This window comes from Haemaphysalis longicornis, unplaced genomic scaffold (genome assembly GCF_048455015.1).
Source record: "Haemaphysalis longicornis isolate Haplotype H1 unplaced genomic scaffold, Haemaphysalis longicornis Haplotype H1 scaffold_10, whole genome shotgun sequence".
NCBI lineage: Eukaryota > Metazoa > Arthropoda > Arachnida > Ixodida > Ixodidae > Haemaphysalis > Haemaphysalis longicornis.
The window spans coordinates 78,666,386-78,810,564 of record NW_027526204.1 but is presented as its reverse complement, the minus strand read 5'-3'; the positions used below and the strand labels follow the sequence as shown (position 1 = coordinate 78,810,564).

The window sequence follows — 144,179 nt, the reverse complement described above, 5'->3', positions numbered from 1 at the left end:
CCCAGCAGCGGAGCTGTTTTACGACAACGACACTGGGAGTGCACTGCTCTTCGAGGCCCGCGCGGGAGCACTCCGCACCCTCCTCTACCGTCAGCGCTTCGACCCATCGACAGCAGTGCAAAGTGCCACCTGCCGAGCATGCGGGGAAGCACAGGAGAGTGCAGAGCATGTGATCACCCATTGTGCTGTGTTGTCGCCAACCCACCCAGAGGGCACCACTCTACCGCAAGCGTTGGGACTCGAGACCTGCGACAGTGACACCAGATCTACGTTGGTGACGACGTCGAAGGAAAGACTGCACCAGTGGTGGTGGCGGACCCGGCAACTAGGGCCCAGAGACAAAGGCGCTGCATGCGGTGTCACTGACTCATAGGGACCCCGTGATTCGTGCAGGCAGTACCTGCCCTAGGCCATGCCTATCCTCCCCTCTGAAAATCTCCTTTTTGTAGATATAGTTTATAGTCCTGTAGATAAGTGACGGCTAGGGTGCCAAAGGTGTGCCCACCCGATACAAAGGGGATAGCCACATCATCATCATCATCATCATCATCAGGGTGCACATGAAATAATAAGCAAGCAGAACTTTGTTTGAAGTATGCTAACCCATATAGGAAATAGCTAAGCAGGAATCGCAACACATTGGGTGGACCAATTTGTATTTCCACTTACGCGATACTTGCATGCCACTAAAAAGAAATATACAAGGACACATTGGTGGGTGTTTGTTACCACAGGCTCCTGCTGTTTTTATGACGGACAACTCATGGGCGGAGAAGGCTCTGGCCATCTGCGCAGCAGCTTCTGTGCCATTTTCATGTCCTGCAAGCGGAGTGGCGGTGGTTAATGTCTGCAGCTAACAACGTGGAAAAGGACATGCGACGCCAACTGATGGCAGCATGTAAGAAGGTAAATCAGGCTCGCCATTTAAAAAGCACTACTAGTTAAAACATTCTTATCATACATTAGACTAAATCACCTGGGAAAAAAGAAAGGTCAATGTAAAAGTTCTTACAACTGGAGGCGTGGTAATTTTCTCTAGAGGACAAACAAACCAAAACCACCAAGCAAGCTTGTTCTTTTATAAAAATGTGGGACGCCGTAACTCCCTATGATGCGTTAAACCTGAAATTATGCTTACATCATGGAAGAAATTGCTTTAAGAGGACACATTTGAAATTACTTAGTTTTTGCATGATGTGCCAAATATTCTTAAAATACCCTTGGGGAAGCAGGGAAGTCTGGCATGAAAACAATTAATATGCTGCAGTATGTCAGGTTTCCTGCACGATCTAGCCTTATTTAGCCTGAGGCACTCAATGCACTCTTCACATTCACATTTCAGATCCTTTACGCTACGGATCAGGAGCAGCTGGAAGCTGCAATCGAAAACCTCCGCACCCTTCCTCACCAGGAGTACATCAAGCGGGTCAAAAAGTTTCTTGGCTGCCAGGAGGAGTGGGTTGTTATGCACCGAGCTGGGCTGATGACTCGAGGCCACAACACAAACAATTATTCGGAGTCGTCCATGCGGATATTAAAAGATATTGTTCTCTGCCGCAAAAAGGCATACAATGCCGTCGCGTTGACGGAGTACACTGCAGTTGAATGGGAGGAATATTTTGAAAAAGGCTCCTCCGCCATGCCAACGACCGGGAGGAGTCTCACAGGCTCTGCTATGAGCACCTGATGGAAAAACTTGGTAGTGTGAACGCTCGAGACATCGCCCTCCTCAAAGAGGATACCTACAGTGTGCCCAGCTCCTCCGTCAAGGAGGCACGGTACACAGTGCAGGCTGACCTTGGCATCTGCAGCTGTTGGGCCGGCAGCCAGGGAGCCTTCTGCAAACACCAGGCTCTTGTACAGGATACCTTTGCCGGCCTCTTCCCCAACAGCCCAAAGCTAACGCTTTAAGACCGGCTGCAGCTGGGCTACCTGGCACTTGGAAACGGGTGTCCCCCACCGGAGTTCTTCCAGCCACTTCTGCCAGTGCTCCCCAACAAGGACCATGATGACGAAGCCGTCAGTGAGCCACTGGGAGCATTGCAGGGCCCACAAGGCCACATCGCTAGCCAGGAAGCACCAACCTGCAGTGGGACAAGGAAGAGTTAGCAGGAAGCACCCAAAGCCTCGGTATACAGCCAGCTCCCAATTCAGAGGTACGTTTGAGCAGCAAGAGCAAAGTTCCTCATCTGTGCCCTAAACCCTATTGGTTTGGTCTGTCTTGCCAGTCCTTACCTGCTACATACCCTCAAGCTAAAGAGCAGCCTTGAAATTATTTCAGCATCAGTGAGCACGGAAGGGACTAAATACCATGGTGAACAACATTATCAAGTTCATTTTTTGCTTTATACTGCCACAGTAAGAATCTACGCATTAAAAATTATTTTGCACTATCCCTCTTGAAATCACAATGGCATGAGTATGATGGGCAGTGATGCCCTAATTACACAAAACATGCTGTTAGTAGACCTTAACCCATACGTTAGCGGCAAGAGAACACATCACGACCTCTAGTTTCGTTCCATTGAGTCATTTCAATGCTAATGTGCAGTTAATCCACTGATAAGCATGTTTTTAGCGCTGGCCTCTATAGCGTCACTCCTGCCCTAATGTGGTCACTGTAGAGAAAAATTTGAAGGTTTTCAAGTTTTGTTGTGTTTTTTAGGTATCAAAATCATATTTTGCGTTCGGATGGAGCTGAGTGAGTCACCCAAGTCTAGTTCTTTCAGACTTTTTGTCTTCACTGATAATGAAAAAACACTTTTGCAGGATCTTGACAAGAAGTACACGGCCATCGGGTCCCACATGCAACGCATCCTTGGACTTGGAGGACAAGCCTTTACCAGTGCTGCCTATGCTACCTGCTAGACGGCGTTGAAGCAAGCTTCAGCACTGTCAGTAACTCAAGGGCAGCTCATCACTTTCTGATGGGACTGAAAACACTGGCCAAACCAGACAGACGACGAGGAACAAAGATCAAAGTACAGCCGACAAGACTGGCAAGGCTCCAACCTGGCCTCCACAGGGGGTCGGCCAGGGTTCCTGCTGGTCGGCCAAGGACCACAGCAGCAAGAAAGGCTAAGCACAGCCATTCGCTTAGCCGAAGTATTCGTGACAATGTAGCGGGTGCTAAAATCCACTAATAGGAAAAATAGCCCGCCTAATGTCAATGGCACAACTGTGATGTGCATGAAATGTCAAAACGTTAGATGCTTTGTACAAAAAAAAAAAGATGCAGTTCCACTAAATGTGGAATTGCATCTGCAAAATCCCTTCTTTGCAACAATACTATCATTTGACATGCATAATACAGTGTATTTCCTTGTTTACTCTTTTTGTTGTCTAGCTTAGTCTGCGCTAATAATTTTGCAATACAAGTTTCTCATTTTTTATTCTTATAGTCTTAGTTTGGTACATTTGTTGCAGTGTTCAGTCGACTATGAAATGTGTTGCTATAGACTATGTAGCTTTTTATGATTTTAGCTGAATTCACAGTTTTTTCACCCATGTAACCTTTGACCAAAGGCTCTGGTGCAGTCTTGACTATGATACCATCATCACGGAATTCGCATAATGTAAAGACAAAAAAATGAAGGAAGCTCACGCTAACGCGTAAGACTTAAAGGTAGCGAAGCTGGACACAGCAGTAGCGTGTTTCCTCTTTTCCGCCTAACGGCGTTTAGGCGCCGCCACTGTACGAGCGACCACAGCTGGATGTTCGTCCTACTCCATCGCGCATGGCTCTGCGCGCACGTCGCCTTCCTTCGTCGCGCGCACTTCTCCGCGCTCATCTCGATCCGTACCGTCCTCGCCGCATCGGGCGCCGCTCCAATCCGCGAGCCTGCAGAAGGGGGTGTGGTTTGACCTCTAGCCCTCAAGGTCGAAGTGGTCTCCCCGCGAAGACTGCCCGAGGTAGCGTACTGTGACTTTCGCTACAAAAATGAAGTCCTAGACCGCATTCCTGATCTTGCCGTTGAAATGTCAAAACAAGCGAAAGACGCCTGCAGGCTGGAATTTTTGGCTGCATCGACACAACTCTTCTGCCAGGCTGTTCGCGGTAAAACTTCGGCAATCATGATCCGCAAGTGAAACTGTACCGGAAAACAGCTACAAAAAATGACGAGCACGCTTGCGGTTGGCAGATGTCGAAACATCGATCAGCGCGGGCAGAGCGAAGCACGAATGCAGGCTTGAATTCTCTTGCACCGAAACAACTCTGCAGCGTAAATGTTCGGCGCTAATAACGTTGTAAATCGTGACCGGCACGCGAAACGCACCTTTCAAGATAGTGTATAAAAAAGACGCATTGCCCTGAAAATTGCCAAATTAAAACGAGAGACGATAAAGCATCACTGTGCGTAAAAGTACCACGTGCAAAGAGGTACGCAGCAGTGCGTGAGCACCGTGCCTTATAAGGATGGAAGACCACTAGCAGGGAATACAAAATAATCAAAAAGATCTTGTTATGAGGCTGCAGAATGGTGAAGCGATGGGCCAAAACGAGTAACCATAAAGGCGTTCCTGTGCGACGCTTCCTTTTTCATGGCGTCATCGCGTTGACCACCAGTGTTGCCATCCACCTTTTTACAAAGGGTCTATAAGCAGTGCCGGACAAAGTATGAGGTGTGTTAATGCTGTTCTAATCAAACCACAAACTGAAAACCGAAATTCAAGAACAGTGCCCGTGCGATTTTCTGTCGCTACGTCCCAATCCGGTATCGATGAAGCATTCAATAGATAATATTGAAGCTGCTCGATGCACGATCTCATAGATCGGATAGGCAACTTTAGGATGAGTAGTGTCAATGAAACCGAATAATTCGTTTGCACGTGCTGCCAACATCTTTAGCGCAGCAGTATGTGGGAGGTCTCCACAGCATCTGCGTAGTGGGTTTTGTCCCGGGCACAAACATTCTGCTGCACAACTGACCATGGATGATCATCATCATTAGTTCATACGAGGCCGCGCGTGACGGTGGTTATTACAATGATCATTGCAGGTAAGGAGGAGGTATGAACCTTTCATTTCGAGCAAAACGGGAGATGTTGGAGCCGTTCACTGTGGAGGAGAAAAATATTCGTACTGAAGTATAGGTATCTACCAAACAAACTTCCCGCGGATAAGCTGGCTAAGCTCAGTGGCTACGAGCCGAAATATACGGAATCGACCACGGTCGCGCCGGCCATTTTTCTCATGGAGGGGAACCATTAAAACGACCGTGTGTTCAGGTTTTGGCAAACGTTACAGATCGCCAGGCGGTCGAAATTATTCCGCATTCATCCACTAGGGCGCGCCTCGTAGCCCTGGTGTAGCTTCGCTTCGCCTGAGGTAGGAAGCTCCAGGGTGATATTCGAGAGAGAGAGAGAGAAAAACTTTATTTGTCATCTTTGGTGAGCGCAACTACCCGAGAGGGGGGTTCTGGGTGGGCGCTTCGTCAGAAGACGGCCAGGAGCCCATGGTTCTTGTCGGCGTCTTCCACCAGCTGCTGGACGACCGCAACTTGTACTTTGGGAATGCAGCTGAGCAGGATAAAACAATGCTCGGCGGCAATGCTTCCGCTCCTGGTGGCATAATCACCCTGACATGGCCCCCGATAGGCGCGAGTTAGCTTCATTTATTGACATCTGTGAGGAGGGGAAGGAAAACCCCCTCTGCAGGTTCTTGAGTAGGGTGTGTTCGGTGGCGAGTGGGGCTAGCCACAGTCGCCAGTTAATCAGACGAGGGCGCTTTGTGAGGTTACGAAGACAATATGTATTTTAGAACAAAGCACGATGCAGAGAGACTACCAGAGAGCTAACAAAAACTCAAAAGGAATAACTAGTCTACACATGCGACATCAAGAAATCCAAAACGCTAACTAATGTACAGAAAAGCCTATAAATCTAAACACCAGAAAAGAGCAACAGAAAAGTTCACAAACAGTTCACCGTGACGTGGCGTAGTACTCGGGCGTCGGGGCGTCGCGTTGCGTTGCGCTGAGGGTCGCGTCGGAAGTCTCGCGTGCTGTCCCGTTGCCGATGCAACTCCGTCGCAGCTCTTCCACGAACGGCACTTGCAGGAGCGGTCGTGGCCGGAACCTGGTCACCACCAGGCGCCACGTCAGGGAAGGGCGCGGGCAGCCGGCACCCGGTAGCCGCCGGTAGACGATCTCCAGGCCGTGGTCGTTCAGGACCGGGGCTTGGCGTCAGGTAGATCCCTTTGAGCTTGGGTCCCCGAGACCCGATGAGCTCTCGATCTGCGCCTGGACGCCGCTCTCCTCGAACCGTCCTCTCGGAACTCCTCCACTCGAATGGCCCTCCTTCCTCGTTCCCGTCTGGCCTCGTCACCCCTCCGTCGTGGCCGGCTCTCATAGGGCCCTCGCGTTCACCGTCATCGGCTCGTGTGACCTGCCACTTCGTCTTTTTCGGCCGTGCCGAAACGAGGACAATCCCTTCACGGGCATGTGTCCGCGACGTCGTCGTCGCCCCCGCCGACTGAGCGCTTCACCTTACAACATCTTAGAACAAACTACTTACGGGGGCATGACGCTTGAAACTTTCACTAGTCACCATTGGAATTTAACTCTGACCTGCAGTCACACATGCAACCTTTTATGCCTTCGTGGCCTCCGTTCACAGTATGTGTGGCCTGTTAACAGGATGGCCAGGTCTGACGATTTGTCGCTGAACTCTTCGACTTTTCGAGACTCTTAATTGGCGACAGTAATTTTAGTGCAGGGACTTGGCTACTTTTTGGCTCCTTCGAACGTTGGTGATTTTATATATTTCGGGGCCCTACCGACGACCCACTTCACATAAAAAGGGCGTTATAGATTTTTCAGCGTATTTTTTGGCCGTCAAGATAAAATGAGCCAACACAACAGAACAAAAAAAGAACTTTTACGCAAGCGACGGTGGTCTGGCAAAGTCTAGAATAGGTCCCGACAAATCAGTCACTCAAACACACCACATCACACCACACCACAGATCAGTCACTCAAGACACACTAGCACAAACTGAAATTAGCCTTCTCTTTTTCAACATCTTGTACCTTATGTCGTACGAATAACGCCAAAGGCTTCGAGCAACGCCGCGCGTTTAATATCGAATGCTTCGGTAGTTTACGGGCACTTAAGATTTTATCCAGAGTGGTGGGAGGTGTGTATGACGATGTAGAATAGGCATATAAATGTAAAAAGGCAGCGAAAGTGGTAAAACACGGTGCGCAGTGAACGCCCGCCTCTAAGTCATTCATATTCTTTGAGTGCTTTCGCTAAACTTGCATATTTAGCTTGTTTTGTGTCGCTTTGCCGCACCACAGCAAACGAATGAAATTTTTGATAAGGTTTTCTACGTCTCGAAATTCCTGCATTTTGTTTCGTGAAGGCAATTAAAAAGTACTTACTCGCATCGCTTGCTTAAAATGGCGACTGTTCTGGCTTCATTACAAACAATCACTTTAAGGTGGCGACGTTTTTGGCCATTATGAGCAATATCCCGGTGACTTTTACTTCTCAGAACCTGGACACCCTGGTGCGCGGTTATATTGAGTATATTTCCTAAAAATTTCAATTTGAAGTTTTTAAATAGGGATATGCGACTTATTTCGTTATCGTGAATGCAAGTAAACAATGAATTCGCCTCCCTCTTTTTTTGCATCGTTTATTGATGGGGCTCGATAAGTGGGGTGATTGAAGTGCTTAAAGTATTTATAAAATCTGTGTCGCTGAAGATGTCCAATAAAAATCTTCCAGAAACTCCTGCGTGAAATTTGTCAATGAGCACGCCAGTAAGGATTCCAGGGGCTCATCTCCGGATATATTCGCCTCCTTATGCTTAACACGGAAGCGATGTGGCAAAATCCTCTATCAGGGCGCCTCAGGATAAGCAATGCTCCATGTATACCAAAATATCGTGTCACGTGTTGCGCATAGACTGGCGGATGGGCAGCTGTTTAGCGAATGCGGCAAAAAATGCCTAAGAATTCAAAAAATCTGGTTAAATATTTCGCGTCTTTCTCGATGGCCATACATGAAAGCATAGAAGAGAAAGAAGAATTTCTTGCCCGTGTTTCTATCGTGCTATTTGTCTTTATCTTTTTTCGCGTCACTCTATCTTTGGCCATTGAAACCATCGTGAACTTATTTCAAAAATCCGTTGCGAAATTTTGGCCTTTATGTTTTTTTGGTGTCACTCTATCTTTTGCCATTGAAACGATTTTTAACTGAAAAAATCGGTTACAAAATTATGGGAAACGACCACTCTTATTAGTGTATTCTCGGTGCAATATGTGTAATTGTAGAAATAGCTTCATTATCATCCTTATCGTACAGTAAGGCACGAGGGAAGAACTAGCGGCAAGAGACCAGAAAAAACGGGTGCTCCCAGTCTTGGTAATTTTGTTCGCCTCCCGAACCGACGCATCGAAAATGGCCGGATACGACCGTTCGCGTACCTTTCACCTGAGTATTTCATGGTTGTCGACATCGATACCAGCGAGGGCTTCGACTGTGAACAAGCTTTCGGAACGGGCCACTTCCAACACCGCCTCACCCTGTTCACAGCCGTCACCCTGCGGGTCGGGATTTCCCACGGAGTCGCCCTCCCGCTCATCTCGGCGGACGTCGACCACTGGTGCAGGCAGCCCACTGGCGGGAACCTCGCGGCCGACACCTGGAAGACCATCACTATTCCCGTCGACCCCCATGGGCTGTCGCACATCGCATGCACGGTCTACGCCAACCCAGGTGACCCCAACGGCACCAGAGTCCTGGAGTGCGATGCCTGGGACTACGACCCCCAGCGGGTGAATGGAAGCATCGTCAGTGAGTGGAACCTAGTATGCAGCCGGTGTTCGCTGAAGACGATAGCCAACATCGTCTTCATGGCCGGTTCCGTGGTAATCCTCCTGCTGTCGAGATACTGCTCCGACTGCGTCGGTCTCCTTCCCGCAGTTCTCCACTCTGCCACCGTACTGATAACGGCCACCCTGGGGACTTGCTTTACCCCGTCGTACCCCGCGTACTTAGTCACCAGGTTCCTCATCTCGGGCAACACTATGTCCATGTACGACCATCCTAGCAGTGTGTTCCTCGTGTTCACGCCGATCAACCTAGAGGGACCGACAACCGATTATTGCGAAGTGCATGCCTTCTGCTTATATGAAAGCCAGCGTTTTATGTACTGGGGTAATCCCAAATAGTTTTTGAGTAAACAGGAGGAAATAATTTTAAGTTTGCACTAAAATTTCTGGAGGCTGAAAGGTGGCGCCACGTAGCGTTTGACCGTGACATCAGCATACGTGTCCCGTGGCTATAGTGCCTAGAGTATATTCTAGGCACTATACCGTGGCCTCCGCGATCGGCTACCGGCGGCGCGCCGTCCCGCAGCAAATCGCGGAGGCCACGCGTGTCCAAGCAACTCCATCGATTTGAAAGCGTCATTCAAAAACAGCCTGAAGGAATATGAAACGTTGCACATTATTGTTGTTTAAGCTGGGGAAATGTTTTTCAATACCTCTTTTAATCTGACGTGCAGTTAAAAGTATGTTGCGCACCGCTCACTATCATGGTTGCGAGCATTTTTTTTGGCTGCAAACGTATGGCTGGTAAATCTACAAACTCCCATTCAAAATGTTCCAGAGCTCTATCACGAAAACGTTGCGTTTTAAGTGGTGCCATTTCACTTGGGATAAATAAAATATACTCGACGAAGATTGGCTTTCAATCCATTTAAGAGAACGCTAGTATACTTTCGGTTGTACACTTGCATTTGTCCCAAATCTTCGTGAGGATGCCTTTGCGCTGAATAATCGGGATAGGTATGCGCTAAGGCAGCAGCAGTTTATGTGCAGCGAAGCAGGCTGGTGCCCGGTATATTTAATTTCGCCGGGTGCAAGTAGTTGAATCACAGACGAGACGAAGATAAATTGGCATGTAGTCATTCTGACGTTTCTGGAACATTTTCTGGTTAAAGCAGAACTCGTCGCTACTCTGGGGGGCTATGTGCATTTCAGTCAAATTTATCATCATCCTCATTGTCATCGTCGCCCTCATTGCAACCTCCACCGTGGCTATAATTTAAGGGCACTAAACAAAAGAAAACTAGATGAAGAAGAAGAAGAACAAAGAGAATCTCCGGCACCATGGTCCAAGTCTACGGCTTTCTCCTCATAAGTTCTATAAGCTACGTCAAAGCTCAAAAGTAGGTCTTTATCATTACCAAGGTTGTATGATCAAAAACAACCAGCGCAGCCAAGGATTGACGATAGTCTTCTTATTTTGCAGCTTGTCGCTGCTCGCTGATCTCTTTCCTCCGGAATACGCAGATGACTCCATCCCGAGGCACCAAAACGGTAAGGAAGTGTCTTTTGTTACGTTGGAAAGGACGCAACCTGTACAACTCAAACACGGATAGTTCATGTCAAAGTTATCAGGTCGGGATTAGTGAAAGCTCCTAGATTATTCTCGTTCTTGTTTCGTTCGTTATTTTGAAACGGTTAATATATTTGATACCATTTACGTTTCCTTCTTTCGTGCTACCTAAGGCCTTCTGCGTTGTCTTTCTCAAGCAATTTACGAAACATTTTAAAGGCTTCAGAACTTTTTTTCATAAAACCACGCCAAGGGCGTCCTTGTTGTTATTATAACCTGTCTTCTTGATGAAAGTTTGGGTGTAATCCTCCCATGTAGGATTCTAACTTCCTTCGCAGCAATCTTTCCTTGGTGGCATGAATTCGTTTAAAAAGCTATGTCCATGTTGCCGTTGTCGTGCTGCGCTTGCTATTTGTATGTGCACAATTACTAAGACTGTCTCAGACCAACACCTCAAAGTATACTCGTTATGCGCAATATGCAATAGCGGGTATGAATACGTAAAGAAATAAATAATAATATCAAATTTTTCGACATGGTTCGAGTAAAACGTGTAAAACGAAAATGTCTAATTAAGTAATTCGTCATCATTTATTAGCGACATGGATGATCCACTGCAGTTATGGGGTCGAGAGCAGTGAAATGTTTATTGATTCGCGAGAAGACGGCACATGCCGAGAAACGGGAAAGTACTGACGTAGCGTTAAACGCGGGGTCGGCACGAACGCTCGAGCGGGATCTGCCATCTACTTTTTAGCTTAAAATCAGATGCATATACGCCTGTCTCCACAGAATACTTTGTCCGTCGTGCAGTACTCCAGCTGAACTTTTTGTCACGCTCGTGTAGCTGGTATACACCATCTTGAGGACGACGTCGGTTTTAATGCGTAGCATTCTTCGCCGTGCACTCCCCCAGCCCCAACCGTTTAACGCCCTGCGTTCGCACAAAATGTGCATAATCGGCGAAGTTAGCGCCCTGAATTGTTATAATAGCGTAGGAGTTACAAAAACCGAAAATTACAATGGATAGACAGGATAAAAACGATTAAATTAAATATGCACCTTGGACATTGCCTCCACAAACTTGGACAAAAAAATCCTAGAAAAGAACGACGGAAACACGAATGAAAAATAGTGGAAACGGACTGGCCCTGTAACGCTTGCATGCGCACCAAAATGCCTGATTGGCGGAGTTAACAACTCCAAATATTAATAATAAGGAAACTGAAGAGTTTTAAATTAAAACAAATTCGGACCTTGAACCGCGGCACAAAAAATGCCTAACTGGTAAAGAGAGGGAACTTTATCGTTATAGTAGTGTAAATGTAGATCACTGGCGACAAGAAAAAAACGAAAAAAAAATAAAAACAAACCAATTGTGCCCGCCAATTAATAGCCAAATCTGGCTATAAACAACTTTTCATGAAGACACACGGCGTAAGAATGCTTACGCATTGGTGGACAGTTGTCTGGATTTCCGCACATTTTTCTCATTGCCATCCATCCTTGGCGTTCTTTCATCGGTTTCTCTCAAATATAAATTAAGTATTTTTTTATAAGAGGCATCCACCGAGCAGCGCATAGTCTTTCAAAACATCCAGCAATGTGACTGTTGACAGACATCAAGATATAGCTGTGGTTCTATAGTTGACTCCGACGTTCGCACCCAAGCCCACTTGGTTCTCTACACATCGACTGATGTGCCAAAGCTTGTCGAAATTTCTTGAGAAATTAGTTTGGTTACTTTTATTTATTCGTGCGATGCAGAGGCGCTCCATGGACCTTCGTGCGTTGACCCGGGCGCCGATAGTGCTAAGCCAACTCGATTGAAATTGGACAACTAGACTAAAACCTCGCTCTACAGTGGTGCGGGCATCGTCTGACGTCTCGAGCTGTGTGAGAAGAGCCCCTCTGAGCCTGGTGACTAATTTATGGCTATAATAAATGGCAGCATCTCCACTCTGTGAATGATGGCGAGGGTGCGGAGTACGGATACTCGAAACGACATCCAAGTTGCGCCCCGAGTGACATCCGATCTGCGCCCCGACCGTCATTCGATTTGAGGCGTGAGTTGCACCTTGATTATTCTCTAAATGAAACTGCAACTCACGGCTCAAATCGAGTTTCGCTTGATTTTCGCTTGATGGTGGTGTGCGCACGGATGGACGCGAACGTACATCGGGAGGTCCTAAGGTACTCCGCACCGTTATAGCCGAGGGAGTACGCCGTTTGACTCTGGGTTACTAACTCACGGTCGTAGCCCAATGAGTAAGACGACTGAAACTAACTCTGTCTGATCTTCCAGACACAGGCTCGAATCCTGCCGGTGCCTGTGTGATTTTTTGCGATTGTAAATGCTATGCGCACGGACGCGGAAGGACATTGTGCGGTCCTATGGTACTCCGTACCTAAAACTCACCCGTCTAAATAACATATGAGAACACATGTGCGAGTGACACTAGCGAGTATGGGTAGCTGCGGGGGGTGAAGGACCCTTTGTATGGCCTTTTCCGGGGTCGGGGGATCAGCGCATAAAGACCCAACTTTGCCCATTCCTGCTTTAACCTCTTCCATGAGAACAGCGAGTGAGTGAGTGTGTGTGTGTGTGTGTGTGTGTGTGAGAGAGAGAGAGAGAGAGAGAGAGAGAGAGAGAGAGAGAGAGAGAGAGAGAGAGAGAGAGAGAGCGAACGAACGAACGAACCAGGGGATGTAATGGCGTAAGCTTAAGTAAAGGCGTGCACGCCATTAATTTGGCTGATAACCACAAGCCTTATGCATATCTGTAGGTACGCTTCAAAGCTATCCGCATTCTTCAGAAAAAAAACGTTTGTTTTTGCCCTCAGCGGCGTAACGTTCATTGTTATTCCAGCCATGCGTATACATATAGGTATACATGCAATGCCTCGTTTTAACCATTTCAGGGACACCCATTACTGTATACGTGCAACTGGAGGTTCTTGAAGCCGGAAGCATCAGTGAGACGGAAAAGGTAAACATTTTACTACTGCGCTTCGTACTGACATCAAACCCTCAAGCGGGGAGAAATTGCAATAGTAATCGCAAGTTTTCGTGTTCATTTATGAGGCAAATGATTGAAGTTCTAGGTATCAGTTTGCTGCCAATGAAGAGCCTGGGCCACCGCTACACTGGTAACAGATGGAGGTGGATAGCTGTGGTCTGTACAGACACGGCACGGTACCGCCCTTGTATGCTCTGTGTCGTCAAAGTAGACCGATGAATATTGGCGTAGACAACGCCAGCTGGGTTAGGAAATCAGATATCGCATGCCTGTAGTCATTTACCGAGCAGCGAAGCCTAGTCACTTAAAACAAGCTAAAAACACCATTTTTTTCTTAATGCTCTTGTCGTGCAAAAATATTCTTTGAAAGAGACAACGTTTTGTGTACAATTTAAGGTGTCATCTGTAGTTCGCGGTGGCATTTAAAGCCAACTTTCAATGTTTTTTCCCCGAACTTGAGCTTGTCGTTTTCAAGGGACCTGAACATGAAGTTAAGATATATCCCCGTTACAGTAAAGCTGTATATCTCTACCCCCCAACGATTTCAGCTTCCTGGGCAAAGACCATCTCCATGGCCAGAAACGCGCACTAAAACAACACACCGGCGCACACTCGTTTCCCACCGCCTCGCGCTAGAACGCTTTATGTTTCAAAGACACGAGACTTTTACAGCAAGGCTGTATACAACTACCCCCCAACGGTTTCATCTCCACAAGCAAAAACGCCAAGGCGCCTTGGCCTAAGACGCCGGGCGCATGCGTCAGGCTAATCAGACATGCAGCATACAGCTCAGAATTCGTTTAAGGAAATCAGAAAACAAGCATCGAAACAGCATTATGGATGATAATTGGCGCCTGTTGAACAATGGGATCCTCTACCATGTGTTCCTGGTAAATAATATTTTTGCAGATTATCATTGAAGGTTAGGCAGGACTAGTGTCACTAAATAGAGCAGTTCTTTCACAAGACGCCGCGTGCGTGCGTCAGGCTAGGCAAGGCCCAGCATTTGCCACCAGAAAAGCCTAGCGTAATGTCAGTAGATCAGGTGTTACAGCACCGCAACATAAGTACACAAGTCAGCAATGGCGGAAATTTTTGCGTTCTTCAGTATTGCGAGATTGCCGCATCTACGCCCTCGCCTTTAAATTCGACCGGGTCGTTTGTTAACAATACTACCGATTATGCAGCAAAACGGCATCCTTGGACCCACTTCTGCTGCTGAAATGCTGTTACACGCGTTATATTTGATTCGCATTCGGAATGACGTCAGTCGCTCGCAGCTGCGCAACAGGGAGGTCAAGCTAAGCCTTCCAGAGTTGACCGACTAAAACGCATAAACAACAAAATGGTGGCGCCCATGAACCGTCGCAGTGTGAGCAAATGTCACCTTTTACGAACTGGCCAATGATCATGGCGGCGGCACAGAACAATAGGAGAAAAAAGTGCCGGTAATCCGTATACACTTATCTGGGTAAACTAGCTGAACGCAAGCGACAAGCCCACCGAGACGACGAGAAACATTTCATACCCTGCTCCATCACCATTTGTAGTGGTTTACAACAGCTTTGGTGGACATACACTTTCGCAGGGTGGGATTGCGACGAATCTTTTTTTTTTTATTTGAAGTAACTACCCTCTGATAACTTGTTCTACTCAGTTCACGCCACGAAAGTTTTTGTTTTATCTGGAACGATCGCAAAAATAGACAACTTCTGATGTCCCACCACATAACGGCAGCAGTGAAGCTCAGAATAATCAAGGTGTTTACGTCTCGCTTGTATTCAAGACCACCAGAGGCAGTATTCCAATGACACGGGGCAGCATTCTTTCGTTGCTGTGATTCGCAGAAAGCAGACCATGTGACGCAATGAGGTCTCGCCGAAAATGTTGCTGTTGAGTCGCCACTCTTCATCTGTTTCCTTATAATATGTCATATTTTTTACACGTTTGCTCAAATTGGTCTGGTTGGTAATGTGACGCAGCTATGCTTCGAACTATCTAAACTTGTATTTCGTTTTCGGGGTCTGTTTATACTCCCAGAACCGGATCCTATCCTTTCCTTTCGTAGGCTGATTCGTAAGCCGATTCGTAAGCTGATGGAAATTCGTAAGGTGGTGAAAATTTTCGGAAAGCTTGAATTAGAAATAGGAAGAGTCACCTTTGTTCTTTCTCGTTACTATCGGTGTTTTCTTTGATTAGGCGCATCTTCAATTCTGCAATACATACCCAGGCGCCACTCATTACGTGAAGACGAACGACCGCTCTACCTGCTGAAGAAAGGCTGAATGCAGAACCCTATCACAAACTTCCTTCTCCACATATTTGGCAGCCTCTTCTCCTATTAAGTGAACTTTCTTTTCCACGTCGCCTCCCACTACACACGGCACCGCACTCGTTAATGTCTTGTTCTTTGTATAAAAATTTACGTCGTGCAGGAGTTCACCCTGGGCGCGTACATAGCCGAACGCTGGATAGACTGGCGGTTGCGGCCAATAGCACAGTTGAGCCCTGGCGGGATTTCCTTGCCGAAAAACTTGGCACAGCGTATCTGGCAGCCAATCATAACCTTCGACAACGCCAAGAGTTCCAGCGTCGAGAGTGGTAGCCAGGACATCAAACTGCTGCCCGGAAGTCAACTCATGAAGCTCGCGAGGTGCGTGGATGCTCGTATACGCTACAGTTAAAAGTTATTGCACGTAGCCTGACTGTATCCGAAAGGATGCCACAGTTCCTGTCAGGCAATCAGGAAGCGTGCTATGTGCGACTACGCTGGTGAGAACTTGATGAAAATTGCGTTGTTGGCAGATGCACACGACTTCCCGAAGTTCTGTGAGATGCGGTGTTTCGAGCAGAGGCATTTTGACCATAAAATTTCACCAGGCCTTCGTGCTGATTTTTCCTTCATCTTTCTGCAGGTACAGGTTCAACGTTCACTGCGACATCGATCTAACGTTCTATCCCCTCGATATTCAGCACTGCACGTTCAGCATGAGAAGCTGTGAGTATTGTCTAAATTGGGCTACTTGGAAGATATTCATGCTTGTCTGCGCAGACAAGAACACGACACACGAAGAGAGGGGACGACACGAGGGCTGTCTGACAATTGACGTTTTTATTGGAAAGACACAAGTGTATTGAAGAAAAAATGAAAAAAAGTGGGCTTATCATCCGCCAGCGCACAAGACGTTTCGCACAGAGCCAAGAAAATCCGTGAAAAAAAAAAAAAACAGCAAAAGAACGAAAGAGAAAAAGTAGAAAGAGAACACAAACGGAAAAAAAGTTAACTGACAAACTCGTACACGCTACTTATCCAGAAAATCCAGCTGGTCGTCCGTTACGCAGTTTAAGGGTGGCTAATGCACGTGTTCTTGCTTTTACAAATCTGTACGTTTCGGCGATTTCCCGCATGCGCTGGCTTTTGGGCCTCATTAAAACCTCTGTGCGATGGAACTTGGGTGCGCAGCCGCACTCCTGGCAGTGGTGGGGTAGGTGAACGCCCTTGAGATACCCTGCATGTTTCCCTATACGGACGCTTAAGCGCAGTCCCGTCTGGCCAGTGTGCACTTGCCACCGCATAGATAAGAGTCGGTGAAACGTGTAACATGCTTTATGGAGCCCATATTACCACCAGTAGCTACCCCTCCTTGTTACAACAATCTGTCTATATCTGCACTCACACTTCTCAACTTCTTTCCAGCTCAAAAGACGATATTCACGTCGTAACGGCCAGCAGTCTGTTCGAGGCGGTGCGAGACAGAGTGCAGATAGGGGTTAACAGCCAATTTCAATTTATTTATTTATTTATTTATTTATTTATTTATTTATTTATTTATTTATTTATTTATTTATTTATTTATTTATTTATTTATTTATTTATTTATTTATTTATTTATTTATTTATTTATTTATTTATTTATTTATTTATTTATTTATGTGTTTGTTTGTTTGTTTGTTTGTTTGTTTGTTTGTTTGTTTGTTTGTTTGTTTAACCCGCCGCGGTGGCTCAGTGGCTAAGGCGTTGTGCTGCTGAGCGCCAGGTTGCGGGTTCGATTCCTGGCCGCGGCAGCCGCTTTTCTGATGGAGGCGAAAAGCAAAAACGCCCGTATATACGAGATTTCGGCGCACGTTAAAGATCCCCAGGTGGTTAAAATTAATCCGGAGCCCTCCACTACGGCGCGCCTCATCGCCTGCGTTGCGTCGGCGCGGTAACCCTACAATCAATCTATTTATTTATTTATTTATTTATTTACCTTAAGGGCGCACATGGCATTACATAAGAGGGGGGTGACACGCAGAAATAATAACAACGAAGATTGTTTCAAACATGCAAGGTGTAACAAAATAATCAGTTGGACTTCAAAAAAATATACAGACAAGGCCGCGACAAACATTCACTTAGCAAACACATTGAGAAAGCAGTACGTATCGTTTTTACACAAGCAAAAGATTACAATGGGTTACAAGAAAAGCAAGTAACGTAGTTTGGAAAGTTGATTGCTATGTGTGGTGCGACAATGCTAGCAGGCAGTGAATTCCACTAATTTATCGACAAAGCAAGAGGGGAAAGTCTCTGTTTCTTCGTTCGAGGAAATACTGTTCATATCTTATGATCATGGTCGATACGCACGGAAATGTACGAAGCAGGGTGAGGTAAATGAAAGTTCGATGAAATGGCGAATCAGTGTGGTATAACCTGCGGAAGAAGGATAAGCAGAATATTTTCTGCCCCTATGGGAGGGCTTTCCCCCTTTAACTAAATTTCTTCAATCAGTTAATCAAGCGCTGTGACCAGTGCCGGATTAAAAAATTTCGGGGCCTGGGGCATCCTTAGGCACTATTGACGATAACCACGACAATGATGATGATTATCATTATTACGATAAAGATGGCTAATTCACGAAGCCGAATTTTTCAAATCCCACATGTCATGCTGGCTGATTAATTATCAAATGTGTACAAATTTAACTTTAGCGGTTAAAAAAAACTAATTTTTCGGCTTCATATTTTGTTTCGCCTAACGGTTAATATCCGATGTATACATTGGTCGCGGGTTCGATTCCCGGCCGCGGCGGCCGCTTTTCTGATGGAGGCGAAAAGCAAAAACGCCCGTGTGTACGAGATTTCGGCGCACGAAAAAGATCCCCAGGTGGTCAAAATTAATCCGGAGCCCTCCACTACGGCGCGCCTCATCGCCTGCGTTGCGTCGGCGCGTTAAACCCCACAATCAATCAAATCAATCAAACCGATGTATACATTCATATGTTTTCATCGTCAGTACACTATAGATTCACAATAACCGAAGTGCCGCATAGGCACGCAGCATAGGCAAAGAACAGAAAAATATTTTATTGAACGAAGAACCATTTCATTAAAACTTCAAGCTTCGCTAATTCATAAAGGTCGGCAAACCGTACTTACAGTCGCATTCTTTCAACACTACCGTAACAACACGAATCAGTTATAACGATGTCACTTTTAAATCAAAGTTTACATTCAATACAACAAGGATAAGCAATCTTGTCCCTCTTAAACTCCATCACTCGCGACAAAGTCGAAAGAACTAACGAATTCCTCTGCTCTGTACATATACCTGCAGAGTGATTGATTGATTGTAGGGTTTAACACGCCGACGCAACTCAGGCGATGAGGCGCGCCGTAGTGGAGGGCTCCGGATTAATTTTGACCACCTGGGAATCTTTAACGTGCGCCGAAATCTCGTACACACGGGCGTTTTTGCTTTTCGCCTCCATCAGAAAAGCGGACGCCACGGCCGGGAATCGAACCCGCGACCTTGTGCTCAGCAATACGTGCAGGGTTAAAGAATAGATGAAAAGCAAGCAAATGAGAGTACCTAGCCAAGTTCTAAAACATAAACGAATATATAATCTAAAATGGTATCTTGCTGCTTGCCAAACTCGCGAATTCACATATTGCTCCATCAAAATAAATGTCTCAGGAAGTTAACGTTCGCTAAACCATTCAGTTACATATCACCGAGACTGGAGCGCAAGGACAATTTTGAAAAGGCGCAGGAATAGTTAAGGATAACGAAGGGGCAGTGGAAACAACGAAAAACGCATACAGTACCTTCCGTTCTGACATTTTAAGCAGGCCGCTCGCACTTTCCCTTGGAAACTGCTACTCTGCAGAAGTCGAGATCCCTTTTATAAGTTTCCACTAATATGCTTGCTTGCTTTCTTGACCACGTCTTCATCGTATAATGAGAAACGCTGTATGCTCAAATTTCTTTCAGAGGCTGGTGTACGCGTATTTATGAGCTCGCAATGCTGTGCATACGTTTTTCAATAATTACAATGGATGTCCCTTGGGTGTACACCGTTCAAAATTTTAATCAGAAATCAGTAAATTATTGGTATGCTCGAATCTCTCTTCGCAGCGGGACGTCCGTGCAACGAAACGTCTGAGTACTGAAAAAAATTGCCGGGGCTTGTGCTAGGCTAGAGAAACAGCAGAGCTGGCGGCTCCTCTCCGTTCGTTGGAGGCCCGGCTGTTGCACCTAACATTTATTTCTGAACTTGCCACTAAAAGTTCTCCATGACTGGCAGGCTCGGATCGTTTTAAAAAGCCGTCCGGCTTTCACATCTTTCCTAAAATGGACCGTGTTTGCACGCGCTAGAACCCGCGGCCAAGTACACAGCCAACGCCCGCGCTACAAACCGAAAAGAAATGCTGTGGCCTGGAATGCGATGATAGCTCAATCGGGTAGACGCCGGTTTCATAGCGCGAGGGACCCAAGTTTGATTCTGAAGACGGGAAGCGTTTTTAGGGGCGAAGCTAGGACTTCGCTCTGTCCGGGGCTCTGTCCGGTCCGTGTACACAGTGTTGCGCATGCGAGAGGAGCATTGGATTTTATTGGATTGAAATGGATTGTATTTGTTTGGATTTCAATTGGATTGGATTGAATTGAATTAAAATTGATTGGATTGGGTTGGACTGGATTAAATTGAATTGTATCGGATTGAATTGCATTGGAATTGTATATACTGTACACACGCGTTGTCACTCATTTACATGCGCGAGTGGGCAATGCCACGGGTGATTTACAGTAAGAACGACCCCAGTGCTTCGCCCACTCGTCATGATTCACTTCGTGGAGATGGGTGAATTTTTTTTTAATTCCCAATTGGATGCAGATGTTTTGGCCTCCGCCGCGGCTAACCCAGTGCCCCTCGGGCCTTTGGGGTGGCCTAGTGGTTATGTTGCCGGTTTCACGCGTGAAGGTCTCTGGTTCGATTTCAGGGACCTCCATAACCACATTTTTTTTGTGCGGATCACTTTGGCGACCACTACTGTGTTATGGCGGCGGCGACGGCTTTGTAACCGAGCAAGCGAATACAGTAGGAAAACGGCGAAGGAAAAAATTGGCCGCGTATCTGCTCTTTCGTTGCAAATGTCGTCAAAAGACGATAGTCTTTGTAAACATTTGCCAAGGAAATACCCCCCTTTGCTTTCCCGCTCACCTTTCATGCTGTTGCTGTTCCGTCGCACTCATCCCTAGGTTGTAAACACACTAACACACTAAAGGTTTGCTCAAGGTGATTTGAATTCAGCGCGTTCAACTGCTACAGGCGGGGTTCCTCGATGCCAGCGCTGCAGTACGGCGGGGACGCGCGTGAATGGAGGCGGCCGACTAGAAGGTTTGTAGAACCGCGTGGCCGTGCTCCACGTGCGTTCCAAGCAGAACGTGAAACCTAGCTAGTGGAACCTTTCGTTGCTGTTGCCGCGTGATTTTACATATGCCGCCAGGAGGCGGCGGTTTTCTGCAGTAGATGTAGAATATCATTTGCTATCGAAAAACCAAGCACCAATGAAATTTTTAATAAATAAACACTGTAAATATCCCTTGTGTACTAATTTTGTATCCTAAATTTGCGTAATGTCTTGTTCTTGTTCAACAAAGTTGACAAGTATGAACATATAAACCGGGCTTAGACGTTTACATTTGGCTGTGAGTATATAAGACTATTTCTCAATATTAATTTTACTTTTGCCAGGTGTCTGAATCGAGTTACAGAGAGACAGACGGACAGACACAGACAGACATACATACAGAAAGACCAAAATTTCTGGGTTTAAGTAGCCCAAGAAAGACTATCGTCTTTAATAGCCGTGAAAGTGTGACGAGATGGCAGTATTCTGAGCATGCACGAGAGGCTCGTCGGAGCTTCTGGCGAAAGCGTGAGGGAGAGGGCGGCACGCGCTGCTATGGTGTCATCTCTCTTATTTCCTCCCCCCACACTTCGCCATGCGTCGCCACTGAGGAGCGCTCTCCTTCACAAATTCTTCCTGTTCTTATTCTCCGTCAAGAAACCAGATCCATGCCCAAACTTAGAGCATACACCAGTTATTCAGAGCCATCAATAACTTACCGTGGCAAGACAACACCACTCGCCCAGCCTCTAGTGGTCGAACAAGCAGCTGTTTTGGTACGATCACACCTAGGTTGTAGCAAGCTATCCGTCCCAGGCCAATGCTCTAAGGATCACGATGTGGTATCGTAAAGGTTCGCCTCGCTGACGGGAAACCAATAATTGCAGCATGCGTGTACTACCGTCCAGTCACCGGCTCGCAAAAATCCATCAACTATAATTGGCTACACCACCTCATTTCGCAGTACCCCCGCACTCCCATTATCCTCGGCGGCGACTTTAATGCGAAAACTACCACATAGGGATTTGCCTCTACAGATAGCCGAGGCTCCTGCCTTGAGGCGGCCATTGACGACTGTGACCTCTCCCTTTTCAATGACCATACGTTACCCACGAGGGTGGGTCTTCATCCCAAGCAAAATAACAGTTCACCTGACCTCACCATTTCTACTACTGGGGTGATTCGTGAGTGGAGCACTTATACCACCACTTGGGGAAGCGATCATTACCCGATCCTCCTTACTCTTCGAGAAGAGGGCTTTCGCGCTGGTCAATGCCTTTCGCACATAAACTGGACAGCCTTTCGAAGCAACGTTGATATCCCTGAAAATGCTACCCTGTCGCAATTCACTGCGACTATACAGTGTGCGAAATTGCAGGCTACAGAGAGAATCATTTGCGACTCTTCGACATCTGCCCTGGACGCACATCTCACTAACCTCTGGAGGCGCGTGCAATCTCTCACCACTCGTTTCCTCACTAACGGAAAGCGTCAGCAAGGCCTGATCCGGATTCGTCGCCAATATCAAATCATCCGGGAATACCAACGATCCCTTTCCAACGAGCATTGGCATAGCCTTTGTGAGAAGCTTGGTAAAGAACGAGGGCTTTCCAAACTATGGAGCACATTTCGGAGCTTGTAGGGCAAGCGCAAGCAAAAACCCAGGTTGTTTGCTTCCCTCACTCTCCGAGACTTGCCAGAGGACGTTGAGCGACGCCTTATTACGGCGTTTTTCCCTCACGCATATATCAGTCCCCACCCCCCGCTGCCGACCATTATGGTTCCAGACGTGGATAGAGATCTCGATGCCCCATTCACCATGGGGGAGTTTAAAGCGGCTCTTCACCAGGGCAAACCACATTCTGCACCTGGTCATGATGCTGTGACATGGCAGCACCTGCGTAACTTGGATAAGTCGGCACACTCAATACTGCTTGATATAATTAATACTTACTGGGCCTCGGGCTACGTTCCCAGTGACCTCAAACTGACGCTAGTTCATCCAATACCCAAGCCAAAGAAAGATTCCTCTGTCCTGACCAACCTTCGGCCCATTTCACTCACGCCCACCATTTGCAAACTTATTGAGCGCCTAATCAATAACCGCCTTCACTATTATTTGGAATACGTGCGTCCGTGGTTTCACCCGTCTCAAACTGGATTCCGTCCTCACCTAAGTACGCACGACTGCCTTTGGCTGCTCCAACGTGTTCTCAATCGCACATCACGGGCTGGCCATCCGGATTACGTCCTCACTTTTTACGTGCGAAAAGCATTCGACAATGTTAGCCAATCGGCGATCCTCGAAGAGCTCGTTATGGCCTTCTCCAGCCAAAGGGCCCAAAACTGGATACGGAATTTTCTTGAAAATCGTCCAATTCGGCTCAACAGCACGCATTCAGGATGGAACCCAAGAACATTTTCTCTAGACAGAGATGTTCCCCAGGGTTCTGTCCTTGGACCCGTTCTTTTTAATTTGACCATGGCACGCGTAGCCCGCAACCTGGAACGGGACACTGCGGCTCGTTTTGCTATCTACGCTGACGATCTAACAGTGTGGGTTGAAGCCGCCGACTACAAATGCACTGAATACATGGCTACAGAATTGCAGGCGGCGGTAAACAGCCTCTCAACCACTCTCCCAACCCTCGGCCTTGAGCTGGCACCAGAGAAGACAGAATTTCTCCTAGTCCACGGTCAGCACCGACCGCCCGCCAACATGCATCATACTATCTACATCGGCGGCACACCTATTGCCTCACACTGTGGCCATATCCGTCTACTAGGTGTTCCCCTCGCTAGCCACAACAGTGCTCGGCAATGGATAACGCAGCTGCGCAAAAATTGGAAACCGATGCTGCGCCTAATCTCTCGCGTTTCCAACAAATTTGGTGGCGCCAACCAATCGGCGTGTCTCACTCTCTCAAGGGCAGTAGCCGTCGGTCGCCTGACTTATGGCGCCCCGGCTTATGACCTCTCTTCGGCTCACAAGAAGCACTTAGAGGTGCTTTACCGGGCCGCTTCGTACGATCACCGGACTTCCGAGGCATACTCGCATTGACGCTCTTGAACGAGCTGCCCCTGTCCCTCCGATGGAAGAGCTCCTTGCGGAAGCCGTGCAACAACATCGGTTTCGGCGGACACTAACGCAACACGGGATTGCACTCTGTGCGTGGGACGAACGTGTACCTCCAGTACTTCCATCGGCCTCACCACCCCCTCCCCCTTGGGTAAGCCCGCCTGTTACAGTTGCCCACCAACGAACCGGAATTCCGCGCTCCCGTCGTACTGCTCGTGAAAGGGCCCTTCAGCGTGTCCTCGCAGCGAAATTGCTGGACGAGTTCGATATTTTCACAGATGCTAGCCTCTCCCCTTCCCATAGGGTCTGGCCTGGCGCTGCCCAGCTCGACCGGACCTGGACGGCTCCCTCACACGTCACGCTTGTAACTCGTCCCCCCTGGAAGCGGAATTCCAGAGCATCCTTAGCGCACTGGATCATTTGGCCTTCACCATTGCAAACCCGCCACCTCCACGCATCCGCATTCTCACAGACTCTCACCAAGCCCTCCAAGAGCTGCGTAAACCCTTCACCGATCGTCCAACAGTGCACCGAATCCAACATATGACCGCCATTCTGGCGCGTAATGGGATCACTACCCGTTTGGCATGGGTTCCGCGTCACACAGATCCGGATGGGGGCAACCAGGCTGCACATGATGCAGCACGGGAGCGCCTTGATAGCACACCTCCCCTGGTTGACAACGCGTCGCCCTCCTCCCCCTGCCCTCGCCTTAATCTTGATCACGCATGCCAGGCACGGAAGTGCCGTCTTTCTTCCATTACCCCTCCTGGCTACCTGGCTCTGGCTCCCCCGATGCCTCGCTCTGCGGAAGCATTCGTCAACAAAGCTAGGTCCAACGCAGCTCTCACACCCCACATCACAAGAAAATGGATTTACCCAATGGGGTCTCCACCTCCTTACTGTCCCCACTACCGAATGGCCGTATTCGCCACCCTTGACCACCTAATCTGGCGCTGCTCCGCGTTTTTGCTGTACTAGCCTATCCTCACCAATGCTATGCCTCCCGATGCCTCAGGAGATGATCCTCCATTTGAAGATCCGAATTTTATCAGAACCCTTGGGCTGTTCGGCGTAGAGAGTGGTCTTTCAAGATTATTGTAGAATCGGGCCTACTCCGGTCGTGTAAATCCCCTAATGGTAGATCTACACCTTAGCCTGACCTCCGTGGTCTGAAGGAAACCGCTGTGCCGTCTTCATGGACGCATCGTCTCTTTAACTGGGCTACTCCTGCCTTCCCCTCCTTCCCCTCCCCCTATTTTGGCCGCATGGCCTTCCCTCGCCTAATAAAGGACTACAACAACAACAACCTCACAATTACGCCAGATGCTCCATCTCCGTTCGTGGCTCATCCAAAACGGCAGAGTAACGCGCTCCGCCGTACCTTCGCTGGTCACGCGATCACTTTCTGAGAGGCAGCAGATACACGCCGTGAACAAAGACTGAAGTTCGCGATACGCGCAAATTTCACAGCAGGGAGTATAGTAACCGTCACTGCTTTTTTTCTGAAAGGGGCTCACTCTCAACACCTGCTCGCGGGCTCCTTGTCTCCTCTCCACATTCCCTCACACTTTGAGGTTTCTGGTGTGACTGACGCATAATGCTCGGCCTAAACAGCTCCGCTGTTAAAAGTTCATGTACCAAAAAAACAATTTATGAAAACGCCCTTTATCGCAAGGACAGCAGCCGAGGGCGGGCTTTCCCCCGGAACGAGCGCGAAGGCTTTCAACCATAAGGTGCGGGGATTTCCACTCATCCGAGCCTGTCACGGGTTAGTCAGTTTCCTCGTAAAGTTGAGGCCCGGCGGCTCTAGGTTTTCGATGCCAACGTGAGCCGCAAGCATTCCCAACGACGTCCTTTTAAGAGCGGAGTAATTTTGGGTCCCAGCTTGTCGCCGTTGCTCGGCGGCACCTCGCACTCAAACAGAGGCTTTAAAAAGAAAACCGCTTCCCCTGACCGGGATCGATCCTGAATCCCTCGCGTTCTAAAGCCGACGTAAACCTATTGATTGATTGATTGATTGATTGATTGATTGATTGATTGATTGATTGATTGATTGATTGATTGATTGATTGATTGATTGATTGATTGTAAGGTTTAACGCGCCGACGCAATGCAGGCGATGAGGCGCGCTGTAGTGGAGGGCTCCGGATTAATTTTGACCATCTGGGGATCTTTAACGTGCTCCGAAATCTCGTACACACGGGCGTTTTTTTGCATCTCGCCCTGACGTAAATCTCATTGCGCCAGAGAGGCACACGTTACTGGCGCACAAAAAGTTGGGGATGATCTTTGCGCTGCTCCGTTGTCACGAGGCTGGCGTTGCTAGGCCGCAAATAAGTACAAAGTAATATGAAAGGAAAAAAACTCACGATTTAATTTATTACTTAACCAAAATTATTAAGAGCTGAATCATGGGTCTCTTTATAGGCCTTTTCAAGGGCTGGGGGCCCTCTTTTGATTTCTTTGGTATTAACGCCAGGCTGCTACGGATGCTAGTCAAAAAAGGGCGCCACAGCCCCTTGGCGAATCACTGCTCCGCACTTCACAGATTTGCCGTTGAGTCAAACTGCTTCATTTTTTTGGAATGGTTAGCAGGGCCTGTAAAAGTTAGGGGCCCGGGCCTGCAGCTTCCATAGCCCCAATGTTAATCCGTCCCTGGCTGTGACACTGAGGCAAGAGCCAAGCGCGGGAAACATTGCCACTTCCAATCTAGCAATTTGGCTCTAAAAATTTTCTCGCAGGGCATGTGCACAAGACTTGTTTCGCGCTGAGCGAAGACATGACGTCGCCAACCTATTCTTTACCGTTTTAATAGCGGAGCTGTTCAAGCTTTGGTTCCGAGGTGGAGCGTTATCAGAAAGCTCAGCCGAGCTGTAGCGCCACCCCGCGTTGCCTAGCAACCACCTATAGCTGGGCCTAACCCAGCCTAACTTAGCTGCCTACCTCACCCTATAGCCTAGATGCCGCTACGTGATAGCGAACATCACGTACACCTCCTCACGTGACCTATATCACACAACATCAAGTACACCTACTTATATTACCCACATCACGTAACATTTTCTGATGGCGAAAACGGCACTGTGCACGAGATTTCGCGCACGTTAAAGATCCCCAGGTTTTCAAAATTAATCCGGAGCCCTCCACTACGGTACGCCTCATCGCCTGCGGCTGAGTCGGCGCGTTAAACCCTATAATCAATGAATCAAATAAAATCACGTAACAACTGTGCCCAGCTCGCGTAACTTAGATACCGCTTGTATGACCGCGTATAACATCACTGGATTCATCCGACAAATATCACGTTGAGTCACGTGACCAAAATCACGAACATTACGAAAAGCTAGTCACGTGCCATGTTCCCGCCAAAATCACGTAAAGCTGGTCACGTGACCCCTCGAAAAGCCTACAAACAACTTAACCAAGCCACGTAAAAGCAGGTGATCACAAGCGCCGCTGTGAACTCCAACCTTGCACGTCTAGAGTAAGCTGCGGCGAGTGAAGGCAGTGAGATTGGCAGGCCTCCCTATCTCTCGTGCCGACGCGATGGACACTTTGAGGCCCATCTGCCCGTTACGAAAACGGTAGCAGCGTTGGCGTGCTGCCTCTTATCCGGAAGTCTTATGCCCGCGTCGCTTTCTGGCGCGCAAAGCGCTCCCTGTGCCCTCGGGACATTCAAGTGAAAAAGCCACGTAAGGTCGCGTTCCGAGTAGTGGCGTCAGGTTCGGCACTTTCGTGAGTGCCTCCGTGTGCGGTGGGCCCTTCTTGGGGGCCCGGGGGTCCAGCGCCGTGTGTTCGCTTAATGCACTAAGGATGCAGATGACCTTGCCGAGTATTATGGAAGGCGACATTCCCGACGCTGCCGACAAAATCAAATTCTTCTACCAGCAAGCCCCGATTGGGCCTGAAATTTCGTTTTGAATCGCAGCTATTCCCGTTGATCGGGTCGCCCTCGTATGCGAGGTTTTTCACGCCAAGTACCTCACTCGGAAAGCGTGCACTGTAAGAGTACCGGTGGGGTTAAGCGCTCCAAAATTCACGATACACGTTTCGCCGAATCCGTCTGTGGGGTTGCATACCCCATTCGTCTCCATACATGCGGTGGCAAGTATAATGGCCAGACGAGACTGTGCTTAAAGTTCGCTTTCGAAACATGCAGGGTCTCTCAAGAGCGTACAGTCCGTGAACCTACCCGGCCACTGCCGGGAGTGCGGTTGCACGCCCAAGTTTCATCAGACAGAGATTGTGATAAGGCCCAAAATTCAGCACACGCGGGAAATCACCTAAGCGTATTAGATCTATAGAAGGAAAGATGCGTGCGTTAGCCACCCTTCCATTGCGCAAACGGATGCCGAAGTGGATTTTTTTATCAATCCTGGTTATGAGCTTGTAAGTAAAGGTTTTTCGTTTGTCTTTTCTTCATTTTTTCTCTTTCGTTGTTTTGTTGTTTTTTCCCCTGGATTTTCGTGGCCCTGCGCCAAACGTCTTGTGCTTATGGCGAATGATATATGCCAACTTTTTTATATACCATGTGTCTTCCTAATAAAAGAATCAGGTAGACAGCGCTCGTGCCCTCCCCGCTGTTCCTGCGCTGTATTTTTTTTGCCGGCGCTGACGATCAGGAGTTCTCTCCTTCTCGGAGCACTTGTCAAGCGTTCTGCTGAAGCGCAAACGGACGCAAACGAACACAAAGTAACTCTAAATTACGTTTAAGCCGACCTTTCATTGCCGACAATGATCATAAAAATCTAATTAATCGAAAGTTTTAATTGGCTCGCTTATGGCGATGCAGTGCCGTTAAATCCTAAATCTCCTCCTAAACGTTATTTACCGTCTGCGAGAGTCCGTGGCTTCTGGTAAAAGGGAGTCGCTGTTAGGGCTGGAAAGTTACACTTTAAGAACTGTATTGCAGAAATAACCTTAGGCGATGTCAGACGCTGCAACGGTTGCCCTTTGATAACAATCAATCGGTAAAATGGTTTTTGTCGACCATAGCTGTAGCCGGACAATGCATAGGCACAGCCGGACTAAAGTATTCAGGAGCATCAAGTGCCTCAGAACATGATCCTGCCTTAAAAATTTGTGGCATGACCCGTAAGTGCTGACAGTCTTGCGATGACGGTGATCATAAATGCCCCATGATGCCCGGACAGCGGGAAGTTGAGTGGTTATGCACGTCTTGTCGCAGTGGTAGACGTGGAGTCAACCCTTCTTCTGCGCTGGATCCACGAGTCTCAAGACACGAGGCACAAGGGACTAGAAAGCATCCATCTCCACAAAGACATCATCTATGACATGAGCTTCACCATGGACACACCACTTCCCCACCGGACTACGGAAGTCGACGGCAGAGGTTCTTAGTGCATCAAAATTGACTCATGTGTCCGTCATTGTATCCACGCTCTGAGTGATACCGCAGCGCTGCCTACCTTTCGTTAGAAGTCCCAGAACTAAAACCGTTTTTTTCTCGCTGGCTGTTACCTCTTATCCGGCTAGACGCCTCGTGGTTACGCGTAACTTGACGTTGATGCAGGCTCCCGTCGTCCTGCGGTTTCTTTGCATCGTTCGCTCTTTGAACCCCAGTCTGCTTCTTGCATATTGAAAACACCATTCGTTCTCCCTCTCCTGTATTTGAATACCCTGCAGCTGCTGGTGTAATTGCGAAACTTCGGTGGTCAACCCACCTTCCTTAGAATTGCGTTGGCTTCTTGCACTACCTTTGGTCGGTTTGGTGAAAATAACGCAGATCCTGCATGCATCTAAAGGGCCAGCTCATCTAATATACAGTGCCTTCCTGATGGCTGTGCGACTTGACTTCGATAGAGTGTCTGACGTTAACACCCGTTACTATGCCGCACCTAGCTTTCAGACCATACTAAAACGATCGCTAGAACACAAAAAAGGCTCTAATCCACGCTGTGAAGGTGTGTGGATGCGAAGCTGTAAACGACACCCACGATTGCCCATGTGGCGTCACCTACAAAGAGCGAAACCAGAGACTCTGGCAGCCGTAACCTGGGATTGTCGGGGGCAGAAAGAAAACGGAAAGGAGCGTCTTACGAAAGGTGAAGAGGAGGGCGGCACGCGTAGCTGCGGCGTCGTCTCTCTCATTGCCTACCCCTGACTCTGGTTTAATGTGTCGCCTCGAAAAAAGGCCCTCCCCCTCCCAGACGCCGAATCCAACCCACCGTCTGCCTCCCTGTCTCCACGTGTTGCCGTAGCTTAGTCAGCAAGACGACGGGCTTTCGATTCCTGGCGGAGCCAGTAGTTGGTTTGTCTAGCCTGGGTGTAGTCATTAGCCAGTAGTAGTAGCCAGGAATGTTTGTGTAGCCAATAGTAGCCCGGGAGTTTTCTTCCAGTGCGGGCACAAAATTTCCTTGGCTGGTTACAGGTTTACTGCCTCGCAAAACGCGCAAAAGTAAATAAAACGCTTTTACATGCAATATGCGACATCGTCAACACTCAGTAAAGTTTTTCCAGTGGAAAGACATGGCTAGAGCATAACTCACTGGGCTAGACAATAGAGAAAAAAATATTTGGTAGTTTGGTACGCGGCTGACCACTCCAAGCTACAAAATATTTTTTCTCTGTTGTTTAGTTTGATAAAACACACATTGGCTTCGTTTAATAAAGTATTATCTCATATCAACTGGGTAGCCAACGTGTCACTGGGCAAATAACTGAATCTCTTTCGCAAAATCAACTTACTTTTTCTGCTTACTGCATTTGGTTCTTGTGTTTCTTGTTGGCGTTTAATATACGGAGCGTGATCATGCTTTATCAGCGAGTTATTTTACAGTTTTGCTGTGAACTATTCATGCACAGCATTCACCTAAAGTGTCTACGCCCCACCAGAAGTTCACGGGCCATATAGAATTGAAAGAAAAAGCTCAATGTTCCCGTGTAGTAAAAATACTCTAAATCAGTTAGAAAGTAAAGTTGTTTCCCCAGCTTCAACGAAACATTTCAGTCGCAATACAGAAGTAGGCTTCCATGCTGAATATGTCGCGGCCTGTAGTCTTTCTGCAAATACTGCACGTTGATCACAGTTTTAGGCCTCTTATTTGCCTGTGTCGCGCGGGTGCAGGCGTTTTCACGGTGCTGCTGGCGAATTTCACCTTCCACCGGGAGCTCACCTCCAAGGTGCTCAAGACGTACCTCCCAAGCAGCCTGATTGTGATGATGTCGTGGGCGGGCTTCTGGATCGACGTGGGCTCCGTGGCTGCGCGAGTCATTCTGGGCGTCACTAGCGTCCTCTCCATCATCACCCAGATCTCGCAGTTACCGGAAGCCATCAACCTGAACGCCCTCGACGTCTGGCTCATAGCTTGCGAGCTGATGGTCCTGCTGGCCGTGCTGGAGTTCGTCATCGCCTACACCGTGTCCAAGACGGGGACCAGGCTCAGCGATGCGGTGAGCCCTTTCGAGTAGACGCGGCAGTCTGTTTGGGGCCACTTAAATGCGAAAATTTGCCTGTGCGCCTGTCACTCGATTTGGCCAGAAAATTTTCTGGTGAGCCTGCTCACTAGTAGGTTACTGACACAATCGGAATGCCTGTATAAGTGATTGGTCAGGATAAGAGAAGCTCAGCGAGAGGGAGGAGGTAGTTGGACATAGAGACTCTTTCCCCCGTTCTGAAATAGAAGGGGTGAGAGAGTGTACTGGGTGGGAGACGGAAAGGGGGAGTCAGAAAGTAATGGTGGAGTGAAAGGAGAGGAGTGCGAACAGATGGGGGGACACGAGGTGAGGAGAGACGAGTGGTGGAAGGGGATAGAAAATTGGCGATGCGTGGCGAGGGGAGTCAGAGGACAGAGACGGAGAGGGTGAGATGAATTTAGCAGGAGGAGGAAAGGTTGGAAGGAGAATGGGGAGGGAAGAGAGGAGGAATAACAGGCTATAGAAGCGTACCGTTAGGGATGAAAAAGGTCAGAGAGAAATGGCGAGGTGCGGCGGGAATGGGCAAGGAAGAAATATGGAGCATGAATAAGAGGAAGGTGTATGGGCGATGTTGAGGGCGATGGGAGGAAAGAGGTTGAGGGAAGAGGAGATATTGGAGGATGAGGGAATAAAGTAGAAAGAGAGGTAGTAGGGTGCAGGTGATCGTGTAAATCTGCAGCATACAACACACACAGACAAACAGAAAAAAGGGTAATAACAGCCGGCGAGAATCATCTGGCATTGAATGTTCTCATCTCCAGTTGGCACGCTGCCTGCCGATAATTTGCGCATTTTGGCACTCCCCGTCGGTCTGAAAAGTTGGTCGTCGGCTGTGTTAATTTGCACTGTAAACGCGGATGGTTTGCTTTAGTTGCACGGCAACAATGCGGAGTACTCGGTTCTCTCTCGAGTCCGTTCTCCCACATATAGTGATAGTACAGATGTGGCAGCGTGCCCGTTAAAATGAAACGCACTCGCCAGTTTACAACCGGCTCACACAGGTGAGCAGAAACAGCGACACCAAAACCGAGTGAAAGATACACAAACCGTACATTCCACCCGCTCCTACTCGATTTTGCCGTTTTCAATGAACGAGTCCTCGTTCATAATCTGCGAGCGAAAAATTGCGAAGAATTGCACCTTCCCAGTGTTTTTGGAACAGCCGAAGAAGCCACAGATCGGTTACGACAATTCAGCGATGCTCTACACAGAGAGAATGAGCGAATATGAAGGAACAGTAATGCAGTCACTGACGAAGCCAAAAGCGTATAAAGACGTTTTGGAACCCGTACGGTTTTTTGTTCACAATGAGGCAAAAATGGACAAGTTTCGAATTTAAAGGTGCAGTTTGTGACGCAATGACCGCATGTATATCAATGGTAACGTCCCTTCATTTCGATTCATCGTATCGGAGTGCGTTTGTATCAACGATGATTCCAGTAAAAGGCGTGATGTCACGTTTCGTTCTTTAGACAGGACTGCAGCGTTGACCTAGTCAATATCGTGCTGGTGCTTGTGCGCATGATCGGCAATCGCATTAGAGGTCACCTTTTTGTTGATCACGTCGCGTTGGGGCTCTTTCATCCTTTTGGGGAACTTTCCTGTTTCGCCGATGTAAACATATGCAATCGGCGCAGGGGATGCGATAGACAACCCCGGGGTAAAGATTATCGGGCAGCGGGTACTTTACTTCCACCAGCTCATTCCGAAGCTTGCTGGCCGGCACGTGCCCAATGCGTACAAGTACGAGCAGTAACGCGCCAGTGAAGGCGGAAAAACACGGTATCTAAAGCAGCGCGATGCTCATCCTGAGTGAGATGACGGAGTCTCCTTCTAACCGCTTTTCTGCGCAGATGAAAAGGCGTCGGTCGGTCGATCCCACCGAAGTTCCAGGCGTCGACGACAAGGACGGCGACTTGAGCAGCAGCATCCACCGTCTCCTCGATGAAGTGACGGGCAAGGGCGGCAAGCCAAAGCAAGCCGACATCGATCAGATCTCCCGCGTCCTTTTTCCCGCTACGTTTTGCCTGTTCGTTCTGACCTACTGGACTATAATAGTGTATTTCGCCAGGCTAACATGACCGTTTCTCGTAGGCTTCCCGTTAATCTTTCAGCGATCTTTGACTGGTCCTGCGATTGACTCACATACCTTAACGTGTCATTAGCCTTCCATCGTCGTTCCTTCTTTGCCTCGAGTGCATAAACACACCCTTCTACCCCGAGATTTCTCCGGTATGGAGGAGTCAACGTGAATTTTTTTTTCTTTATTGTACTGCATGACTTCCCAATACGTGCCGGAAAACTGGATTTGGGGAGACAAACTCAATTTCTTGGAGCACTCAAGTCTGCTTACGGGCCCTGGAGAAGAAAGCCTGGTGGAACTTATCAACGACTTCTTAACTGGTACAATTAGCTTCTTTTGTAGCGTGTGCTACACTGGCCGAGGTTGAGAAGTTTCGCGTGGACCTTGAAGGGCCTTTCTGCGCAAGCGCGAGGAGCATTGGATTGGATTGAATCTGGATTGGATGGAATTACATTGAATTGTACTGGATTGGATTGGAAATCCAATCCAATTGGAGTACGTGTGTGTAGAGAATTGGGTCTGCTGATTCGCCGGTCTGCGCATTCCAGAGGATTGACGTCATAGCCGCGGAAGACGCACTGGCGCCGGCGCATGCCCAGCGGTGCGCCTCCGTTGCGCAGTAGCCAAGTCTGACGCTGCGCCGGAGCCGCTTGATAGCAGTTTCGCGTGGCTCTTGGAGAGCCGTGCTAGCCGTGCTGCGCATTCGTGAGGAGCTGTGACTGGACTGTACCGGACTGGAGTGGACTGGATTGGATTGGATTACATTGGATTGGATTGGATAGGAAACCGTTTTAGCAGCAGTAAGTATGATAGTTAGCTAATCCTGGACAACCAGGAAACCTAAGATTAACCAACGTAACCTTAACTCACGCTACGCATACCCTGGCATAGCCGAGCTAAGCCATTGCTAATTTTTTTCTTTGCTTTCGTTTTATTTTCGTCGTAATTTGGCACGCATTAATTCGATCTGTTTCTTTTGTGTTACACCGTCTTTGCGTCCCTTTGTTCGCTTTTGTTTTTTCGTCTCCCGGCGTGAACTACTTAATTAAGCAAGCAGATTGCAGCACACGTCACACCTTTCCTGGAAGCGGGCACATTAGCCATGCGAAAAATCTCCCGACTCCTCGGCAATTCCCCAAGTGGGCATGTGTCACGAAAAAAATGAACGACTACTACTTCAGTTCTAGTGTAGTTGCTAGAAATTTGGCTAGTGTGCCGTCCCAGCCAGTTATGCACTACGGTGTGCCACCGCAGTGACGAAACCGTATGAAAAACAGCACATCGGTCGATCGTGGCGCCCTCTCAGTGAACCATGCAGCGCACTCACCGCGTTTGACATTGAGGCATTATTGAGAGTAAAATTGCTGTCCTAATAAGTGTTTATTGAAAAATTATTTGCTTGGTTACTTTTTCTCGCCTGCGTTATTTATTCTTGCAATTAAAACCGCAAAATTACCTTCGTCTCCCCGCACGCCGCTTTTAGTTGTCGTTGTATAAAGCAACGTTTAAGCGTCAACGGCGTCAACGGTACTGTTTACGATATAAAAATTCCTAAATGATTTATTCAAACCAAACCTAAAGCTTGCAAAGAAATAATATTGCCAGGAGGTGGTATCAAAACAAGGATTTAGTTTTTATGAAAACAATGTCGCAGTAGCAAAGAGAGCCAGTTTTCTGAGAGGAGGACGCAGTCGACCTGTGTGCATTCTGCCCGGGGCCTTCATCACCCAAAGGTCCCCGCTGAAGTCCTCGGACGCCAGACTAGCGAAATTTCCAGGGGCTATAGTTTCACCGTCGGCAGCGCGCCGAGATAGCTCTGTGATAGCGCACCGTGATTCTACCTCTGGAGACCGGGGTTTAAATCTAACGTGAACTCAGGTATGTTTTTATTTATTCTTTTATTTAATCTTTAATGGCTGCTGCCATTTTCTTGACCGCACAACGACGCTTCCTCACACATTCGGGCATTTCAGGCTTTCGCCCTTACCAATGCTTCAGCGGGAAAAAAAAATCTGAAAAGTGTTATCAGGTACTTTCAACACCTCGCATGTGTAATTGTTTATTCACCTTACACATAAACCGCCTGTTTGCAGACAGCTGATTCGACCAGGGTTATCGTGTCAAAGGAAAAGACAATTAAAATTCTACGCATCGCCCGAACAACGTAGCTGATATATGCAGACAGAATTTCGACTTACACTGGAAAACGTAATACAGTGCGTGCAGAACACGTATTCACAATATTATCAAAGCTGGTGTTCAATCATACAGTCAAAAGCTTTATGACAACAAGCACGGGAACGCGTGTGGCTCAATACATGCAGACCGCTCTGGTGAGAGTCTGGTTCGCTGTCGCAGTCTGTCCGTTTAGCGGGCGCACTCCCTGAAACCGCTTTATCGCGTGGCTGCCTGCTATATTAGTTACGTAACAGCATCTGAATATATGTAGACGTGAGGACAACGCATTTTTTATCACTGAATCGGGTAGCGAAAAGCAAACGTTTTAATGTGTTTGGTGGGTTTCGCTCTTGATAAGAAGCCCTTTATTTGCAAATGTAGTCGCTGGAACCGTTTGCCGATATTTGACGTAGCTACCGCAGCAGATAACGGTGGGATCAACCGTGGCCAGGGAGTGGATCCGCCAAACGTACGAACTATGGAATTTGGCCATCCCGTCGCTAGACCGCTCTGTAGATCTGAGCGGAACACGCTCCCGTGTTTGTTGTCATAAAGCTTTCGACTGTACGGTCACACATTTCCTTTAGACATGAAAACGCGCACGCATCGGTGAAGCCAATTGTTGCATGCCAAGAGGGATAGGCAGCAGACAACGCATTCTTCCTATTGCACTCAAGCTGAGCAGGGAAAAGATTTTTTTCGCAGAAAATATTTCATCAAAATGCAGGTGGTGTTACAAACAGCACTGACTTAATGCTTTCGTAAAAGATTTCAGAGTCGACAAGAGTGGTTTTCCTAGTTCCCACATTCCGCTTAAAAAATTACGTTGTCTAAATATCTGAATTTCGTAGTTGTTAAATCTTTTAATTCAAAAAGGGAAGTCCGGAGGACACCGTCGTAGTTCACTGAACAGGGCTCGTTTGAAGAAAGCAATAGAGAGGTTTTGAAGGTTTTCACGCAAAGATGAGAGCGAATAGCGCAGCCTAGCTATTGGCACCATCCAAAGTCCTACAAGCACAGATAAATCTAAGCACACTTTTATAGAATTGTATGTTCAGGACATCAAAATCGCAGAAAACAACACGAAACAGAAAATTGTCATGGGCATGAATCACAGTTTTCAAAAAAATAGCTTGTGAACAACAAGATGATGAGAGACTGTTGACTGTTGCACTGTAAACAGATGATGAGAGATTGTTAGAGCCGATTTTTACTTCTACTGTTAGAACGAAAATCAGATATAACGGACTAATTTGCTCTCCCGACACTACTTCGTTGTAACGAGCTGCGACTGCACTTGTCTTTCCAGGATATCTTAATGAGAAAAAAGCTCTGTTAAATCAGTCCTCCGCTATATTTTTGTCAATAACGATGATTTAGTACCTTTTAGGTGAGTTTAGGTGACGAGGGTAGCTCTAAAACGCGATTGATTAAACTTCCGCATTTCACAGGAGGCTTCCGGCCATCACTCACTTGGAAACAGAGGGACACAAAGCATGTAGACGCGTACCAACAATTTAACACGTTAGTCGTAACTAATCAGTCGACAAAGTATCGCTGACGGTTGAGGCATTTTGCTTCAGCAATTTTTTTTCTGAGAATCTCCAACGTCGCTAATCCACGCGCTCTCGTGGACGAGCATTTTATATTAAGTGCGAATGCACTTCTTAAGCGACCCTGAACCTGCGTCCACCGGCGATGTCCGCATAGCATACCCACGTGGGGGATTGGCCAGGAATCTCCTCGTCTTCCTTGGCAACGGGGGGAGATGGGCGCGCGCTGCCTGGCCGCTGACATGGCACATACCCACGTGGGGGATTGGCCAGGAATCGGGCGTGAGAAGGGCTAATGCACCCGCTTAAAGGAGTACTGACACGAAATTTCAAAGCTGAGATCCGCTCTAGCAATCAAGTACAACGACAACACAAATAGGTGTCTGTGAATAAATGCATCTTTCTTTCTTTGTAGTTGTGTGTGTGTGTGATCTCTCTTTCGCGAACATTACCGAACCGCGCAAATTCAACTCGTGCATTCGCACTTTCACATTCTTCCCCTCGGGGAAATGAGGGGAATTTTTTAGAACACGCTGAATGCATGGCTGTTTGCTGAAAAAAGAATGTTTCTTGCGCGGACGCGTCCTGACGCATATTCATCGCGATCCCGCCAGCAAACGAGGAATCACGGTGCTGATCTGTCTTCTTCCGGTCTTGCACCGTTTGCGGTGAATGCCTTACAATATACCATTTTTTCTTGCATTTCCGCGGTTTTTGCTTTGACGAAATGACGCCAATTTGTCATGCCATTAATAAGGCATTCACTTTCTTTTTCCTGGTATTCCGTTATAGAGGCGTGGCTGCAGCCATTAACGTGTATACATTTCCGAGACTACGCGCGCCACTGTTATTATTGAGAATATGCATACCTTCGAAATAAGTGCATTTTTCTCCTCCAAACTCTGCGTTCCGTCTTTTTTGTCTATTCTCTTCTGTGACTATGCACCCTTTCTTCATTAAAATGTTGAAGTTTCTAATTTATGGTTTTACGAAACCGGCGCATTCCTGGCCAGTAGACAGCGTGGGTACGTACAACGACATCAAGACCAACAACGACAAGAACGACCCTCCTTACTATTGTACGAGCAGAAGTAGTGAACCTTTATTGAGTAGTGATTCTCAAGTCAGTGAATCAAAGTGTTGACAAGTGCACCGATGCCCTATTGCTGCACGTTCGAGGAGACGCAGGCGATCAGACGATGGTCCTATCAGCAGCGACACGAAATCCTCTTCCCGAAAAACGTGCCAAAGATGTTACACTGTGAGAACTTTCCACCTTCTGATTAAAAGTAGTAACAGGAGAGAAGGAAATAAATTTGAATTACACAAAATTGTCCCTGCAGAAGATTGTCATGCTTCCTTCACCGTCATAAAGCGTCTGTCTCTTTTCAGAAACCACTCCGATCGTCAACAATGGGAGAGGCGCCATGACGAGGGCGCTTGTGTACGCCGTTATGTTCTGGGTATAGGCGATGTTTCCTACTCAGGGTGAAATAACCCTTGAGCAGTTTGTTCATAACGCTATTTTAATGCAGGTTGAACGACATAGAAAGACGATTGTTGTAACTCCCACCCAAAACTCTCACTTTTAGGATAGCGTTATCAACGTAGATGATATTACTACAATCTTTAGCGAAACTTTTTCAATACGAAAGTTAAAACTTACCCGAACAACTGCCGCGCAGTAGTGTATCGACATTAATTTACAAGACCGGTAAATGTTTATCGACTCGGGTAATATCTAACTTAGGCATTGCTGAACGAAACGTTTTCCAGGGTTCGTTTATTTCAAAATTAAAAATCTACGCTATTTTGTGCCTGTGTGTATTAATTTATAACACGCTTTATAGCATCGTAAAACGGGCACTTTCTTCGGCCTGTTCAGTCGGGATGATCGCTGTGATGATCCTCTTTCGGTCGTTGTAAGGCATGATAGGACGCCACTTAGTGTCAATGTAAACAGTCGTAGCGACTGTCTTGTGGGAAGTGGGTGCTTTTTGAGTGGTCGAAATTGAAGCAAGTAGATTTCCCCGTTTAACAAAAGTACCGGTGAGTGACGATCGTTTCGAGGAACTATTCCCGCTAATTCCTGCTGTCCAAGTGTATCCAGACGTTCTTCTCGGAGAGGTGGCGCTAGAGATGTCCGGTCGGCGCCTGGGCCTCCTTGCCCTCCTAGTAGCGTGAGTGGTCGTGCTGCGATCCATCCAGCCCTCGGACACTTTCAATGGCGGGGGAATTTTGCCGCGGCCTATTCTAGGCCTCACCGCGTTCATCTTTTCCGGTACGTCTCTCTGCAAGCTGAAAGGAAAAGAAAGACCGTGGATGGGGCCGGTGATACCTAAAAATTTGAGCAGAGGCTTCGGAAGTGTTTTGCAAATGGGGCGGGTCGAGATAATCGCTGATGATTATGTCGATTAATATTATTATTAGTAACAACGGTATTGGTATAGTCATTTTTTTGAAATTGCGTTTTCCAACCAACCCTTTCGGTTTCAGAATGCAAAAAAGCAAGAATGTCCAGCTGAACGTCTGGGACGCCTCGTAGCGCCTCCTCTTTTCAAAGCGCTTTGCACAATTACTGCTGTAGACTCTTTGCTGTGCTATCAGCGTGGAGCTTTCGAATGGCTTCGATCTCTCTCCAACGCGTTGCGCCTCTGCTCGCTCGTGCTGCTGTGTAATGCTACAGTTGACTACAATGATGAACTTTGTTGATTGTTCTTCGCCCCTTTACATCTGGGGTATGCTGGACGGCGCGACCGCCTCTCCCTACTGGGGAGATTGAGATTGCGTTGTAAGACGTACGCGTCCTCAAGCGGCCATTTCGAGGCCATACCCTCTCTTCGACTACTAAACATTAAAAGTTTGGTCTGTATGTCCGTCTGTTTGTTTGGTTCAGCCGTAAAAAAGAATTCTTCAACTAGACGTTCATATAGGCAAAGCATTTCCAAATTACTAAATCTGGTGGCAAACGCAAACACTACAAAACATAGGCTGCGGCATTTCTGAAGCTCACTCACGGGTAATATCCTGGAACAGCCTTATTTTCTTTTGGTGCGCGCCCAAATTTGTTCCGTGGGACCGTGTGCACCACCTCAGAAGTGCTTTCCGTCGTGCGCCGCTTCGGATCCGAAGACTCAGATCGGCTGGTGTCTGTGACCTCCATGCTCATCGCGTACATGTGCGCGATCGAGTACGACGTTATCGCCAGGAAGAGGCCCATCAGCGCCAACGAACAGATGTGGACTAGCTTCGGCCTGTGAAAAAACAGTACGTAATGACAATACAAGGCAAGAAAACGGTGGCGCTGCGTGCTTAAAGGGACCCAGAAAAGCTTTGTGAAGGTGGCAATCAAATGCATTCAGGTGGTAGAACACATAAGGGGAGATTTTTGAGCCAAGTGTGAGCCCCATACGTTGTACGGATAATTTGTAAACAATTTTTGAAGCACGCCTTTCTCAGCTGATGAGCGCGCCGCCGCAGCGAGCCGATCGCGGCTGACGCAACGGTGATCACGGCTGACGCAACGGCGAGGCGCCCCCCTGATTCGGCCGATCGTCGGTCGCCGGCAACGTCACTGCCATTGGCTTCCGGCTGCTCTTCCTCCTTCCTGCGCGATCCCGAGGCAAAGGCGGGTCTGCAGCGATTGACGTGTGCCTAGGCGCAGGAATGCTAGCGGAGAACGGAAGTTGAGCGTCGCGATGTCACATGGCTATTCCCAGTGTTTCCAGCTGCTTTGAAAGAAGCAGAGAGGGAGGAGGAATCGATCGGCAAGCGGGGAGAGGTGCACCTAATTGCTTCTGGCACAGTTAATACTGAATGTAGATCAATAATTCCAACGGGATTGCATCGCTATAACTCTGTTTAGAGCGCCTTCTTACGGTACTAAAAGCACTGCACTAATGTAACTTCCAACGGGGTTTCGCAAAAAACTGCCGCGTATGGCACTACCTCACTCTCCCTAACGTAACATAACCTCATATATCCTAACAAACAAGAAGCAATCGCTTAAAACACCGAAAACCAAGCGATAAATTTTTTTAAACGTCCCTATGTAAAATAGTAATTGAGAGAACAGTTGGAGTTGAACCACAACCCTTGGTATCAGTAAGCAAAGACGAAAGCTTTACACTACAACGCCAGACGCTCGGCACTCTGCCAGCTTGGTCTTATGTTGTTGGATGACACTCTGGACACTGCATGAGTTATTTTCAAACAATACCCACTTCATTGACTCACACTTCCAAGTTTTATGCATAAACCGACTGGCGCTCCTTTGAAGTTGAAATAAGTATCCTGCGTAATTTGTGGACCATGTCTTCTCACAGGAAAAGCCATGTCGAAGTACGTCGTTAAACCTTACCCATTTTTCAGTTGGGGTGCCGGATAAGGGGCGGGTTGTTGTGAAGGGGGCAGCAGCATAGGTTCGAATGAAGGCTGCACGGCCACGTAGTAATCGCCGCCGTAGGCGTAAGGGTCTGCAGCACGGGCGTCCATCTCGCTTCAGCCGCTGAGCGGAGGCTGTTGCTGGAAAACTGATGAATCACGGGTGATGGCTACCGGCTGCTGACGGTGGTGGCCCATGAAATTGGCGCATAGCCACTCAGGGGGATCGGCCAAGACGAGTTTTTTGCATTAAAAAAAATCAGGCAAGACAAAATAGTACAGCCAAACAAAGGATTTAGTATGTAGATTCGAGAGAGAATAAGAAAAAAAGAAAGTCGAACGAGAAAGCAAAGTAAAAGACAGCCTGATTAGAATAATGTTAGCACGGCAGACGAGCCGTCCCTTTTTTTTTTTTTAATTGCGGGAGCTTGCCCTACGGCACAACAGGAACTTTTAAAGGAACAACATCCACGCGAAAACCCAAAAAGAAACCGGTACTGTGGTCCCCATATCCAACTCTTAAGGTCTGGGGGTCTCCCAGGATGGAGCCCTGTGCCTTAAAGGTATTGGATTCGGGTGCTTCTGAGGCCTGAGCAAGTCCACAACAGGTGTTTAACGTCAGCTTCTGGCGCAGGAGTCACACAGAAGGGCAGGTGTCCGCAAACGGGGCGTGGTATCGGGCAGGCCAATAGTGAGTAACTGCTGGGGATAACGCCACCCCAACTCGAAGCCTTCGCAGCGAGTCCTCCTCCCAGCGAGCGAGCCCAATGGGGAGGTCAATTCCACGCAGTGCAAGTAAAGTACGCGTGGCGCGGTGGAGGGCTCCGAAATGAATGAATGCCTCTGGTTCCTTTACCTTTCCTTCTACCACCACGTACAGCATCTTATAAAGTTATCAAGAAAATTTGTACTAGCGACGGTGGCCAAGTGTTATTTTCATTGTGGCCATAACCCCTCCGATAAAAGGGATAAGGTAAAGGCTGCAAAAGACGTATTCAACTCAACCTATAAAAATATTAAAGGTGGTTAGAAATGGCGTTTTCTAGGAGGCCTACCCGACAGTGTTCGGAGAGGATGAAAGCTTTGCGATGATGCGAATGGTATTCTGGAACAAATACTCTCCGTGTGTGAATTTCACAGGCCCCGTGTGAAGTACCGGTTGTTGATAATGATGATGATGTTGATGGTGTTGGTGTTGGTGGTGGTGGTGGTGGTGGTGGACTCAGACCAGCAGGCTTTCTTGAAGGCGAGAAGGCCCTTTATAGACTCTGGGAGAAGCGGCCCGAACCCCAGAAGAGCCTCCGAACTACCATGATCACGATGCGCCGTGCGACTAGGCCACGATGTACTGATGATGAACAGGTGCGGTAGGAAGACGAGAAGGATGCGATGATCGATGCAGCACCAGGCCCAGATTGTATTACTGTCATGATAAACATGACGTTTACAGAGTTGCCTGAAAGCCATTGTCACCACGTGGTCATTGCAACGGACCCTTCGAAAAAAGACGAAAAGGTTGGGGTGGGTATTTTCACTCCGACATTGAACTGTCCTTTTCATGGCGATTACCAGATTTCATCCCCATTTTTTATGCAGAATTTCTTGCTCTACTCCTTGCAATCCTGAAACTTGATTCGGCGAATTCTTCCGTGATGTTTCTCCCCGACTCGTAGTCAGTGTGCATGGCTCTCTCCTCAGAAACTTTACATCCTATTCTCAAAACGTTTTACTCCTGCGTCCGCATTCACGTGCGGGAGATACGGCTCGTTTGGCTGCCCGGTCACTGTGGGTTAACCGTCAATAAAACCGCTGACATATTAGCTAAAACAGCTTTGGCTTTACCGATCGTCGAGGTTCTCCCCGAGTTTTCTTGCGTGTTGTTGGCACGTTATCGCCAATACCTGTTCAATCAAGATGCCTCCGATCATGGTCTGAACACTTCTCCTGAACTGGAACACCTCAGGTACCGCTGGAAGAGAAGTTTATGCCAAACTCGCTTGTGCGAAGTATTACTGACTTCTTTTCGTTGTGGTGTGCCGCCACTTAATCGGTATTTATATAGGGCAAACATTTGAGCCTTTTGAGCAACATTTTGAGTCTTCGGCAGGTGGGCTTCAGGCCAGCTTGCTCGATATGGTCGGCGCACATAGACCTAGAGAGCCGCCTTTATCTGGCTCGTCATTCCAAAGAGGCCGCAGCGCTTGTGGCATTAGGTGTGGCCAAAGCTCATCATTGCATGGAACATGGCATACTTCTAGAAAAGATGGTTCTGTTATGTTTTCCAAAATATATTACTTCGTGGGTTAGGATGTTTTTAACCGGTCGCAAATTCTTTATTGCCTAGTGCGGAGTTACCTCCTCAAATTACAATCAAACGCGAGGCTTAATGTGTTACTCAGCGAGGTTCCCGTTATTGCAGGCGTACACTCTAATCTTTTTCACGCATAGTAAGCATGAAACATGCTCCTTTGCGCCGTAAACTTCGTTTTGAGCACCACGTAACTCTAAATACGCGTGGTTTTCTTCGATATAAGCGTGAAGCGGGTTGGGAAAACCTGCATTCGCTTTCTTTTACGCGTGATGGAAGATTGCATGCGTGTTGCCAGTCACGAATGGCAATCGTGAGCGCTCAGCGTGATAATTCAACACGCCTAAAACAAGCGTGAAAAAAATATCTTGTACTCACGCTTGGCAAGCGTTACGCATCCCGGGAGTCACGCTTAGAAAGCATTATTTTTCGGCTGGCCAGGCAAGAGCAAGGTTCCAGTTCACCTCATGCAATTTTGGAAGGAAAGTCCAAGATTGAGCACTTTCAATGGAATTATACTCATGGACCGCCGCATAGTTATCCCTCGGGCGTTGCGAGCCAATTTGCTGGGCCTCCTTCATGACGGACATCAAGGACTTCGCCGGTGCAGGGAACAAGCAAGAGAAAGTCTCTGGCGGCCTGTGTGCAACATGCACATTGAACATATGGTTACAAGCTGCGAACAGTGCGCAACCAACAGAGTGGTGAACCCCGAACCACTCATGCCTACAGCGACACCAGATCGTCCGTGGCAACATCTTGCGATCGACCTATTCCAATGCAAAAGCCGTGAACACCTTGTCGTTGTCGATTACTACTCGCGGTTTCCCGAAGTAGTGTCTCTCACTTCCACGACTAGCGTAGCAGTAATAAACGCGGTCAAGAGTTGCTTCGCGCGGCACGGGATCCCTGATGTCGTTAGGACGGATAATGAACCCCAATTTTCATCAAACGAGTTTGCCAAGTTTGCTCAAACGTACGGTTTTCGCCATGAAACCAGCAGCCCGCGGTTCCCGCAAAGCAATGGGGAGGCGGAACGCATGGTACGGACGGTAAAGAACCTTCTGTAAAAAAGCGATGACCCGTACCTGACACTCCTGTGCTAACGTGATACACCGGGACCATCCGGATTTTCCCCAGCCCAGCTTCTGATGGGGCGCACCGTGCAATCTTCAGACACGACTTCCGAGTCTTCCAGGACGCCTGAGTCCATATACCCCAAGTAATCGGGAGTTCAAGGATAGGGATGCTGCCTATAAAGCCCAACAAGCCAAGGCGTTCAACTCTCGACACCGCACTAGTCCGTTGCCGACTTTAACACCATGTGACCCTGTATGGGTGAAGGACCTAAACTGCCCGGCGACACTTCACAGCCCAGCTCAAAGTCCTCGCTAATTCGTGGTCGAAACATCAAGGGGCGTGGTGCAAAGAAACCGCCGCCACTTGGTATAGTTCCAGCCCGACGCGACGCAGGAATCGGCGTCATACGAGGGAGAAGAGTGGACGGGACACGACATAGAAGAGAGTACGGGGACATCGCCAACTTCTGGGACAGTTTCTGTTCCTGATTGGGCGCGGTCTCCACGCAGCTATCGTATGAGATCTGGCCGAGTGGTCCGGCTCCCGCAAAGACTAAACTTATAGCGTTCGAGCGTCCACCTTTGTTATAGTCTAATACGGGAGATGTATACGGGCCGCTGGCCACTCTGACACGTCTGAGCGACAGCGCCTGACTCGAAGCGCGTGCTCCGAGGCTGTCGGGAATAAAGACTTCCATTCGTGGTGCTAAGCGGGTTGGTCGTCTCTCTCGTAGGCTCCGAACAATGATGAGCTGCATGAACCATGACCGCAGAATAGCGACTGAGCGAGCGAGTGAATAAACTTTATTTAGACGAGCTTCAGGTGCTGATGGTTGGGCGTCCGGCCTGTGGGGCAGCCGTGGCCGAGAAGAATCGTTGAAACTCTTGGAGCCGCGCTGGTCGAAAAAGCGGGGGGTCGCGTCCAAGTGGCTTCGTCTGGTCATTGGCTGGATCGTCTCGTCCACATTGTCGGGCCACAGGCTGCGGACACTAAACTGAGAACGTCGACGTGGTTGGATCGGCGTGTCGCGGGCCTGGGGGCGGCCCTACACAGCCCACGTAGCCCTCTGGATGGATTTAAGACCAGTGCGATGAGGAGCTGGAGGGCCAGGGCGGATGAACACCGCACTGTCTACCAAGCATGTTACGTGGCGGAAGGATGAAAATGATATAGGCAGTGGTAGATGACATGATCCATCTATGGTGGGTAAGGGCAGCCATCACAGCCCGAACGCCAGGGCCATGATGGTGATAATGCAGATGTTCATTTGTGAAGGGCACATTGCGACTTTCGGTTCATCTTCTTTAGAGTCCAGTACGCGTGCGCCACTGCCGACTTCGTAGAAATATCCCAGTGACGGAGATACTTATTAAATGGTGTCAATCAATTTACTCTTTGACAGGCCGTGAAATATATTTTAGAAAGTCTGGAAGCATCTCACTTGTATACTGAAAATTTGAAGACACTGCTATAGCTGTCTTGAACGGTGTCATATATTTTTTCTGTCGTTTTCCCTGTCTAGCTTGAAGGGCTCCTGGAACAATATTTTGGCTGGCGTCTTCCACGTCAAGAATGCGCGCACCGACCGTTGCTCCTTTATGCCTGCATTATGGGGCGAGGCACCGGTGGGGGGCCTACAGTGAACGGACGTGTTCTGCATGGGCTCCAGAGTTTTACTCAGAAGTGCTGTAATTGCGTTCCTTGGACCAAAGCGGATATCACGGTCATCGACAGCTAGGCTTCGTGCACCGGAGGACGCTATTTCACTTCTCCGTGAGTGCGAATTCAGCCAACTTACCGCAGTTTTGAACCACGGCAGGCTAGGCCTCGTCCCAGCGGGACTAGGCTTAACAACGGGTACGACCAATGCCGGGTACTACCGCCGACGCAGGGGACCGCCCCGCCGTGCTCTTGAGCACAGACGCAAGTGAGACGGAGAACAACCTAATGCATCAAGACCCAACTGAAGGCGAACGTGATGAAACTGCGACAGATTCAAGCTCAAACGCCGATTGGATCGAAGTCGTCACCCGAGCCCAGCGGCGACGCGAGCGGAAGCCCAACCCAGCAGTAGGCCTAACGGGTGAGCCGACAACCACGAAGCCCTCTCTTACACCCAAATTTGCTCCAAGGCCAGCTCCCCTTCCCAGGGACGATTACAAGCTCGTGTTGCGACCACAGGGTGGCCTCAAGGTAGCGGAATGGGATCTAGCCGAGGTCTCGCTCGCCTTGCTGAGCACCATTCAGTCAACCTGGCGCCAAACCAACCTGCGGGTCCGCTATGACATGGTGCAGAACACCGCTACAATCAGCACCCCGTCGGCAGAAGCAGCAAAAGCCTTGAGTCAGGTGAAGCAGATCCGAATCAATAACATGACCTACCCACTGCAGCTCTACGGACTCGACCCAGATCACTCCGTCAAGGGCATCATAAGAGGGGCACTCCTCCGTTTGTCGGAGCGGGAATTGTTAGACAATATTTACGTACCCAACCACGAGATCTATGCATGCAGAAGACTAGGAAATTCAAATATCGTCGTAGTCACGTTTGCTGGTAACAAGGTCCCCTATTACGTTACCCTCTTCGGCTCGGAGTACCTGTGCTCCTTGTACAAGAAGACTGTGCCTGTGTGCGACGCATGCCATGAACTCGGACATAGAGCGACGGCATGTCCTCAGCCCAACACACGTGTGTGCCACCAGTGTGGGTTCAAAGACCCGAAACCGGGACATGACTGCAAGGCCCTCTGCTCGCTATGCGGGGGAGGGGGGGGAACCTTACGGCTACCAAGGGCTGCCCGAAACGCTTCCGGGAGCCTTTCGTCCTTCGTCAGCGGCAGTTCGAGCGGAAGAGGACGGAGGAGCGCGCCTCTCGGGTGGACCAACTAGCCCTCTAAGTGGATCAGCAAGCATCGCAGCAGGACCATCCAGCCTCACAACCAGACCAGCGGGGGCGGCCCCGTGACCGATCCAGAACACCATCCGCGAGAAGGAGAAGAAATTCAAGCACCACGTCAAAATCCGGGTCCCGCAACCGTGCACCGAAGACCGGGAACGACGAGAAACAGGTGAGCTGGGCTTGCGTTGTGTCTCCCACTGCTCGACACGACCCCACACCCACACCATCATAAAACACAGATTCTCACCCATGTACAGAATGTTCAACCTTTAAGGCACTGTTGGCGCAACGAGAGATCATAATTGTTTGGAATTGACTCGAGTAAACTGGGGGAACATATGCGATCAGATGAACGTGGGAATGGGGAACGCGAAAACGTGGAAGATACTTAGGTATCTCCTTGACCCAAGCACGACTAAGTCCGAAGCGCGGCAGAAACTACAAGCCCTAACTTATAAATTCGACGGGACCACTAAAGAGTTGTTAGACGAAATCAGGAGCAGATACTTGGGGCCGTCCTCCCGAGAAAGTCTTCCCGACTACGCTGGTGCAGTTAACGAGATTCCCGACGCCCCGATCACGATCGCGGAGGTTAGAGCCGCGATAAATTGTCTCAAGACCAAAACGGCCGCTGGACCGGACGGAGTCAGCAATAAGATGTTGAGGAACCTAAATGACGAATCCATCCGTGAACTAACCGGCTATATGCAGAGATGTTGGGACAGGGGCGAGCTTCCACCGGAATGGAAAACGGCTAATCTGGCACTCATCCCGAAACCCGGCAAGAAACTAGGTTTAGAGAACCTAAGACCGATCCCCATCACATCGTGTATTGGCAAGTTAATGGAACATATAATTCAAACCAGACTTGGTCGGTATTTGGAAGACGAGGGAATGTACCCAGACTCCATGATAGGTTTCAGGGCGAACCTTTCGGTCTGTGATGTAATGCTACAAATCAAGGAGGATATAATTGACAGTACGAGTAAAGATACGAGAGTCATTGTTGGCCTGGATGTAGCCAAAGCTTTCGACAACGTCAGACATTCGGCCATCCTGCGCCACCTGAGTGCCCTAAACGTGGGGACCAAAACATGCAACTATGTCAAAGATTTCCTTTCAAATCGTACGGCTAATATAGAGTTAGGGGGTGCCTCCCTAGGGAACATCGAACTAGGTAACTGGGGCACGCCTCAAGGGTCGGTCCTATCTCCGACATTGTTTAACGTAGCCATGATAGGACTATCCGAGAGGCTCGATAAGATAGAAGACCTGAGATACACTATCTACGCGGACGATCTCACTCTGTGGATCAACCGTGGTAGTGACGGGCACATTGAAGATATACTACAGCAAGCCATAGATGAAATTGAAAATTACCTAGAAACTTTGGGACTCAAGTGCTCGGCCGAAAAATCCGAGGCACTGTTCCTCGTCCCCCAGTACAAGCGGAAAGCGAGCAGGAACAGCCACAACATAAGACTTAAAGTAGGAGGACAACAAATCCCCGCGAGGGACAAGATCAGAGTACTGGGGCTTTATGTCCAGGACACCGGCAGAAACACGGAGACCATACATCGACTAGAGAATGCGGTGGCACATGTTTGCAGAATGATGAAACGCATCTCAAATAAGCATGGGGGGGATGAAGGAGCCCAACCTCCTCAGGGTGTTTCAGGCCTTCGGTATCAGTAGGATCCTTTTCGTAGCCCCCTACATGAGGCTGACAAAATCCGAGAAGAATAAGTTGGACATAATAATAAGAAAGGGAATCAAATGTGCGCTAGGTCTTCCCCCGAACACGTCAACGGCCAAGATTCTTAGTTTGGGCGTATCAAACACTTTAAATGAACTCATAGAGGCGGCAAATGCATCGCAACAGCAGAGACTGTTGGGCAGCAGGACGGGTCGCAAAATACTCGAACGTCTGGGATACCAGACCAGTGAACTAGCCAAAGATACACGCGAAATACCAAAGTCGATCAGGGAGAAAATTAAGGTAACACCCATGCCCAGAAACATGCATTCCGCGTATTACGAAGCTAGACGAAAGAGCAGAGCCAAAGCCCTGCAAACCAGATACGGTGGACAGACGAACGTCCTTTACACCGACGCAGCGGCATATCAGAGTAAAACCGCTTACGCAGCAGTAGCGGTTACTGAAAGCGGGGTCCCAGTCTCGTGCTGTACGTTACTGAGTAGGGACGCGACGGAGGCCGAGGAGGTAGCCATTGCCTTAGCAATGACCCGGCCGGAAATTAGAACGATAGTGAGCGACTCTAAATCGGCCATCAGAAATTTCGACCGAGGGAGGATCTCCAGCGCCGCTTGGAGTATCCTCGCAAACGTAAAAAACTTTACAACCGAAGAGGTAACGTTAGTGTGGACACCAGCTCATCGGGGACTCATTGGGAATGAGAAAGCACATGCGACCGCCCGAGGTCTTACAGTCCGGGCGACCGCCGCCAACGCCGCCGCTGCTGATGTCCAGTCGTTGACCTCAGCCTTGCATGCCGAACCTCCTTCCCAAATGACGGTGAACGAAGGGCCGAGTGACTACAGTGAAATCACGCAATATTATAGACTGGAGAGGAAGATACTACCTCCTGCGGATCCGCAGCTAAGTAGAAAAGGGGAGATTTACTGGAGACGTTTACAGACGGGAGTTTTCCAGAACCCAGTCCTATATAGTAAGTGGCATCCCAAAGTCGTCGATCCAAGATGTAAGAAATGTAAGGGTCGAGCGGACCTCGTCCACATGGTGTGGACTTGTCCTTCGTACAATAAACCGCACCGAAACGTAGCATCCTTGGAGGCACTACTCCTCAGCCGAACCTCCGAAACCCAGCGCAAGATCATCGGTCTCGCTTTAGAAGCCGCCAAGTCCCAAGGATACCGGCCGACTGATGGGGGGAGGGAGCGCCTAACGCTCCCTTTTTGACTGGTGTGTAATAAAGTTTTCACTGACTGACTGACTGCGTCATTAGAAAAAAGGCTAGCAGAACTAGAAAGCTCCCGTGACGATTCGCACCAAGACATACGCAAACGCCTTCACGCATCGCCGGAACAAATTCGAATGCCATGGACACAGCTCCCTCTGTCCCACCCGCTCAGGGGGAGTGCGCAAGTTTCTCTCCACAAGCTGAATTCGAAGCGATAGGTCAAAACAAGACTTCGTCGGAGCACACCACAGACCCCTTCTCGCAACAAACCCAGTCTCAAGGATGCACAACCTCCCTCGAAGACCTACTCAAGGCGCTCCAGACCCAGATACAGACCCAAACTGACCAAATTAACCGACAACTACAGGCGCTATCCGCTGAGGTAGCCCAGAACGGCGTCCAAATCGATCAAGTCGTACGTCGGGTCGACCAACTCGGAACTCGCATCGACCGGCTAGAAGGCAGAATGGAGACGGTTGAAAGCAACAGTCTCCGCAGAAGGCAAGCTCCGTATTCCCGCCCTCCAGTGTCCGAAAGCAAGAATTTGGTTTCATTCCCCGATGAGTATGCTACCAAATAGGCAGGACTCCACCACATTGCTCCAATGGAATTGCCGCGGAATCAGAGACAAGTCAGTAGCTCTACAACAGTATCTCGGCACACCCTCTCCCCCACCTGATGTCATTGCAGTCCAAGAGACGAATGGTCCAACCAAGCTCCCAGGATACGTTACTTACACGGATCTGTCTGGACGATCTACGGCAACCTTGATCAAGAGCAACATAGCAGCCATGCAGCACCTTACCCCCCAAAGGGAATGTGAGCACACTCTAGTGGAACTCATTCCTCGGACAGCAAAATGCAAAGAGAGCATCTTTATTCTCAACGTCTACTGCCGACCCTCGAAAAAACGACCAGGTATAGAAGATACTGTGTGCGAAGCCCTCCAACTCGCTGGTAGCTCTCCTCTCCTCATTTTGGGGGACCTTAATGCAGCGCACAAACTTTGGGGATACACATACAACAGTAAGAGGGGGAAAGATCTACTCAGTGTTATAGAATCGCACAACCTCACGCTCCTAAACGATCCGCACACCCCAACTCGCACAGGGAACAGCGTTTCTCGAGACACAAGCCCAGACTTATCCCTACATCACGTGGACCAACACCATGGAGAATTTGGGATCCGATCATGATATCATACAAGTCCTCATCAAAGGCTTGAGCTACAGGTCATACATCGGTACAGCCAAATTAACTGATTGGGACAAATTCAGAAAAGAAAGGAAAGATCGTGATCATTCAAAGGGACACTCTTACGACCAGTGGGCGGAGAGTGTTATACGAGATGTAAAGGCCAACACAAAAACAATAGCCACAACATACCAAACACCGCATGTCAATTCCAAAGTCCTGCACATCTGGGAAGCCAGACATAGCGTGACCAGACGCTGGAAGAAGCAGAGGCACAACCGCCGGCTTAAGAAACGTATAGCGCAACTAAGTAAGCAGGCGGCGGAGTACGCGGCCCACGTGGGCAAGGAGAATTGGCTTACGTTATGCGAACACTATCTACTCGCAAAACGTGGCACCTGCTGCGACACCTTATCGACCCCCTCAAGAACCAGGGAAAGACCAGTAGAAGCCTAGCACGCACTATGCACTTGTACCAGGGAACCACAGATGACCTCATTCAAGAATTGAAGAACAAATACCTACGTCCGGGAAAGGGAGGTGCTCCTCCCTGTTATGAAGGTCCACACAATCTCGTCCTAGACAGAGACATTGAAGTCTACGAGGTCCGAGCCGCCATTGCAGCCTGCAAACAGTCGAGCTCACCTGGGCAAGACCAAATCACCAACAAAGCGTTGGCTAACTTGGATGACAGGGCTGTACGACCTCACGGAGCATTTCAACGTCTTCTGGCGCACAGGCAAGCTTCCCATCTCCTGGAAGACAGCCGAGGTGCGATTGATCCCGAAACCAGGCAAATCACCACATATAGATAATCTTCGACCGATTTCGTTAACATCCTGCGTGGGGAAAATCATGGAGAGGGTAATTTTTCTACGGCTTCAGCAAGGCCTCGATGAAACCCAGCAAATTCCCAACTCGATGTTTGGATTCAGAAAGCACCTGAGCACCCAAGACATCCTGATTCAAATCAAGGAGGACGTACTCGTTCCGGCCACGAGACACTGCCCCCGGGCCATACTGACCCTCGACCTAAAGGCAGCGGCGTTTGATAACGTGGCGCACAACTCAATCCTCAATAACCTGGCAAGAACAGGTTGCGGAGAGAGGACGTACAACTACATTGCCGATTTCCTCTTCAACCGTCAAGCTGTCATAAAGATAGGGGATGTCTCCTCTGATCCAATTACTCTTGGGGTACAGGGGAACTCCTCAGGGGTCTGCTCTATCCCCCATGCTTTTCAATATAGCGCTGATAGAGCTGCCGAAACCACTAGAGAAGATCCCAAACATAAAGCATGGCCTTTACGCCGACGATATTACTATCCGGACGGGCACAGATTTGATCGGCGGCCTCCAAGACACACTCCAACAGGCAACTGATACCGTCAATCAGTATGCCAAAGAGTGCGGACTAATATGCGCTCCGCAAAAATCTGAACTTCTGGTCGTACGCAGACGACGCACAAAGAAAGACATAGACGACATCCAAGCCGTCCCATCAGGTCTACAAAGGCGATTCGAATACTTGGACTTGATATCCAGACGGACACAAGGGACAACGAACTGATTCAGAAACTAAAGACTACCGCCGAACAGGTCACCCAGATGTTACGCAGGGTGACGAACAGACAAAGAGGGATGAAAGAGGAGGACACCACCAGATTGGTCCAGGCCTTCATTCTGTCGCACATTATCTACATGGCCCCGTGTGTAATTCTGACCAAAACTGAGGAGGAGCAGCTCAACGTCATTATACGGAAAGCCTACAAACATGCACTGGGTATTCCCACGAGCGCTTCGACTGCTCGACTACTCAAATTATAGGCATTCACAACACCGCATCAGAATTAATCGAAGGGCGCCTCTCCAGCCAAAAATTAAGACTCGAGCTCACACTTGCAGGCAGGAAGCTTTTGACGAAACTTCAATGGACGCCTCAAGGGCAGGTACAACCCCGAACTCTTGCGCCAGATATGAGGCAGCACATGCACATTAAACCAATTCCCCGCAATATTCACCCAGAACATCATGCAGGCAAGAGACAGGCCAGGGCCGAAGCTCTAGAGAAAATTTACGGTAAAGACGAAGGGATGGTTTACACCGACGCAGCAAGCAGTAACCATAAGGGAGCAATGGTGGCAGTAGTAACATCGAGAAACAAATGCATAACCAGCGCAACCATCCCCAAAACAACCCCTCAAGAAGCAGAAGAAGTGGCCATAGCGCTTGCCATAACCCTGACCAAGGCAACGACGATAATTTCTGACTCGCAACAGGCCTGCAGAAGATTTACTTTTGGATCGGTGACTCCCGCAGCATACCGCATCCTGAGCACACACCCCCCGAAACGGCACATCACGATAGTCTGGGCGCCGGCACACTCCTCCCTCGCGGGCAACGAATTCGCGCACGCGAAGGCCTGCGCACTCGCCCACCAGGCCCTGGAAGGAGAACCTGACCCCACCCCTGTTTTGACTTACCGTAACATTATCCAGCATTACCGGATAGAACGTAAAGTCTATTCACCACCTCACCCACAATTAAGTAAAATACTTCGCTTACTTCGACAGTGAAAACTTCGACACTTCGCTTACTTCAAACAAACACGTACCCTCACCCAGTCCGGCTCCATATGCAATTCCCTATCAGCATCCACCTCAATGCAAGTTCTGCGGAAAACCAGGCTCCCTATATCACGTAGTCTGGGAATGTAGCCAAAACCCGGACTTGCCACCCCCTTTCCCTAGCCCCAACCTCGAGCAGTGAGAGACAGCGCTGTCCAGCGCACACCTCGCCGACCAGTCATGCTGACGGAGAGGGCGGAACGTGCCAAGACGACGTTTGTACTTCTGGACTAAGAAGCCATCCCCACGCATATAACTGCTCAATAAAGTTTTCCACTCTCTCTCTCTCTCTCTCTCTCTCTCTCTCTCTCCGGTGGGGGCACGCGCAGGCAGGCTTCACGCAATCACCGTTATCGTATACCCACGCTGCTGGTGGGAGATTCAATGTGGACACCTCACGGCCCGGCACAACTGCTCAGCTGTCCTCCGTTGTCGAGCGGTTTGGATTGCTGTCTTATTGAGGTGCCTACGGCGGCGGAGGAAAAAGGACTCTCACTTTCATTCAGCTAATTGTTTAGGAAGTATGCTCAATTGCAAATTACAAACAAACGGGTTTTGTTTTGTGAACTCGTCTGACCGCGCCTAGTTTCACTGGTCATATCCCTTTTCCCGGGCACTTAATTTTTTTATGTCGCGCATTGCCCCATATACGCCGGGATCCATTTCTTAGAGCTGAAGGTTTACTAAACTGCCAGTTACATATCTTCATAAGAAAACAGTGCTAATCATGTAGCTTTCTGAAATCTAGTGATACCCGAACCACACTAGAATACTGGGGTACTTGTGGTGGAAGTCACCACAAGAGGTTAAATCTTCACCCATGTAAAATCGAAAGTAAATGAAGGTAAGGGGGGCAGGACCATATTTCTGCTTATTTTATGCTGCAAGTTCTTTTTACACGATCCTTTTTCTCCGGGCTACTTTCTGAAGCCTGCTTCCGAAATTGTAAATTTCAGTTTTCTTATTGTAAATCATTCAACATTCGCTTTGACTTGCAAATAATAAAATATTTATTCGCTTCCTATTCCCTTCGAAGGCGAAAATCACTATTTGCACACCTATAGTGGCCCAGCATGCACCCGTGAAAGATAATTTTGTGTTTGCATCAGCAATAATGTGACTCTCATTCTAGTGTTCCGTCAGAGGAGGCAGTAGTACAGCATTAGGTTATGTTTCTCCCACGCCTCAAATACCCCATGCTATCCCAGCGTTTTTATGGCCCCGCGCAAAGGAAAAAAATCCCGCCATCTCCACGAAGTGAATGATGATGAGTGGGCCGAAGCTCCAAATGCTTATCGGTAAAACCGTGAAACATTCGCCCACACATCATATAAACGCTCGACACGTTGTTATAGGGGTGATTTTATATACACTGTATATACACTTATATACACGATGTTTATTATTTCCATATCGATTCAAATATATACATGCAGTTATATACACACAGGATGTAATCATTTACATATCGATGAAACTATATACAAGGATTACATTACTGATTACAAAACTGTGGGACGCGTTTTCCTCTGAAGATTACAATTTTGTGATCGGTGAAGTACGTGGCGAGATGATCTTGGATGAGAGGTTGTTGTTGAAAGTTGGAGAAGGCAATGTCGATACAGGTCCCTCTGATGGTGGTGAGACGCTTGTGGTTGTACGAGCTGCACCAGAGACCGTAACGGGACATCATGTGCGAGACTAGCCAGCAGTCGTCAACCGCCATGATGTCTACGTTGAAGTCTCTGACGAGCACGAATGGACCATGTTTGAATTCGGTCTGAAGTGTTTGAATTCGGTTTGAAGCGCGCGCGCCCGAGTATGCAGCGGAGACGGAGTACAGTAGAGTTCCTGTATGAGCTATATACAGGAACTCTAGAGTACAGGTATGGGCCGCGCCGCCTATCGGGCAACCTATGAGCTATGCACAGCTGCGCCTCTGGCGGTCGCCTAGAGAAGTAGTGGAGACGGCGCGCCGAGGAACTTGCACCGAGCAAGAGGTGCTTCGCCCCTAAAGGCGCAACCACATGCGACGTTTTGGTCGCGTTTGGAGACCGTCCGCGGCGACGCGCGTTCAGCGCGCGCCACCAAATACACAGCAGCGCGCTCGGAGCGCCGGTGTCTGCGCATCCCAGATTTTCGGTCCGTTTTCGGCGTCTGCGCCGGATGTTGCTGTCCTCAATTTCCGGTCCCCCTCCGCACGCAACATGGCGGCTCTTTATTTGGCGGCTCTTTAGCACTTTGTTTAATAGAACATCAATTTAACGTGTTTTGTTTGTTGAAGTTTTGATTATTCTTCAGTTTATTAAGAATGACTTAAACAGAACGATGCTGCCTTTACCAAAGTAAGTCTGGCAACTTGGATCGGAGAAGCGCTCTTCGCGCGTCTCATGTGGTTGCTCGCCCTCTCCAACGCCCGTTCCGCGTCGGCGCCAGGCGCCGCAGACGGTTGCAAGACGCGGCCAAAACGTTGCATGTGGTTGCGCCTTAAAACATTTCCGGCTGCACAATCACCAGTGCAGCCGGAAGTAGTTGCAGTATACTCATTACAACTGTTGATCATTAACAAGCCAAGCAACACCTGGGGAACGAAGCATGCCATAGTGGGGGCTTCATTACTGCTGACCACATGGAGATCTTTGACGTGCACTGAAATCTGAGCTAACAGGCGTTTTCGGTTTTGGCCTCCCTCTGAAAAGCAGACACCGCGGCTGGGAGCGAACCTGCATCCTTGGGCTCACCAGCGCTACGTACTGAGCCACCGAGAGTTTATATGCTTCATTTACATGCTCCAGTGCAAGGCTGGACGAGCTGGGAACTATTTTATCCATTATCATTCATATCCTCGAGTGCAATGCTGCACGTGCTGGGAACTACTTTATCCACCATCATTCACATCCTCCAGTGGAAGGCTGCACGAGCTGGGAAGTATTTTATCCCCCATCATTCATATTCTCCAATGCAAGGCTGCACGAGCGGGGAACTATTTTATTCACCATCATTCATATTCTCTAGTGCAAGGCTGAAAGAGCGGGGAACTATTTTATTCACCATCATTCATATTCTCCAGGCCAAGGCTGCACGAGCGGGGAACTATTTTATTCTCCATCATTCATATACCCCAGCTGCAAGGCCGCACGAGCTGGGAAGTATTTTATCCCCCATCATTCATATTCCCCAGTGCAAGGCTGCACGAGCGGGGAACTATTTCATTCACCATCATTCATATAGTCCAATTCAAGGCTGCACGAGCGGGGAACTATTTTATTCACCATCATTCATATCCCCCAGCTGCAAGGCCGCACGAGCTGGGAAGTAATTTATCCCCTATCATTTACATTCTCAGTGCAAGGCTGCACGAGCTGGGAACTATTTTATCCACCATCATTCACATCCTCCACTGCAAGGTTGCGCGAGCTTGGAACTATTTTATTCTGCATCATTCATATCCACCAGTGTAAGGCTGCAGGAGCTGAGAAATATGTTACACACAATCTCTCACATCCACTAGTATAGCGGCTGCACGAGCTGGGAACTATTTTACCCACAATCTCTCACATCCTCCAGTAGAAAGGCTGCACGAGCTGGGAAATATTTTATTTCCAACATTCATATTCTCCAGTGCAAGGCTGCACAAGCAGATAACTATCTTATCCATTATCATTCATATCCTCCAGTGCAATTCTGCAGGAGCTCGGAACTATTTTATCCACCATCATTCACATCCTCCAGTGGAAGGCTACCGAGCTGGGAACTATTTTATCCCCCATCATTCATATTAGATGCAAAGCATCTCTTGCTCTCGGCTACGTCGTCCGTCGTCCGTCCATCCACCGGCCCAGGAAGACACCGACAACACTGCTGCTCCGTCTCGTGCCGGCCGGGGAAGACACCAGCAACACTGTCGCTGCAGCATCTCATGGTCGGGGCTATGTCCCTCCCTTGTTGAGGCGCCGTCCACACCTCCACGGGCCACTGCGCATTCTCGGCTCATCTCGGGCCGGCTCAGGAAGACACCGGTAACACTGTCGCTCCAGGAGCCATTAAATGGTAACACACCACCGTGTGTTCAGCAAGCCGAGCATGCGCAGTGGGGGTGTGGACGGCGCAACAACGACAAGGGAGGGACATAGCCCCATCGCATCTAATAAAATTACACCATCTTCCCGTAGGGGAACCCTGAGTAGTATGCGAAACAGCCATGGGCTCAACGCAATTTCCCATTTCGTAGTTCCGGTAAGTGAAAAGTGTAGTAGTTACCATGGAAACCAAACTGTAAATATAACGGTATCTACGCACCTCAACCTAATGGAAACGACGAACTGAAAACTAATGGGCACTTGAATCAACCCCATGGCTGCTTTGCATACTACTCGGGGTTCCGCTACGGGAAAGATATGGTGTCATTTTTTTCTCCAGTGCAAGGCTTGACGTGTGGGGAGCTCTTTTTACCCGCATTCTTCATATTATCAGCGCAAGGCTGAACAAACTGAGAACTATATGTTATCCATCATCATTCCCATCCTCCAGTGCAAAGAAGCACGAGCGGGGAACTAATTTATTCAGCATCATTCATATCCGCCACTGTAAGGCTGCACGAGCTGGGAAATGTTTTACCCACAATCTCTCACATCCTCCAGAAGAAAGGCTGCACGAGCTGGGAAAATTCTACCCACAATCTATCACATCCTCCAGTAGAAAGGCTGTACGAGCTGGGAACTATTTTATCCCCATAATTCATATATAGTGGAAGGCTGCGGGCGCTGAAAATTCTTTTTATACACTGGAGCAGTGGGAGGACCAGCTGACCAGCTCACGCCCTCAAGACCAGCAACGACTGGTGGACAGGGCCCGGCGGGCAGCCAAGGACCAAGGCTTCCTGGACTAAGGAGGCCTCCCACAACAGAACTAATACAGCTCAATAAATGTTTATTCCTCCTCCTCCCCCATCATTTACATTCTCAGTGCAAGGCTGCACAAGCTGAGAACTATTTTATCCACCATCATTCATATCCGCAAGTGTAAATTTGCGCGAGCTGCAAACTTTTTTATTCTCCATCATTCATATCCGCCAGTGTAAGGCTGCACGAGCTGGGAAATATTTTATCCCCATCATTCATGTTCTCCAGTGCAAGGCTGCACGTGCTGGGAACTCTTGTCATCCCCCATCATTTATTCTCAGTGCAAGGCTGCACGAGCTGGGAACTATTTTATCCACCATCATTCATATTCTCTAGTAGGAGGCTGCACGTGCTGGGAACTCTTTTTATCCCCTATCATTCACATTCTCAGTGCAAGGCTGCACGAGCTGGGAACTATTTGATCCACCATCATTCACATCCTCCACTGCAAGGTTGCGCGAGCTTGGAACTATTTTATTCTGCATCCTTCATATCCACCAGTGTAAGGCTGCAGGAGCTGAGAAATATGTTACCCACAATCTCTCACATCCACTATATAGTATAGCGGCTGCACAAGCTGGGAACTATTTTACCCACAATCTCTCACATCCTCCAGTAGAAAGGCTGCACGAGCTGGGAAATATTTTATCCCCATCATTCATATTCTCCAGTGCAAGGCTGCACAAGCAGATAACTATCTTATCCATTATCATTCATGTCCTCCAGTGCAATTCTGCAGGAGCTGGGAACTATTTTTTCCACCATCATTCATACTCTCTAGTTGAAGGCTGCACGTACTGGGAACGTTTTTTATTCCCCAGGCTGCACGAGCTGGGAACTATTTTAACTCCATCATTCACATCCTGAAGTGCAAGGCTGCACAAGCTGGGAACTATTTTATCCACTATCATTCACATCCTCCACTGCCAGGTTGCGCGAGCTGGGAACTATTTTATTCTCCACCATTCATTTCTGCCAGTGTAAGGCTGCACGATCTGGGAAATATATTACCCACAATCTCGCACATCCTCCAGTAGAAAGGCTGCACGAGCTGGGATTTTACCCACAACCTCTCGCATCCTGCAGCAGAAAGGCTGCACGGGCTGGAAAATATTTTACCCACAACCTCTCACATCCTCCAGTAGGAAGGCTGCACGAGCTGGGAACTGTTTTACTCACAATCTCTCACATCCTCTAATAGGAAGGCTGCATGAGCTGGGAACTATTTTATGCCCATCATTCACGTACTCTAGTAGGAAGGCTGCACGAGCTGGGAGCTATTTTGCCCACAATATCGCACATCCTCCAGTAGAAAGGCTGCGCGAGCTGGGAACTATTTTACCCACGATCTCTCACATCCTGCAGTAGAAAGGCTGCACGAGCTGGGAAATATTTTCCCCAATCGCTCACATCCTCCAAGAAAGGCTGCACGAGCTGGGATTTATTTTACCCACAATCTCTCACATCATGTAGTAGAAAGGCTGCACGAGTTGGGAAATATTTCACCCACTTCTCTCACATCCTCCAGTAGGAAGGCTGCACGAGCTGGGAACTATTTTACCCACAATCTCGCACATCCTCCAGTAGAAAGGCTGCACGAGCTGGGATTTTACCCACAACCTCTCGCATCCTCCAGCAGAAAGGCTGCACGGGCTGGAAAATATTTTACCCACAACCTCTCACATCCTCCAGTAGGAAGGCTGCACGAGCTGGGAACTGTTTTACTCACAATCTCTCACATCCTCTAATAGGAAGGCTGCATGAGCTGGGAACTATTTTATGCCCATCATTCACGTACTCTAGTAGGAAGGCTGCACGAGCTGGGAGCTATTTTGCCCACAATATCGCACATCCTCCAGTAGAAAGGCTGCGCGAGCTGGGAACTATTTTACCCACGATCTCTCACATCCTGCAGTAGAAAGGCTGCACGAGCTGGGAAATATTTTCCCCAATCGCTCACATCCTCCAAGAAAGGCTGCACGAGCTGGGATTTATTTTACCCACAATCTCTCACATCATGTAGTAGAAAGGCTGCACGAGTTGGGAAATATTTCACCCACTTCTCTCACATCCTCCAGTAGGAAGGCTGCACGAGCTGGGAACTATTTTACCCACAATCTCGCACATCCTCCAGTAGAAAGGCTGCACGAGCTGGGATTTTACCCACAACCTCTCGCATCCTCCAGCAGAAAGGCTGCACGGGCTGGAAAATATTTTACCCACAACCTCTCACATCCTCCAGTAGGAAGGCTGCACGAGCTGGGAACTGTTTTACTCACAATCTCTCACATCCTCTAATAGGAAGGCTGCATGAGCTGGGAACTATTTTATGCCCATCATTCACGTACTCTAGTAGGAAGGCTGCACGAGCTGGGAGCTATTTTGCCCACAATATCGCACATCCTCCAGTAGAAAGGCTGCGCGAGCTGGGAACTATTTTACCCACGATCTCTCACATCCTGCAGTAGAAAGGCTGCACGAGCTGGGAAATATTTTCCCCAATCGCTCACATCCTCCAAGAAAGGCTGCACGAGCTGGGATTTATTTTACCCACAATCTCTCACATCATGTAGTAGAAAGGCTGCACGAGTTGGGAAATATTTCACCCACTTCTCTCACATCCTCCAGTAGGAAGGCTGCACGATCTGGGAACTATTTTACCCACAATCTCGCACATCCTCCAGTAGAAAGGCTGCACGAGCTGGGATTTTACCCACAACCTCTCGCATCCTCCAGCAGAAAGGCTGCACGGGCTGGAAAATATTTTACCCACAACCTCTCACATCCTCCAGTAGGAAGGCTGCACGAGCTGGGAACTGTTTTACTCACAATCTCTCACATCCTCTAATAGGAAGGCTGCATGAGCTGGGAACTATTTTATGCCCATCATTCACGTACTCTAGTAGGAAGGCTGCACGAGCTGGGAGCTATTTTGCCCACAATATCGCACATCCTCCAGTAGAAAGGCTGCGCGAGCTGGGAACTATTTTACCCACGATCTCTCACATCCTGCAGTAGAAAGGCTGCACGAGCTGGGAAATATTTTCCCCAATCGCTCACATCCTCCAAGAAAGGCTGCACGAGCTGGGATTTATTTTACCCACAATCTCTCACATCATGTAGTAGAAAGGCTGCACGAGTTGGGAAATATTTCACCCACTTCTCTCACATCCTCCAGTAGGAAGGCTGCACGAGCTGGGAACTATTTTACCCACAATCTCGCACATCCTCCAGTAGAAAGGCTGCACGAGCTGGGATTTTACCCACAACCTCTCGCATCCTCCAGCAGAAAGGCTGCACGGGCTGGAAAATATTTTACCCACAACCTCTCACATCCTCCAGTAGGAAGGCTGCACGAGCTGGGAACTGTTTTACTCACAATCTCTCACATCCTCTAATAGGAAGGCTGCATGAGCTGGGAACTATTTTATGCCCATCATTCACGTACTCTAGTAGGAAGGCTGCACGAGCTGGGAGCTATTTTGCCCACAATATCGCACATCCTCCAGTAGAAAGGCTGCGCGAGCTGGGAACTATTTTACCCACGATCTCTCACATCCTGCAGTAGAAAGGCTGCACGAGCTGGGAAATATTTTCCCCAATCGCTCACATCCTCCAAGAAAGGCTGCACGAGCTGGGATTTATTTTACCCACAATCTCTCACATCATGTAGTAGAAAGGCTGCACGAGTTGGGAAATATTTCACCCACTTCTCTCACATCCTCCAGTAGGAAGGCTGCACGAGCTGGGAACTATTTTACCCACAATCTCGCACATCCTCCAGTAGAAAGGCTGCACGAGCTGGGATTTTACCCACAACCTCTCGCATCTTCCAGCAGAAAGGCTGCACGGGCTGGAAAATATTTTACCCACAACCTCTCACATCCTCCAGTAGGAAGGCTGCACGAGCTGGGAACTGTTTTACTCACAATCTCTCACATCCTCTAATAGGAAGGCTGCATGAGCTGGGAACTATTTTATGCCCATCATTCACGTACTCTAGTAGGAAGGCTGCACGAGCTGGGAGCTATTTTGCCCACAATATCGCACATCCTCCAGTAGAAAGGCTGCGCGAGCTGGGAACTATTTTACCCACGATCTCTCACATCCTGCAGTAGAAAGGCTGCACGAGCTGGGAAATATTTTCCCCAATCGCTCACATCCTCCAAGAAAGGCTGCACGAGCTGGGATTTATTTTACCCACAATCTCTCACATCATGTAGTAGAAAGGCTGCACGAGTTGGGAAATATTTCACCCACTTCTCTCACATCCTCCAGTAGGAAGGCTGCACGATCTGGGAACTATTTTACCCACAATCTCGCACATCCTCCAGTAGAAAGGCTGCACGAGCTGGGATTTTACCCACAACCTCTCGCATCCTCCAGCAGAAAGGCTGCACGGGCTGGAAAATATTTTACCCACAACCTCTCACATCCTCCAGTAGGAAGGCTGCACGAGCTGGGAACTGTTTTACTCACAATCTCTCACATCCTCTAATAGGAAGGCTGCATGAGCTGGGAACTATTTTATGCCCATCATTCACGTACTCTAGTAGGAAGGCTGCACGAGCTGGGAGCTATTTTGCCCACAATATCGCACATCCTCCAGTAGAAAGGCTGCGCGAGCTGGGAACTATTTTACCCACGATCTCTCACATCCTGCAGTAGAAAGGCTGCACGAGCTGGGAAATATTTTCCCCAATCGCTCACATCCTCCAAGAAAGGCTGCACGAGCTGGGATTTATTTTACCCACAATCTCTCACATCATGTAGTAGAAAGGCTGCACGAGTTGGGAAATATTTCACCCACTTCTCTCACATCCTCCAGTAGGAAGGCTGCACGAGCTGGGAACTATTTTACCCACAATCTCGCACATCCTCCAGTAGAAAGGCTGCACGAGCTGGGATTTTACCCACAACCTCTCGCATCCTCCAGCAGAAAGGCTGCACGGGCTGGAAAATATTTTACCCACAACCTCTCACATCCTCCAGTAGGAGGGCTGCACGAGCTGGGAACTGTTTTACTCACAATCTCTCACATCCTCTAATAGGAAGGCTGCATGAGCTGGGAACTATTTTATGCCCATCATTCACGTACTCTAGTAGGAAGGCTGCACGAGCTGGGAGCTATTTTGCCCACAATATCGCACATCCTCCAGTAGAAAGGCTGCGCGAGCTGGGAACTATTTTACCCACGATCTCTCACATCCTGCAGTAGAAAGGCTGCACGAGCTGGGAAATATTTTCCCCAATCGCTCACATCCTCCAAGAAAGGCTGCACGAGCTGGGATTTATTTTACCCACAATCTCTCACATCATGTAGTAGAAAGGCTGCACGAGTTGGGAAATATTTCACCCACTTCTCTCACATCCTCCAGTAGGAAGGCTGCACGAGCTGGGAACTATTTTACCCACAATCTCGCACATCCTCCAGTAGAAAGGCTGCACGAGCTGGGATTTTACCCACAACCTCTCGCATCCTCCAGCAGAAAGGCTGCACGGGCTGGAAAATATTTTACCCACAACCTCTCACATCCTCCAGTAGGAAGGCTGCACGAGCTGGGAACTGTTTTACTCACAATCTCTCACATCCTCTAATAGGAAGGCTGCATGAGCTGGGAACTATTTTATGCCCATCATTCACGTACTCTAGTAGGAAGGCTGCACGAGCTGGGAGCTATTTTGCCCACAATATCGCACATCCTCCAGTAGAAAGGCTGCGCGAGCTGGGAACTATTTTACCCACGATCTCTCACATCCTGCAGTAGAAAGGCTGCACGAGCTGGGAAATATTTTCCCCAATCGCTCACATCCTCCAAGAAAGGCTGCACGAGCTGGGATTTATTTTACCCACAATCTCTCACATCATGTAGTAGAAAGGCTGCACGAGTTGGGAAATATTTCACCCACTTCTCTCACATCCTCCAGTAGGAAGGCTGCACGATCTGGGAACTATTTTACCCACAATCTCGCACATCCTCCAGTAGAAAGGCTGCACGAGCTGGAATTTTACCCACAACCTCTCGCATCCTCCAGCAGAAAGGCTGCACGGGCTGGAAAATATTTTACCCACAACCTCTCACATCCTCCAGTAGGAAGGCTGCACGAGCTGGGAACTGTTTTACTCACAATCTCTCACATCCTCTAATAGGAAGGCTGCATGAGCTGGGAACTATTTTATGCCCATCATTCACGTACTCTAGTAGGAAGGCTGCACGAGCTGGGAGCTATTTTGCCCACAATATCGCACATCCTCCAGTAGAAAGGCTGCGCGAGCTGGGAACTATTTTACCCACGATCTCTCACATCCTGCAGTAGAAAGGCTGCACGAGCTGGGAAATATTTTCCCCAATCGCTCACATCCTCCAAGAAAGGCTGCACGAGCTGGGATTTATTTTACCCACAATCTCTCACATCATGTAGTAGAAAGGCTGCACGAGTTGGGAAATATTTCACCCACTTCTCTCACATCCTCCAGTAGGAAGGCTGCACGAGTTGGGAAATATTTCACCCACTTCTCTCACATCCTCCAGTAGGAAGGCTGCACGAGCTGGGATTTTACCCACAACCTCTCGCATCCTCCAGCAGAAAGGCTGCACGGGCTGGAAAATATTTTACCCACAACCTCTCACATCCTCCAGTAGGAAGGCTGCACGAGCTGGGAACTGTTTTACTCACAATCTCTCACATCCTCTAATAGGAAGGCTGCATGAGCTGGGAACTATTTTATGCCCATCATTCACGTACTCTAGTAGGAAGGCTGCACGAGCTGGGAGCTATTTTGCCCACAATATCGCACATCCTCCAGTAGAAAGGCTGCGCGAGCTGGGAACTATTTTACCCACGATCTCTCACATCCTGCAGTAGAAAGGCTGCACGAGCTGGGAAATATTTTCCCCAATCGCTCACATCCTCCAAGAAAGGCTGCACGAGCTGGGATTTATTTTACCCACAATCTCTCACATCATGTAGTAGAAAGGCTGCACGAGTTGGGAAATATTTCACCCACTTCTCTCACATCCTCCAGTAGGAAGGCTGCACGAGCTGGGAACTATTTTACCCACAATCTCGCACATCCTCCAGTAGAAAGGCTGCACGAGCTGGGATTTTACCCACAACCTCTCGCATCCTCCAGCAGAAAGGCTGCACGGGCTGGAAAATATTTTACCCACAACCTCTCACATCCTCCAGTAGGAAGGCTGCACGAGCTGGGAACTGTTTTACTCACAATCTCTCACATCCTCTAATAGGAAGGCTGCATGAGCTGGGAACTATTTTATGCCCATCATTCACGTACTCCAGTAGGAAGGCTGCACGAGCTGGGAGCTATTTTGCCCACAATATCGCACATCCTCCAGTAGAAAGGCTGCGCGAGCTGGGAACTATTTTACCCACGATCTCTCACATCCTGCAGTAGAAAGGCTGCACGAGCTGGGAAATATTTTCCCCAATCGCTCACATCCTCCAAGAAAGGCTGCACGAGCTGGGATTTATTTTACCCACAATCTCTCACATCATGTAGTAGAAAGGCTGCACGAGTTGGGAAATATTTCACCCACTTCTCTCACATCCTCCAGTAGGAAGGCTGCACGAGCTGGGAACTATTTTACCCCAACTCATCACACATTTGCAGAGAAATAAAGAACTCCACCAGCCTGAAGACAACTGTTTATTCCAACAGAAGCGAGAGTCGTTGCGAGACTAACATGCACAGCCTTTTTTGTATGAAGCAGCAGCTTGTGCACAAGTTTCGCGTGCTGAAAAAGTTAATTGCCATTTGCGGGGCAATCACTTCTACTTGCATAAAGCTACGTCGTTGCTACGCTTCACATAGTATCGCTGTGTAGTACACTGGTCAGGATGAAGCTTTGCAGAAAATGCCACAACCAACACCACACCATTGATAAGTTAAGAAAAAAAAGAAACAGTGAGCATAAATTTAAGTGAAAAGTTTGGTGGAATTTTTTTCAGTACGGTATTACTTAAAGCAAAATTGATTTTTTGCAGCAATCAAACAAATGTGGCATACATTGCGGGTGCTTGCATTTAACTAAAACATTTAGTTTTAAACATGTCACACCCATGATACAAAAAGGAATAGCTACAAGATGATGTATTCTATTTGACGCACCACTGGGAGTATACGCCTTAAACTCTATCTTTTTTTTTTCTTTAAAGCAAGCGTTCAGGTGAGGGAAGGTTTCCCTTAATTCAGTGTACGTGACAATAAAATGTAAAAATTCTGCACTGACATTATAAACAGGGCATTCGTGAGTACTTCCATTCTGTTTATTCCGGTGGAACAACTTCCTCCTCCCACACTACAGAGTAACCGGTGCTATCAATGGCATGCATGTAGTTCGCAACACACCTGAACCACGCATTTTACACAGCTTCAAATATTTCGAGCATTTAGTATCGTGAGGCCACACCCAGTTAAAGGGACCCAGAAAAGCCTTCTGTAAAAGTTACAAAAGGCCTGTATTGTCACGTAGCACCAATGTAGCGATGCAATGCCGTTGGAATTATTGATCTACATTCAGTATTAGCTGCGCCAGAAGCAATTAAATGCACCTCTCCCCACTTGCCGATCGACTCCTCCTCCCTCTCTGCCTCCTTCAAAGCAGCTAGCTACATTCCTGCGCCTAGGCTCGCGTCAACCACTGCGGACCCGCCTTTGCCTCGGGATCGCGCAGGAAGGAGGAAGAGCAGCCGGAAGCCAATGGCAGTGACGCTGCCGGCGGCCGACCTTGCCGACGATTGGGCGAATCAGGGGGCGCCTTCGCCGTTGCGTCAGCAGCGATCGCCGTTGCGTCACCCGCGGTCGCCGTTGCGTCAGCCGCGGTCGGCTCGCTGCGGCGTCGCGCTCATCGGCTGAGAAAGGCGATCTTCAAAAATTGTTTACAAATTATCTGTACAATGTATGGGGCTCACACTTAGCTCAAAAATCCCCCGTTATGTGTTCTACCACCTGAATGCATTTGATTTCCATCTTCACAAAGCTTTTCGGGGTCCCTTTAAGAGAGAAAAATGACATGGTATGTGCAAGTGTGTTAACAATATCGTAAAGTGCTTATATACAGTAAATAAACGTGTCCAATAAATAAAAATGTAACAAAATAACTTCCACACACCACGCAACTGCTTGTGAGCTTGGCCGTTGACAGCCGCAAGCATTTTTAAATACAGCATAACCTTCCCTGTGAGACTGAGTATACGTCGAAAATTGCTGTCACCTTCGAGAGCTGTCAATGACAATGCAGTAAAGATGCGAGATCTATACACAAATACAAAACACCATGGCCCAACACAGGCTTCACACATTTTGTTTTACAGAGTACACACAAGCCGCAAATGGTCGTATTAAAACAGGTTTTTCAGCCAATGAAAACTCCAAATTTGACACACCAGTGCTGAAGGCTGTATAGCTGATGTAGATATAAGGCCCTTAGATCTAAATCAGCGACAAAATTTGCACATCATCTCTTACTCAACTATCCTCAAATGGTACTGCACACGCAACTGAAATACTAACACTAGTCGCCCCCTCACAGCACTGCTAAGCGTTTCACAAGCATTACCTTACGGTATCAGCGAACTTTGATAAAGTAATCTCCCAAGGCTACATAAAACAAAGCGCAACACCGCTAAAGTCATAGTTAAGTTAGTTCAAACAGCATTTCGAGAGCACATTCAACCAGTAAAGACACGAAAATTACGTGGGTATGCCATATCATGCTGGTATTCCGTCCGATGCTCGCGTTGCACATTGCTGCATTTCATTGTACGCTAGCAACGACAAGCAATGCAGCCACAAACTCATTTGCATAACAAGTCTGATGTGCGTTGCAAACAGCACAAAATCCCAAAAATGAAAGCGCCACTTCAACCCACAAGTCAAGTTCATAGACTTCGTGGCTTACATGGATACCCGAAGATTGTTTCACATATATGTAAACACACAGTTGCACATCCTTGAAGTTCGACAAATACACCGAACTAGCTTCTGAGAATACATGCTCAGCCGCATAAAGCAAATTCCATCAATTTTGCCAATAAGTGTAGAAAAACTGCCACTTACGATAGATTTAGAGCATGCTGGCCTTGCACTTGGGACATTTGTAAACAGCATAATGAGATAATGTTAATGGACGACGCCGAAAATTGTTCCACTCCTGCCTCTCCCCAAAGCTGACTCTATGCACCTCAAGCTTGGACTAATGACAACACTTTTGATGACCTTGCATCATTTCATGCAACACACACTGCTGAAACGCGGTACACAAGTATGGGGACCCACTCAGCATGGCTGCCAAAATCGCAGCATACACGCCAAGACCGTTCTGTTGAGCGCAAGCAGCACTGGCTACAGGCAGCCAACAAAGGTACATAGTAACAGTAGTTTTGTAAGGGACATCGAGGCAGCAAGAAAGAATGCCCCCCGCAATGCTACTTTAGTCCATGGGTGCCAGAGCGGAGTACCATCGATGTGTAATGTCTTTTCCAGGTTCTTTCTGAGTCACAGCTTTGATTGAGAATACCTGTTAAGCAGCTCAAATATAGCCCGTTCCATACCGACAGCATCCAAATGAACCATAAATGCTTTTGGAAGTGTTACCGCTTGTGTCCCTCGACCCGTAGTCTCTGGGTTTACAACCAAATGCGGATGGCATCTCTCTGATTGGCCGTGCCACTGCCACAATTAGTGAGTGTCAGGGTCCGCTTGTCCGCTCACGGTGCAGCACGGGCATGCGCCATGAGGTGGCGGTTGAGGGCGAAGCGTCCGGCAAACGCTCGGCCGCACTCCGGGCACGTGAACGGCCGCTCGCCGACGTGTCGCTTGAGATGCGTGACGAGCGAGTTCTTGTGCGCAAAGGCCACAGGGCACAGGGAGCAGCGGAAGGGGCGGGCGCCCGTGTGCGTGTGCACGTGTTCCTCGAGCACGTTCTTGCGTGAGAAGGACTTGGGGCACAGCGAGCAGCGGAAGGGGCGCTCGCCCGTGTGCGTGCGCACGTGCACCACCATGTTCCACTTGTGCGTCGTTGTGTAAGCGCAGCAGTCGCAGTAGAACTTCTCGCCCCGCGCGTGGAACGGGCGCCGCACCGGCCCGCCTGCGGCCGCCGCACCTGCAGGTTGGAGAAGTGCAAGGGGAGAGAGAAGTGAGCGACTCGCAACGGCCAAGGTGACAGCCACCAGTGTGAAAAACCAATGAGCAGTAATGTTAGTTGTTGACCCAGGACAGTAGTACTCGCTGAGAAATTTGTCTCCTGAGACTCGAAAAGTGGCTACAGGCGCGCCTAAGAAAAGTGCGTTAACGCTCAATCAGCCTTCGTGCACGAGTTATGGCTTTCAACAGGCTCCAGTCAGCTATATGAAATTACCAACAGTACCCTAAGCCTAACGCCTGGCTGGCCTTGGCCAAACGAGTTGGCATAGGGAGCAGCGTTTGTTCTAAAAACTTTTTGCTCAAAGTTTGCAATGAAATTATGTCAACCAGCTCGTCTGCGGCCGTTTTCTTGTGAGAAACTTGAAAGTTAAAGGAGCTTTGGCATTTCTCTATATGCAGGGTTACCCTCGCAGCACACTTTCGTTTTCATTTAAACACTGTTGCAAGCGAAACTCTAGAGGTACAACAGTAGTTCCTGAGGCTGCACTTCACAGTCAAAGACTACGGTAATGACCACTGTGTGCAATTGCAAGTGCTCACACCTGATGAGAACACATACAAAAGCTAGATGACGAAACAATAAACTCATCCCATCTAAATGCAGTTGTGTGTAGCGAATCAACCTGTCCATTGCCCCCAACAAGTTCCTACAAGGTTTAAAACACATAAATCACTTTTACGTATGCTGGTGTTTCACAATTAAAGACGCCAAAGGCAAGGAGGCAACAAATCGAGCGCAACAAGACAAGATTGGGGGAAGTGCCAGTGCAAATCTGATGTGTTCTGATGTTTTAGAAGTCTCTAAACTCTAGTCGCAGTTCTAGCTGATGCATTTGAACACTACAAAAGCACATGATAAAAGTGTTCCAATCTTGGAACTCTATTAGCATCACTTCCCGTTAAACAACACATTCGCAGTGACTTTAGGTGGGATTGGGTAGGACAAAAACTAACAAAACCTAAGTGCACTCCAAAGAACATGCTTAGGTGCAACACAATACCACAACACAAGCAAGCAGCGACAAAAATAAAAAAAAACTGCAAAAGAGCAACCACTTTCAGATTTCATGTCACGCACACTAATACATGCAAACTGGCACAATAAATGCATGGCACATCGAGAATGCAAGTATGTGCAAAAAATACTACCACTACACTAATCTATCAGAAGTCAGGAGCACAAAAGTGGCCACGACAAAAGAACGACAAATTTTGAAGAGTAAGCTCCTTGTGTGAATTATTTCTCACATTCTAATCTCTTCCAGTTATCCTGTGCATTATGGCAATGAAACCGGCTTGATATAGTTTTAGGCAGCTAAATACTGTCAATAATGTATTCTCCAAGCATAGAAGAAATGTCTATGCGTGAGGTAGCCATGTAATATACGGTTCGTCACTACAAAACTCGACTGCGAGAATCCCCAGATTTGTTTGGAAAACTGAAGTGACTGTAAATGGCTCTGGCTGTATTAAAAGGGTGAATATGAGAAGTACTTTTGTAGCTTTTGGCCAAACACAAAATGTGCTAAAACCAGAGACAAAACACCTACACTTAGCACAAAATGATAATGGTTGTGGCTGCATGGACATCATAAACAGTTGAATTCACACAAATGTCATTATCCCTTCTTGACAGAACTAACATGAAACATGAAGCCAGGCAATAAAAACAGCACAACAACATCGAAACAAACAAGAAATCAAACAAACAAAAAAGTTGCCACCATGACAAGAGCATGCAGTGCTGTCTAAGGATAACACAAATGAGTTCCTTTAGAAGAAACGCTAAACAAAAAAGTCGCACACATAAAACATTAGCAAGAAACGTGAACAAATGCAGCATCTGATTCAGATTAGAACAACTAATTCTGAAAATAAAATCCCAATGTAGTAGCAACACCTTTTAGACTGCTTTAGCTTTAAGCTTTTCAGCTTTGCTTCAGAACTGCACATACCAATCACCGAGCAGTCACAACAACACATCAAACAACTAAGCCACGCACAACATTTTCTACTGACACAACCCGTACTACTAAACTCATAACAGAAGAGCAGTCTTTTTTTTTAACGATCCTTGCACTCTTTCCTTCTTGCGGTGCATGGGTTAAGTATTCCAAGAAACAGCATGCTGCAAACAAAAAAGTATTTACAGCGGGTCATTACCACATAAATACAGCTCAGAAAAGGTTATCTGCTGGAACACTTTGGAAAAAAAATACTTTTCACCGTGAAATCCTTTCCCACAGAGAATCACCCTCAAAATGACATAGCAAAAAAGATTTTGACTACAAGGAGGACATAGGCACACAAAAGAGTTAACACTTCAAAGGACTCAACGCAAAAAAAAAAAGAAACAGGAAATGCAAAAGCCTGCATACATACCTGCCCTTTACTATGAAAGCCCCCTGGCATGATGACACCCCAAAACAAACGAACATACTTGCAGAAATTGCCAAATTGCATAGAGATTTAGGGTCTCACATCCAATCCACTCCACTGGCTTAAAATTATATGTCAAGAAGCTGTTAGTCTCTTTGGACCTGATTTACAGATCACATCAAACTGTTGTCCTTTTTTCAGAATAAGGCCTTAAGCATGTGATGCTCTTCTAACCATTTATTCAAGTTTGTATAGGTACATAACTGCTGCATCACCGTAACCGAAGCAAAATCCTGCAGAGACTGATGCGTACTACATTTCAAGGACATGTACACATTCTTTCCTCCCAAAAAAGCACGCCAAGGATAAAAGAACCTGCACTGCTTGTCCTCTTGTCTACGTCTACCTTTCTCTGCTTTAGCAGCCAAGTCCACTTTCAATCAATGCCCCTCCAGAAGCTACGTGGTGCACAAATCAATGAGCCGAGAAACAGACATCGGGCCACGTTGGCGTTTGTGGCTGGTGCCTACAAAAAAAAGGGATGCAAATACGCTGCTAGAAAAAGTTTAAATTGCTTTGACAGATTTCTCAATCCTTTAAAAGCTAAGCGACAGAAAAATGTGACACAGATAGGTTGCGGAAAATTTTTCTTTGGCAAATACGGCTAGGGTGACAAAGCAAACAAAGTAACCGCGCCGTTTTGAAGCAGAGTGCTTTACACACCCGCCATCTGTGAATACAGTTTCATGGTAGCAGGGGCCACACATCCAAGCATACAAACACAGAACAAGCACTTCTGCTTGCTCATGCCAAAAAACCTGCAGGTTTGTTCCTTGCCCTCAGGAAACAGCATTAAAGGGGCCATGAAAACAAAATGCAAGCTGTGCAGTTTGAAAATAAACTAGCCCTTGGTAACCCATTCAGCTCCATTACAGGCAGCATGACAGATGTTTTTGTTTTCTTTTTAACTGAAAAAAACAAACAAAAAATATTGAACAACTTTCAAATGCTGCGCTACAGTGACGTAATACAGGCTAGAGTGATGCAGTTGAGGCCAGCACTAAAAACAGTCGTTAGCACATTAACTGCACATTAGCATTCAAGTGATACGATCAAACAGAACTAGAGGCCACACTACAGCCACCCAGTCAAGTTTTTTGGTGATGGCTTAGGTCGACGGTCCCCCAGCCCACCCACAGGATTCCATGACATCATTGAAACATCACCGGAAAGTAGCTAAGAAGTCGCCCCAGCTTCATCTGTTTGCCTCAGCATCTCAGTTATTTGTTCTGATAAAAATGTCGGCATTGGGACAAGGCAGTCGTTTTGATGAACCAAGCTTGTACTTTGTCTTTATGGCCCCTTTAAGAAGGTCACCTATGTATTGTTTCAATAGCTTTTGACTGCCCTAATTCACACCCCCCCAAGAGGTTCAAAAGAACTTCCAAATCAAACAAGTGTATTTCCAATGCAACTGCCGCTTCCCGCTAACATTTTTTGCCTGCACCCTAGCTTCCTTTAAATTAAAGAGGTGGCGACTAGTTTGTTTACAAGCGTGCCAATCGACAATAGTAAGTGGAGCAATCTCTCCAGTGACGTTCTCGCCCTGCCACACACCTATAGCGATGTAATGTTGCAATTTTGATTCACAACACCAAAGCTGCATGAAAAAGCCAGCAACGCGGAATAAATGCATGAAAGGAGTATACAACGCCTTCCATGCACACAAGAAAAACCACCCACCCACTGAATACCTGATGACTTGCAGCAGCCTCTAAGGTGTCAAACGTATCGACAATAGGAAACCACCGACCTATAAAGTGACTAGAACACACACTTGACACCAATGACTAGAGACGAAAGGTCTTGCTGCACTATGCCTGGTGAAGAAACAGCACACTGAGATCAAGTTTCTTTCCACTGCATTCTACGATAATCCCACGCTCCACACTCGAGGTAGATGTATGTTACAACATGGGACAAATATGTAAATGTCATTTCTCAAATCTCGCACACGTTGAAACAAGCACAACATCAGGACTACTTTAGCACAGGCTACAGTGCCCACCATTTCCTTCGCGCAGGCATGAGACCAATACCTGAGACCAATACCTGACCAAAGGCTAAACATGCACTTTTATAAAGTTGCACAGGCCGAGCTCACGGCAGGAAGTGTGACATTGGCTGGCCTTGTCAAAGACAGTACAATAGTGGATTTTAATTCAAAGTAGCATTTCGGCCTTGATTGCGTCTGAGGCTGGGAAAACGTGCTGCCGTTTTGGAAAGCTCACCCTTCATACTATTCTTTCGCACATAGCTCAGACGATCAGCCAGAAAGATTGCCACTGAAACTGCTAAATGTGTGTGCACGCGATGCTTATAAGTCATACTGCTCTGTCAAACAATACGATAGTTTGTAACAGCACACGAAAGTGAAGGCCGGCTTACAGCTGCCAATACTCTACAAACTTCATCCCTCTCAAATGCATGTGAGACAATGGAACGACAATAAACGCCATTAAAAGTAGAAAAAGAAACAACAGGAACACTAAGGAAGCAAACTCTTTCTGCAAAAACTTTAAAAGCAAAAGCTCAGACGTACTTCAGAGTAAGAAGAAAAGAAAAACAATCAGCACTGGACCTGCCAAAAAATGTCAGGCGAACACTTCGCTTATTTTAAACTGAGCTCTTGCCAGCTGCTGTCAAGAACCATAAAGCCGGAAATTCTGCCGCAGCGGATGAAGCGCTGCAGCAACAGCCATACATGCTTCCTGAAAGTTCTCTCACTGCTGCGAGTAAGCAAGGGATACTAACATAGATTAAGCATGGGATACTAATGTATTGGTATAATCAAACTTGTCTGGTGTTCTTGATGTCCCTGTAAGTGTGCCTCCTACCCACTTCGTGCCCCCCTTTACGGCAGTACCACTCTCATAGCTGCTTCTGCACTATTCAAGAACCCTCGCTCAAATAAATCCAATGAGGCTAATATCCAAACCAAGCCATATTTATGCATGCCTCATGGGGACAACAGTGTGAAATAAGATGAAGACCAATGAAAGAGAGAAAACAGAAACAATTAGTCTTCATCTTCTTTTGCGTTGCTGTCACCGCACTCATTAACATATTCATGGTGGTAAAGCTGCTCAGAAGTGATAACAGACACGGAAAAAAAAAACAGTTTCAACCAGGCAACGAGCCGACACAAAGCCGAATATTCACAGAGGTAAAACTGCTCACAACCAATGACAGACTTGGAAACAGAAAACTAGCAAATTGAAATAGAGCTGCTTGACTGGTTTCATCTCAGTAGGACACTGCTACTGAAAAACAATGAGACATTAGGAACACAAAAAATGAAACTGCACAAGAGCAAACGGAAACCGAGTTGCTCGACCACTTTCATCTCAGTATGACGGTGAGCTTGGAGGTTCGATGGCAGGGATGTCAGCAGCGCACTCGTGGCCTGCCAGTTCCTCGGGCGATGCAAAGAGTGCACCGCAGCGAGCGCAGGCCGGAGTAACAGCGGCCGCGGCGGCCTTGTGTCCCAGCACGTGTCCCGCGAGGGCAGAGGCCGTGGCGAAGGCTCGGGGGCAGAGGTCGCAGCGGAAAGGCCGCTCGCCCGAGTGCATGCGCAGGTGGTTCTCCATGTGGGTCTTTTGGATGAAGCGCTTGGTGCAGCTGGGGCACTGGTAGGGCCGGTCGCCCGTGTGGATGCGCTCGTGGCGCGCGAGCAGCGAATGGTACAGCGCTGTGTAGCTGCAGAAGCGGCAGCGCAGCAGCCGGCGACGCACGGCCTCCAGCTGCGCCACGTCTGCAGAGAGGAGGAGGAGGAGGAGGAGGAGGAGGAAACAGTGGTCAGCCTCTTACAAAGCGAAAGTTTTTAGTGGGACCGATGGCGTCCTGTCAAAAAACTAATGCACTTCCACATAAACCAGTTGGCCGACCAAAAAGCTCTGATAAGATCTCTGTACACACGGCACGTGCGTGAAACCGGCCTTCTATAGTGTCAAGTTAGTTAACTGAAAATCGCGAAAGAGGAATGGTTCTAGAGAGGGCAACACATGCATCGATCATAAAAAAAGAAGTGCAATAGTATACTGTTATCTCAAACCACGCATTGGTATGCATTTGGATCCTTCGTAGATGCGTCTAGGACAAAAAAATAGTCATATGGGTTTGTTCATTGTTTGCAATTTGGGTCTTTGAAGGTGTGACGGTCGACTTGACACATCTTTAGCTTTCGCACTTCTCTCAACTTTCTTTAGGTAGGAGTGGTAAAATTTTCTTCCTTCGTGGCAACTTGAGAACAGGTGGAGCCAGGCATAGTTTCATGGTAATATATACTAGAGAGAAATCTGGCACTGAAATTGCGTGCCATTGTGGGCACTGCCATAGCAGCTAGCAATGTTCCTCACCTACTTGGCTTGGCTTGTCACGTGACTTCTGTTCGCTCCTGAAGCCAAAATCAACAAAAAATTGGCGACACTTTTTTTCCTGTTCATTTTGCACGAAGTCGATAAATAATCCCTAACAAATAAACCTTGTGGAGCACCAATTTATTAACAAACTAACAACCTCAAAAAATCATTAACAATAACATTGCTGTTTTTTTGCAGCCACAGACAACTTTTTAGCCCGTTCATTGATTGATTGATTGTAGGGTTTAATGCGCCGATGTAATGCAGGCAAAGAGGCGCGCCGTAGTGGACGGCTCTGGTTTAATTTTGACCACCTGGGGATCTTTAACATGCGCCAAAATCTGGTACACACGGGGCATTTTTGCTTTTCGCCTCCATCAGAAAAGCGGTTGCGGCGGCCGGGAATCGAACCCGCGACCTCGTGCTCAGCAGCACGACGCCTTAGCCACTGAGCCACCACGGCGGGTTTTGAACCCGTTCATAAGCCATGCCACGGACGATTGGACCATTCCTACTCAGTACGTGACAGCATGTTTTCTGAAGCACAGCTCACCCAGACACTGGCATCAGATTTATCTCTAGTATATGTATATATTAATATGAAACTTTGCACAAGGAATGGCGGCTGTCAAGCAAGGACTTCACCAACACGCCTTCCCGCCATAAATTTCCAAATATTCCAAATTTTTAGGGTTTAACGCGCCCAATCTATATCTGGGCAAGCCTGTTGTAGTGGAGGACTCCTCCACATTAATTCTGACCACCTGGGTATCGATATTTAACATGAGGAGAAATCTGCACACAAAAGCGTTCACCAGGGTGTGAGGAGGATGGAAAGTGTTTTTCTGCATCTTGTGCAATTTAAATGGAGTCACCGAACAAGACTAACCCAACCTTTTTTTAAATCTCCTTACCAACTTATGGCTTCAAATATCCGCCCCTAAAGTGCGCCGTCAGATAGGCTGGCCTCCTAGCTAGCTGTTATTTCCAACAAGATGAAAGCTACAATATGGACCCCTAGTAGGGTTGTGCGAATATCCGGAACTTTCGAACATCTAAGTAATAACGCAATTATCGATTCGGCTTCGAATCAAATAGCACTATTTGAAAATTACGGATATATTTACTAAGTATTCCGAAATTTGAAATCGTACACCTGTGGTATCAGGTCGCGGCGGCGGGCTTTCCCGCACTGCTCCGGTGACAAGCGGTCAAGTGGCGAAGGCACAATTAAAGGAGCGCCTCTTATCTCCGTGGCATCTGGCCAACTCTTCCGTCTCACTTCTCTTTTCGCATGCTGATAACGTGGTCGGGCTTAAGCTGCCCTAGCCAACACCACAAAGATAAGAAACCCAACTGCGTACTGCCACAGTCCCCGAATCCCAGGTTTCATGAAGCTTATGTTTTTCAAAACCTGTAACTTTTTTTTTTTCATTACGGTATACATCACAAAAACGATGAACTTGTCTAGCTTCATGCTCCCAGACTCCGAGATAAGGCTTTCTTGACAAGAAGGCACGCACACAGCGGTACTCCCCTTGACCCTGCAGGTTCATTATCAGGCACTTGTACCAGTTATCAGGCACTTGTACCAGTTTTGGTCTCGGCTCTTTTTATAGGTTCACGTTCAGCATGAAATGCCTTGCGTGACCTATACTTGAGATTGTTGTGTGTGCCTGCATGCAAGAGCCATTTATCCGCAGCGCAAGTGCGCAAGCAAGTGCAAAGAGGGTAGACACCACCAAGCTACGAAGACTTGCAAGGGATGGTTGAAACTTGGGTTAGCTTTTCATGCCTTGCGCTGCCTTATACGCAGTTTTTCTTTTTAAGAACTGAAATGATTGTTTGAAACTGCCACTTGAGTTTTTTCATTTTTTAAAGTATAAGTGTGTTAATCTCAGTTTGTTAGGTTATATACCTCAATTACACAAAAAACTGAAATACTTGCAGTTGGCTCACCAAATATAAGCTGAAAGTTTACCGCCACATAAAATATAGTATCATAAAGCTAAAAGCTGCAGGATAGCTTCTGTTTGTTTGTTTTTTGTACCGCAGAAACATTTTCTAAACTTTTTTTTTATCGATCTTTTTATTTTTCTACAGTTCTGTATAGCTACTGAAGCATGCTTGCAAAATTGTAAATTTCAGTTTTCTTACTGGAAATCGTTAAACACTCTCTTCGATTTGCAACCATTCGAAGAAAATTATTGTTTGCTGCAAAACCGAAAATCAATATCCACCTACCCCAAGCAAAAAGAGGAATTCACTTTGAGACACACACACTTAAAAGTGCAGGCCAATTCCAAAACTGCTTGCGCCCTAACTAAATTTCAAATTATAGAAGTTTTGCGTGAAAGGGCTACACGTGGGCTAAGAGGCACGCTGCAGTGGAGGGCTCCGGAATAATTTTGACCATCTGGGGACATTTAAAACCCTTCCACACCCGATTTTTTACTTTTAAGCAAAACAGTGTTTTCTGCGTGTTTTCCTAAATTTTAGGGTCCCATAACCACACAAACCAAACATAGAGCTGGAAGTAAAGGTGTTAACTGATTTATTAATGAGGCAATTAATTAGGACATCTGTCAATTATTAAAAAAATATTTTCAGCAAAGACATCGCTTTTGCACATTTTCCTAAGCGTTATGACTGCGTGAACCTACAAACAAAAAGTAAGCTTCGTAGTGCCCCTATTTATAGATTTATACAAGCTTGGGGATGAAACTGAGGCCACCATTTTTCTCAGCCTCGGTGTCAAAATTTCGACTTCACCGGAGCTTTTTCTTTTTTGTAGCATGTAGCTCCACTAAGAAGAAAGAGCAGTGATATCTATAGCAATAGGCATCGTTGAAGGACAATTCCCCCCCAAAAAACAACCAGTTTTGGTTTCGTTCTCTATGTGCTAGACGAACTTTTATGTGATGGCGTCAATTGGCACCACCAGGGCCGAGAGGGTTAATGTGCGCCGAATCTCGAACACACGAGCGTTTTCACTTTTTGCCTCTTTCTGGAAAGCGGTTGTTGTGGCTCGGAATTGAGCCCATGTGGAATTGCGCTCAGCAGCACAACGCCTTAGCCACTCAACCACCGCGGCAGGTAGCGCTCTAGCTAAGGACTACATATGACTGCTTCGAATCTTGCCATAGAAACATGTGCTCTGATCAACTACGAATAATATTAAAATTGACAGTGCTAATTATCCTCCAATTTGTGTCTGCTTAGGAGCGCAAACTAGATGCAAAAATGAATTTCACCTGCCTTTCTTTTGTTTCTTTCTTCTAAAACTTTTTACCATCCTGGGTACAGTAAGCAAAGGTAAGCACCTTGCAAAAGCTCAGTACTGAAAGCAGAGCGGGCTCTTGTGGTGGTCTGGACTAACAAGTGGCTTGAACAGAGCAGTCTTAGCTGTTACAAAACACCACATGTTAAAAAAAATCGGCTGCAACAATAAATGTACGGTTTCTAAGCGTGATGTACTTAAATTAGAGCGGTCATGAAGACAAACTACAGCCTTGTTCTAATTGAAAAAAAAAACTAGCCTTTGTAACCCATTTCGCTCCATCACAGCCATGACAGATTTCCTCTTTTAGCCGAAACAATGCAAGAAATGTCGAGAAAACTTTCAAATTTCACACTACAGGGACATAATATGGGCCAGTGCTAGAAACATAGCTATCAGTGTGTTAAGTGCATGTTAGAAGTTAGCGTTCAAGCGATACAATCAAATGGAACTAGAGGCCACACTGCAGCTGATTATTCATGTTTTTTAACAATGGCTCAAGTCAGCAGCTGCCAATCACTCAAACAAGATCCTATGACATCATACAGAAATTGATGATGATTATAGGGTTTAACGCGCCGACGCAACACAGGTGATGAGGCACGCTGTAGTGGAGGGCTCCGGATTAATTGATTGATTGATTGATTGATTGTGGGGTTTAACGCGCCGACGCAACGCAGGCGATGAGGCGCGCCGTAGTGGAGGGCTCCGAATTAATTTTGACCACCTGGGGATCTTTAACGTGCGCCAAAATCTCGTACACACGGGCGTTTTTGCTTTTCGCCTCCATCAGAAAAGCGGCCGCCGCGGCCGGGAATCGAACCCGCGACCTCGTGCTCAGCAGCGCAACGCCTTAGCCACTGAGCCACCGCGGCGGGTAGGGCTCCGGATTAACTTTGACCACCTGGGGATCTTTAACGTGCGCCGAAATCTCTTACGCATGGGAATTTTTGCTTTTAACCTCCAACGAAAAGCGGCCGCCACGGTCAGGAATCGAACCAACATCCTCATATCATACAGAAGTTGCTGGAAAGTGCTTGGCAGGCACCATTACTTCATTTTTCCTAAACACCGCGATTACTTGTTTAGAGCGGGCGATAAAATTGTTATCATTGTAATCGGGGCAAAGGAGTCTTTGAAATGAATCAAACTTCCATTTTGTCTTCACAACCCCTCTAAGGTATGCACTGCTTGTCTATCAAACGACAGCATCGTTCATACGGCAATGCGGAGACGAAATGCACTCACCAAAGCTTCTCTGCCCTCGGCTGACCTTCTGCAGTGCACTCAGTTTGGGCAGCGCTGAAAATGTCAGACATTCACTTTATGTAACCATTACGCAATCAGAAACGCACAACAGCGCTCCCGATCAGCCTCAAGCAGGGGTGGGCGAATACTGATTTATGGTTTCGAAACAAATTTGAAGTGAACAACAATTTTGTCCAAATAGTTGCAAGTCCAAGCAACTATTCTCGAATTTAAGCCAGTGTTTAGCAATTTCCAATAAGAAAATTGAAAGTGCAATTTCCAAAGCATGCTGCAATAACTGTAGCCAGTACAAAAATAAAAGGCTTGCTTAAAAGGGCTAGCAAAATTTATCTATGACATAAAACAAACATACAGAAGCTATCCTGCAGCATTTAGCTATATTTATGATACTACTATATTTTATATGGGGGTCAACTTTCATCCCATATGTGGTGACCTCAACAAGTCTTTCAGTACCAATGTAATAAGGGTATATATTTCGAGAAGCTATAACAACACATTTGGCGTCAAACAAACATAAACAGCGGTAATTTGTGTGTTCATGTCAGTTATAGGTAGGGAACTCGGTGCATGAGCCAACAATGCAAGACATGAAATATTCACACGGTTTCTCAAGCCTCCTCTGCACACCTCCATGGAGTGGTGGTATAATGCTCCCCCTTCGTTCACTTGTGGATCACTTGCCCAATACTAACAACCCATGAACTTCATCTTGACAATGCACTTACTTGCAGATGCCCCCGCAAACACGCAAAAGCAAGAAACCTAAATATGTGCTCCATGAAGGGATAGTTTTAAGGGAAGGGCATGTCAAAGCTAATGGGAGTGCCACAGTGTTAATGCCTTCCCATCAAGAAAGCATATTTTAGTGTATAGAAGTGAGAAGCTAGACGAATTCATCATTTTTCTCATGCTGCATGGTGAAAAAAAGAAAAAAGAAAAAGAACTTCACAGGTTAAAGAAATATCCAACTTAAGTAAACTGGGGACTTGGAGTCTACGTCAGTATGCAGCTGGGCTTTCTTACCTAGAGGGTGTTGCCTAGAACAGCGCTCCACAAGAACCTGGCTACGTACAGATGTAGACCCCAAGTCCCCGGTTTACGGAAGTTGATGTTTCTTTAACCCTGTTACATTGTTTTTGTTTCATGATGGGAATTAGTTCTTTTTTTCTATACGAGAGAAGTACAAGGGTGGGGTTGGCCTGATGTTAAGGAGATAAGAAGTGCCCCCAAAAGCAGCTCTCTTGCCGTTTTGCTGCATGTCACTAGAGCAATGCGGGAAAGCCTGCCGCTGGCAGCTGAGAGCACTGGTGCATGTTTTTGAACTTCAACAAATGATTCAAAATTTTCTCAGTGCTATTCAATTTGAAATGTAATCGAATTTCACGTTATCCGCTTCGATACTTGAAAATTCCGAACATTCGCACACCCCTAGCCTTAAAGATTACGAGGGTTGTTTGATACATTTCATAAATTTCTACGAGATAGTGGTGTCATGGTATTGTGTCTAGCTAAGGCAAGATAATATTGGTAAGTGTGGCACTATTTCCATCCAAGACACGCTTGAAGCAAGCATGTTTACACTTGTGAAAAAGATGAGAGAATTCCGCGCAGTGACAGAACTTCCGTTTTTAAACAAGAGAGGCTGTGCAGATGGAAGCAAGGTAAGATGGAGTTAATAAAGACTGCATGCTAGTGCTCACAGACCCTTTGTTTTTGGATAAATGATCATGATCATCATCCTTTCTGCAGGGCAAAGGCCTCTTCCATAGATCTCAAATTATACCAAATGAACATAAATATGGTAAAAAATATAGAAGATCAACTGCAGATAAACATAAACATAAACATAAACAGAAAAGATCAACTGCAGATGATTAACACATATTGGACGCCCAGTTGAGGTCACCACTATGTGGAAACGTGTGCAATTCTTGTGCAGAACCACAACTAACAGTGCGCGAAACTTCAGACCATACATGCACAGAAAAGGGTGTTTTCATGAAAATTCCAGCATCGCTTAGTCCCAGTCAGTGGGACATCTTGCATCCATTCGTCACCGTGGGCGAAACATGGATTCACTTCACCTTCGAGTCAACACAGCAGCCAAAGCAATGGTCACCACTAAGCTAAGGCACTAAAAAAACTAATAAATACATAAAAAAATAAAAACAGAGAAACTTTTGTTGGCTAGCACAATATTGGAAACTGTTTTTTTGCGATGGCTAAGAAATAATCCTTATCAACTACTTCCAGAATGGCAATACAATACAGCTCAACGTTACTGGAGTGTTTGAAAGAAGAGCTTGAATAAAAAAAAAAAACACCCTAGACAATGGCACAAAGAGTTGCTTTTCTTGCACCAAGACACTGCACCACCCCATACCTCGACCATCGCAATGCCAAAATTGCCTGAACAAACTGCGCGCAAATTAACGGTGACAGGAACCCATGAAGACAGCCTAAGTGCAGACTCACAACTGGTTGATTATTACACACATCAAGGCTTTGGATGCGCTTGTGAGTCTGCACTTGTTCTGTCTTCAGGTGTTTTTGTCCCCGTTAATTTGTGTGCAATTTGTTTTTTGAGATGCATCATTAACAACTCGCCAAACTTTCAACCCTTTCTCAAACTGGTCACTCATCCCCATATTCTGAAAATTTGGCACTGTCTGATTTTCTACTACATAGACTGGAGGAACAAAATTTTCACTCCCTTAAGATGGCACCGCCATTTTCAATGAATATTTCCCTGGACTGCACACAGTATCTGATTTTTTGACGGGACAAAAAGTTTGAAAGCTCGATGCAGCAAGCGCGCTGCCCAAACTGAGGCTATGTTTATAGGTAAAATGTTATTGGCTCGCAAAAAAAGGTGCCTAACTTGTATTTTTACTGCAGTTATCAAGCAAACCTCATTATGACATCCTTAGTTCACACAACACACAATAGACCTACGGCTCAACCTTAATGAATTAATAGCATCATTAGTTTATGTTACACAAAACAAACCTACTACTCAGCCTTCATAATTAGTCGATGGTAAATGTAGACTGTACATTACTCTTGGCCTATTAGTGAATGCACACCATGGCAACAATGGAACTGGTTTCACACACACAAAAAAAAGAGAAAAACAACTTAAGATTGGAGGCTGTACATTTCGTAATGGCTGGCATACTTTAAAATGTCACAAAAAGAAAGTGAAAGTGTTCCGCATAAGCAAACAGAATTGCTGACATTTTATTAAGTCTCCCGTTTTGAAAATATAACGAATCGATTCAACAATGTCAGCAAACCCGTTACGGTTAAGCGACAAAACATGCCTTACACTCGAGTCAAAAAGAATCGAAATCAAAATTTGCTAGCATTAGAAGGCCCATTACGTTACTTTCTATTCACACCTTATCACAAAACATTTCACGACAAAATTCCTGCGAGTGTTTAATAGTTCTAGTGTAATTCTAGGCTCAACTCGATCTGGAAAAATCAAATCCAGCACCTATGAAATCTGTCACCAAAGATACTAATAACACTTCCCCTCCACTCAAAATGCAAGGATCACTCACGGCCCTCACGCAAGGTCCTATGGGTGCCTGCCAGTACAGGCAAAGCTAGGCTGCTACTATTAACCCACTGACAATCTTTTCTTCTCCTCCCAATCTTTTCTTCTCCATTTTTCCTTCCCATGCACAGCTTCAGTCAAGCAACATGCACAACCAATGGGCAGAAACGTAATCATTCCATTTCACAATACCATTTCGTTGAGATCACCTTGTTTGTGCAGTAGAATGCCACAGTTTCGTTCTACGACCTCCTCACTGACTGAAATTTAAACACACAAAAGGGGCAAACTTCTTGTCCTTTTAACTCACGTAAACCAGAGCCAGCAAACTAAGCACCGCCTCCAAAATACAGATTTCTCAAAACACAATCACGGACTAAATGACAATGTGCATGGGACACAGCTGAAAGAGGTATCACAGTGCAAAGAGGTCCTGCTAAACACTGCACACACGCAACAACATGGTCACTTCAGGCGTAACAAGCACACATCAGAGTCCAGCAGTGAAGCCACAATCCAGCCCTTGCTTTTGTTTCAAGCACCTGCCCACTCGCTTCAAGACGCCGTCACTCCCTGCAAGGAAACCAGCAGCCTGAAAAACCACACAAGCCGACAACAGCAGCTCCTCAATGTATCACACAGCGCACAACATCGCCAGCCTTTCAAAGACCATTTTAACATTCAACTGAAGCTATGCCTAAAGGGATAATCACAGTACATGCTACGAGGCGTCAAAGCTCCTGTCACAACCTTTCAGAAAAATGGGCAACTACAAAATCGTTAAAATTGTTGCTGGCAGTTCTTGCAATGGAGACTGAGAATGACACAAAAATTGCACTGAACAAGGAGGAGCAAAACTTGCAAAAGAAAATGCCTGTATTTGACGTGCATTTGACAGCAATTGTCATCATTCACTGCAATTTTCCTTTCGAGAAATCCGACTGACTTGTGTAAAACGCCGGTTGATTTGATTGTAGGGTTTAATGCGCCGACGCAATGCAGGCGATGAGGCGTGCCATAGTGCAGGGGAGCTCTGGATTAATTTTGACCCCCTGGGGATCTTTAACGCCCGCCGAAATCTCGTAGACATGGGCGTTTTTGCTTTTCGCCTCCATCAGAAAAGTGGTTGCCGTGGCCGGGAATGTATAAAATGCAGGTATATAAAACAAGAAGAATACTGCATAGTCGGACCATACTACAGTCATGCTTCCTGGTAATATAAAGTGTAAGTATATTTTTTTTTAAATAAAACAAAGTTTCCAAGGGAAACAAATTTCTACGAGTTGTGCAAAACCATCACCCACTGTTTAGAGGCTTGACAGTTCCAATTCCTAATTTTAGGATAGTGATGCCCCCCTTCAGTGAAAACTGTACAACAGTTTCATTAAAGTTTCGACTTAGTCATCCCAGAACATTTTATGTTGGTAACACTTTATTGTCCGCGTATTACCAGAGGAATTACCTATCTAAAATGTACCAATACACCAGTACAGAATTTCCGATTCTTTCCATAAGCAGCCCTGAATTTCAGGTTACAGAGTATGAACACAGCAAGTAAAACTAAAACCAAATTGAAATTGTTCAAATATTCAATACGACTGATGCTCATTTCAGTTCATTTGAATTTCAACTTAATTTTTAACTTCACTTGAAACTGTCCAAATTTTCAAATGTTAGAAGTGAGAACAGGTATTGGCTGTAAATTGACATCAACGTTCAAATTTAGAGCCGAGACAAGGGACAACTACTAGGCAAGATTTCATTGTTTCCCGTTAAGGCAGGAGCAAACAGGTATTGGCTGTAAATTGACATCAACGTTCAAATTTAGAGCCGAGACAAGGGACAACTACTAGGCAAGATTTCATTGTTTCCCGTTAAGGCAGGAGCAACGCAGGCAACGTCGAAAGAAATTGAGAAGACAAGGCACTACCCGCATTCCTAACGAAACGTGAGCAATGCCTTCCCTTTCTGATCTTCCCTTAGTTCCCTGCCACCACAAGCTAAAAGAGTTGAATTAAGCCACTATCAGGAAATCTGCCTCAACACACACAGTCACGTATTCTGCCATTTGTGAACAACACCAGCAGCAGCAAGTCAATAGCTAACACAACTACCACTATTGCAGACAAATAACCACAACTACCTGCCCACACTGCCATCACTGCCTCTACAACTGTAGTTCTAGTGCTACATGCTTTCTGCCAACGCAAGCACAATCGTATGCTCTAAGTGGTGCCTTAAAGCGGCCATAAAGACAACATGCAGTTCTACTTTATCTGAAAAAACTAGCCTTTGGTAGCCCACTCAGCTTAATTTCAGCTGCAAGAGACGTTTTTATGATAAAAAAATGCAAAAAATATTAACGTTAAAATTTTTCACCACAGTGTTGTAATATTCGTCAGGGGTACAAACATAGTTATTAGTTTGTAAACTGCGCATTATTATTTAATTGACACTATCAAAAAAGAGCTAGAGGCCCCACTACAGCTGACCAGTCATGCCCATTTGCAAAAAGCAGATTCTGTGAAATGGTAGAGAAATTGCCGGAAAGTGGCTGGGGGAGTCGCCGCTTCGTGTTTTTTTTTTCTTTAATATCCCCATTGTTTGCAATTTGCAATAAAACTGGCATTACTGTTATTGGAACTAAGTAATATTTTTAATGAACCAAGCTTGTTCACTGTCTTCAAGGACGCTTAGTTGTGATTAAACCGTCCTGGGTGCGGCATGCATGCATTTCCATGGAAACTTTTGAAATAGCGCCAGTGCCATGAAAAAAAAAAACGATGAAAGAAAAATTGTTTTGAGCTTCTACAGAAAAGACTACGTGCCCTCTTTGCGGCCCAAAATCCCTTAACAATACTCACAATGTTGGAGGGGAAAAAAAAAAAAAAGAAATGCACGTCACCACAAACTGAAAGATATGCTGGCATCAGTTGGCAATGAATGGCGAAGTAACAACCGCGTCCTTAACTACAACACAACTAGAGTTAAGTGCCTAACCTACTGACACTGCCTCTAGCCATGGTACAGCACATGAACTTCACCAAGCTTCACACTTCAATGAGCCACTGCAGTACCAACCTTGATGCTTTTGGAAAGGCGTTCTCTCATTGCACCACACTACCATGAGGTTTCACACAGTCTAAATCCAAAGTACCAACAGAAATTCAGCCCCAGCACTCAAGAACTGTGAAAAACAGAAACAAAAGAAGCCTTACACAGTTGCAACACTTTCTGAGACACGCTTGTGACTTGGTAGTGTGCAACCACCATGCTTTCGGTCACACTATGCAAAGTATGTGGGAAATACAAAAACAACCTATGCCTCAACAAACGTTTCAACAGTTTCAGGAGGTTCAAGCAAACCGGCCATACTTACCGCACAAGACTCCTCGCTGCCATGCCATGCGGAACAGATGCCTCCACACTTACCAGCCCATTCCTTTAACAGCTTCCCCTCAAAGTCGTACCGCACGCAAAGCACAGTGCGAGCAGCCTGCAGCCAACTTGCGTAGAAGCCTTGCAGCCCATACGTGCTGTGTGCTGCAACTGAGCCTGCTGAAATTTTCAGGCACAGTTTGAAAGAAGGCCGATGAAATGAAATAAATTAGTTATATATCTTAAAACAGCGCGAAAGAGATGAGACAAAGCGTAGGACACACAGGACTAGCGCTAACATCAATTGTCCTATGTGTCCTTCTCTTTGTCTCGTCTCCTTCAGTTGCGCTGTTTTAAGATTTTTCAGAGCAGCAGCCACCAACTAGCCCACATTCACCGCAAAGTTCCGAGCGAACGCCCACCCCCCTTTAGGAGTGAAATATTCAATTTACTCAAAGACCCCAAAGATCGGCCACCCCCTAAAATCGATGGCTTTAGCATTGATGAGTGAACAAAATAAATGCGAATCATCTATTCATGTGTTGATGTGGTCACTTATTTGCCCTTTCCGCACTTGAGCCGAAAGTTCACCTATCTCGTATCTCTTCTTGTTGATACCTCCACAGTTTTGGTTGCCAGTGCGGACACTTTTTCCTAGGTTTTCGCACCTCACCCGAAACATCGCCCATCCCGCATTTTTCACTTGATATCTCTGTACTTTGGGTGGGCGTTCTTTCGGAACTTTACGGTATGCATTGACAGATGAAATGCGTGCTCATTTTTCTCACGCGACAAAACAAACTTGCCAGGAAAAAAAAGAAAAGAAAAAAAGGGGGGAAGGGGGGGGGGGGGAGGCATTTTTGTTTGCTTGAGTGTTGCAATGTACGCTTTTTAGTGCACCTTGCGTTCCAGCCATAGTACAAATTTGTGTTTGAAGCGAGCTCCAAGTTGGTGCCAATCAAAAGCCCAAAAGTGGTTCGGAAGTGCCGATGTTGCTTCAGACATGCAGAAGCAAGTTTATGGCATTATTTGCTAACTGGCTGATACTATAAGCCTGATAGGGAGAGATGGAAATACCACGCACATCTAGTGTCCACCTTGATGAACTGAACAAACAGTCGTCCATCCAAGAAAGCTGTGCGCTGTATGCGAGACCACAAATCAGCACCAAGAGTTGTAGTCATTCCTACCTTAGGAATGCCAAGCAGCTCAGGCAGGCTGAAAGCCTTTGGGGAAACAAGCACACCTAAACAGGCTACATCAAAACGACATCAAACCAAGCTCTAATTTCCGGTAGTATAGTGCTTAGACTTACAGGAAGCACACAGCTTACATGTAGTGCTCGGAAAAAGTGAGAATTCCATGCCCATTGACTGGTACCCCACAGGCTATTGTAGTGACGTCGTTTTCAATGTCCTCTGACACTGCCTTAGTACCCAAAAGTGTTCATTTCTCGCCCCTCACGAGATACGAGATAAACACTGATATTCTGTTTGTTGGCATGCAATTTACATAAGCTAAACATGTCATCACAGTGAATGCCACCAAATTGGCGTGAAAGAAATTCCCAAGATAAGGGCTGCCCTTTTTTTTTTTGTTTGAAAAAACAGTTTGAAAAATCAGAGCGCACATCCTGGCCGCCCTTATGTGGAAGGTAATAAGACAACATTTGCATTCAACCTCGGTGTATTTTTAAAAGCCACTCGAAAACAAACATCCCACGATATTCAAGCTATGTCAGTTGCCATGCAGGGTGACAAACGTAAATGGAAAGCACCGTGAAATTAGCTAACACGCCTAATGCCTGTCAGAAATGCCGCTCCGCAACCCTCAAAAAGCGTCCTATTCATGTGGTTTTCAGCCAAACCGAACCCATTAGCATGTGAACTCTAAGAAATTTTAAGGAATGCTGCTTTTCTTTTATAAAACATGCACACAGTTTACGAGAGCAAATACGGTATGTGGAGGTGCATTCTCCTTCATTAGTGCCTTTAAATACTTTCTTACAGTCTAAACTACTGCAGAGGAATAGAACGGACATGGTCCGTTAGCAGAAAAATTACTTCCACAGGACACAGTTCGGTACACAACTACAGCGAATCAGCCCTGAACAGACGTACTGCAAATACTGCTAAGACAGGCATCAACATGTTCTATACTAACAACCCTCTTGTTAGGAACCCTGCCAAGATTTGCTGAAAAATGACAGTCTATGTAGCGGACACTACATTTTTGAATAGCACTCACAATCTAGGCTGATCACAGGTATCCTTTAACTCCGAGGATCTTCTGTGGTAAAGACAACGCAGATTAGTTTATGCCTGCAAAAGGCGTTTGGTAGAAAGGATGCATTAGGCGCTCCATGGGCCTGATAACAGAATAGCCTAAGATAAGGAACGCTCTTGCAGAGAAGTCCAAACCTTCATATGCTGAGACCTACATCCCAGTTTGTCTCCCTTCCCCCTTCCCACCCCTCATACACAAAATGAGTTTGCATAATTTCCGAGTTAGCGGTCGCACAACATTAGGCAACCAAAAACTTGGGCTCCTATAAGCTAGGACTGAAGTCATTCAATATGTCTTCTGCGCTTTAAATAACTATTGTCCTGCCTGTAACACGCGCTCCACAACAGACAATGCCATTGGTACAACACACGTCCTATCCTTACCATTTCACCAGCACTTAAAAAGAAGGAAGATTTTAAAAGCTTTACCTTGTCAAGTGCGACGTCAGTTATGGATGCAGTTTGCGGTAAATAGGGGTGCCTGAAAAAATTTTAAGTACTGCTCACAACAGATTTCCCCCCCCAAAAAATTATTGCTTTTAGCTTTTTCTTTGGACAAAATTACTTTCGCTTTGCAGGTGAGCAATTCTGAGTGGTTTGTTGTCGAGAATTTCGTAGACTTTCGGGGAATTTCGGGAATTCGTTTTCGGGAAGACCAAGAGGTCGATAATTTGTCTCAAAGCCATTACATCCTTCACAAAAGCGACTCCTGATCGCTGCAAACCGCACAAACGTCACATCCGATTAACGACCTGCTAAAATCGGCATGCTTATACTGGTTCCATGGGGGCTTACTGTTACTCTAGTGCGAAACAGGAACATAGAAGGGTAAAAACTGATTGTATCTACTTCAACTTGTTCGCGACGAGGCAAAATATTTGCGCAACATAACTCGTCCCCTTCGACTGCCAACGGCGGAGCTCAAACCGCGGACGGTACGCTACGTCTCCGCTCACTTCGCTACGCTAGCATCACTTCCGCAGAACTGATACGTAAACAAGACAGCGTGGGATGCCGTGCGCTCGGTCGGCGTCAAGCTACCTATCGCGACTGATCCGTTTACCCCGTTTTGAACGTTAACGCTAAGCAACAAAAGCTCGAACATACGCGGCGGCCGCAAAAACTAGTGATCGGCGCACACTGTACCGCAGGTTACAATTTATGGCCACCCCCTTCTCCTCCCAAGAAGGAGCTTTTTTATTTCTTTTGGTTTATAGTTGACATTGAACGTCGCGAAGATAACGCTTCAACGGCGAAGACCTCGAAGTCAACGGCCAGAGAATGTAAACGGAAGCGTTGCAAACTTTCTAGCGCTGTTCGTAGCCAGCCGAAGTGGTCTTCGCTGTCTCGAAGTCTTGGACTTCCTTCAGAATCCGGTGAGTTCAGCCCGTCCGGTCGGGTTGGCTTCTCGCGTCGTAGCTCCGCAGAGCCCGGACTCACCTGGGAACGACGATCGGCGAAGGCGTTCTTTTCTGCGCTTTCCCGATCACTTCCACAACAGCAACTAACGCAGCGGTCAGCTGGAATTCATTCGCACCGTCGTCCTGTTGGCAGCACACTTTTCGCTGGCGCACAAAAGGTAGCGCCTTGACGCGATGTTCGACGTCAAGCACGGAAATCAACAAACGCCGACGACGACAACTAGCACAACAGACGGCCATTACGCGACACGTCACTGTTGTTGATGCCGATTGAACGCCCGAAACCTTGGCGGTTTCGGTTTCGGACCACACCTGCTTCAGCACAGACGACTCACCTATGCCTGTAGTACTATTGCCTTTACTTCTTGAATTTAATGACTCAGTAGTCCTTTTGTTACCGGAACACTAGCTCTGCTATTGGATGATTTGTAATCAAGTTTCCACTTGTTTCCGTATTAAAAGGGAGAAAAAGCCCATTGAGCGACATTAGGAGAAATTATTCACCAGAAGCATCACCAACTCTCTCTTTTGGCTCTGTTTCTTTTTTTCTATATTCAAGTCAAACCATTACGATCCGCTGGTCTACTTGAAGCCATAATTAAGCAAACACAGCGCCGATAGGCTTACTTTACAGGGGCCTTCGCGTCGGTTATGTATGAAAAAATTGTTTTGAATTTTTCGGCCACAATGAATATGACCGAAGATTTTTTGATGCATACATAGTTCACTGATGCATTCATAGGTCACTGAAGTGAATTTAACCAAATCTTAACAGTGAAACAACAATGACAACTTGCTTCTTGAAACAACAATTTTATTTTCCCCTAAAACATAAAAAACGCAACAACATGGCTATTAGCAGAACAGTATTTGTAGCAGACGTACAGAAACAGGTGGAAATATTTGTACAGACTAAAAAATTTGTGGAATAAACCCCTATTAACAACATATGGCACGTGTAATGTCTCCAAAAAATATGACTTACTTTCGTGACACATATAAATGAAAAGGGTTGTAAAAAAAGTCCAAACACATTTATAAGACTATGGTTGAGCAAAAATGTGCATTTGTAACGGTAAATGCTGAACTAGCTCAACGGTAAATGCTGAACTAGCTCAATGACAAAATATACCTGCTTCACTCCCTTCTACAACGCTTTCATCCAAACAACATAAAAAGGCTCATAGAAAAATTATGCATAATGAAGCTTTTTTTTCGATGTTTTGGCATGTGCCATTATATACAAAGCAAGTACACCTCCTAATGCTGATTTTCTGTACGTACAAGTAAGCTTCATTTTGAGCTTCCTAGCAACTTTGCGTCAAGTTCTAAAGTTGTACAAATTGACGGTGCCTAATGTATGGAGAATGAGTGATTTGTACCATGGTGTGGAATTTCACCTCCCTCACCCACACCAATCAAAGAAATGCCCCCTGTGCGAAGCACGTCCACGCTATCATGGGAAAAAATTTGTACAACGCGAACAAGCGAGTATCCATGACATTCAAAAACAATTCATACGAATGCCAGTTCATACATGAAGCAGAATGACAGTTTGATAGGAAACAGCTATGATTTACAGCTTTTAGCTGAATTCACAACTGTCTAATGTCATTCTTTCGAGATAACCTAGCGTCACAGCACTTCACGACGGCAGACTAAATATGGGTAATTACTGGACACATGGTTTTCCAAGACGATTGATTGATTGATTGTAGGGTTTAGCGCGCCGACGCAACGCAGGCGATGAGGCGCGCCGTAGTGGAGGGCTCCGAATTAACTTTGACTACCTGGGGATCTTCAACGCCCGCCGAAATCGCGTAGACACGGGCGTTTTTGCTTTTCGCCTCCATCAGAAAAGCGGCCGCCACGGCCGGGAATTGAACCCGCGACCTCGTGCTCAGCAGTGCAATGCCTTAGCCAGTGTTCCAAGACGAGGCAATGCATTTGCAGTATGTGGCTTAAATGCACCATAGCAACAAACACAAATCATGTTTTTGCTCAACTCGAACCCTGTGCCCTGCACGGGCTTCAGAGATTTCTATCTTTTTTATCCCTTATCTTCAAGTTCTTATGGTTGATTTCATCTACCAACACAGTTGCCCAGTAAGCAACGCAGTGGTGCATTTTATAGAACAAAAGTTGTTCACCCAAACATGCCAAGTCACATTATTTGCTTTTTTTCAAACATAAATTAGCATCTCTTTTGTTCCTTTTTTTGCCACTGGAATTTTTTAAAATGCTATATAAATAGAAAATGCAAGATCCCAAATAACGATTCAGGAAATAAATCAGAGGTGGCGATGCCTTACACTGTTTCGGGTTCATTTTTTCCCAAGTTATCGCGTAGTTTGTACCGTAAATTGTATATTTGTGAACTTGACTCACTAATCTAACCATGTAAACCAACTTGCTAACTGACCCGCCGCGGTGGCTCAGTGGCCAAGGCGTTGTGCTGCTGAGCACGAGGTCGCGGGTTTGATTCCCGGCCGCGGCGGCCGCTTTTCTGGTGGAGGCGAAAAGCAAAAACGCCCGTGTGTACGGCATTTCGGCGCACGTTAAAGATCCCCAGGTGGTCAAAATTAATCCGGAGCCCTCCACTACGGTGCGCCTCATCGCCTGCGTTGCGACGGCGCATTAAACCCTACAATCAATCAATCAACTTGCTAACAGCCGTCAGTGTCCCTTTAACATGAATCTGTAGACAGGTAGATAGATGACGTCGTTATAGACACTGCCTCCAAAGGCACAAACCATACTTCTGTACAAGAAGTTTAAACTACGACAATGTAGTCAACCATTGAAGAACACGTTGGCACGGAGCAGAGTACCACACACATAGACATTCACACGAAAAAGCACCACATCACCACCAGTGAGCACTCGACGCAATGAGGGTGACTAGGAAAAGTGGCTCCGTTAAAAGCAGCAGATGCATCGTCCAGAAACATTGATCGGAAAGACTCGTTGATCGAGAACACCTTTTAAAAACAACTACCAAGGCTGATCACACACTTTAGCATTCATCAAAGTACAGTCTTTCGGACAGTATTTTCATGACTTGCTGCGTAGCACCCCACAGTTTACGATGCACTTACAGAGGCAGGGTGGCACATTCTACGCTTGTCGCTGAAGCTTGGCTAAAAATGTGCTACAATGCAATGTCCAGGTGGTCCAACAATAAAAAAAAAATGTGCAATCACATTCACAAACGTAAAGGTAATGTGGCAAGGTTGACAGCACAGAAAAGTCATGAGCCTACAAATAAAAGCTGTTGGCTTCTCTACTATTGGCTTCAGTAAAAGCTGTTGGCTTCAGCTACTCTATGTTCGTTTATTACATGAAGAAGAAAAACGATTTCGGTGAGCGGTTATTAAAGGGATCCTGCAACACTTACCGTCGACTACTCGGAATGTATTTTGGGGTAAAGTCTATTGTCCTAGCAATCTCCTCCCGCAAGAATTATGAAAATCTGTTCACTATCACCGAAACTATGTGCGATGAAAAATCGCGCATAAATGTTCCCTCTCAACTCAACTGCGGACAACGCGACGAAAGCTGCGCGCTCTCTCCCGGAGAGGGGGGCGGTGCGCAGCGTTCTGTTCGGCGGCCTTCGATATGTCATAGGCCGGGGAGTTTCGTCCTTTTCCCCGCAACGTACACGGGTCTATTTCCGGTCTGGTGCCACAAAAAAGCAGGCATGGTGGCCTGCTCGCAAGCAAGCGCTCAGGCTGGTAGGGCGTTTTTGGAGCAATAAACGTTTGTTGTTGAGTGGGCTCGTTGAAAGTGGAATATTTAGTTTGTCACTCAAACTCCGCGCGCACTCAAAACAAAAGAAACACCAAAAGCATGCGGACAGGTTCAGCCATAGAAGAGGTTCATACACAGCGCTGACGACGGCTGATCGACACAGGAAATGCCAGAATTTAGCCGCGAAGTTGATCAGCGACAGCCAACAGGACAGCCAGGACAGCCATGGCCCGATTGACGTCGCAGAGGCCATGCCAGGGGTGCATAATGAGGAGAATTGAAGAGAGAGCGGTCGGTTTTTCCGAGTCTTTCACGGCGATTTGCGCGCTTACCACTTCCCGTGCACGTGTAATATTTGGCTCGGGTGTTCCTGCAAGTCTAATATAAACGTCGCGCAAGTTTACTTGCACTGCACGAAGAGTGTTGCAGGGTCCCTTTAAGAGCGCACTTTCAGCGATAAAACGATGCAGCCACGAAGGACCCGGCTTGCTTGGACGTGACTGCTGCGACAGCGATGATAACCGTTTATGACGCTCACATTACGGCAACAACTACAGCAACATAAAAAGACTCTGCAAGTGCCAAGAAACAACGCTTACAAACAGTTAAAAAAAATACGGCACAACAGGGAATGGGTATACCCTCTGACAAAATGTGTTGGGCGCATGACTCCTCACTTCCCCATTTGCACCACCTGCTACAACCCAGTTCATGCTGCCTTTTTAAACAGGTTCCACACCTCCTGAGTACGTCCGCAAGTCAGCTTCACAAACAGAAGCCCCACAGAGCTGTTCAGTGTAGTCTAGCTGAGGCAACGAGTCTTGCAAGAGATTGCTTGTTCAGAAACAACACTGTTCCACCGCCTCAGTCACTCAGTGCGCAACCTCAACTGCAGAATGCGGCACGCAACACAAAACACGTCGCAGCCGAATTTTGGCACTGAACCACGCTTCAAGCATGCGTGGCCAAATACGATTTGCTTGAAACGAGGCACATTCTGCCCTAAATTGGCCACAATGGGATTCTGCTAGTGAACATGGCACTAAGGGAAGAAGTAAAAACGCTTGCGATCCTCTGTCACTTGAATCGTGGCTGACCCGTTCTACTCCTAGGTCGTACCGCCCAGAAGAATCTCTGCCGTTTCTCGATTAAAAAAAGAAGTGCTGCAACAACCCCATGAAGCTTAGAAAAAGCTTCATGTACGCACAATGCCCACATATGCATAAGGTGTAATTAACAAGTGAAATTAAATTTCTCGCGCTATTACCCGGCGTATGACGGTGAGGTGAGCGATTTGACAACTGCCGATGAGCTCTCGTCATGAAGCACTGCTTTGCTTCCACCAATCTGCTACTCTTTCGTCGCTTTGATGAAAACCAAGCTCTGGGAACACACAGGAAGCTCTTTCTGGGAATTCGTTCATGCTTACGCAAAGCAATGCGGAAAAAAGCACTCTGCAAGAAGGGGCTCCCAATATTTCTCCCTCAAGGAACACGGATGCACCAATGTGTTTGTAAGTACCCACTGAGCATTTGCGCAGCTTACAGCAAAGGTAAAAGAATTGGTGCAGCTTACACTAGCCGTACAAGGGTGGAGAAAGAGCAGAGCTGGTGGCGTCGAATACCCGGCTGTAGCAGCTCACATGCATTTCACAACTTGCCACTGAAAGTTCTCCACGACTGGCAGGGCCGGATTGTTTTGTACGCAGGCTTTCAAATCTCTCCCAAAGTGGACCACGTTAGCGTGTGCTAGTACCCACGGCAAGTGGCTTGGCAAAATCGGCGTCTGTAGCGCCAACTTCGCACCTGTGCTCCCCACTTCAGGCACGAATGCACGTGAACTGGTGAGGAAAACAGCACGCGAGAGATCACGCCACAAATGCTGGGCAGAGTGTTCTCGAAGGTCGAGCTGGCCGACTCCGGTACACGCTCACGTGCGCTCGGTATTTTTTCTTTTGATTTTTTTTTTGGTAACGCCGGATGGAAGAACTAAAAGCTTCAACAGCTCTGCTGTTAAAATGTAAAAACAGTCCACAGCACTGTAGCCTGCTGTAACAAGCATAGAAATAAGAAAATGTCAGATGCGAACAAATCTGCAGGTTTCCTGTGCAGATCTAAAGAGACTTCACGTAGCTTCCCCTTCCAATGTCGTTTGTGGAAGTGTCGCATTCTTGGATCTCAAGGTTATGAGCTTATCAGTTGAGCAGAGAGCTTCATTTCTCGCAGCAGCTTTGCTTGGGGAAAATGCGCGATCATGTGTATACTGGAAGCTACAGAGCCGAACATCATCAGCTGTCCACTGTTTCCCACGACAGTGGTTTCGTAAAAAGATATTCATCTCTGAGAAGGTGGATATGTCTGCTAAAGCAAAACAACCTTTCTGCGCCAGATCACGCTCTGCCGAGGCCTGAAACCAGTTGCGGGACTACTTTCACATGCTGAGAAGTATAACTCACCCCGCGCCAGCGTATGCATCCGCCTCTGTTTCTAGCAACAAACCTGTATCTTCAAAACGCACTTTTTGTTCTGTTTCACTGAACAAAACTCAACATTACTTAAAAAGACAAGCAACTTCTCTGACAAGCCCAAAACCCAATACCACGAACATCAGAAAAATGCTAAACTTATTACTATTTGCCCATGTGTGCCCACGAAAAAACTTTGTTCGTTAAAAATAGGCTACACTGTACTGCACATCTTTGTATGGTGAAGTAACTGCCACGATGGATCAGTGGCTAACAAGGCTATGAAACAAAATACAACCTCATCCAATTTGAAAGCAAGAACCCAACTTGTATTATGTCTTTACGGCCCCTTTAAGGCGTATTTTTGAGCTCAAGGACACGGTTTCAATCCTGGATGTGGTGGCTGCTCTTCAGATGAAGGTGAAAAGCAAAAACACCCGTGTGTTGAGATTTAACCCTTTCACTGTCGAGTGTTTTTGGCCAGGGCGCACCCCCAGTATCGGCTTGGTTTCCGGAATATCAGGGAAGGAGCATAGTGATTCAGCTGACTATGATATCGTCCGGAACGTAATGTGTCGAAAGGAAAAAGCAAGGGTGAGAAATCACCTTTCTTCCAGATATTTTCTGTTTGCCGTGCACGCTTTCGGGACAACGACCCCACCGTTTCAACATCAGAATCTGACGCCGTGGAACTCACACCCCCTTCCTTGGATGAGAAACTCTCAGAATGCAAATCCAAGCTCGGTTCGTATTCGGATCAGACTCGGAAGAACCATCGCCATTGCCCCTGTCCGCAGTTGAAGGCCCCGCGCGGTCAGCCATCCGAAAGTAACCACGCGCATGAAGGGATCACTATCAGCCTGCACTTTGCACAGAAATGATGCGTTGTGAAATCATGATGGCAGGTAGAGATAAAAAGGGGATACAACATTGATACAACAACGTCGTTTGCTGCTGACAGAGGCAAGTGAGGGTGCGGCAAGTGAGTGAAAGCCGTAATTGATTCATGTTTCAGTCTATTGGAGAGGCAACGGTGCACTGGGCTTACCTGGTGCACCATAGCAGATGCGGGAACAGAAGAATAATAAAAAAAAGACAACCTAGAAACCCGCTGTGGATGGCACTACAACCCCAGCACCCGTAATCATACGCGTGCCGCATGGTCACTCATCCCGACAGAGTACAGCGTGTGGAGCGACCATGCCGCACAGCAACAAAGGGTGGGCCTGGTCGCTCCGTACTCTTCAATATACTGAGTATTGAGCTAGCGAGTGAAAATACGAGCTACTAGAAAGATTCGACAGATCGTGCAAACAGTCCAGGTGCGCCAGCTTTGCGCTAAGGTGCTAATTTTTTAACACACAATGGAGAACGCACCGGTGTGTCATTGACACTACAGAGGGGAAATGCGAAAACGTACCGGTACGTCAGTGACAGCTTAAGGGTTAGGTTCATGTTAAAGAGTGGTCAAAATTAATCCAGAGCCTCCAATACAGCACACCTCACAGCCCAGGAGTAGCTTTGGCACGTCAAACCCTCAAACTTGAATATTTTGTTTTGTGATGCTAGAAGCGACGGCAGCTGTCATTGAGCTTGTGCCTTGCAAAGGGCGGCGACTCCAATGGTGAAGCTTGCTGGTCAGTGGGGAACAGTCTTTTAAAGGGACCCTGCAACACTTGCCATCGACTACTAGCACTGTATTTTGAGATAAAGTCTATTGTCCCAGAAATCTCCTCCCGCAAGAATTATGAAAATCCGTTCACAATTAACAAAACTACGCGCGATGAGAAATCGCGCATAATCGTTCCCTCTCAACTCGAACGCGGACAAGGCGACGAAAGCTGCGCGCTCTCTCCCGGAGAGGGGGGCGGCTCGCGGCGTTCTCTTCGGCGGCCTTCGATATATCACATGCCGGGTAGTTTTCTCCTTTTCTCCGCAACGCGGAGGGGCCTACTTCCGGTCTGGTGCCACAAAAAAGCAGGCATGGGTGCCTGCTCACAAGTGCGCGCTCGGGTTGGTTAGGGCGTTTTTGAAGCAATAAACGTTTGTAATCGAGAAATCCCGTTCAAAGGGAAGTATTGAGCTCATCACTCAAACTCCGCGCGCACTCAAAACACAAAATAAACGGCAAAACTGTGCCTACAGGTTCAGGCATAGAAGAGGTTCGTACACAGCGATGACGACGACGGAAATGGGAGAATCTAGCCGCGAAGTTGACCAGTGACAGCCGATCGGGCAGCCATGGCCTATGTGACGTCCCTTAGGCCATGCATAATGAGGACAACTGAAGAGAGAGCGGTTTGTTTTTCCGCGTCTTTCACATCGATTTGCGCGCTCACCGCTTCACATGCACGTGTAATATTTGGCTCAGGTATTCCTGGCAGTGCAATCTAAACGTTGCGCAGGTTTGCTTGCACTGCTCAAAGAGTGTTGCAGGGTCCCTTTAAAAGTGCATTCAAGAGTCTGCCCACAGTTTCAGTCGTCCGACGGTTGGACCGGGACCGGGACCGTCGACCATGGAGTGTTCTAGACGTCCTTCTCGCTGTCGTCATCGTCCTCGTGATTGGTCTCGCTGATGCAGATCCACGTGCCGTCCCGCGACTCTTTCCACAGAGTCACCTGCACAGAATTGGCAACTTAACGACAAAAATCACACATGTATGCTGATCACAGCCACCATAAAAAAAACGTACCATCCCTTTCTAAAAGTAGTTGAGTTAAGCGCAAAAGCTTTGTGACATCAAGACTGCATCAAAAGTGCGTCAAAAGCTTTGCCACAAGTGCGTCCAATCGATCGTAAAACGTTTAAGGACCCAAATCGCAAACGAAGAACAAACCCATGTGACAATTTTTTGCACACTAAGTAGACACATCCACAAACAATCTTTGCACACTAAGTAGACACATCCACAAACAATCTAAATGTACTATACCGATACGTGGTTTATGAGATAAAGGTATGCTATTGTACTTCTTCTTCATGACCGATGCATGCATTGTCTTTTCTATAGAAACGTTCCTTTTTTTTCGCGATTTTCAAGTAACCGTTTTGACACAATGGATGCCCGGTTCCACCTACAGGCTGGTATGTCTAGAGATCGTACCAGAGCTTTTCCATCGACCAACCGGTCTGTGGGGAAATGCATTAACTTTTTTACAGGATGCCATCGGTTCCACTACGAAAGCTTTCACTTTAACACACACAACACAAAATTAGAACCAATCTAGACCAGTCTAGGTAAGTCTCGACATAGCAGACTTCATGCTAACAAATAACCTAGTCCAATTAGTCCAATCTAGTTATTAAACTTTGACACAGCCGACTTCACGGTAAAAGAAAAATAAGACCCTCAACAAGACAAGGTGAGATGACCCACTGACCCACATGTGACGTGTGCAACACACTTAATGTCTATAACATCAAGTTAGTTACCCCAGACGACTGTGGATGCAAACTTTTTACAAATACATTGCGTACAAAAGTGGCGGGCTTCTAGACTTCAGAACACCGCAGTAGTTTTCTTCAAATCCTTTTCAGGCGAGGCAGCATAAGGCTTGAAGTACGGAAGCTGTGTTATAGACAAGTGTGTTGCCCTCTGTACCTATGCAAATGCACAGGACCTTTGAATATCAAAATAAATAACTCGATATTTGATTCAGCTTCAAATTGCAAAGCACCGATAGGATATTTGGAATAAATTTTCAGAGTATTTCAAAGTTCGAAAACATGCACCAACACTCTCCGCTGCTGGCCACAGGCTTTCCTGCAGCGCTCCGGTGTCGCGTGGCAAAACGTCAAAACGAAGGTGCTTCTTGGACAACCTTACCTACGCGCTTGTTTGTTCACACCGCGATAGCGCGGTTGCGCTCAGGCGGCCCAAGTCAACGCTCTCTAGATAAGACGGGCCACCTTCGTTTTGTCATAGTCCCCGGCTCGCCAGATTTCTGATCAAATGATGCGCAAACAGATTGTTTTTTTCGAACCAGTAATGTTTTTACTTTGTTCTTCTATATGGGACCAAAAAGAAATAATGACTTCGTCTAGCTTCACGCTCAAAGCTTTCTTAACAACCGAGCATTGACACAGCGGAACTTGTGAAGCCGGTTGGCCATGCACATTTGTCATCATGCACTTGTGCCGATTTCGGCTTCAACCCTTTCTATACGTTTATATTAGGCAAGACATGACTTTCTCAAAAACCAATCTACAAGATTCTTGTGGGTGCGTGCAGAGCCATGTACGGCGCAAGTGCACACAGAGACAGGAGCAGCTCAAGTGCATTTTTAAAAGCAACATTCATGAGTTGACAGTACTAGAAAAGGGCACCATGTGAAAGTGCAAAGCAGAGATTATACCACCGAGCTTTGAAGGCATTCAGGGGAGGGCTTACGGATAGGACCAATTTTTCATGCTTTGTGTTGCCTTGTATGCTGTTTTTTCTTTTTAACTGACACGGAGGTTTATTGAACTGCTATTTACATTTCTTGTTCATACAGAAATTGTGCTAATCATATGGCCATCAAAATATAGAGTCATATCCAAATTACACTAGTACACCGAAGCACTCGTAATTGAAGCCAATACACGAGGTAAAACCTTCACCCATGTGAAATCGAACATCGATAAAGCTAACAGCGGCAGGACAGCTTCTTCCTGCATGTTTCATGCCGCGTAAAAAGTTTAAAAATCCCTCTTACACGAGTCTTTTATTAGATCTTCGGGCCAGGTACTAATGCATGCTTCAGAAACTGTAGATTTTGAGGTTTCTTTATTTGAAATTGCTCAATATTCGCTTCAATTAAAAAATGTTCGCTTCGATTCGCTACAACTTGAAACGAATTGTTACTCACTCTGTACTAACTTTGAAAGAAAAAAAAACACTATTTGATCACCCTTAACATTTAGCCTTGAAATACAGAAGAACGTTCTTTTGTAATTTCCATCATTGCAGAGACTCTGGAAAAGGAGAAGGCGCGGCCAGCAGGCTTTCTTGGAGGTGCCCAGAGAAGAGGCTCCCGGAAAATTCCAGTCCCGCTCACTTTATGGCTTTATTCTCCACGGAAAGGGGGTGCATTATGACGGCAGTTGTGGAGCCCCTTCTCTTCCCAAACACACTCTCCGGTGGCGTGCGGCAACTGCTCCGCATCTTCCGTTAGAATTTAACACTAAAGTCGAACACGTATACGACGTGAATATCAAACAATCTATTAGGCCCCTTGGGGAACACTTTACGAAGAAAAAGAACATCCGTACACGCCTAGTTCACACCCATCCCTTCAAAAGCGGATGAACCCTGTCAAATCTTCCAGCAAGACCCCATGGGCTTTTTCTCCCTTTTTCAAGAAAACTTTAACTTTATGCTAAACGTTGTTTTAAATCTTTATGTTCAAACTTTAACTTTTGGTGAATTCATTCATTTTCCCAATAAACTGAAACTGAACTCCTCTACGGTGGTCCCGCAACAAGAAACAAGGAAAAGACAAACAGAGGCAATAGCAAGGAGAGGTGGCCACCACTCAAGACGCTATTGTCGCCGCCGTATTTATGTTAACACCTTATGTTAAGGGCGCAGATGGGTCGTTGGGACCAAAAAAATCGTTTCCTGAGAAATGGCATTTTTGGCATCCACGGCCATTTATGTATCAGTCTGCAAATTTCCTGATCAAAAGGCACCATATTTTATTGTAAATAGCACTTTACAGTGCACTCTACAGCTCAGTTCACGCAGACTTCAATGGGGAAAGGGCACTTTTCTTGCAATGCAAAGCTAGCATTACGCCCTCGGAAATATCAGCACCCAGAGCAGGTACAACTGTAATTTGTTTTGCTTCTGATATCTAATTATGGGGAGAATACAACATTAGAAACAAAGTTTTGAAATTGAGGCTTTGGAAAATTATTACTGTGTTCAATTTATACCACCTGCGAGCCATTTCTGGCAGAGCGCGGGACGAGTGAGGTTCAGTGTGTTCTAAAATGAACAAAAAAAGCTAAATCAAAAAAGTTCTTCCAACACTGTATTCTTTAGTCATTTGTCTGCCTAGCCACGGGGGGTATGGAATGGTTATTCTGTAATTGTGAACAAAAATAATGGCAATTAATCATAATTATCTCTAAAAATAATCTACTTGCAAGAAATCTAATGGCAGATTTGAAATCAGCACGAAAAAAAAAAACTTTTAATACTCCGCAGTTTCATTAAAATTGGTGCGTAATAAAAATAGCTTTCCGACCAGTCTGCCCCCTCAAACTTTGCGTAATTTATTTATTCGCCCGACAAGCTAAAACTGAACCCCTCCACGGGGGTAACGCAACAACCAATGAGGCTAGGGCAAACAGAAGCGACAGCGAGAAGAGGCGGAGGGCGGAGACGTACGTTGTTGTCTCCCCCGGAGGCCGCCAGAACAGAGCCCGTCAGGGACCAGCTGATGAGCCAGACGACGTCGTCGAAGGTCCCCAGCAGCTGTGGCAGCCAGCCCCCTCCCGGCTGGCAGGTCCACAGGATGACCCGGCAGTCCTGGGAGCAGCTGGCGATGCGGCCAGGCTGGCCGGCCGCGGGACTCCAGGCTACGTCCCGCACCCAGTCCGAGTGGGCCTCGAGCTGGTGGGCCTCCTGCCACTCACCTCCGCCCCCACCCACACCGGGCTCCCTGCGAGGAAGAGCCGTGCAGTTTCGTACTACAGTCGAACCCCGCTACAATGAACTCGGCTTTAACAACATTTCCCCTTCAACGAAATATTTCCGATTCCCCGTCAGCCAGCCATAGAAGTCAGTGCAACAAAGTCCTCGCCACGGCGAGCCATTTGTCTGGCTTGTTCTCGCTTCAGGAAAATTTTTGCTCGGCAGAACTGGGTTTGAACATTTGTTTCATGATAAAATAAGCCTAACCCCAGCCGTCTGTAGCTTTTTAAACATTCACAGTGTTAGCCTCACCAAAAACGAGCGTCGTGAGCCACCACCACTATCAATAAACAAAAACAAATGCATAGATGGATGCCATCACTAGCAGGTGATAATGATGTGGTTGGCCGTATTTACACAAGGCGCAGGCCCGGTCCGCTAAGATAGAGCTACAGCCAATCCATATCCAGTTGAAATCCTGCGAATGTGGCGTGCTGGTGCTGCACTGTCATGTATGTCATGTGAGCAGCTGTCATTGCCGTTTTCCTTCTATCCTTCCTCATTGTCAATCGCAAAAATAATGTTTGTGTGTTTAGCCTTGAACCCATGTCATCCTATCTTAATTGCGAGTGCACTCAGCTTGCCTGCCAAGGTAAAATGCCCGCGCGTGCCCAGTCAGACGATAAGATAACTGGAGCTGCTCTTCCTGCAAGTGAGAGGGGGGCTTCCGACGACCTAGCGGCTATCTGCAATAAATCAGCTCTGTAGATATGCGTTCTTGTACAGCAGTTCTTGCTACTGCACTTCCCCCCCCTCTTGGTAAGGCAGCCTTTACGTGCAGTAAAAAAATGTCTCCAAATCAAGCTGTAAAGGTGGTTGGAAAGTGAAGCTTTGAACGACACCCACGATTGCCCATGTGATGATACTTGAATTCACACATGTGGCTCTAAAAAGAGCGAAACCAGAGATTCTGCCTGCCGTTACCAAGAATTCGCAGGGGCGGCATCCCGAACACCGAAGCATCTGCCACGGCCGAGCTAGAGCAGTGGATGCCACTGCTGTAGCCGGGCCGTGCATCGGCGGGAATAGAACGGAGAGGAGCGTCTTTTGAAGGGTGAGACAGCGGAACCTAGCCGTCCTGATGTGCTAGCTTGGGGGCTACACCCCCGGGCGACACAAGCACAGACACCGAAACAATTTGGCATGTGAGCTCAGTGATTCCCATTTATACCGATTTAAACTAGTTAGTTTAGTAAGAATGAGAATTGCAAGAAAGCTGGTGGAACTTTTATAATCACTATTTATCAGAACCAGTTGCTCCCTTCACCTTTTGCAGTACCTCTTAAATCACAACCGAATAGGTATTCACCAATTTAGAAAACGAAGCCCCATTCGTGGCAAGCAGTGCGCAAAAGGTAGCGTTCCTCCAGTGGCCAGATGTCTGTATGTGGTCTCTACATTTTCTTTTCCCGCCCTTGAGACCAATCCTTAAAGGGGTCGTGAAGAGATTTTCAAAAAAACTGTGTTGTGTGTGCGCTTATAACCGTGGAACCTTGATAAACAAACAATGCATACCCGTTTCGTCGTCCGATATCGGAAAATAGGTAAATAAATGCAGTTACGGTTTCACCGAGGCTTTCCTCCTCAACTCGTGAAGTGACGTTTCAGTAAGTCAGTAAGCAGCCAATCACAGTTCTCCCTCGTCTGCACAATATGTCGGCATAGGGCGGGCTTGCAAAGGGTCAGATAAAGCTACAACATCGGCGCCATGATGAAACTCGCCCTGCAACTGAACGGGAGACGTCTGATCTCTGATACGACTGATCAACATGGTCGAACTTTCAGTCAACAACACCGGCGAGTGGCGCAGGCAGAAGTAACCACGTTTAATCTAAACTGGGCATTCGTAAACTGTTTACGCTGCTTTCCACGAGTCTAAACTGTCGTTTTGCTAGCCGATATTCTTGCACAAGTTTGCCAACGTCTGTCTCACGTAGCCTGTAATGTGAGTTGCGCGAACGTGAAACTTCTGACCTGACGAGATACATGACCGAACGCTTAAAATGAGAGTTTATTACATAAACACGTTTATCGAAGGAACTTCGAGTAGTCGGAACTTAAAACCCACTCATTATTCACTCATCAAGCGCAAGAATAACCAGCAAGAAGCAGCGATACAGCGCCGAGTCCCAACATCACGCAGTTCGACGATTGCTTTCTTGTTTCCTGCAATAAACAATGCTGTTAACGCTGTTTTGTTGACTGTATACGCTCCGCTTTGGCTTACTGCAGAAGCGCTCAACAGTAAGTTGGCGGTTAAAGCTCTGGGTAGATTAGAATTTATGAAAACACGACAGACTTCTGGGTTACAAATGCGAAGAGGCTTTTATACAGCAGTTTTTCGGCGCGCGCGCATCCCACGGCGATAGTGTAGTGGATAAAGTGTCCGACTAGGCTGGCCGTAACGTTGGGCTGGCCCGGAGGCCGCAAGTTCGAATCGCACACGGGGCACTTTTTTTTTTTTCCTTGAGCGGACTTGGGCCATTTCATACAAAAAGATAAAATTCCGAAGAGAATTCGGCAAAAGAACGTGAAATTCGGCAGGGAAACTGGCTACAAACTGTACAAACACCCAGTAGGTCTGAGTTCTGCTGCAATGGTTGCCAGACAACTGAAGCGGTCACGACACCGCTCACGTGGATAGAAAACTGTTTTTTGGCAACGAATAAAGGAGGCATTATTTTTAAAATATTGGGTTTGCAGATTTGCAGAATAGTATACACAAAGAACATTGAAGTGCGTTGAACTCTGGAATGTACTTCACATGACGTCATTCTAGTTGCGCTGCCGACCGCCGTGCGCGCATAGTCGCTTGCGATGCGCCTCAAAACGAGAATTTCAACGGCGCCTCCTAAATTCCAGAAGCAATGAATTGTGAAAATATTTGGGATTTATGTTCTTAAAAGGTCGTTCAAGCAGACAAAATTAATCAAAGACAAATGCATTTTCTCTTCACGACCCCTTTAACATATCTTCACCGTACGACCGCTTAATTCCGTCGGGTGCGGGTTACCCAGGAGGTGCTGTTGAACAAGTTAATCAAGCCATGCGAAGGCAGCGCAATGAACGCGAAGCTGCGTGAAAACAGGACCAAAACAACCGTCGCTAAAGCAGACGACAAAGCTGTACCGCCGATGCGTCCGCCGCCGAGCAGGCACCTGCGTGCGGGGAATGCTCGGTAAATTCGCCGTGCCATCTACAGTGTGCACCGTGAGTGAAACCAGTGCAAAAAGTGCTTTCCGCACTCTGGTTTTACGCTGTAAATAAAAGTTTAGCTTGATTTTATTTCCTTAGTACCTATATTAACTTCGCCAACTCTTCTCCCACCCTTAATTGGCCTTAGATTTCACTACTAGTGCACCAGTCAGCGAGTGCGCTTGTGTGCAGCTACTTGGACTTCGAGCTTGACACAGTCTATAATTGACAAACTAAAAGCACATTCTTCCAGGCACAAACCTGTTGTGGCTTAGTTTCAACTGAGTGAACCAACTGCGATGACCCGGCGGTGGCCGGCCGACTAAACACTGGTTCGACCGATTCTGTCGGAGGGTCGGCGAGCTGTGCAGTAGAGCAGTCAAGCCAAGCCAAGCCATCTCGTTTTGAAATCGTACGAAATGTCATAAGAAATCGGCAAGGAGGATGCAGAGAGGACGAGAGAACTTTTGAATTGATTTTTCTACTGAACAAAGTCGCGTAAACGCAGTGAGAGTGGTCGAAAAATGGCCTAGAGCTTCTGCTAGCAATCCCGCAATGTTTACAAATCACTTCAGTGTCCCTTGAATGCGCGATTGCACTTAATATGTAACATCATCTTCTTTTTTTTAAAAAAAGGCTTAATTTCCTAACAGCAGAGCTGTTGAAGCTTTTAGTTCTGCCGTCGAGCATTACCAGAAAAAAATAGAAAGAAAAAAATACACAGCACACGTGACCGTGCGCCTCGTGGGGAGCACCCAGCATCGGCCAGCTCAACCTTTGAGAACACTCTGCCCAGCGTTCATGGTGGGATCTCCCGCATGATGACCTCCTCGCCAGTTCACGTGCATTCGTGCCTGAAGTGGGGAGCACAGACACCGAGTTCACGCTAGAGACGCCCAGTTCGCAAAGCCGGTTGCCGCCGGTCTTAGCGCGTACTAATGCTGTCCACTTTAGGAGAGATGTGAAAAGCTTCATACAAAATGATCTGGACCCGCCAATCAACTTTCAGCGGTAAGTTTGGAAATGCGTGCCTTGTGTTTCCGGCGCGTTACAAACAGACATGGCCCCACCGCTGCACTGTTCTACATCTTTCTCCCTCAGATGACCACAGTGCGATTGATGAGGACTTCGGTGTCCTGTCTGATTCTTCAAGGGAAGAAAATAGTGATGACGTTTTTAAGGCCGGTGACTCTGAATTAATTTCAAAATACACCACAAATAACCCAGGTATGGGGAAATTCATGATGGAGAGAGGAATGGCCAATAAAAGATTATTATCGCCCATACAATGTTTTCCCAAATACTACTTTTCTGTTTTGAACATAATAATTATGCATTTCACACCATATGAAAAACTGACAATTTTTGAAGATAACTGAATGGTTTAATGAGCCCTTAAGGGGTTGAAGGTTGCAACACTGGACAAAGCTGCTACCGGCATCGCATGGCCTAATCAAGCAATGCCAAAGAGCACCGTGTTCGTTTCCCTCAATGTAGTCCTGTGCACTCTTCCCCAACTGTCAAGCCAGGTCCGTTATTCCATAATGAAAAATGTTCCAGCCCGAGAGCGGGAGACTCACTGGAGGCGCCAGATCTTGACGAGGTTGTCGCAGCCGCCTGTTGCAAACTGGCGCACTCCAGTCCACGCGCCCGCCTCACCCGCCGGGTCGGAACCCTCGGCCGGAGCCCAGCTCACGGCGTTGCAGCCAATCTGCACCGCAACAGCACACCACCATGTTCAGGCGGCACATCTACTCAGAGCTACTCAATAAACATCATGACCGTCACCAGCCTATCTACGCCCACTGCAGGGCAAAGGCCTCTCCCATAGATCTCCAATTATCCCAGTCCTGTGCTTAGTGCGACCAATTTATCTCCGCAAACTTCTTGATCTCATCTGCCCATCTAACTTTCTGCCACCGCCTGCCACGCTTGCCTTCTCTACGGATTAAGGGCAACATTAAGGGTAACAGAGTGTACCCCTAGAGACTCAATATACACCAGTTGCAAAATTGCGAGGTACATGAGTTTGGGAGCGGCTTTGGGAGCAGGCAAAATTGCCTTTTGTAGCAGCCTTGGAGCAGCCAGAAAAGTTGTTCGAAAGGGGCTGGCGCTGGCTGCTGTGCTAATCCCCTGCCAATTAGGTTTTATATATTTACCTACTACTATATTAGGCATTCTACCGTGCACTAAAACCTACTCCGAACCAGGGACGCAATTCTTGTAGTATATCTGTAAATATCCAACTTTAGCCCCAGAGAGTGCGATGCGTAATCACGATTCAAGGGGTAAACCTCATGTGCAGTGTCGAAAGGGATCAGATAAGAGGTCTCGACTATGTCGGGTAAACGGTCGTGTTAAGCGAACTCAATGCGGGATTTCGTAAAACAAGGCGTTTGCCTGCATTTTTTCCACCGAACAGCAATTTCAGTGCGTGCAAAGGAAAACATAGCTTTGTCTTCGCCCATCACGAGGCCCAGAATAGACAAACGTACGCTGATGACTAGTACCACGAGTATGTTGAAAGGCATCATTAATGCTGTACCATCCTCCACATCAGAAAAGCTAGCCCTTAAGTTCACAGGTGAAAATGGGTATAATTACCTCATAGCAAAGGAAAACCAAATTAACGAGTGAAAGGAAAAGCATCCAAGACCCTGTTTGCACAATGTATGCAGCTACACTCATCAAGTTCACCTCCAAATAACAACGGTAAAATCTCGACGATACGAATTTCGCGGGACCACGGAAAATATTCGTATCATTTGAAATTCGTATGAACCAACACAGACCAAAAAATTTAGCACTAAAAAGTTTTCGTTTATTTTTCTTTTCTTACTTTTGCGTGAAGAAATCTGACTTTTTCCTGCTTTTTTTTTAACCTCCATGTCGCCGAGCGGTCCTTTCTGGACTTTCGAATCCTCATTTGCGGTGCCCATGGAGCGTTCTTGCAGCTGTATCGTGCGCGTTGGCGCCGCGCATGCGATATACCGTAAAATCCCGAGCAAGCGCCCCTACCCGGACAAGCGCCCCCCCCTCTATTCTCGAGTGATTTGAAATTTGCGCCAAATCCCGAGCAAGCGCCCCCTGCCTTTTTTTAACCTTTTCCAGCGCTTCACCCATTTTCACAAAACCTCTTACCTAGTTGTTTAGTATTTTCTTTTCTTTTTTTGCTAAATATTTGCATGTTAAATTACAGAATGACGCAATTTTTTGGAAAAATAAACTGTTTGGGCTTACGTATGTCTCGTGCAGTATCCGTTCCCCATGCGTAGCCAGCACACGACCGAAGCCGAAGCTGGCCGAAACGTGAGCCAGCCGGAGCCAGCATAGCTGCTGTCAGTCGCCATTTGCCATTATCGAAAAACGTGTGGACCGTCCCACGTGTGCGGGACGTAAGCGAGAAGGATGCATTCGTACACAGTGAAAAAAAAGGTTGAGGTTGTAGAATGGCATCGACAAACCGGCCGAAACGTGCACGCGACTGCGCGGCATTTCGGGATCGACCGGAAGAGAGTGCGCGAATGGGACAAGAACTTTGAAACCGTACTACAGCGCAGCTACGGAAAAGGAAAGGCACATCGGAAGCTAAGCAACGGTGCGCCTGTATTCAGTGAAGAACTAGACGACGCTCTTTTTGAATTTTTCGAGAGTGAGAGGAGCGCCGGTCGTGCCGTCAGCAACAGGCTGTTGGCTGAAGAGTCCAGAAAAATCGCGGACAACCTGAAGCTCGGGCACTTCGCAGCATCGTCGCAATACATCAAGAGGTGGAAATAAAGTTATTTCTTTTCTCAGCGAGTGGTTTACGTCCATATTGAGTTCCGGTCCGCTACCGTAAAAACTTTCGCGGGATAGGTATTGGGGGAGGGGGGAGGGGGCGCTTGCTCGGGATAATACGCCGCCATTTTGAATTTCGGTCGACGACCGAGCAAGGGCCCCCCTCAAAAATTCCTCAAATTATCTGTTACCACAGGGGGGGCGCTTGCTCGGGATTTTACGGTATTCCCGCTCGCGTTGGTGATTCCGCGCCCGCGGCCACCTGTGCCTCGGTCAGTCGCGTGGCAGTGGGAGGAGCCTGACGACTTGCGCCAATGAGGAGGCATGCACCTCATGGCGGCAGCTTCGAAGCGCTCGTGACAGCCGGCTGGCTCCGCCGGACATGTTTAGGCTTAGCACCCCGGCAGATATTTCATGGGCGCTTTCACTAGCGGCGCGGATTATGTTTTATAGCACCGTTTGCGCCCTCATTATGAGCTTATTTACAGCAGAAGAAACTTCGTGTGTGGTTTGAGCTACATCTTAAAGAGCGGTTAGAAATTTCAGGGCAGTGGAACTGAAATCAGCTCCATGCACAAGCTGGCTTTGCGAAGCTGCTGTGTGGCCCACACCTGACGCTTATACAGACCGGCAGTACCACACTAAGTTCACGTAAGAAACATTTACACTCTCGTAAATACACCACATTCGGGAACAAAGCAACTGCTCCACATAAACATGTATTTTGAACGCATACAAAGAATAAGTCACAGTTGTGCACGTGCCCCAAAAGCAGCGGTGACAGTGGGGAGTGGGCCGGAGCGTCACGCGGTCGCTTTTAAAACAGGCTACTAGGGGGATTTCAGCGGTGCCACTGCAGGCAGCACTCGAGGCGCATATTGAAGAACTCTGCCTGCTTTGACAGAGGCTGCTCAGCTCACCGTGTGGGCGTTGCTGATCTTCTTGGCGACCCAGACACCGTCCCCGCTGCTCGACAGGACAGAGACTGCCCCGTCCGAACTGGCACACGCCAGCATGAGGCCAAACTCGTGCGGGGCCCAGCAGATGGAGTTCACTGCAGGCAGAAGTGGGCGTTACAGTTTTATAAGTAACACTGTTCTGTTTATTGTTCCTCCAAAAATGACTAATCATCTCTAATTATCTCGGGAACTAACTGACTGACTAAAAATATAATAGCATTTTGGAAATCAGTGGGGAAAAAGCAGCAAGGCTGACACGTTTCACAGAGTTTGGTTCAAAAGTAAAGGAAGCTATTTTAAGAGCATTGTCACCTTTAAGTGCCTTGAGGAATTTTTCATCAGTTCGTTTGTCCTAATTACTCCTGAAGGCATCAGGACATGTCTCCAACATGTGTTTACAAGTCAAAGGCCACAACACATGCACCAAGGCCACCTTCACACAGCCAGGGCCAAGGATCGGCCCTGGAACTTTTTTTTTTAAAGGTGTTAAAGGCTGCATGCTTAACACATATTCTGGAGACCCAAGGTTCAAACCCCAGACCTAAACTTACCCAACTTTCGTCTTCAAATCAACTGATGTAGTTTTACTCTCTTTCAACCGTGGGCCACGTTATGCGGCATTGCTCGGTTACGCCGACGACACGGGATTTCCAACATATAAAGTCAATTGATGCTTTCACACTGAAATAAAAGATTTTCGAATACTCTATACTTACAATACCTCACGAATAGTGTTAGCTATTCGATTCACATAGCAGGTCCACTGTTCGAAGTACAGTTAAACCTCGATATAACGAAGTCGTACTCTTGGGGGCGCAACTTTCGTTAAATCACGAATTTCGTACAATCGAGGTTTTGATTTTACAGTTCATTTAACCAGTTATTGAGGTTTCAAAACCTTGCCCATCGCCCAGAAACAACTGCTATGTAGTTACCTCTTCACTTAAAGCGAAATTTGTACTAAAACTGGCCGCGGAAATTGTGTGAATTAAGAGTTTCAACACTCAATGTAATTTGGATAGCCGACGATAGCTCATGTGTCGTCGTTAAATCGGTGCTTTTCCGCAACGCCTCATTAATTATGATAGCAGACTAGGTTTCCACTTTCTCTTTTTTTCATTTCGTTCACTACTAAACGCCGCTGTTAGTCAATTGAACCCACGCTCATGCATTTCGTTAAATCGAGGTTCGTTATATCGAGGTTCAACTGTAATTGAATATTGCAAATTTACAAACAGAGCAATGAAAGTTGGCTCTGCCGCAAGACGTAGAAACTTTCAAGCTCCAGCGCACAAAATGCCCCTTCCGGTTGGCTTTTCCACATGACGCCGAAGCTGTGCAAAAAGCCTAAATACGTGTAAGCCTTGCATGGAACAAGTATAACTAATGCTGCTATAACTGGAACACTACTTTTGTGAACACTATAAGCAGAAAAGAAGTTTCTTGTCAATATAGGTGCATAAGAGAGGAATCAAGTGTTATTACCTGTTGGCTTGCTGCAAGGTAACACCAGCATCTAGAATGCCTAGCCTCTTTTCAATGGCTGGAGCAACTAGTCAGACATACTTCCTGTGTCTACAGCATGTTAGGGAAGCCAAATTTCTTGTTCGAATTGTACACCAAATTTTTGCTTCAGTGCAATGACATCTTGTCTCAAGCTTTTGAATTTCAATTTTTTCTATGACTGTACCATCAAACACTACCACATGAACACACAGATGGTTTATATCCCGACGGCTGAAGATTTTTTTGTTTGTAGCGGGGCTTTAGAACCTCTACACACACTAAAGAAAAGATATCCGTACCTGAAAAGATTCAATTCGATTCGCAGTCAGTCTTTACCATTTGTATTTGATTAGCAGCCCTGAATCTGATATTTACGCACCTTTAATTAAAATGCATTCGTGAGTTGCCGCAGAACGGCAAAGCTTTTCTCATGTGGACAGAATGGAGCTGAGTTAGTAGGGGCTAGAACAAACATGTATTTGGTGCAGAGTACCTTAGGACCACACAATGTCCGTCCGCGTCCATGCGCCTAGCATTTACAATCGCAAAGAATCACACAGGCACCGGCAGGTTTCGAGCGTGTGTCTGGTAGACCGGACAGAGTTAGTTTCAGTCGTCTTACCCATTGGGCTACGACCGTGAGTTAGTACCCGAGAGTCGAACGGCTTACTGCCTCGCCTCCCAATGTCCGTCCGCGTCCATGCGTGCGCACACCACCATCAAGCGAAATTCGATTTGAGCCGCGAGTTGAAGTTTCATTTAGGGAATAATCAAGGTGCAACTCACGGCTCAAATCGGATGTCACTCGGGGCGCAACTTGGATGTCATTTCGAGTCCCCCTACTCCGCACCCTCGCCATCATCCACGGAGTGGTGGTGTTGCCATTTTTTTTATGTTTTCATGGCCCCTATAACTGTTGGCCGCACCAGACTAGAGGGCTGCGGATTAATTCAAACCTTGTACCCATAAGTGTGTTCGTTCTTCCACCTTCGTCAAAAAAAAACAGCCACCGAAGGTGCCAATCCGGCTGCAATGCTGGGTAACTGTGGCGTGGTCAGCGGGGTGATAACAGCAAGTCGGGCACTGACCAGACGAGTCGTGGTCCCGGTACTCATGGACCCGCTGCCAGCCGTCGGTACCCTGCTCCGCCCAGACGCAGACGGTCCGGTCATAGGAACAGGAGGCCAGCAGGCTGCCAAAGGACGGGTGCGCCCATGCCACCTGCCACACAGGGCCCTCATGCCTGCACAGCCAAGTCAAGTCAAGTCAGTTTTATTTGCATCCCGGTGATACAGTGCGCTAAAAGGTAACGTGTGTCATGCGGGGGGAAAACCAATAGAGAGCGAGGGTCTCTTTTGCGATGAAAAATTTGTACGGAGCACAAGCGTTCCCCAGAGAACCCCTGTTGCAGCCAGTGCCACCTACAAGTTTTTAAATCTAACTAAATGGTTGTTTGACGGGTTTTATAAAACTTTATACAGTAAAAGCTCGTTAATTCGAACTCAAAGGGGACCATAAAATTGTTCGAATTAAGCGGAGTCCGAATTTGCGGGCGGGCGCTAGAATGATTCGAAATCGCGACACGCTGTGCGGGCAGAAGACAAAAAAGCCACCTCTGGACTCGTTACCACTAATTAGGCACTACTACACGTTTGTGGCAGGTGATTTCGTAAGTAATGTTTCGTAAATAATAATGGCATGCACCGGAGCACTGCCCTCTGTGGATGCGAAATAAGCTGTAGCAGGAGTGTAGCGCGTGTGCCACGCTGTTGGTTTTCTGTTTTGTCGTTTAGCATCTATAGTATATCTCATTTTTTTCGGATTTGCAACATATTGTAATCACTCTCGGCCAACTTCTTCGAGGAGTGATGAAAACTAGGGGATCATAGTTCGAATTAACCATTCTGGATACTGACGAATTCAAATTACCGGGAGTTTTTCCCCACTGAAATACACAGGGCATCGCCGGGACCACAGCGTGAGTTTGAATTAACCAAGTTTGAATTAACGAGCTTTCAGTGTATCACGAAATAAAGAAAGAAGACTTTTAGGGTCATAGAAAAGGATTAATGTAACAAACAAAGCTTCTAAAACCAACTGGTAAGCAGCGGCCGCCAGGGTCGCTGCTGACAACGGGAGTTCCTCTGCAGAAATTTCATCGCAAAAGGGATCCCCCTAATCGGCCCCGAACGACAGACACACCCCTTCTCTTCTAGTGCACTGTACCGGTGATGTGGAAAGGCTCAGGCAAAAATTGAACAACTCTCATTTGAAGAAACCAGAGGGTACACGGCACACATCAAGGGAGCACCTAAAGCCCTGATGTATACACAAAATCAAATGAAAGCCCACCAACCATTTCAAACTTCCCGCCAAATCGATTTTGAGACACTGATAGACAGACACACAGTCTTGCCAAAATTTCTCCGCAGGAGTTATCCGATAAAAGCCTTCTTTAAAATGTGACATTAGTTAAACGCACTTTTTTTCTCCCACGACGCTCACTATTGTCATGAGTGCTGCACAATTCCCCAACCACAGCACTCACTTGCAATAACTGAAGCAACCATTTTTTTCCCCGCTACAAACAATTCCCTAATCTCATGGCACCTTGCCCAAAAGATTGTGGGGTTTAATGCACCGAAACTACAAAGGTTATGAGGCGCGCCATAGCGGAGGGCTCCGGATTAATTTGGACCACCTGGGGATCTTTAACGTGCGCCGAAATCTCGAACACACCGGCATTTTTGCATTTGGAACCTTGTCTCACAGCATGCACACTACCACATACCCAGCAGCCTGTGTGCTCCCTCGAACGGTCGTTGACGCAACGTTCTGCCTGTCTTGTCAAGACAAAAGGTTCGGCCCACTTGCCCGCGCATTGTCTGCTATTGTGGACCGTAATTAATTAACAAAACACAAGAACCGCAATTAACTAGTTCAAGAGAGTGAATTGCTGGGCTAGTTGGTTCATATTGTTGAGAAAAGGGGTTTCACCTCACTAGCACTATCGGTCGTGGGCAAACGAGACGTGAGCGCGAACTGCTAGAAGTGTTTTTAATAAGAAAAAATAAACAAAGTTGCGTTAGTGATCCCTCGGTTGCTATCACGGAAAAGGAATTTTAATTCTTATCTTTAGAGTTCAGCTCTTCACGCTGCTCAAAAGTGCGCGCGCGCAGGTTTGGCGTATAAATGTGATATGTTTCTTCCGAATAAACCAGTTGTTAGTCCAGCGGTGTTGTGTGTGTGCCTCCTCTTCTTGTCCTGCGTTCTGCTCGCTGGTTTCCCCTTTTTGCAACTAACTAAGAAAGCACGAGCCGGTGCCAGACAGCCACTGCTTTGTTAGAAGCGTTTTGCATTAGTGTGTGGGCGACATCTCTATTCAATTGCACGATGCAGAGTGAACCTTGTTTAGTACACTACCCTGACTGTTTTTCACATGCGTCGTTCCTTAGTATTTTAAAGCGAGAGCTTTCTTGGTGGCACCAATGGAGTCCTGTCAAAAAGCTAAAGCATTTCCCAGTACACAAGTTGGTCAACCAGGAAAGCTCTGATAAGATCTCTGGACACGCAGCGCATGCACGAAACCGGGATTCCATCGCATCAAAATGGTCACTTGGAAATTACGGCACAGGAACAGTTCCGTATGAGGCAATACACATACCGACCATGGAGAAGGAGCACAATAGAGTACCTTTATCTCAGAAACCATGCATCGGTATACATTTAGATAGTTCGTAGATGCGCTTACTTAGTGTGCAAAAAAATCGCCACCCGGGTTCGTTCTTCGGTCGCGATTTGGACCTTTAAAGGTTTGGCGATCGATTGGACACACTCTCAGCGAAGGCTCGATGCACTTTTGATGTGAGAAAGCTTTCGCACGAATTCTCTCAACTTTCCTAAAGAAGGGATGGTATATCTATTTCACGCACACATACCTGCGCATGGAGGAGGACGTAGTAGTACATGGTGCAAAAAGGCTGCCCTCGGCTACTCTGATTCCTTTGGCATCTGTACGCAACTGTAGGTTATACCTATGTGTGCGTGTTTTCAGTCAAATAGAAAGCCGATAGTAAGCACTTTTCAAGTGTGTCTTTGAAGTATTCATCCACCTCTTGCGGTGTTATGTGTACTCTAGCCGAGATGAATTACCTACCGATTCGCCCAACAATACATTCACCGCCGCCAGTCTCGTTTCGCCATCCATGATTTGTGGTGTTACAAATGGCAGTGCGAAAAAGTGGAGAGAGTGGCAATCCCCCACCCCCTTTTATTTTGCCTTTTCTACACTAATTAGTATACCTGCAAATTGTTATTTTCATCCACAGCGCTGTAATGCATGAATAGATATCCCAGCTTGTTTCTACACAATTTAGTGTCCCTTTAAGTGCTACATATTAGGTTCTGCTTTAAATGTTTCGATCATACCACTTGTTACGCATGCGGCCATGAAAGACAGCCTTTCATTGCCTATGTCACGCACGACTTCAGCACGTACTTTTATGCAACAAAAAATGTTGCGTTCTTTTCAGAAATGTCTTTGTCCTGGTTCCGTAGCTGCTTCAACGACTTCAACTTTTCCACCCACAAGAGTATGAAGCCGTGAAGCAGAGCAACACAAGAAAAACAAGAAGGAAAAGATGATTTCGTCGTCTCTCACACAGAAAGAAAATGATATGATCGTTTTCTCCGCAGTGAAAGTGCAAAAGAGAAAGTGTTCGCGGGGAATCCGGAATGAATAGCTCCAACACAATTGCTCTTATCAATCGCTTTGACAACTTGAACAATGCCCGCGAGGGCTCCTATCTGAAGCTTGGGTGACGCACATATTTGAAGAGCACAGCTAATCACTCTATCAGATCAAGGCCAAGGCTCAACCCCCGTGTTTACGAGCGTCACTTCGAACAGCAACGGCATCAGGGTGGAATCCTGAGCGCGACACGAACCACCCTCGTCCGCCGTCCCATCAGGCGACTTCCCGAGCGGCGCGCGTTGACAATTCACTCACGCGAGGCAATTGACACGCAAATTCGCACTCACCCCGTCAGAACTGCCAGGAGCTTCTGCGTTCCGTTCTTGATGTCGAAGACCTTGACAGACTTGTCCGACGAGCAGGTCGCCAAGCGTGTCCCGTAGAAATCGGTTTGGGCGTCGTGCTAGTGCGGAAGAAACGACACGCTGGGTTACCAAAGTGCAGAGCGAACCTGACTTTTTTTTTTTTAATGCATGTGTCATTGCTTTTTAAACAGCCCCACAGTGGGTCTTTCTTCATTGCTTATTTTTCAGCAGGGTGAAAAAAAAAAAAAATCTACGTAAATACGACCAGCATCAACTATCTGACGAAAAACGCGCTTTCAGGATACAAATGCAACACGTGTGAAAAAGCTCATCACTTACCACCATGTCATGATGAGCTGTGTCAACGGTGTTGATCAGTGATGCCTGCATGTCGCCGAAGGAAGAGCAGAATTAAACACAAGACTCTCTTGCTCGACTCTCGACGTCGCGAATGTCTTAGGCACAGAGTGAGCTAGGCTTGTTAATCAAGCTCAAAAACGCGTTTAGACGAAGATAGTTTTGCAGGGTGATTGTTCTGCGAGCGATAAAACAAGCTGAGTTGGAAGATAAGCGAAAGGGCGATAGAGTTGCGCGGCCTTAACAAGCCGAGATCAATGACCGCTGGGGCGAGTTTGGTGCAGACGACGCTGAGCGACCATCAAGGCGCAGACGGTTTCCAGATGTCGGGCCGCCGCGACGCAGTAAACAGCGCTTGCGAAATTGGTGTCGTACCATGTTTTGGTGACACTTGCGGCAGCGATCTCGGACGCTTCGACTGCATGAGCCGCCCAACCGCACAGCAACATGCGCAGCGAGTTTGCTTTACAACACGCCTCCGGTCCACATGGTAAATGCGTGGCACGTTTCCACACATGCTCGACGACTCGGCGCCTGAGAAGTTGACAGGTTGCCGCATGGGTTACCGCATCGACCGACGGGATAAGTATCACAAGTGTGATGCTTTTAAAAACTAAATTTTATAAATAGACATAATATAGCATAATTTTGTAAAATAACACTGCCTATCTATAAACAAAAATGTACTAAGAAGAATATGCGTTTTGTAATTATTAAGTTTCGGTTTCGGTATTGTTTTTTATTGGTGAGTTTTGCAGTCGTACGTAGTCCAATCCGAATCCAACAACGGCTTTTGTTTGTGTTCGGCATTTTTCAGCTTCGATCACATCAAGGCTTGTTTTGCACTACTGTGCGTTCGCCTGGATATTAAAAATAACTTAGCTCCGTCTCTGATCGTGGCTTCTAAACCCGCTAGTGAGCGTTCATCAAGGTCGCTCCAGAGGGAAGAAAAAGCAACCGAGTGCCGTTGTAGACAGAGCGTCGTCGGTGAGCCGGCGGCGTAATCGTTTTGGTTGAACGGACGGCAGCTGTTATTTTGAGCTCGCGAATCGCTGCTGTTTCAGAAACGTCTCCTGCACGAGGGGAAACATCGCCTGCAGCCGCCTGTGAGTTTGCGTTTGCGATACCGGTTCATCAACTAAACACTGGCAATGAACTTTTGATAAGATGTCGATTCCATTTTGAATACAAAGTGAACGGTCCGCGTAAAAACACCTACCTCGCAGAAAGGGCGAAAAAGCAAAGTTCGAGTACACGCGCACATGATGCCTTTTAAACGCTAGATTTCTTTTAAATACTGACAAGAGCGCTGTATATGATGCTTTTAGAAAGGACAGAAAAAAAAGATAGGTCTGGCTAGTGTGTTAACCGCCGTTGCTTCATAAAAGTGACGCCGACATTTCCCTACAGCTTAATCTCAGTGACTGTGGCTTACTGCCTGACACAGGCTGGATGTATTGCACGGAGAGCTCTCGATGTATCTCTTTTGGAAACGCTAACTTACAAAAACGAAGAAATATTAATTGACAGCACTGTTCTCAAAGCAGTTGTGAGCGCCGCGGAGGAGAGCTTTGCCTTAAATGTACGAGCACAGCAAAGTTGCAAAGAGTGTGCAAAATTATACACTAGAAAAAGTCTTACACACGTAAATAACAATTGCAAGCCCAACCGAAACAATCATTGGACGTAACCATGGACCCGCCCATAACACTATTGTACCAATTGGAACCAACGGCACTTCCAATGAGATCAATTGTGTTTTGGAGTGGCCCAATTTCACTTGAAAATATTTTTTTTTTTGGCTGGGAGGATACGAAGAGCACTGGGGTAAAACAACTCCTCTTGGGGATGCATACGAGATTGTTATTGTTTTCCACATGTGTCCGATTTTTTTTTAGTCCTAGTCGTATCACCATCATCAGCCTGATTGTGCTCACTGCAGGACGAAGGCCTCTCCCAAAGATCTCCAGCCACGTCTAGTGAGTGCCACCTGAGGCACCATTTGCCTGTGATTTTCTGTAGTTTATACCTCCATCGAGTCCTTCTGCTGAACCCTATTGCATTTCGTTGACCCCTATTTGTTTTGTGCACTTCTTGGGCAGTACCTAGCTCTGCAGGTCATCCTTCTTCACAGAGCGGAAGGGCAGTGCGTTTTAGATGCAAAGCATCTCATGCTCGGGGCTGTGTCCCTCCCTCCCTCGTTGTCGTTGTCCGCCGTCCGCACTCTACTGCGCATGCGCATCTCTTCAGCCCTGTCAGCATTTGGGCTGACGTCAGCGCAGTCCACTATAAAACGAAATAGTTAGGTGGTGCCCGGTTTCGATCCTACGACTCTCTGGCCACAACGGGAGGTACGTGGCGCTCTTCCCACTGCGCTACAAACCGAGACGGGAGCATGTGCTACGAACGCGCCTTATGTCCTCCACTCATTTAAACTACGTCAAGAAGCTACTGATACAACGAAGGCACGCTAAGCTGAACGTCAGCGGAAACGACGAGCTGAAAAATAATGGGAACTTCAGTCGACCCCATGGCTGCTTCGCATACTACTCAGGGTTCCCCTACGGGAAGATGGTGTAATTTTTTTAATTAAGATTTGCGGCCCGGGCGCTTCACATCTTTGGCATTTGCAGTGTTTTGCAGGCTGTGCCGACTCCTTGCCGTGGATCTGCTGCCTTGAAGGTCGGTCCTGCTGGAGCAGGATGGTGGAAAGTTGGGCGAGTTGGTAAGGCGACATGGTTGGTTGGAAACAGCACGTTAAAACAGGACCACGAAGAAAAGAAGCGGTCAGGACGAGCGCTAACTATCGACTGAGATGTATTGAAAAAGAAGAAACATTTATAAAAAAAATTCAAATCTGCGCATGCGCAATAGTGAGAATCACACTCGAACACTGAAAGAGATACTAACAGGAACGATTTACCTTTGCTTCGACGTTTAACAACAATAAAGGAAAGCCACTTCTTTCTCGTGTAGACATACAGAGGGCTGACTAATGCACTTATCACCAAGCCTGGTTATGTTAAAAGCCTCTGCTGGGCTGTGCTTTCGCAAAAGCCTGCTGAGTGCTTGTTCTCTGGTGCACCTGTGTACAGTGATTCCAGCGTGTGACAAAATACTGGCACAGTTTTACGCAGTTCTGCTGCAGGGGAGTCTGCTGCCGAGGTTGGAGATTTTGAGGAGTTCAGAAAGGTTTTCTGTTCTGTTTGTCAACTTGTGGCGACTAGACAGGCTTTGCGCGAAATATTTAATGCCTGTTAAAGGAACCAACCCCAACCCTGCAGCACTTTTATTTTTTTACTTTTTTATGTCCTAAATGCTTTCAGAACGTAGTTACCAAACACGCTCAGTATTTTGAATAAGAGGTTAGCCAAAAATTACTTCTCTATGCTCGTCGGGTAACTTGCTAAAAAGAATTTTCTCTCTTTCCCAGTGCAGTAGCCGACCATTTTTTTCGGACTCCGAAAATTTGGACTTGCTGGATGTTCCGGTCATAGGAGTAATGACTCACGAATTTTTCGGACTGCTCTTTTATTCAGACTATTCTTCGTTCCCCTCCAGGTCCGGAAAATCGGTTGGCTACTGTAGTTGGCTACTGTTGGCTTGTTCTTTGAGTACTAGAATTACGTCTTTACAGTGGTCCAGTAGCTATTGGCCGGCTTTCCTTTAGTTTTAGCAATAAACACATTCGATAGCCACTTTAAAAAAAATACCACAAAAGCAAAGCAGAAACGGAAGGTACATCTGCTACGACGAGCAAATCGCACAGTGCCGCTCTGTGCTGGCGATAACTATAGCTTTCGCAGTGCTTCCAGATGTGAAGGAAAGAGTGGAATTGTTTATTATAAATGTTGCAGTGCCCCTTTACCAGGAAAATACAAAACAAACGTGTCTACTCATTGGGGAATATCAGGTGGTTTGAAGCCGGAGGTCATTGCAACTCTGATTCGGCTGCAGCCCAATTTGGTTTGAAGCTTTCGCTGGCCTCATTCAGTTCACATAATGTTTTATAATACAGCTTTTACCCATAGAGGGTAGCCACTACTTCTACGAGACAGAATTCACCTCTGTGCAGATTAACATTGACTTTTAACACGAAAGTGTTTTGTTCCCAGATACACAAAGATTTCGCTGACATCGTTTCCGTCACAGAAGTGACGCCAGTACAGCGAAGCAAGCGGCCTGTAAAAGTGCACCCCTGCACACAGGGTCTTCTTGCGGGGAAGCAAGATTTAGTACTAAGGAGTATCTTATAGTTTGGGTTGTTCGTTTTCGGGTTTTATATGTTAACGCGAAAGCGGAAAGTGTTTTAGGCCGCGATACCCCAAGATCTCACTGACGTCATAGCCATCACGAAAATGACGCCAGTGCACCTTTGCCGAAGCGAGCCACCAGCAGGACGTCGCTTGCCAAGCACACCCACACGACAGCCGCTGACCCACAAATCATGCTCAGCCGCAGATTTCGCTGCACATTTCAGTTTCGTCTTTTACTGATTCCTATGACAGAAGAATCAACCACAGTTTTTTTTTTTCTAGTTTATAGCTCATCTGTTCATAGCCTGCTGACGTTTTTTGCTTGCCTCAAATTATGCCACACAGCTGCACGGGAAAATGGCGCCACATTGTTTTAGTGGGATGCAGAACATGTGAGGCAAACGTGTTGCCCCGAGAACACGCGTTTTTTTTTTTTTTTTTTTATGTTAGGCTCTGCCTTGCGGTTCACAGAATGAGCGTTGTTCTTGCCTCAGAGTGGTGAAACTTCACGGAAAGGAATTTTCGGAGCGTTGGAAGCCTGCATTGCTGCCTACGTTGCAGCTGAGCATTATGAACTGTTGCCGCACCCCTCTTGAGGCTCCATTCAGTGCCCTCTTGATTTAAGCGCAACTATCGAAGTGCGGCAATCATGTAACAACGCGTTGCTTCATGCGGTCTTACGTCACAGACTTGGGCGGTGATTCTCAATTTTTTTTCTTTCTGATTCGCAGGTAACGCTCTTTGTTTTTGATTTCAGTGTTACGGTAAGTTATTGACTGAAGTAGTGTTGTTCACTCGTGTTTACACGTTTAGGCAGTGTTTTCCCTATAAATTTAGTCTGTTTATACTCCCTTCCTTCCTCTCTCTTTTCATGTGCACACGCATGTTGCAGGGGTGAGACAGCTGCGCATATTGCGCAGTTTTGATACAACGTTGTTTTCCTGCGCCAGGCTGCTCCAAAAGCTTGAAAATCGGAAAAATTGCGCCAAACTGCTCCAAAACAGTATGAGAGCCAAGGATTTGAATGCTCCCGTCAGTTTCAGTGGGCGAAAATGCTTTCTGACGGCATAATTTTTCAGCACCCCTAAGGTGATGGTGTTTGTAAAAGTTTAATTTATTGATCAATCAATAAAAAACGCATAAAATTGTCCCAGGAAAACCATCGCAAAGTCCTATATAAAAATACTAATGTTTACTGAGGCGACAAAACTTGTTCAAGCTGATGAAAAAACAGCAATTTTTGGAGCGCCATATCTCCGGAACGACATCACTGGGCGCCGCATTGGAAAGCATGATCGGCGGGCGAAGCAGTTACTCGTGGTTCAGGCTAGTTCACTCTAGGTCAGGCAGAGTGCTATTTGAAGATTTCTACTGTGGTTTCGGTTATGGGGGTGGGTACATTTAGTTGTTTGATCTGTTACGGGAAGTTGCGCCGCTCGGAAGACTGAGTTCATCAAAAACAACGCGGTGCCCGCGAATTTACCATGTTTCGGCCTTGAATGTGAGGCGCGGTGCGTGCCTGAAGTGAAATTTCGGACTTATTGCGGTGTTATGAAACTCTGTTATTGCTGCCTTTGACAGCGAGCTTGCGAGCGGCGGGAATGGGACGATCGACACTGCAGAAGGGGCGGCGCAGGCTACATCGCTGCAAAATGTTCAACCAGTGTCCGGTAGCGGGACGGGCTGTTATTGCACACTAGTAATAACGGTTCATCTATCTGAAGTGAAATTTAAGGACAAAAGAGAGGTGGCTAAACATACCAACGTTACTCAAATTGCGATCGTAGTGAACGTGCACCTTTGGGATTGAAAACGGGAAAGCTGGTGGGGTGCGACGACTGTCGCCTCGCTTTGCGCGACTTTTGCCGTGGCTCTACACTTGTGCTTAAAGCCGAGTCTGGGATTACAAAAATAATAATTTAGGCATTCGCATGATATTAAAAAATGCCTTACGATTGCTGAGTTTTTAAATTCGATATTTTTAATGGCACTCCACGCTTTCTATGCGTAGAGCCTAAGAGTTTAAAAATGATTCAAAAAAAGAAAGTGCAGTTTGTACCTTGGGATACTCTGGTAGAACATACTTTATCGAAAGGCTATTTCAGTGTTGTTTACGTTCAAAACCGATGAAAAAGTGCACTCCCCCCCCCCCCCCCCTCCTCGATTTGCCAAAAATTTGATTTTTTAGGCACATAAACTGACATAATAAATGTCGTTCACTGCTCCAAATCGAGGTTCTTCTGCTCCAAAATCGAGATTTCGCTGCTCCAAAAACTGCTCCCAAATCGGATTCAGCTGTCTCACCCCTGATGTTGGCACAAGAGCTTCTGAGATTACCTGTTACCACCAAAGTTCAATTGCAGTTTGAGGTTGGTTATTCTCAGTTCTCCTTTGGCGTCCATTTGCTGAGACAAGTCCTGCTTACCTGCTTTGTTAAATACTTCCTTCTTTTATGTTGCTTTGCAGGTCACATCAGAAAGGAGCCGAAGCCAACCATGTTATGAATCATGCCAAGTGACTTTGGCAGGCTCTTGGGGATGTCTCATGTCTCCTGTGGCCTGTTCTGTGCAGCACCTACATGAAAACTGTGTTTGAAGCTATAGAGAGCCATTTGGTTGGGAGCCGGCCTTGTATATATCTACGATACTGGTTTGGGTTGGGGGGGGGGGGGGGGGGTATGTTCGCAAAAGGTGGTTAATATGTCTACTGTGCATGCGTCCTTGGAAACTCTTGCTAGATTAGTAGCAGAGCAAAGTTTAGTGTCCTATTGTTCATGCCTTGTCTTTCTTCTTTTTTCACTACAGAGTTGTGCAGTTTTTGCAGTGCATTCCTCCTGTGGTTTGTAGTGTTAAAATGTACGCTCAGAATGTGATGCAATAGGATAATGCAGTCCAACGCCGCCTGTATAATCGTTGCCTAACGCGGGAAAGAAAAATGGCCAAACAGCCACTCTCCTGTTGCTCTTTCTTACCCTTACCCTTCCTACATGCTTTCATGTCCGCCAGCCAGCGCCGCTTCTCGGAAACTATGCAAAAGAGTTGACAGTTTTTCTAGTGTTCCCTAGGCGGCGCTCCGACGCCTTTGAGGCAAGCTGACAGACACACGCTGTAGAAGTGGGTGCAGTGTTCTCGACTCCCGAGCAGTGACGTAAGGCCGGACGTCCGCCGGCACACGCCACATACCGGATGAGTACCTGAACTAAGCGTTCCTACCTCTCCCATTGGAAAGCGGGCGACGCGTTAGGCAATGCTTATACAGGTAGCGTTGATACAGTCAAAGGAGATAAGTAGTGGGAGTTTGTAAAGTCCGAGGTTGTCTGCATCTTTTCTTGTTTCTGATTATCAGTTTACAGAAGTACAAGCCATCCTAGCTTTCGGGATCCTACTTTCAATACGATTTTCGCAATTTCAAGGCGTTTAGCCACTCCAATGTTTGCATGGGGGCATCAAAGTTGCTACCCATAATTTGCTGCCTCCAGTGCCGTTTTTATATCTAGTTTTTAGTTCAGTGTGAATGAGTGAGGTGATGAAAAGGCAAGGTGTTTGAAGCCTTTTAAGCTGTAGCAAAAGTTCAATGAGTTATGTGTGCAAAAATTTACAAAATTTTTTTGAAAAGCTGAAAAGAGGGAGCAGTGAAACTAGGTTTGATGAATCAAGTGTTGTATTTTTGTAATATGCATGCAATGCACTCTTTTGTTAGATTACAGAAATTTTCAACAAGTGTAGAACTGTTCCCTTATGTAGGCTGGTGTCGTCATGGCGTTGAAATAATGGAGCCCTCTTAGAGCTAAAATTACTGATATTATTGTAATAGATATGCACTAGTGTAGCATTTTTTTTGCTGTTTTTGCATAAATATGTGCCCAAGCACATGTAAGCAGTCTGATATGTTCATGACCCCTGGTAGGGTTAAGTGCACGGAATTTTAAAAAAGCAATCTGAGGTACAAAAGCAAGCTGGTCTAACTTCGCGGAATAAAATACCCAGATTACCATATGCCACACTCTGCAACGGCAGCTCTTGATTCACTATAAAATTGCAAAATTCTGAAAATTAGCGTTACCATTTTCCCTAATAATATTTGTGGTGACCCAAGAGTGTACTGGTGGGTTGGCAGAATAGGAATAAAAACACCGTTGTAGAGGGCATTACCATGTCGTTTGCATTTTAATTTTCGTACAATGAATGCTGCAGCGCGTGTATCAAGTTTGGCTAGCCAGCTTTTATGATTGCAGTCACAAGACCATGTTCATAATGTGTGGTGATTATGTGTCAGGCACAGAAAAGGGGGCAATGTATTCGAATTGGGTTTGCAATAAAGAGAGAGTGTTTTGTTGCTCAACTAGTTGTAATGAACTATTGCTGGTAAAGTTAAATTTTTAAAATAGAATTGCAGAAACGCTGGGTTTACAATGTTAATGGGCAATGTTAATGGGCACTGCACTAAAGGGACTCATGGTCGCGTTATCTTGCATTTGGCACTACTTCACATTCGCGAATGCTTGTAGATTGGCTCACCTAAATGTGAGGCTTTCCTTAACGGAACCTAACCTCATGTAACCTGACCTGAACAAGCTAACATAACCTAAACTGACCTTTCGTGACGTGACATGACCTGACTTTATCTAACGTAACATAAGCCAACGCGACGTTGTTCAACCAATAGGACGGGCCTTTTAGGACACTTACAAACTAAGTAGTAGCCTAGATCAAGAAAATAAGTGCGCAAACTCTGAACTAGAACGTTGGCCCTACGGGGAAAGAAGCTAAGACGTAACCAACGGCGTTCTAGCCAAGCCTGTAGTGCAACGCTGAAGTGCCTTTGGGCGGCGCACTAGACACTGCATTACCAAAAATTAGTTTCCCCGTGGTGCTTCGTGAAGGAGTCTTCTGTTTAGTACACCCATAACAGTTTCTGACATTTTGCAAAGCACAGATTAAGCACAGTTTAGCTTGGTGACTCCATTGTACATAGGCAGCCCCAAACGGTATGTCTGCTCCAGCTTTCGTGAGTGTTTTTAACTATTTTTTCCCTGTTTTGCTTCGCTTCCGCCGTTGCGTCGCAGGCGCGTCGTTCAGCGCTGCACACGCTACGCCGTCCGGAATGACGGTCACTCGCGTCCAGGCACCCACCGATGTGTCGCGTGAGCGCCGGTCGTTCCCGTGCGAGGCGTGCTCGTTTGTGGCCCTGGACCGCGTGGGGCTGGAGCGCCACATGCGCACGCACACGGGCGAGCGGCCGTTTGCGTGCCCGGAGTGCGGCCGCCGCTTCAACCACAAGTCAAACCTGGCGACGCACATGCGCCGGCACACGGGCGAGCGGCCGTTCCCGTGCGACGCGTGCGGCCGCTCCTTCGGCTTCAAGGTGGCCCTCGTCAAGCACATGCAAGAGGAGCACCACTCCCAGCCGCTCAAGTAAGCCACAGGCCCGCACACCACAGTGGCCGAGTTCGTTGTGATGCTGCTGCTATGGTGTACTGGAAGATAGAGCTGTGTCTTGTGGGGGGTAGAGTTTCCGCCTGCAGAGACACGCCATGGTTTTCAGCATTATTCGTACGTTGTAAATGACGGACTATATCTATAAATTCAGCTAAGCTGGTGCGACAGATGGCGACGATTGAAAATTGTTCCTTCAAAGTTGCGCTATGCTGGAGTGCTGCTGGCCGGAAGTACCAAAACGTGCACCCGCGTTTCCCCCACATTAGGGAACGCTGATTGGCTGCAGCATTTAAGTGAACCAGCCAATAGCGGCGCCATAGTCTTCAGCGTCAGCTGTTTCATAGAGGCTGCATCGGAGTCACGAATTTATGCCAGAGTGTGTGAAAATTTATGCCAGAGTGTGTGAAAATGGCAACGAGGATTGACAGGTAAACAGGAAAAGATAGGAAGATCTTGCATGTTTGTGTGGCCTCTTTACACAGAGGGGTAATATTTGGTATATGTTCTCGTGAAGGGGTACTCTGCTGGTTTCTTGCTTGAAATTGCGGCCTTTGGTAGTCTATTTAGGGACCCTTTAAAACACCCTGAACTAAAACGGTTGTCCTGATAGTAGTGCCCTAGAACGTTTGAAATCAGAAGTTTTAGATCTACCAGCCCCAAAGGGGTCGTAAAGAGAAAATTCATTTGCCTTTGCCTAATTTTGTGTGCTGAAATGACCTTTTAAGAACAGAAATCCCAAATATTCTCACAATTCATCGCTTCTAGAATTTAGGAGACGCCTTTGAAATTCTCGTTTTGAGGCGCATCGCAAGCGACCATGCGCGCATTGTCGGGCAGGAGTGCAACTATACTCAGTGACAACTTAGGAACGGCACCGGAAGTTGCCGCTGTGCCTTATCACCGTAGCTGGATGTTTCTCCGCGCGGCGCAAGTAGGGCGTTACTGGGAAAATTTTGAACATGGCGTGAGCCGTTCCCGTGGGTTTTTGGACTTAATATGCTTATAAACGACTCCAGTGACGACAAACAAACTGCGTGAGACAAGGCAGACGATATCACGCATTCATAGCAAACCCCTTTCAAAATGCGCGCGCACTGACGTCACGGGTCCGGCGCTTTGGTGGAGTGATACACTACATGAGGTGGTGCTGTTCTTGAGTTGTAACCGAGTATAGCAGTGTCGTCACAGAAAGAGCATTCGAGAGTTAACCAGTTAAACTCTCTTTGTGTATAGTATTGTTCTTTACAGCTGCAAACCCGATATTTTAAAAATAATTCATCTTTTATTCATTGCCAAAAACAGTTTTGTATTGACATGACTGGCGTCCCGATCGCTTCAGTTGTCTGGCAATCATTGTAGCAGAACTCAGATGTACTGGCTGTTTGTATGGTTTGTAGCCTGTTTCCTTGCTGAAGTTCACGTTGTTTTGCCCAATTCTCTTCGGAATCTTGCCTTTTTTGTGTGAAATGGCTCAACACCACTCAAGCAAAAAAAAAAATGCCCGGAGTGCGATCTGAACTTGCGGCCGCCAGGCCTTCCCAATGTTACGGCCAGCCTGCATTGAAGTCAGATACTTTATCCACTACACTATCCATGGAAGAAATGTGCGAGGTGGAAAACTGCAGCATAAAAGCTGCTTACATTTGTAACCCAGTGCTCCAGTGTTTTTTTCATTAATTCTAGTCAACCCAGAACCTTAACCGCCAACTTACTGATGAACGCTTCTTCAGTAAGCCAAAGGGGAGCGTATACAATCAACGAAGCAACGTTAACAGCATTGTTTGATGGAGGACACAGGAAAGCAATCGAACTGCAACTCTGCGCAGTACCACTGCTTCTCGCTAGTTATTTTTGCACTTGATGAGTAAGCGACGGGTTGGTTTTAAGTTCCGACTATTCGAAGTTACTTCGATAAATGTGTTTATGTAGTAAATTCTCATTTTAAGCGTTCGGTCATTTATCTCGTCAGGTCAGAATTTGCACGTTCGCGCAACTCGCATTACAGGCTACATGAGACAGACACCCGGCAAGCTTGTTCAAGAATACCGGCAAGCAGAACGACAGTTTAGACTCGTGCGATACAGCGTAAACAGTTTACAAATACCAAGTTTACTTTAAACGTACTTACTTCTGCCTGCGCCACTCGCCCGCGTTGTTGACGGAAAGTTCGACCGTGTTGATCAGTCACATGAGAGATCAGACATCTCCCGTTCAGTTCCAGGGTGAGTTTCACCATGGCGCCGATGTTGTAGCTTTATCTGACCCTTTGCAAGCCCACTCTATGCTGACATATTGTGCAGACGAAGGAGAACTGTGATTGGCTTCTTACTGACTTACTGAAACGTCACTTCACGAGTTGAGGAGGAAAGCCTTGGTGATACCGTTACTGCATTTGTTTTCCTATTTGCCAATACTGGCAACGAAACGTGTATGCATTGTTTGTTTTTCAAGGTTCCACAGTTATAAGTACCCACACAACACAGTTCGTTTGAAAATCTCTTCACAACCCCTCTTCACAAGTATGCCGCCAAAAAATGCTGGCAACCATGACAATGATTCGTGCGTACACATACTTTTAACCAGAGTTACTCAATATAGACAGTTGCGAAACTCCGCTTCAGAATCCGGGCGGCGCTAGCCCCCCACTCCGTGGAAGCTAAGGGGCAAGTTGATGCGCGCGGCACCTAGGAGATAAAAACGGAACTTCGCTAAACTATTATTATTCAAAATTCTTCTGTAAAATAAAGATTGCTTTTTAAATTAAAACACAATAATTACGTAAAATTTACTTGTGTTTTTGCGGCTTTTCTTTTTATGACTTACGGCAGCAGCCTCAAGCACTTGAGTGCTGCTTCAACGTCCTGCCGACAGACGACAGGCTAGTCAACTTGCCCCGTGCTTGCCCCGGCGCAGGGGGGCAACCGAAGACCGGCTTTCGATACATGGGGCCTATGGGGAGTTTCACAACTGTCTATATCCAGTAACTCTGCTTTTAACTGCACGTGAGACGCAAAGAGGAATTTGGAAACTTGTCCTGAGCTAAAACAATTATAAAATGCAGCGTATCTTATTCATTTATGCAGTTTTTGAATCGCGTATTGAAACCAGTAGAGCTATTTCTATGTGAATGGTGGTGTCAGGTTTACATTTACACTACATAGCACATTCTTTCAGTTTTCAGAAAGCTTAGTGCAAAATAAAAACTATTTCCACCAAGTTATTTAGAAATTCCGTGTGGTTGCCCCGCTATATAAAATGCTGGCTTTTATGAGAGCTAGAGGACATGCACTCCACAAAAATCAGTTTTCTGTCCCTTTAGTGGGATTTTTTACTAACACAATAAAAAACCCTTGTAATGGGTGTTTTAACTGTTAAAACACTCCTTACAAGAGTGTTTTTTTTTCCTTTGTTTTCGCTAGAGTGTACGGGTGTTGGTTACGTAATAGACCCTTTAAGCATGCTCTCGTGTTTTTTGATAGGCTGTACAGGTGTTAGAGGCAATGAAAAATCCCCCTTAAGGGTTTAAATCATTTTACAGTGTAGCCTGCCACCCATGGCCAGCAGCAGGGTATCATTTTGGGATGAAAACCATCACATGAGGAGCATGCCAATCAACTGCAGTGCCAGCTGGGCTGTGTTTTACAGTGCAAGCGAACTACTGAATCGAGTCATCGAACAAGGCAGGGTATCAAATCTCCAGCAAAGGATATATATTTGTTTTTCTGCTTCTGCTCTTGACTACCGTATTTACTCGCACAATGATCACACTCGCGTAATGATCGCACCCCTGAAGTTTGTCGTCAAAATTCAAATTTTTTTTATTTCCCGCTCAATGAATGCACCCGAACTTGCCGCAGCAGTATGTCGTATGTGTGCCAAGTCTAGCTGATGATGATCGTGCTTACCTCTGTTTCCTTTCCTATCGAAGCGGACATGGCTACGTTATTGGCGCAGACTTGCCAATATTAGCGATGTCGGCAAGCATGCATCCAATATTGATGAGGAAGAAACTCTCAATAAATGCACATAATGTACCCACAAGACAAAGAAAAAATGCGCAGAGCTTGCTGCATCGGCCCCCATATCTGTTTTGGTGTCCCGCACTGTGACAGCGGCAGCAACTCATTGGTTGCCCTGTTGTCGCCTCGCAGCAAACTCGTTCCAGCGCGTTCCGTAATTCTGAAAACACTGCATTTTGTGTCACTTTGCAAAGCGGCTGGCAGCGTGGAGTTTTTATTGTTTTTATTTACTATTTTTAGGCCTGTTCGGAGTTTTGATTGCTTTTTATTTACTGTTTTTAATATTTGCATGAGACCTATCGTAAAAATTCTGACCCGCAACTTGCTTGCCTTTTCTGTGCTCAAAAGTTTTTCGCGAAAAATTTACCCCGCGTATTAAACGCACCCCTAAATTTGCATCAAAATTTTTGGAAAAAAAGTGCGATCATTACGCGAGTAAAGACGGTATGTCTGGAAGTGCTGAACCTGGGCCATTTTTTCATTGATGGACCACTCCAGTGACTGCACGTGACGTTCTGTGCCTCTCGTGCTCCCAGGTGCGTGGTCTGTTCGGCCGTGTTTGTGACCCCAGACGGTCTGGACGTGCACGCGCGCGGCCATGCAGAGGAGCCCATGTTCACGTGCACCGTGTGCGGACGGCCGTTCAAGCACAAGCGGAACCTGGCCCGGCACGTCGTGGACTGCCACGCGCCGGAGCAGCAGGGGAGGCCGCCGCCACCGCTCTTTTACCAGGAGTGATGGTGCAGGGTAAATGGGTTGTGTGGCACTTTGCTATTTCGTCTGCGCACAAGTAGCATAGGTGGTGGGGCCCAGGGAAAAAAAACAGGAGTGCGAAACTGGGGCACTTGACCAGATGAAAGGAGAGAAGGTCCGTGTGTCATCTTTCTTGGGCATGGAGTTTCCAACTAATATATGCTAGAGGGAAATCTGCCACTGCAATTGTGTGCTGTCGTGAGCACCTCCGTAGCAGTTAGAAGCGTTCCTGACCTACAGTAGAACCTCGTTGATTGGTTCCCGGTTCATACGATTTCCCGGTTACTGCGCTCTGAATTGTGGGCACTAAAAATGTCACATAGTACGTTTTTCATCCAGGATGGATAGTGCATTTCTCCCCGCGTTTTATAAAAACGTATCAACAAGGTTCTATTGTATTTGGCTTGGGTAGCTGCATGCCTTCTTTTCGCTCTTGAAGTCGAAATCGACAACGAAAAAATTGTCAAATAGTTTTTCTTCTTCATCTTGCATGAAGCCTCTAAATGAACCCTGACAAATCTTCGAAAGCTTCACTTCTGTGTTAATAAAACAACTTTAAATAATCTTTTGCAATAATATTGCGTTTTTCTCCAGCCTCAGGCAACTTTTGAGCTTCTTTGCGAGCCGTGCCTAGAACAAAAGGAATGTTCCTAACCGATACTTGTTGGCACGCTCGCTGAAGTGTGGCTCGCCTAGACAGCGGAACCAGATTTCTCTCTAGTATATAGTAGTATGAAGCTCTTATGTTTTCGCGTACTCGTTTTACATTGCTTGTCCTCAGCCTTGGATTGCTTCTCAATGTGAAGACCTAGATGTGCGCAGTTTTAGTGAAGCCTGTTGTTAGGACTTTAATGTAGAGAGCTTCATCTAGACTTCCTGTATAAATGTCCACAGGAAACAATAGCCAGGGGCTGAGCTGGCTGTCGTCAAGATGACTGCGGTTGGTATGTATCCCTGCGTGACGACCGTGCTTGGTCTCCTAATGAGTGCAACGTTCTCGGTCCCCAAAACTCGGTTTAGAACGTGCTGCTCGAAGGCAGCCACTGTATTGTAGAAGCTTCTTTCCCCCGTGTGGCGTGATTCCTTTTACCTGATCGCCCCAGTGGTAGGAACATCTGTGGGAGGCTTAAATTATTGTCCTTCGCTTCAGTGTTGCCTCGTACTTTGAAGAACCTCTTATCGTGGCTGAATTAGAACATTTCAATTGAATCCAGTTTCTTTCATTTGCCAGAAAAGATATACACAATTTTTTGCGGGATTCCCAGGCTCAAAGACGTCTTAGCACAGCTTGACGTGGCCTGTGAATGCGTTTAGGGTTTACAAGTGGCTCATTAATGCAGTTACACTTGCTATTTGTCTTCCCAATTCCTCTGTAAATACACCTGTACTGATTACAGTTTGTGTTCGACTGGACGCTGAAGGCAGGTATTTCCTCGCCCCTCAACCAAGTTGGTGTTTGCAGCTAGTGTATTTATCCAGGTTTGGCAGCAAATACCCTTGTTTTTTATCTTCTTTTGTAGTTTTACCAGTACATATGTAAGGACGTGTTGTGTTTGTATACTGGCATTTATTTTTTGTTCACCTTTTGTCCTCACGCTCTTGTGTTACCCTGCAGTGGTTAATGTATGCCCATCTCGTGCCATAATAGCAGAGAACACATAGATGTTGCCACAGACTCAAAAATACATGGCCACAGTGCCAGAAATGTAAAATTGTTGCCTCTTACTCTCCGAAGAGACAATGGCAAGAAATTTGGTAAAGAAGGTTGTAACGGTTCAGCTAGCACAGTCGGAGGTGCGTACGAAAGAGTATTGCTGCCTTCTTACCCTGCGTTGTTGCCCGTCTTGTGCTATGTGGGGAATGCCTCCAGTGAACACCAGAATGCACACACCTTTGGCACATAAAATGTGCTAATTTATGCCAGCAGGCGTATTACCGCATTAAGAAAAATCTTGGTGGTAACTACATCCCTCTGGCATCCTTAGGTAGTGTTTAGTTAACTTCTCAATAAAGAGATCGAGGATGAGGGGCGCATGGCATTGTTAATGATAACAATCTTTGTTCTAGCTAAAGTAAAAAGCCGGTTGTCAGTGACGCAATTGCGGCGTTGTTCTCGCACCTCTGTGCTGTGCAAGTTCTCGTACGTGCATTGATGGGAGGCGTTTTTTTCAGGACTCGCAACACCTGCGTTGAGGAAGATAATGGTGTAATGTTTTACTCCTGCAGTATGTCAAAGTTGACTGGCCACCCTGAGGTGCAACGTGTAGATCTTGTAAACATATCCTAGATCTAGACGTATCGATTCCGTGTGCAGTTGTAGCAGTTAGCACCGAGTGTCTTGTTTATTGTGCGCATTCCCGCTTCCCTACTTGGGTGTTCTTTAACAGAAGTCTAGAAACATTGTCGGGTCACTGTCCTTTTCATCTGTGCTTGTAGCGATTTCATTACCTTGTATAGTGCTAGCCCCTTCCCTGATGTGCACATGTTGCTGTGGACGACTCTGAAGATGCTCGAGACAAAGCAACACTTATCCTGTACTCTCGATGACTGATTAGTCAATAATGGCTAATTTTTACAATACGTGCATTTATTTCCCATTTCAAGGAAAAAAATAAACATTCTGTTCTCTCGGACCTTGTTTCATTTATTAAGGCAGAAGCCTTGATGTCTTATCAAACGCAAAAAACAGTCTTCAGCCTCAACAGTAATGGTACAAAATGGCCGACACTGTGAAGATTAAATAAACACAAAGACATTGGGTTTATGTGGGCTTTGAAACCAGGCGGCCATAGGTCCCATTGTGCTGCTTGTGTTGTGTGCATAGTGCTGAGACACAAAGGCAACCTGAGCTTACAGTGGGGAGACGGCGAGATGTGGGCCCGGCCCACCCGACGATAGAGTTACGAGGGCGCGAGCCAAAGAGGGAGCTGCAAAATGAAGACACTCTTAGACTGTATGCCAAACATGTCAATTGTATGTTTCTCGACCTCCTTGAACACTACATCGTGGCAGCGTACATTTTGACCTGCTTCGAAGGGACCCATGGAGGGGTCGCAAGACCTCCATGGAAAGATGGGTATGGCCCATTCTCAATGCAAGCCTCTGCCGGAATTTGATTTCACAAATCCAAGTAAGTGGCTGCGATGAAAGTGGCGTTTTTAACGTTTTCATGTGAGTAGCCTCGCCCCGAAATGGTTGGTGGAACAAGGCTACGCATGGGTCAACTTTATGGGCAACAAGGCAGAAGACAATGTTGCCTGATTCAAGTTGGCAGAGGAACAGAAGAGCAGCTACAACAATGTTTTGCAGGTGTTCGAGAACCACCTCGTAGTTCGAGGAAATGTCATGTATGAAAGAGCGACATTCTTCAGAAGAGAAGGTGTTAAAAGAGTTCGTCACAGAGCTACCCCAACTGGCCAAGTTGTGCAGTTTCGGAGAATTGCATGGCGAGATGATCAGGGACCGGATAGTAGTGGGAATCGGGGACCGCCAGCTAATGGAATGAATGCAGCTGGAGGCGGAGCTGAGCCTCCAAACACCACTTGCGCGACAGTGTGAAATCATAAAAGAACAAGCTGCTGCACTCCACGGTGACAACGAAGGGAAAGTAGGTGGAGTTGGCCAGGCTCGTAAAGCTACTAGTAGTAGTACAACCAGGATATCGAAAGGAGTCTGGAACACGAGATGAGGAGCCATCTGAATCCGAAGCAAAGCAGTGAATGTTCTGTGCCTACTCACAGCACACGATGAAAGTGCCGTCCACTTTTGGCAGCGCTCGTTGCACACCGCTTTTGTGCCATTTTGCCCTCGTCTGCAAAGGAAGAGAATCAGTCCACGCGATCATTGGTACTAGCAGACACATTTCTCGGAGCCATCTCATCAGCTGCGATGCCAACTGGGTGGGCACTGTGGACATCAATAGGTCGCCCGTCACTGTTTAAGTGGCCGTGCAGACAAAATACAAGTTTGTTTTATTAGCAAGATTTCATGTTTTGTGGTGCCCCCAGGGCTTGTCTGGAAGCAAACGATGCTTTATTCACTGACAAATTAATCAATTCGAGTTGAAATTTTGATTCTCTCGCCAAATTGAGTGTTTTCATAACGTCTGCATTGATGCCATATGTGGTGGGGAGCCTTGTTTACCGTAAGTGAACCTAGATGGCACCACCGTACTGCGGCTGGCCGTTTTATGCTTTTGTTTTTGACAGTATTCGTAGCTGACTTGTTTGTGTTAGAGTAGAAAATAATCGCTTCGTGAAGTATAGTGTTCGCTCAACAAATAAGGTCATGTAAGTCACCGTCGCTTACACCAATCGGCTAATGTCGTCCGAGACAACCCCAAAGTGCCGCAGTGCTGTGCAGCTAAAACAGCATAGTACGCAGTACCAACGCATCGGTAGCTCTATGTTTTGCGTGCACTTTCGTAACTTCCACTGTTTACCCCACCGTTCTTACTGCTATAAAAAGACTGCCCTAAATGTAAGCACAAATAGCTCGTTCGGCAAGCTTATAAGCCCTGCCTAATTTGCATTTGCTTTTGCCGGCCTCAGCCAATTACTGAGCTGTCACATATGACATAGGTAGGTTGTTGTGGGAAATGAGCTTGTGGGTCGCATGGTCATTCCCTTTTTTCCTAATTATGTAGCTCATTTGACCGAAGTTTACATTAAAAGTGGGGTCAATATGATCCTAACGAGGCAATAATTTGTATGAACCAAACTTGTGTTTTGTCAGCATGGTGCCTTTAAAGGGACACTGAAGTGATTTGCAAACATTGCGGGATTACTAGCGCAAATTGTAGTCCGGAGTCCATAGACCATGTTTCGACCACTCTGAGTGCGTTTACGCGAATTTATTTAGTAGAAAAATCAATTCGAAAATGCTGTCCTCCTCTCTGCATCCTCGCCCATTTTCTGTGGTGTTTTCGTGTGACGTCATCGTGATGCCAGGAGGAAATGACTTGGCTTGACTGACCTACTGCACGGCTCGCTGACCTTAGTCAGTTGGCCCAGCGTTTAGTCCACGGGCCGCCGATGTGTCGTTGCAGTTCTTTTGCTCTGTTGAAACTGTTTCTGTAGCGACAGGAAGGAAGTGCTGTCTGCAATGTGCTTTGATATGGACACTATTTTTCTCAGCGCATGTTGTGAGACAACCAATAAGCCACGACGCATTTGTGAATGGAAGAATGTGCCTTAATTTCTTTAATTTGTTAGTTTGTACACTGTATCAAGCTCCAAGTCCAGGTCGCTCCACACAAGCGCACATGCGGCGCTTCGCTGACTGGTACGCTAGTAGGAAAATCTAAGGCCACTTGAAGGCGGGAGAAGAGTCAGCGAAGTCAGGCACCGGTCACTGCTCAGAGGGCGCGACGAATAAGTACACCCAGCGCCGCCCCGCGGAAGCTTGAGCAAACTCTGGTTCGGTGAGAGCCAGACGGCCACCGCGCGTTCATATGTTCTACATCTCCTGGTTGCTTGTTTTTGCGATTCTGCAATTGTTTTTAAAAGGTGTCTCGTGCTCGAGAATTGTTCCGGCAAATAGTTTCCCCATGTTTCAAGTGCTGCTGTGCGATTTCCGGACAATTACGGGGCTGAATTACTACTGTCGGCCTCGCGTGCGCGAGAAGTTAGAGATTGCACGTTCCCGCACGCGTGTACGCCCTGAAAGAAATTGACAGAACAGACATCGTTGCGAAGTCCCATTATCAGCAAGGGTAGCTTATTTACAGCCCCAATTCAGTTCAGTATTAATTTTTTTCTTGTATCACATCCTAATAAAGTGACCCCAGCGTATGCGCTCCACGACAGAAGCGTGTTTGTGTTATTGTTTCCTCTGTTCGCGCAACCACACTAGTTACTTTTTCGGTTGCCCTTGTTCAGCTCGGTTGGTGTTGTCACTAATTAACAACGCATTTCAAACGCTATTAGCTGATGACAAAGGAAACGTAGTTCCACACAGTTCGAAATATGCTGCGAAGCGGCGGTTGTCGTTGCAAAGATTCCGTTTAGTTTCGGCTTCTTTCTTGTGAGTAATGTTGGAGTCGTCTTAGAGGCTTATTGTGATACAGTTTGTTCAGGCTGTTCGGAATTCTCCAAAAAAGTATTTTCTCCTCCTCCCCATCCTCTGCTTAAACCACGACCGGCTTTGCTTAAACAAACAATAACTTTCAGAGTACGTACGCAAAACGCAGAGTACGAAGTCAGCGCGAGTGAATGCAACCTTGCCTTTGATAGCTTTCCACGCTCTTGCTTGGAATGCGTGGCCGAACTCTGCACACTTCGGGGAAAAAAGTAGGGCAGTAAGCGTGATGCGTATTGACCGTTTGACGTTGCTTTTGACATCACGCCGGGAAGTGCTGTGAACATATTCTTGTACCGCCTTTTGGCATCCATTCGGTGCCGTGAATGTCGATAAAAAAGGGTTACTGCTGATAAAACAATAGTGGCGGAAGCCGTAATACCTTGTGTTATGCAAATACTACAACGGCATGCGATTCATCGCAGCGCACGATGTGTGTATACGAAACACTGAAAGCAAACGTTTTAGATTTACGGCCCTTCGTGTCTGCGCTGCGCATAAATGGTAATCGTACTTATAATTTTACTCCTTCCACTGACAAAAAATGCCATGACTTTCTTACAGACTTGACTTTTCTGACTGCTAAACTCATTTCTTGCGACGCTTATTCCACGGCTGCTCGAGCGAGAAACCTGTACAGAACGATGGCAGGCTGCTTTTCGCGATTGTGGCTGTCCTTCACACAGCAGTATGCGGCGCTGCCACTAATTCTTTCCTGCGGCATCTTGATTCTTTCGGACCCTGCAACTTGCAATTATAACTACGTTTCTTAAAAAACTTCCGCCACTCAACGTCAAACCGCATGCAGCGCGTGTGTTTTTACGTGCGCTGAACGGCCGGTCGCGACATCCACCGACCGCACCGACCCAAGCGACGGCGAGAGGCGGCGCTGTAGTCGCGCGCAAATTAGTAGGAGACTTAAATCCCCCCATTGGGGATCTAGATGGATATACGGACTATAACGGCGCAATAATTCTAGATATCTGTGAAGAACAGCAACTAGTAATAGTTAACCGGGAGCATAAATGCGACGGGCAGATAACGCGGCAAAGCGGCAATAGACAGTCTTGCATAGACTACGGCCTGGTCTCAGAGCGCACATACGAGCGGTTGAACCAAATGACGATAGATGAAGAAGAAGAAAACAACCTGGGCAGCGACCACAGGCGTATAATCCTGAAATTTGACACTGGAGGGGCTAGGCAGGAAACACCGGAGGTTGGGCTCCCGAAATTAAGCGAAAAGGAGATAGCAGACATCGGCAATAGCATTGAAAAAGAATTAGAGGCCCAGCCCACGAAGCGGTGGGCTGGGCCTCTAACGACGTTGTGAGTTGTATACAGAAGGAAACATACAAAGTAAGGAAACAAAACCGCTGGAGGGGTAAAAGGAAACCACGTAGCTGGTGGGACAAGGAAATTAAACTGGCTATTGAAGAGCGACAACGGGCTTCTAGATTGCACAGAAAGGCAAAACAAACGGGATATCAGGATGAAGAGTTGCAGTTACGGTTTAGCCGGTACCTAGAAAAGAAATTTGAGGTGCAAAAACTAGTACAAGCAAAGATTAAAACTGCGAGTCAGGTATACGTAAGATGGATAAGAGTGTCCCCCAAAAATTCTGGAATCATTTAAAAGCATTGGGAACGACGACTAAAGAGGTGCAGACTCAGATACAGGACGGGGGCGGTAACGTTCTCCTGGGGGACAGCGTATTAAAATACCTACATGGACTCATAGCAAATACTTTCGGCCAAACACGCGAGATATCGGCTACCCGGACACACGTGGCCAATAGAAGAGCGGCAGATAAAAAATTTAATATCGAATTTTTGGAATGGGAAAATGCAGAACACAGGGTTCCCAAAAGTATGGCAACAGGACCGGATGGTATCCCAATAGAGATTATCAACCATTTGGGACCAGCGGGAAAGACTCAGTTGTATAGAGCCATCGAGCGCGCTATAAAATCCGAGAGGATTCCCACGCAATGGCGCGAAAGAAGAATGAGGTTGATCTATAAAGGCAAGGGAGAGAAGGACAAGGCGAGCTCTTACAGGCCGATTACAGTCACGTCAGTGATCTATAGATTAGTTATACAAGCCATCAAAGCCGAGTTGTTGAAGTGGGTGGAAAGTAACGGTATTTTAGGGGAACAGCAAAATGTATTTAGGCCGGGTCGACGCTTAGAAGACACTATTTTCGTAATAACCCAGACCATCGAAATTTCGGCAGCACAGGGCAGACCAACATGGCTACTGTTTCTGGACATAGGCACCCAGAAAGGGAGCCTATGACAACGTAGGTAGGGGATTGCTGTGGCATATACTGGAAGAAGAGGGGATTGGCTCAGAATTTGTGGGGCTGCTAAGGGCAATATATGAGGATAACAAGGCACGTATTAAATGGGAAGGGCGTATAGGCACAGAGCCCGTGTACATTCGAAGAGGTTTAAAACAGGGGTGCCCCCTTTCGCCATTGCTGTTCACACTTTACATTAGATGAATGGAAAGACGATTGGAGGAGAGTGGATTAAGCTTTGAGTTGTCGTACCGAAGCAATGGAGAGTTGGTGGAGCAACGGATTACGGGATTGATGTACGCGGACGATATAGTGTTGCTGGCAGGCAATGCGGAAGACCTTCAAAAACTGGCCGACATTTGTGGTGATGAGGCAACGCACCTAGGCCTACATTTTAACCCACAGAAATCTGAAGTCATGGTGTTCAACGAGGAAGCTCATGCAGTACCAATAAGAATTCAACAGGAAGCCATATCATTAGTAAATAAGTACAAATACTTGGGGATCTGGCTTAATGAAGGAAAAGGCTACCTGAATGCCCATGAAGAACACCTCAAACTGAAAGGGAGACGAAATGCAGCAGTAATGAAACATAGATCACTTTGGGGACACAATAAGTACGAGGTAGTGCGAGGCATCTGGAAAGGGGTAATGGTGCCGGCGCTCACGTTTTCTAATGCCGTATTATGCTTAAAGTCCGACACCCTGTCGG

The 144,179-nt window shown here is 46.9% G+C and overlaps 6 protein-coding genes across 8 annotated transcripts; 4 read left to right on the top strand and 2 right to left on the bottom strand.

Annotated features, from left to right (window-relative positions):
• Positions 1–743: 743 nt before the first annotated feature.
• LOC144158816 (uncharacterized) lies at positions 744–3,228 on the top strand. Its single transcript, XM_077689969.1, has 3 exons — positions 744–906; positions 1,343–2,156; positions 2,770–3,228. Exons 1-2 carry the CDS (start codon positions 844–846, stop codon positions 1,685–1,687), a joined length of 408 nt encoding a protein of 135 aa, XP_077546095.1. The 5' UTR covers positions 744–843; the 3' UTR covers positions 1,688–2,156; positions 2,770–3,228.
• A 5,224-nt stretch (positions 3,229–8,452) lies between these two features.
• Positions 8,453–9,181, top strand: LOC144159914 (solute carrier family 22 member 6-like). Its single transcript, XM_077691570.1, has one exon. It carries the CDS (start codon positions 8,453–8,455, stop codon positions 9,179–9,181), a length of 729 nt encoding a protein of 242 aa, XP_077547696.1.
• A 926-nt stretch (positions 9,182–10,107) lies between these two features.
• On the top strand, positions 10,108–34,191 carry LOC144157817 (glycine receptor subunit alpha-3-like). The gene is made up of 7 exons (XM_077688560.1): positions 10,108–10,333; positions 13,274–13,341; positions 15,807–16,024; positions 16,287–16,369; positions 29,313–29,477; positions 31,212–31,537; positions 33,415–34,191. The coding sequence occupies exons 1-7, from the start codon at positions 10,210–10,212 to the stop codon at positions 33,640–33,642; spliced, it is 1,212 nt and encodes a 403-aa protein (XP_077544686.1). The 5' UTR covers positions 10,108–10,209; the 3' UTR covers positions 33,643–34,191.
• Positions 34,192–67,365: 33,174 nt separating this feature from the next.
• Positions 67,366–84,730, bottom strand: LOC144159913 (uncharacterized). Its single transcript, XM_077691569.1, has 3 exons — positions 82,205–84,730; positions 76,666–77,069; positions 67,366–71,031 (listed from the first exon to the last, which is right to left on the bottom strand). Exons 2-3 carry the CDS (start codon positions 76,903–76,905, stop codon positions 70,441–70,443), a joined length of 831 nt encoding a protein of 276 aa, XP_077547695.1. The 5' UTR covers positions 76,906–77,069; positions 82,205–84,730; the 3' UTR covers positions 67,366–70,440.
• Positions 84,731–93,671: 8,941 nt separating this feature from the next.
• LOC144158815 (uncharacterized) lies at positions 93,672–121,185 on the bottom strand. Of its 2 annotated transcripts, XM_077689968.1 has the most exons (8): positions 120,999–121,185; positions 120,606–120,650; positions 120,249–120,364; positions 116,297–116,451; positions 113,664–113,797; positions 110,547–110,677; positions 105,466–105,739; positions 93,672–101,707 (listed from the first exon to the last, which is right to left on the bottom strand). In XM_077689968.1, exons 1-8 carry the CDS (start codon positions 120,999–121,001, stop codon positions 101,615–101,617), a joined length of 951 nt encoding a protein of 316 aa, XP_077546094.1. In that variant the 5' UTR covers positions 121,002–121,185; the 3' UTR covers positions 93,672–101,614. The 2 variants fall into 2 exon arrangements, with proteins under 2 accessions (XP_077546094.1, XP_077546093.1); XM_077689967.1 differs by lacking the exon at positions 120,999–121,185 and having other exon boundaries at positions 120,606–120,987.
• Positions 121,186–127,554: 6,369 nt separating this feature from the next.
• LOC144158814 (uncharacterized) lies at positions 127,555–137,715 on the top strand. Of its 2 annotated transcripts, XM_077689966.1 has the most exons (3): positions 127,555–130,293; positions 134,873–135,083; positions 137,262–137,715. In XM_077689966.1, exons 1-2 carry the CDS (start codon positions 129,869–129,871, stop codon positions 135,072–135,074), a joined length of 627 nt encoding a protein of 208 aa, XP_077546092.1. In that variant the 5' UTR covers positions 127,555–129,868; the 3' UTR covers positions 135,075–135,083; positions 137,262–137,715. The 2 variants fall into 2 exon arrangements, with proteins under 2 accessions (XP_077546092.1, XP_077546091.1); XM_077689965.1 differs by having other exon boundaries at positions 127,557–130,293; positions 134,873–137,715.
• Positions 137,716–144,179: the final 6,464 nt, after the last annotated feature.

Bases quoted from the DNA above. Each gene is read 5' to 3' on its own strand.
- LOC144158816 (XM_077689969.1), top strand. From the start codon at position 844: ATGTCTGCAGCTAACAACGTGGAAAAGGACATGCGACGCCAACTGATG. The intron at 907-1,342 runs GTAAATCAGGCT...TTCACATTTCAG, and splicing joins TGATGGCAGCATGTAAGAAG to ATCCTTTACGCTACGGATCA.
- LOC144159914 (XM_077691570.1), top strand. From the start codon at position 8,453: ATGGTTGTCGACATCGATACCAGCGAGGGCTTCGACTGTGAACAAGCT.
- LOC144157817 (XM_077688560.1), top strand. From the start codon at position 10,210: ATGATCAAAAACAACCAGCGCAGCCAAGGATTGACGATAGTCTTCTTA. The intron at 13,342-15,806 runs GTAAACATTTTA...TACGTCGTGCAG, and splicing joins GCATCAGTGAGACGGAAAAG to GAGTTCACCCTGGGCGCGTA. The intron at 31,538-33,414 runs GTGAGCCCTTTC...TTTTCTGCGCAG, and splicing joins GGACCAGGCTCAGCGATGCG to ATGAAAAGGCGTCGGTCGGT.
- LOC144159913 (XM_077691569.1), bottom strand. From the start codon at position 76,905: ATGGAGAACCACCTGCGCATGCACTCGGGCGAGCGGCCTTTCCGCTGC. The intron at 71,032-76,665 runs TGAGATGAAAGT...CACGAAGGCTGA, and splicing joins CTCCAAGCTCACCGTCATAC to TTGAGCGTTAACGCACTTTT.
- LOC144158815 (XM_077689967.1), bottom strand. From the start codon at position 120,656: ATGCAGGCATCACTGATCAACACCGTTGACACAGCTCATCATGACATG. The intron at 116,452-120,248 runs GTGAGTGCGAAT...TTGGCTGTGCAG, and splicing joins CTCCTGGCAGTTCTGACGGG to GCATGAGGGCCCTGTGTGGC. The intron at 113,798-116,296 runs GTCAGTGCCCGA...TTCTGCCTGCAG, and splicing joins CCGGGACCACGACTCGTCTG to TGAACTCCATCTGCTGGGCC.
- LOC144158814 (XM_077689966.1), top strand. From the start codon at position 129,869: ATGTCTGCTCCAGCTTTCGTGAGTGTTTTTAACTATTTTTTCCCTGTT. The intron at 130,294-134,872 runs GTAAGCCACAGG...TCGTGCTCCCAG, and splicing joins CACCACTCCCAGCCGCTCAA to GTGCGTGGTCTGTTCGGCCG.